We start from the raw sequence: 118,874 nt of genomic DNA, 5'->3' as shown, positions 1-118,874 counted from the left end.
GCTACTGAGACAGGTAAGCCAGGGGAGCTTTTCTGTATTTATCCCACACCAGGGTACTCCTCCAGCCTTCCTACAATGACCACAGGAGAGAGGTCTCTGAAGCAATTGAAACAGAATCCATGTTCTGTGCAGTGCAAGAATCGCATAATGCTTTCCCTTTGATGCTTGTTGCTTTAACAGCTGTTGGTGTTAAATTTCATTCACCAGCTTTTTCCTCATTCACTAGAATCTCTCACAATCCTTCCCAAGCCTGACTCCATGATATTTGCAGATGTCAGCATTCCATGGCTCTCCTTCCTTCCCTGAGCATCCCTAAATTCTTTGAACAACCCAGGATGCAGTGGAGGAACTGCGAGGACCACCCACAAAAGTTGTCACATGATGCATCCTGATAATGCAATTCTCTGCTTGGCTTCCTGACTCCACACCTGACCTGACCCACGACATTTCCCCTTCACTTTGTCATTACTTGGTGCAAAATGCCATCCTTTCCTGCACAGGACCTGTTAAATCAAGAAAATTTTATCAGATTGTTCTCTTTTATTGACTGCTTTCACAGACACATTACAATTCTTTTACTCAAGGGAATCAACACTCCTTTTGCCATTTTCTGTTCTCAACTTGGGGCTGTCCAGGAGCCAGGCTTGATAGCACAGACTTCAGGCACAGACTTCAGTTAAAAAAACATGAGATGATGAAAATAAATACACTAATTTTCAGAAATCAGGGTGTCTGAAACATGTTCATTAACATATACAGAGAAGCTCAGGAAAAACTGATCCAGAGCCAAGGACCAATGCTGAAATATGTTATATCCACATGGGCCTGATGCTCAGATGAAAACTGCAAAACCATGCACGTAATCCCAGTCGGTCTAGACCAGAAAGCATTTATTAAGTGTTGGAGCCTTTTTACTTCCTATTGTTGTTGAAATTTGTCAAATTGAAAACATTCTGCAGTTTTCAAGTAGAAAATGGCCTGGTTTTCAGAGTTTGTTTGCCAGACACCTCAGCTGCCCATCTGCTGGACAATTGCAGGCACTGATTCCAAAGCAACCCTGGAAGCAGAGGCCTCAGCTCCAATCTCTACATACAATTTCCTCCTTTATTTTCCTTTTTTTTTTTTTTTTTCATTTAAAAGCTGGAACTGAAATAGCATTGCAAAATACTGAAATCCTGCAGGAAACCAACTGACCTTTCTCCGCACTAGTTATAAAAACGTGGGCAGAAGAGCAGGCAGCAAAAAGACTCTGCAGGGCTAAATGTCCAGCCTTGAGGTCTTTTCTCACCAGAAGAAATACACTGTCCAAACATCCCACAATAATATCTGATGGCAGATGTGCTGCAATTAAGTGCTTTAATGCATTTGGTGACTCAGGGCTGTTTGCAATAAAAAGGCATGACAAGAGCACAGCATTCCTTTCCGTTCCTTGTTTTGAGCTGTCTGTGTTATCTTGGCACTGTGTCCTGAGAACACTGCGTGGAAATAAAGCTTTTGTTTAACCTGCTTGTGTGGGCTCCCTGAGGAGGTGACTGCCTGCCCAGCCAAATCTGTAACTCTTAGTGCCCCAAACACCATCAGCAAATAGAAAACACTGGAGGGAATAACTCGGGTTGTTATCCAAATAAGGTGCCAATGTTTATTCATGGATTCAAAGTGTATTTAAAGTTTATTCAAAGTTTATTCATTTATTCATGTCATCAAGATTTCTCTGCCTGACTGCACCTGTCAGGACTGCAACACAGTCAGGACAAAAGGCAAATACAACCTGATACTCATGGTGGGTCCAAGACTTCGGTCCAATCTGCAGAGTCACAGGGAGCTCCTTTTCTCAAGCCATGGAGAGATTGACCTGAAAACCTTGTCCTCTCTATCCCTTTACTTTTGTCCTTGTGTTTCATACTGGGATGGGTACAGGCTGTGCAACACTGGTGTGTGTTGAGAGGAGCCAGCCTGCAGAAGGTGGGCAGATGGAAAGGAACTGGGTGAAGAATCTCCCCAGGTGGGAAGTCTTACAGCTCTGGTGAGACAATAGTTTTCATGTCCTCTGAGATCTCTGCCAAATCATTCCCCATATCTGGAATAATGGGAAGCCTAAGCATTGAGAAGAACCAGTTTTACATTTTCTATCTAGATTTCGGGAAAGCATTTGGTGCTGTTTCCCAGAGCATTCCCCTGGAGAAACTGTCTGCTCATGGTTTGGACAGGTGTACTCTGTGTGGAAAACTGGCTGGATGACTGAGCCCAGAGTGTGGTGATGAATGGAGTTAAATCCAGTTGGTCACAGGCGGTGTTTCCCAAGGCTTCATGTTGCAGCCAGGCCTGCTTAATATCTATATCAATGTTCTGGACAAGGGGATGGAGGGCACCCTCAGTAAATTCAGATGACACCAAGATGGGTGGGAGTGTTGATCTGCTGGAGGGAAGGAGGCTCTGGACAGGTGGATCAATGAGCGGAGGCCAATTGAGGTTCAGCTAGGCCAAGTGCTGGGTCCTGAATTTTGATTGCAACTCCAGGCAGTGCTAAAAGGCAGAGTGGCTGTAAAACTGCCCAGCAGAAAAGGATTTGGAGGGCTGTGGCCACATCCCTGGGTAGCCCGTGACTATAGACATCATACCCATGTTATCTAATGCTACAGGGACCCAGGGACACAGTGTTCCCATCCCTGCACATAGCTTCAAAACAAATTCCATGACAAATATGTAATCAGGATAATAATCTATAGATGGGCTTGCAGATCTCAATGGCTCCAAGGGCTGAAGGCTGTTCTCCCTTGCCCTGAGGGTAAATTTGTAGTTTCACTTGGAAGCACTGAGTGATGAATGAAGGTGTTGATGGGAAGTTTTTCTGTTTCGCTTCCCTCTGGACATAGAAAAGCCCATAAATGTGAATATCACCTTTGCTGCCCTTCCCACTCAATATCCAAAGAGACAATGCTGGAACACTGTGTTCAGCCAATACCTTATATTTGTGTGAGTCCTGAAAGCTGCACTGCTGAATGCATTTATCCTCACTATCTCGTGCCGAGGTGCTGGAGTTTTCTAGGAGTTGGGAAGGGCTACATGGCAAATCCTTCTGCCATTTGCAGCTACAAGGGAAAATGAGTGGAAATATGATGCTGAATCCTTGCTAAACCCAAAAAAACCCCATCACCAAGGGTGAAGGAGTACTGAGATTAGCTCAGCTGGTTAGTACATAGTGTTAAAAATGCCAAGGCTGTGGATTTGATCCCTGCGTCATACTCAATGACTTTATGGATCCCTTTCAATCTCTGAATATTTCGTGATTCTGTGAGTATACGTCTTCCAAGTTTTCACCAGCCTCTCTGTGACCTCCTGCTATCCCAGACTGTCATTGTGTAGGGAAAGGAACATCCATGCTGCAGCAGTTGTCTTTTTTGTTGTCCTTTCTTTGCTACAAGAACTGATCCTGGAAAAACCTTTTGCTCTTGATTTTGTACAGCTCACCCGGTTTCTGTGGAGTTTATTTTTAAAGAGGAAAAGACCTTGCTGGTCTCTCAAGCTGGAGCAAATATTTCACTATAACCCCTATTATTGTAATAATGAAATATTTTAACTTAACTAAATTTTAATACAATCACAGGGAAATCTTCAGCATTAAAAAGACCAACCACAGCCAATCAGGACAGCTACCTGTTGCTCACATCTGTAACATTCAAATTTAAGGTTCAATTCAGATGTAAGCATTTTGTGCTGTATATGCCAATGCATTTGTGCCTACATGTGTATATACATATATATGTGTGCATATAAATGTATTTGCATGCATTCAACTAAGCAGCATCCATTCACCACCAGAGGGCAGGCAGAGAATATGAAAATTAATTGTCCTGAGCTTCCCTGCACATGTCAATGAACAAATTGCTCAATGGGCAGAACGATGTCACCAATGTTTTCTTTCACCATCTCCAATGGCTTTCATAGAATACTTTAGGCTGGAAAGGATTGTTCAACCTCATCTAGTCCACTCCCTCTGCAAAGAGCAGGGACACATTCAACTGCATCTGGTGGCTCAGAGCTCTGTCCAGCCTGGCCTTGAATGTTTCCAGGGGTGGGGCATCCACCACATCTCTGGGCAACCTGTGATTGTTTCACCACCCTCACTGTGTAAAACCTCTTCCTACTATCTAAACCTTTTAGTTTAAAACCATTACCCCTTGTTCTATCACAACAGGCCCTGCTAAAATGTTTTTGTCCTGTATCCTAACCCTTTCAACTACCCGGTATTTCACAGTGTGATGATTAATTTTCGTTTTGTTTGTTTGTCTGAGATCTAAACCTAGCAACGCTGATATGAACCAGTGTGTCCACTCTCACAGTCCTGAGTACTAGGAGCTTTTGGAAAGGTGCAATGAGCAGAGAAGAGCTTCTCTTTTCACTCATACTATGGAGAGGATAAAAATACAGAAGTCTTGATGCCAGAAAGCAAATCCTTAAAAGCATGTACCTCCGACCAGGAGATGCTTATGATATGGCTCAGACAGACCTCCTACATATAATGGGTCATGAGATACATAAGGATCATTATCTAAAACCCAGTGCCTTTGTCCTGAGGAGGAAAAGGGGTGGACAATCTTATCCAGAAGCTTCGTCCCAATTTCATAGCAAAGATCTTTACAATTGTGTACAAGGAGATGAAAATTTATGGGGTTACAGAGGCCCCTCAGGGCAGGAATCCTGTTCAGGGCCTTGCTCAATGGGATGGTGGATGTCAGACCCTCAAAAAAACAACAGAATGGCAGAATTACTTGTAATGTTTGTAGCACATCCTGTTATACCATCCCCAAGTGGCTTCACTTGAGGAAACCTGGAAAGTATTTTAAGGGATTGCTATGACCCGCCTGGGCTGGAAAGGGGATTTACACCATCAGGATGTATATTCACAGCCATCAGAATAAACCAATTTTCTGTTTCCTGATGACAAAGGGATTCATTTCCCTTAATTCTGAATCTATGTCTGCAGTAGTCATGCATCAGTCCCTTCTTCTTCACTAGAGAAAGTCAGAGCTTGTGGAGGTGACTCATCTGCTGGACAATTAGATGAATCATGAGCAAGACAGGATTTCATTTCCCTCCCTGAGCTGCGGAGGATCTCAAGATCAGTGGCTCATTTGATAGTACCAATCTGGCAGCTGTCTACATTTGAATATAGCTCATCTTTTTCACCTATGACATCATTCTGGAGTTACAAATTTTTGTGAGAAGAAGCAGACCAGTTCACTCAGCTCTTCAATGCTTCCACCCGGTCTTGTCAGGGGATACATGTTTGAGCATAAATGGGCTTCTGTGTTCCCCATATTTTACCACTCACTGCACTAAACTTTCTGGAAATGTAGCCCATGCACTGGATTCAAAGTTTTATCTGAGCTACACCCCTGTTCTGAAATTTGGAAGGAGATGCTCAGAAGCAAATTATGCTTTCAGTGCTTTGAAAAATCAAACTGATAGATGAGCAGGATATTATCCTTCAGATTGTTGCATTATGTCTGCATTGTGTCTCCACTGAAATAACTTCAATATCCCCCCAATGTATTTGGTTCAGAGGGGCTGTTAGATGGTACAGGTACCTTTCTCCTCCACCAGTGCGTTCCACCTAAAGCACTTCACACAGGAACTCTCAGGATGTATGGTTGTAGCTCAGCAAGAATCCTGAAGGTATTAAGTACGGGTTTCAATATTTTTTCTCTATATTAAAAAAAAAAAAAAGTCCACACTACATCATAGGGGATGGGAGCTGGATTATTCAAGAAAAGCCAACGCACTGAGCAATAAGCAGAGACATTTTGGAAATAACCCAGAATCCCAGTGTGGGCTATAAACCCCCCCCCGATTTCAGTAAGTGATGACGTAGTGATGGATCAGGGGGCTGTGGGAAGGATCAAAGGGTGTAAGGAACATGACAAAAATAGAGCATTTCTAACTCATTTCTTCTCTCTCTATGACTCGAACCTTCTTTTTTTTCAGCATTTGCCTAAAAAACCTTCTAGAAGGAGCAAAACACAGCTTAGATCATACTCTCCACTAACTGTTGTGAAGTACATTTCTGCAAGAGTTGAAAACTACCTGTATCATGATCAGCCCCAAGGCTTTATAGATATAATGCTAGTAATCCATTCATTATTGCTTCCCTGCAGTAAAACACCACCTATCCAAAAACAAGATCATAAAGAGGAGGAAATAAGGGAAAAGGAGGGAAATTCCTTTTTTGAATGGTGGTTGATAAATAAGAGTCATTTGTGTAAGGTCTGATTCCATAGAAGCGACTGAAAATGCTGAAGAGAGAGACCAACTTTTTCATTCCACCAACCAAAAGAAAACAAGAAGGAGGAAGAATGGATACTACTACACACTTTAAATTAAGCAGTAGATTAAGAAGGAAACATGATCTTTAGCCCCATTAGCACAGAACACAGAGCAAACTGTTCTTCAGCTTGTGCCACACCACCTGATTCATTGATCTTTCTGGTATTGCAGTGCTAGAGCAGAGATACAGGAAATAATTGCAAGAGGAAACCACATCAATCTCATTTGGTTTGCATTTCAAGATAAATCAGATTTGTCACATGGAGCAGTTTCTTGAACCCCTTGATAAAGCCTTGGGATGTTTTAAGTACTGGTTAGAAGATGTCCCTGGAGAAGTTAGTAGAGGGCAGGAAAAACCCAGAGACACTTCAAAAATCAGGGTAGGATGCAGGCTCCCTTCAACCATTGGAGCAGGGCAAGTGCAGGGCAGAAATCTCTACCCTTACTTCTGTCTTCCTGAGATGTTCATCTGTTGACTTTGTTTGCAAGCCATAGCTCAAAGTCTCACTGAAGGATGAGGATGTGAGGATGTCTGAGGACCACAGAAAATAAAGTTTTGAAAATAAAGCCAGAGTAGCCTAGAGATTTTTTTTCTCCCCCCATAATACAAACACAAATTCCATTTGCACCATTTCAAATCCACCCCCTCCCCGCCAAAACAAAACAAAACAAAACAAAACAAAAACAAAAACAAAAACAACAAAAAAAACCAAAAAAAAGAGAAAAAAAATAAAGAAAAAAAAAAAGAAAAAAAGAGATTCTCTGCAGGTCCTGTCATATCAGTTTACTTGTCTGGGAGTTTTTCCCAACTGGTTTTCCTGTCTTTTTTCTCTTACTGCCTCACTGCCATGAGCCCCAGCAGCCCCAGCAGCCCCCAGAGGCATTGTTTTCTCCCAAAGTTATTTGCGTTATCTTCTCTGCAGAAGACCCTTATCACCAAAGTCACCCTTTCTATATCCTGTGGTGCTACCTGCTTATGCTGGGAGTCAGCACCATATCTGCCACTCCAAGTGATATTACAACATCTCTCGAGGGTTCCATGAATGTCTTTTTGCACCATTATGTGAATTTTGCTTTCTTGCTCAATTTTCTGTCACTGTCTGCCTAGACTTCAAGAAGTGTTTGAGGACCCTGGCACCCAAGAGTAATCAGATGAGCCAGGACTTGGTCCACCCTTCAAATCACTGCATCGTAACATGGTTGCAGCTAACTCCTACATAGTTGGTCACATCTGGTTTGGTTAGTGTGGAGTGTCCCATGGGAATTGGAAATGCTTTCTTACTTTGCCATGTGCACCTGAGGAAGGTTATGGTTGGTACCAAAGACACAAATCTAATCTGGGGAAATGCCAAGAGCAACATCTTATTTGAGTTCAGCTAAAATTACAGTTCCTGAGATCTGCAGATCCACAGATCCTGAGATGTGGTGAGGGCTGAAATGGGATGAGAATCACAGCTGACCTGGTGACCAGCACAGCTTCACTATTCAGCTCACCACTTGTGTCAGCACCAGTGTCTGAAGCATCATCGCAGCAGCAAACTCCCCTCAACAGCAGCAGCAGAAACAGAAAAAGAGTGGCTAGACCAAATCTCTTGGAACCCTTGTTCCTCATGCATTTTTTTAAATGAAGAGGATATAATCAGACCCAGAGGAAATGGAGCATAAACATCAAACTTTGTTTAGGCTGGGAAAGTATAAAGATGGGTATTTTGTTGTCAAGATATGACTTATTTTAACATTGAGGTGAGCACATGGTCAACTTCTAATCTTTTCAAGCTATTAAAATCAGCCAGTTATCTTCCTGGCAGTTTTGTTGGGGGCAGGGGTTTGGGGCTTTTTAAAGTGCAATTTCTAAAAAAGCAACTGGGCTAACGTCAACTCAAGATAATGATGCTTATATTGGCAGTGATGTCTTGGAGCATCTCAGTAGCCGGGAATTTTTCTTTCTGTTCATATACAACCACTTGTTTCCATGCTAGCCCCACCAACCAAGCCTGCTCCCCTCTCCCGTGGCAGAGTGGGAATCCTGTGACAGCTAGAAAGGAAGGAGAGGGCCCAGGGTTGACTTTGTGTGACCAGAACTGACCTGTGGCTTTTTTTTTTCAGGTGGTATTTGCTGGTTGCCACATCCTGCTGCCTCAGTATGGAGGTTTGCAGGATTTGTGCACAGCAGATACCAGCAGAGATTACTGCAGGATTGCTGCTTGTAAGCAGTTTTGGTGACAAGATCCTACAAGTTTTCAGGGTGTGGTGTCCCTCCTCGCATCCTCAGTTTCTTTCATGGGGTATGCTTGGGTGCATCAATGCTCTCAGATAAGCCTGCTCCCCAGAGTCAATCCCACTGAGGGTTAGCTCTCCCAAGGGCACTCTTTCCCACAAAACCAGCTTGGTCCCTCCAAGCTGGGTGTAGTTCTGTGGCTTCCTTCAGGCTCTGCATCAGGTTTGGTTGCTTCTGCTCCACACAGTCCTCCCACACTATTCCACAGCAGATTTGGATGCTGTCCTCACAATATTCAAGGTATTCTCAAAGAAAACTAGCAGTGAAACAACAAATTCAGGGCTGTAGGGGCACCAGCCAGAGTCAGATACCTGAATTCTACACACTGGGAAATAGTCAACTTTCTCTACAGAAGGGACAGGTCTGTATGGATCAGACAGGGATCATTCCCTGGGAGAGATGCCTTTACTGGGAGAGATGTAACTGGAGAAGCATCAGCACTCAGGTGTCAGCCTTTGGTTGACCCAAGTTTCTGCAGCCCACACACCAGAAATAGACATCTAACAGCAGCAGGATCTGTGTGAATAATTTCTGAAACTCATCATCAGGAGACTTCCTATCCTTCCTGTGACAGGCCATTTTCCTTTAGCTAGCCATGCACCACCTGGATAATACAACTGGCCCCACATCTCTGAGCAGCACAACTGCAGCCATCCTCCAGGCTTGGCTGCTGTGACATGGAGTTGGCCAGCAGGTTGTCGTGGTCTGATTACAGGAGGGGAGACAATATTTCCTTGCTGACCTCCCTCTGTCAGTCCCAGCCAATTAAGAGCATGGACCATGAGGGGAGGTGCAGCTTGGGTGGGAGATGGACACCAACACATCAGTGTCGAGCTGATGCCAAACCAAATAGCATGGCCACAGTGGGCTCCTACAGCACAAGGTCATGGGGGCTTCCAGACCACATGATCCCTCGTTGATTCTGTGCTATATTTTCTGGACCACCTATGTCCCGTATAAGTGCTATTCTGAGGTCCTCAATAAGGATTTGGAGCTGCTGTACGCAAACAAACTTCTCCAGATGTGCTTCTGTTGCCAAGAGAAGTCAATGAGAAACAGTTCACCTACTAATTTTTAAATCATTTGACCTTTAAAAAATATGCATATACAGCTATACACGTTCATTATAATACATGATATAATTAAGAACATGTATCACTATTGTTTTCTTCTTTGGCATAATGTACACATTACTTTTAAATTGATTATCCTTGTTACATTCCTGTTGCAGTAACACAGGCAAAATGTACTCATTGCAACATTTAACAAACCACATCTTTCATATCTGTAGATATTTTTATCTTGAATCTCACAGTGTGATGAAGATCTGAAGTTACCTTGTCAGGAGCTGGTGTGCTAAAGAGAAGGAATAGTAACCTGTGGCAGACGAGCCAGCATATTATTTTAGCAGAATCCACCAAGCTGTTTGACACATGCTGTTAAAGGACATGGGTTTTATCTGATTTTAATAAATAGATCCAGGAAGGTAGGACAGAATTGATGTTGCCCAGTGGAAGGGAGGAAGGGAGTCAGTAGCTCCCTTTTTTTTTTTTTTTTTTTTTTTGGGTCGATCCAAAATCCTTGTCCAGACGTAAGTGCAAAGAGAGGAAAACACACAATGCTGAAGGCAAAACTCTCCTCCAGGCAGGAGGTCACTAAATTGGGATACTCTTCATGCATCCAAAGAAGAAGATTTGTAGTGATCCCTGGGAGGCTTGCTTTGGTCTCTGATGCTCCCTGGTGGGGTGTTCCAGCCCAGGCAATGTGCAGGTACCCCACAGTTTACACAATTTCATTGCTTCTGAAATAAAAGAGAGCTTCACATCCAAGGAAAAGAAAGAAAAATCCATCTCACTGCCCTTTCTGGAAGGCATTTACATTATTTTCCATTCAAGCATTAAATTGAATTTATCCTTTCCCTCAAGGATGTGTTTGGTCACCCCACTGCTGTGCCAGAGACACAACTGAGCTGTTGGGAAGCCAAACATAAGTGTTGCCCCTACTGCAAAGCTTCCCTCCCATATACCCTTTTCCTGTGCATCACACTCTACATGAACTTGGAGTTTTGGGCTTACAACTAGCTCAGATTCCCTGGGAATCTGCAAGCTGACAGCTGTGGGACAGGCACGGATGACTTCAGAGACAAGCACGTGTCTGCAAAGCCTGCAGAGGGGATCTTTTTGTGGAATTTACAGACTGTTTCATGTGTCAATATGAGAGGAGTGTAATTACCAGCTGAGAAACTGCAGGAAATAAGCCAAGACTGAATGAGCGAAATGGAAAATAAAGAGAAGTGCAGAGGACACACACATTTTAAAACAATTACGGAGGTATGTATTCACATGCTTGTGGGAGCCTGGGAATACATGAGAGATCGTGACTGCAAAGGAATGAATTCACGGACCGGTCTATGGGGAGTATTTTTTTCCCTGTGACTTCAAACTTCTGTCGGAGCTCACAGAGTTTTAGTCAGCTGGCATGCAATAGAGGTACGACTTCCCTAAGGAAACTCTTCCTTGACTCGCCCTGGAAAAGCTGCTGGGAGAGTCTGTGAGACAGAAGGCTGCAAGCGGAGGTGAATCCTGCTCCTCCTTGTCCTCCAGCCACAGAGCAGGTATGTGGAGATGCATGCAGACCTGGGAGCATGCTGGAAAGTTGAGCTTTTGACTGCAGGAGAGATGGGGGCTCTGGCGACTTAGAGCTGCAGCCTTTAAAAGTAACAGGGAGGAGGAAGATACTGTACAAATAAAATATACCGTGTTTATGGATAGGCTGAGGAGCTGGCTAAACACACTGTGTAGATGGCTCTATCCACACAGCTGTATATTTAACCCATCAGGGGCTTGCACTGCAGCGAGTCAGATCCCTCATGTTAAGGAGGCACCGATTAGTTCACAACAATGCAGTTGTCATATGCCAGGTTTGTTATTCTTCTCTGGGTTTACAGTGGTGGAAGATGGGGACGTGTCTGGGTATTTTTTCTTTCTTTGCAGGACTTTAGTCTGTTTGTGGAATTGCTGCATTATTGCACTCTGAACCAGGAGTGCTGCAGAGATCAGCCTTGTACACTGATTAAATGCCACTATCCCAGCTCCCCGACACTGAATCTTGACACAGCCTTGGGCAAATCACACAGCCCCCGGGTAAAATGGGCAAAAAAGGCTTTTGGCTCCTCTGCTCCCCTTACAATCAACACTGACATTGAGCTCTCCCTGCTGGAGCACGAGGTGTGAGATGGCAGCATTACTGTGCTACTCTTAAGATCCTGACAGCTTGAATGTCACCTTGGGTGAACAATGACTTACTGAGAGGGTTTTGCTGCATCTGGATCGCTACCACAGGAGTTAACGCTTTGACAGTATTTGGAACTGATAAAGTTTTAGAAAATGACTATTTATATAAAAGTCACAGGTAAATTTATAAAGCCAAAAACAGTTGTATTTTGATAAAAGTGGTTTTTTTGGTGGAAGTGCAAATATGTTTCCTTAAATAGAATCAAAAGTTAGGCTTTCCAGACCAGTAGAAAATTTTTGTATTTTTTTTTTTAACTAAGATTTCAACATTAAAATCAACTTATTACTCTAAAAGCTGAAATCCTTTAATTTTCAGTGATAGAAATTCACAGCAAGTAATCTCTTTTAAAAGCAGATATTTCCATTCAAGCAACTGTATCACTATTTTTCCTTTCACTAATAAAATGATGGATGGATTCAAGAAGGGGTATCGGTATCATGCAATCATAAATAACTATCCTTACCTCATTTTTTCTCCTGTTGGATCACATAAATTGAATAGATGTTTTCCCAGATACTGATTTCACTGTCAGTTTTGTTTGTTCAAAAACAAAATTCTGAATTAAATGCCATTTTTTTCTCTTCTTGCTGCACTAAAATAATATGAGAAATTATTATGTTTTAGTTCCTGAATTTGAGTTTTCCCAGGAGTTGTATTTTCCAGGGAGATAGTTTGTTTTCATGGTCAGATAGTTTAATCTGCAAATCACTTTCTGCTGATATAAGTGTCTTCATTTTCCCATCTCCTACTGTCCCTTCACCCAGCTCCTCTCTCAGCAAGTCTGCAGCCTGGTGAATTTCATGCAATTGTCATTTTATTTTCTTTTTATTTCCTATAAAGAGGAGTAGGGGAAAAAAGGTGAATAAAATAGGGAATCTGGCTAAACCCCGTGTATCCAATCCATCAAAAATGTTTATTTCTGGTGGGGAAATTCTAAACACCTGATATACAGGTGTAAGTAGAGAGAGGACAGAGGGAGAAATGAGAAAGGCAATGGCTTCAAAAAAGCCATGTTGGAGTTAGAGGAGATGTAGGAGTCCTTATTTTGGTATGCAGACTTGACTTGGCTGTGATTTTAATAAAGCAAAGTCCTGAGCAGCAGAATCAGTGCATGCCCTTCCCTCCTGGTTTGGCATTTGTTTCTGCCCAGGCTCTTCTTCACAGTTCACCTGGCACAACTGTTTGGTCACTTGGTAAAACAGCCTGAGGAACTGAGCTGGATTTTTAAAAAGCACAACCAACAAAATCTCTGCTATTTTTATCCCTGCAAACCCAAACTTCCCAAAGTGCTCTGAACATACATGTGTAGAAAATGCGAAGCTGCAGTCATCCTGGTCACTTGTTGCTCTCCATTACAGGCATGATATTAGTAGCACATCTCTAAATCAAATAAAAATATCCTATTTTTAAAAATATATCTTTTTTCTCGTGGAGGCCTCAAATGTTTGAGGTTTATCTTGCAAAAGTGTCTGTGCATTGCAAGTGCTGTTGCACACTGCCGACAAGGCAAACTCTAAACACAGAGCATCTGAAAGGAACTTAAACCTCTGGACACCACCATTTTCAACATAAGTTCCCTGCTTACCCCAAGGGGGCTGCAGATAAAGAGTTTGAGTCCAGGAGGCATGCCAAAATCAGCACTGCAGCCAGTTCCAGACAAGGGAAGCTCAAGGCACGATGTGCTTTTGGGAAGAGGTCAAAACCAGACAGACAAGAGCCCAGTCAAAGGGAACCTGTCTGGGGTTGTGATAATTTCATCGATGGACTTTTCTCCTGAGAGATTAACATGGATTTTAATGGATTTTTCTATCCATTGCACCTAATCATGCCCTCCTCTGCTGTCTTTTCATAGCATTTTCACAGTTTGACCAGCAACCAGCTCTGCAGGAAGGTGTCCCTAACCACAGCAGAGGGGTTGGAGCCAGAGGATCTTTAAGGTGCCTTCCAGCCCAAACCATTCTGCGATTCTTTCATTTATCCCTCTGGTTCCAGAGTTCATTGCAAAGCAATGAGGTGTTAAGAGCCCAGCTCTTTGGCATATTATTTCAACCATGGGAAAATTGCATTGCAACAGTTCAGGCTTGGGTCTCTGGGAGAAAGCAATGGGGAAAACTGTGTAAAGGTGGGTTTTCCAGCAGCAGTACTCAGTCAGCAGAAGGAAGAGAGGAAACCAGCAATTAGACAGCTGCTTCAGCCCTAGAGGGCAGCAGAAAGTAATAAATGCAAACCTGAATTCACAAGCCATCTGAAATCATCTTCTGCATGACAGAAGAATGTCTATCAGGGTGGTGTCCTGCTGTGGCTAATAGCCTCAGCGTAACTTGTTGGATCTAAACAGAAATAATTTCTGTCTGAGAGCTCTTTCCACAGTGCTGACACACTATCCAGCATGAGTAACTGGACTTCATTGGGTGGCCTGGATATCATCCAGGCAGCATCTGGAACCACACAAACTCATTAAATACCTTGCATCTTCCTTTTCATACCAGGTTCAAAGAAATACAAAGCTACACAGGTAGGTCAGAAGCATAGCAGGCTCAGGGATGGGTTAATTTATGGCACTGTTTGTGTCCATCTCCATATTAGATGATGATCTGGGCCAGCTTTCACATGTGTTAGCCTCTGTGTTCTGTTTGAAATCTAACCATAATTGCTTTTACCTTCAGAACCATGAAACTGAACATCATCTTCTTGCTGGCAGTGGTGAACACAGGGACCTCTAACCATCATCCCATAGAGAGGACATCCTGTGAAATGGTAAGGAGGGATTCCTACCCAGGCCCCTTGGGATCTGCAATGAGGCTGGGACACCCTTGGTGGAGGCATTGTGCAAACAGCCATAGTCTCTGAAAAGGGAAATCTCCCAGGACCAGACTTTCTGTGGAGGTAGAGGTGGGATTTGCAGGATTAGGGGATGGGTAGTGGGCACTTCTCAGGCTCCATCCTTTTTGCAGTGACAGCACATGAGAAGGGTGGAGGAGAGGTGAGGTGGGAAGAAGGACCATTATCTCAGGGATTATTTTTCTGAAAGGGAGCTGGTTAAAATAAATTTGACCTGATTTCCCTGAGACCATAGAGGGGCTCTGGGTCTGAGACAGAGAAAAGACTTAGACCTAAAATCAACTCCTTTCTATCAGGTCTAAGTTCTCTGTGCTTTAAATAAAGAATTTTCTGTGAAATATATCTATACTAGCCCTTTTGTAATAGCAGGGAGACTGACCTCCTCTGTCCTGACACAGCATTGCTGCCAGGGAAGTTGCACCTGACTTCTGCTAGAGAAAAAAGAAATAACAAAGCCTCTTGCTCTAGTACAAAATTTTGTCCTTGGATTTTTGCAAGCACCTGGTACAATATTATAAATGTTATTCAGACCTGAACTTTCTCCTTTCCCTATCAAAGTGTTTATGTCTGTAACAGGCTTTTAAAAATACCTTTTTTTTTCCCTGAATATTGAAGCTGCTTAGCACAGATCTTCAAGAATTTCCAAAATAGGAAAAAGCCCCTATTTACTAGCTGTACACAACTCCCTTATGAGACTCATTGCATTCCTGCCCACTTGCTGTGTTGCTGCACTTCCTGAATTCTGAAGAAATTAAAACCTAGTTTATATAGAATGATCTTGGGAAGGCGACTGAGTAGCTCAATTCATTGGCTGGAGAGGGAAGATTGATGAAACTTGGGTCCCATGTATCAAGTGAAGTCAAGTGAAGGCTGGGCAAGACACACAATAACCCAAGCAGATTTGTCCCATCCCAGTTTTCGGATGGGTCACAGACCTGACCGACTGCTGAGAAGCAAACACGTGCTGGTTTCCACCACTCCACTGTAAACTAGTTTCAACAACACAAGGTTCTAAGTAATTAACTGAGTTAAATTTAGCTCTGACAGAAAGCTGCAGTCAATGCTGGGATGCTCATCTCAAATAAATGAACAGCTCAGCATTGCAGATGTCGATGCTGATCATCTTCCTTCACTGGATGTCGGCTCCAATGAAAAGTGCGGGTGAATCCAAACATCATTTAAAGAAAGAAGGAGCTAATGAATTAGCTGCTGTGCTCATTGAAGTCCTGCATTACTATTTTTCATCACAGCCTCACTGTTTCACACGGTACTTTCCCTGTGGTGACACCTTTAGAACACAGAGCTCAGAAATTTATACTTTCCTCCCAAATCTCCTGGAAGAGGCATGCATGAGTCAGAAACTTGTGCCCATCTCTGACTCACCACTAGTGCTCCTGTCATTGAACAAGAAGTTGAGAAGAGGTTTTAGGAAGTAAGCAATCCCTACCAGGCCCTTGATACAGGAGTGAGCTGCACTGATTATACAAATTGTGGCATATCTACTTGTTTGCAAGACAACAAGGCACAGTTTAAATGTCAGTAGGGTCTTCCTAACTCATGTTGCCTTCCAAGAACCAGTTATCACAGGTCAGCTCATGTGTGGTACCAGGGCAAACTGCTGAGATTTCATTCTGTAGCTAAGACTCCCTCTGGGCAGCTCTTCTAGGAATGGCCATGGACACCACACAGTGCAGGTCTGTGCCAAGGGATGCAGCCCAAATGCTTTGGTCCAAATGTTCATGACTTGACAAAGAAAAACACAAGTGGAGGCTCGGATCCTGCTGCTTTTTTTGTAGGGCTCTTACAATGAATGACAACTTCCTGCCAGTGCTGAGCAGTAAAGGACTGAAAGAAGGACCAAAAGATGCTCAGTTTTTGAGCTATTGGATCATTTTTTTTGCCAGCACATGAATGGGACCAGATACTGAAGGGGCCAAATGCTCCTCGCCCTGCAGTACTTCTTGACAATGGACTTGAAAGAAACTGATGGCAGCACTGGCAAAAAATATGAAGTCAGAACATGAGACTGGCAAAACCATCTTTTCCAGTCTTGGGCTGCCAGCCCATTGGGCTGAGCGGTGGGAGGAGGGCAGATATACAAAAGAGATGCTCCATCCTACTGAGATGTGCTTTATTTTTTCTTCCTATTCCTGATGAGGATGAAATTCATGCAGTTTGAGCCTCAGGGGTGTAAAGAGGTGCAGAAGATAAGAAATATGGTGAGGATCAAAACAGTCAGTGAAAAGGAATGATGGTTTAAAAAGAAATATGCAAATGGCAGACAATGGGAAGTATAGATTTTATCAGCCCGTTTTATCCCCAGGACAGTTCCATGGATGCAGATCAAAGGCCAAATCCTGTGAGATACATGGTGATCTGGGGCTGACCCCTCACCCATTGATTTCAGGGAAAACTGGCTGGCTGGCATTGAGTGGAGTTGGATCAGAACTTTGCTAAGATATTTTCTCCCAGAAGGACTCAAGGTGGCTCTACACTTGTTGAGATTTGGCTCAAGTGTCTGAAGAAACTTCGCATCTGCCTTAGGCTGCAAAGTACCTGCTACTTTTTCACTCTGAATTTTTTTTATCCTTCTAGCTTCTGCCTCTTACACAAACCAAATAAAAAAGGCTTCCTTCTCATGCCTTGGAGCTAAGCCCAACTCTAGGCATATTTTAGCTCAAAATGAGCAATTCTATGATGGCTTTGCAGGGAAGAAATAATGTCAGGGAGAGGCCTGAAAATTTTCTTCTTTCTCCATAATATTTTTACCTGGGGAAGATTTAAGTGAATTGGAATGTGGAAAAAGGGTTTCAGGTTTTTGTAGTCGATTTACTTGGGATCTTTGGGAAAGATGTATTATAGGAAGGACTGTGGGGCACTCTGACTATATCTAGAGCTTGGATGAGCACTTATACTTCTCTGACACATTTTTGTGTGGTCTCCAAAATTTAGATTATGCAAAAGAAATTCACAAAAGGCTGACTCGTGCCACAATTCTCCAAAGCAGACGTGACACTTCATTCACCTCAAAGTTCACATGAAATAAATGGGTTTTAATATTCTTTACTTTTAATGTTTCTTTAATATCTGAAAAACTATGTGTCATGGAATTGGGATCCTGCTTCTACACAAAGATTAAGATTCAACAGATTTTTTCCTTATTTCTTTCCTTTCTGATCTTTCTACAAATACTGTATGGCCCAGAAACACAAATATATTCACAACAAGAGTTTTCCTCCAGTAAATTGAATGCTGCCTAAGCCTTTCACATTCTACATCCTCACACTGTATGTTCTCCTTATTAACAAAATATACAGTAATTTCACGACCACAAGGCGCACCGGACTATAAGGCGCACCCCCCGGGAGTTGGTAAATTTTGCAACTTTGCAGATCAGATAAGGCGCACCGGACTATAAGGTGCACTTTTTTTTTTTTTTTTTTTTTTTTTAGCGAGGCTTCGCCCCCAGCTCCCCCTGCGCGGTTGCTGGCCAAGGCCCCGCCCCAACCCGGCAGCCATTGGCCCCCGGGCCTGCCTGTATCCGCCATTCCGTGCGGCATCCCCGGGGCCAGGGAACGCCTGCTGCCGCTCCGTGCGGCGTCCCCGGGGCCGGGGAACGCCTGCTGCTGCTCCATGCAGCGTCCCCAGGGCCCCGCTGCTCCGGAGTTCCCTGGTGCTCCGGGTGCCCCCATGTCGGCGAGCTTGCCCCGCGCCGCCACTGCCCTGCCGCCCATCCCTCGCTCGGCTCGCCGGCGCCAACTGCCCTGCCTCCCATCCCTCGCTCGGCTCGGCGCACTGCGGCCCCGTCGGCCCCTATCGGGCTGTGGCCCCGCTGCCTCCAGTACCGCAGCCCCGCTGGCTGCGCCTGCCCCTATCAGCTGTGGCGCCGCTGCCCCCAGCACTGTGGTCCCGTCGGCTCAGGCCGCTGCGCACAACAAAGTTACAAAGCAGTAACACCTCCCTGCCCGCGCTGCTCCCGGTACCTGGGGCACCCAGGGCCGCCCCCTGCCTTCCTGCCCTTGCTGCTCCCCGTGCCAGGGGCTGCCCGGGGCCGCGCCCCGCCTTCCAGCCCGCGCTGCTCCCTGTGCCTGGGGCCGCCGGGGGCCGCCTCCTGCCTTCCAGCCCGCACTGCTCCCTGTGCCTAGGGCCGCCGGGGGCCACGCCCCGCCTTCCAGCCCGCACTGCTCCCTGTGCCTAGGGCAGCCCGGGGCCGCCTCCCGCCTTCCAGCCCGCGCTGCTCCCTGTGCCTGGGACTGCCCGCGGCTGCCCCACCATGGCTACTCGGCGCTCCCGCGGCGCCGCCCCCCCTCGCGGCTCTCACTTCCGGGGTAGAAAATTTTGCAACTTTGTAGATCAGATAAGGCGCACCGGACTATAAGGCGCACTTCCGGGTTTAGGGAAAAATTTTAGTCATAAGGGTGCGCCTTATAGTCGTGAAATTACTGTAGCTTGATATTTACTCAAGGATGTTCATGTTAATATTCCCAATATTCCTTATGAACACACACTCCAAATTTGGGCTGGACACAAACTTGATCCTATCTGCAATTAAACAGACTTGCTTCTAGAAGATAGATTTGGTTCTGACATTTGTTTTATTTCTCTGTCTGCTGCTGAGAATTGGTCCTCACTGCACCTCACAGCTTTTTTCTCTCTCGAGTGCTGGCTTTACAGAATTTGTCTTTTCCATGTTGTGTCGTGTGTATTTTGTCAGAGCAGTTTCACAAGGAGCTCTCCCTATGCAAGAAGAAGGGAACTGTTACCTTGTCAAAAGGATAAACATGGATAGTAAAAGCAGGAAGAGTTTGGAGATTTACATCTTTACATCAGAAATATTTTAGCTGTTCAATGACCCATTTTGGATAAAGGTGCATTGCTAAACTAAGCCATGGTTAAAGGAAAACATGATTGAATATCTGAGGGTGTGACTATGAAGGACAGACACTTTTTGTGATGTAGGATCCTCGTACGTTTTTCCACCTCCTTGGTTTGAGACCCACACTGCTAAGAGAGTGAAGTTTTTTCAAGTACTGCTTACTCTTGCAAGTTGAGTTCAAAAAATTTAATACAGAGATGAAAGTGAGAAAATTAAACATCAGAAGGAAAATTAAGAAACGGTGCTTGATTGCAATGGAAAAGAGGTAAAGCTCCTTCACTTGGGACTATTAAAAAGAGTCCAGAGAAAGGTACAAAAAGGAGAGCATTCAATAGGTATCACACACAGATAAAATTCAACTGTTGTAAGACGGAGATGCCTTTAAAATGAAAAGAGTGCTGTTAGCTGCAGAGAGGTGTTAAGATAGTGGCTCTTGCTGTCTGACTGCTCAGATAAAGTGATGCGATCAGTGTTTCAGGAGGAGGTTCTGCCTGGATCCTGAATGTTATTTTCCTGATATATGTAATGCAAAAACATTTTTAATTTGTCATGTGACAACCCCTTTTCTCTCTTTTTCTGGCAGGCAAACTCACAGGCATTTTGCAACAACAAAGACCTCCACCAAATCCCTCACGAGCTCCATCTGAATGTAAACAAAATAGATCTATCTGGAAATCTGATTCAGAGCATCCCTGAAATGCCATTATCATTTTACACTTCCCTCCAGTATCTGGATTTAAGCTTCAACCAGATAAGCTTCATCACGTCTGGAGTGTTTGCACACATGATGAGTTTGCTGGAAATAAATTTAGCCAATAATCATTTACATGAGCTGGCTCAGAATGGGACAGAGGGGATTGGACTTTTGCCCAAAGTGGAAATAATGGACTTGTCCCACAACAATCTCTACAATGGGATGGCTGAGCATTTCATTAATCAAGCTCCAACACTGCGATATCTTTCCTTGGCAGACAACAGTATTGTAGTGATATCACACAAGATGTTTCAGGGATGTCCCAGTCTTGTGGAGATAGATCTTCAGAGAAATATCATCATGGAAATAGAAGAAGGTGCTTTTGAGACTCTAGCAAACCTTTCCAAACTCAGTCTCTCCACAAATTCAATTACTTGCATCTCTGATTTCAACCTCAGGCAGTTGGAGATACTTGACCTTAGCAGGAATAGCATTGAGACCTTCAGCACCACAAAGTCAAATGATGAATATAGCTTAAGATCTCTGGATCTTAGTGGAAACAAATTGTTTCACTTCCCAGTCTTCCCTCGGGTAAATAAGCTGGTAACTCTGAATTTATCAAATAATTTAATCCAGCTCACTGCCGAATCTCCTTATAATAAAGTGGACTACATGGATAATGAATGGCTAGATGCTTCTTTTCATCTTCTTGATCAGAAGCAAAGTAAAAATACAAGCTCTCTTTATTTATCCCACCTTGTATATTTAGACTTAAGTTATAATGAAATCAAATCCATTCCAGATGGTTTCTTTGAGTCAATGTTGTCCCTTCACACCCTTAATCTCAGCAAAAACTGTCTCCAGGCATTTGCAGTAAGTTATGACAGTGCATTGATCTCCCTGACTGTGCTTGACTTGAGCTACAATGCTTTGGAGAACCTTCTCCTCAATGCTGGTGCTTTGCCAAATTTGAGGGAGTTTCATATTCAAAACAACAACCTTCAGACCCTGCGATTTGACATCTTTTCCAGTCTTCCTAGCCTCAGATTTCTTAACCTACAGAGCAATAACATCAGCCTTTGCCACATGTACTCAGGATTAGCCAAGCAAAGACTTGCTGGAGAGGAAAGTGGTTGTGTGTCATTTGTCAATTCTCCTGCTCTCCAGTACTTGTACCTAGCAGACAACATGCTGAGCATCCTACCAGCACACACCTTCTACAAGACTCCACTCCTTGTCTTGGACCTCTCCATGAACCCTGGACTGAAAATAGAACTTAAAGCACTAGCAGGACTGGAAAAGTCTTTGGAATACTTGCATTTACATGGCAATAGCCTGATAGATTTAAATATTGACTTGCCTTGTTTCAGTCACCTTAAGCATTTAAACCTCTCTGAAAATCAGCTGGACTGGCTGCCTAAGTGGGGTAGTGAGTCTCCACTGGAAGTTCTAGACCTACGGAACAATAGGTTCAGTACATTACAGGACAGCAATATTTTAGCATTAGAAAATTCACTTAAAAACTTGTATCTCTCTGGGAACCCACTCAACTGCTGTGGGAACATCTGGCTTTCATCGATCATCCAGAACAAAAATGTCCATATCCCCAACGTGGAGCACTTAACGTGCCAGTACATTCAGAGCTTTGGATATTGGGAAGAAATGCACATTGGAAACATTAGACCAGAAGACTGTGAAAAAGAGGATCTGAAGAAAATCAACATCCTCATCATATTAACATTTGTACTGGTTTTATCTGTGATCATCATTGGTGTGGGTTTGTTTTTTTGCTTCCGAAGGCAAAACTTTAGTCATCAGTTTAAAGCATAGGAGCACAAAATGCCTTGAAAACTGAAGAAATCAGGTGCTACCCTAGCACTGTGTAGAAATGAAGGACAAAATTCTCATCTTTGAGTTTTAACTGTGGATTTTAAGATGGATTTGAAGTGCCCCCGAACTGCACCACTGTGGTCTGGGTTGCAGGGAGCGGAAGGGGAATTTGCTCTGTTTTATAGTTGCTTCATTCACATGCAGATCTGCTCAAAAGATTACACAGTGTTAGAAGAAGTGTTAGAAGGGCACTGAAAAGTTCTGCAGTTTTTTTGAGGGGTGTGTAATTTAAATCAGCTCTAAAGAAGAAGGCCTCTAAAGTCTTGAGACCTGAGACTTTTCACTAAGCTTAGATGATGTTTTCAGCCAGTTAGGAAATCCTTATGTGCCTCCACAAGATATTTTGATTTGGTCAGAGCTTTGCTTTTACCTAGCTGGTTAGCTCCTAACCCTTCTTCTAGCACAAAGATATGCCAGAGTGGGTCAAACACAATCTTTACTCAGTGAAATTGGTTGCAAATTCCCCTTGAGTTCCAAAACAATGAGAATTTAACTAAAAACAAAGCAAAACAAACCCAAATGGAAATTATACGTAGTGACCATTGTGCTCCTGCCTACCATTTAGACAGCTGACCATGGAAACCATGTGGTAGGAGCCTCTTTGGATATCTCATTTCATTTGTTAGGATGTTGCTCCAGTCACTGGGGCAAGACATAAGAGGTAGAGAAGGTCAATTAGTTCTGGCACTAAGTACCCACGAGGGATGTAAAAGAAATCTCAGGCATGAAACAGCTGCTCATATGTTACCCAGATCTACTCAGAAGGTCACAGGTCCACAGTTTAACTAAAAGAGGAGAAATTTGCCTCTCACGTGCAATACATATTTAACTGGGTATAATGTGAATAAATTAATCTCTGGGGTGAATACTTTGCAAAACAAAAATCTTGGAGAATGAATTTCAACCAGCTAGAATTGGACTGAAATGTTTACACTTCTAAGAAAATTGTGGGAAATTCACAGCATACAATTGCATTTCAATACAGAAGAATAACATATCTATTTTTAAAGGTCATGGAAGGTTAGACTGCAAAAATACACCATTGTGAAATGATATACAGCTAACCTAATCCTGTGCCACTATTCAGATCAGATGTTCACTGTGCCACCCAAAAAAGATACTACAGTCTAGAGGATGGGCTGTAAGAAAAGTTATGTAGGTCCTCATTCTGTGATGTGTTTAACACAGCTAACATGCTACATTGCTAAAAGTTGACACTGACATGTTTTGTTCTGTACCCCGACAGAAAATTTACACTTTTGAAGTGAAGAAAAGCTCACTAATAGTGGGAGGTTGACTTGATAACGAGGTGCAATGGCTTCAAAAGTAACTAATTCAGGTCTTCTGCTAATGTAATGAACTGTTCATTAAGGCACACAACAGAAATAGAGGTCAAATCAGAAACTGTCCAGGTAAATAACTCAGTCAAATTGCTGCTTCATTTCTGTTTCTTCAAGCTAGTGAATGTAAAAATTAACACACTGCAAAAAGGTGTATAATTCTATTTTTAAAGCAGCTATGTAAGAAACTGACTGGTGGAATTCACTGTGGGATTTTGTACAATAAAAACATATTTGAATTTTGTAAAACATGCAGGGTTGTAAATATATTAAATCACCAGTTTGAAATGCTCCACAGATTAAAAGAAAAGCTTTCCTATTATTCCTATGATGTTCAGACTCCACCTTAGACCTTTACCTTCTGGTCCTGAAGAAGAGACAGCTGTTCCATATCTTAGAGTGCAACCAATGGAGAGCAAGAAGATCTACTGAAAATGTAGGCAAAAGTTTGGAATAGGATTTTCAGAGAACTTGTGGATGACCCATCCCTGGAAGTGCCCATGGCCAAGTTGGATAGTGCTTTGAGCAACCTGGTCTAGCAGAAGGTGTCCCTCCCCATGGCAATGGGTTTGGAACAAGACAATCTTGCAAGTCCTTTCCAACCCAAACCATTCTGTGACTCTGTGATTCTACAGATTTGCACAAACCCTCGCCGCAATGGGACCTGATCCAACATATACAAAAGCCCGTGCTTGAGCCAATCCTCATCTCAAACCCTTATTCAAGTAGAGAAATAAAGTCTAGTCTTTAGTCTCTAGTCTAGAGATTGCACCAGCAGCAATCCCAGGAACTAGTTGGAAGTCCGATGTTGAAGTTGCTGAGCTTTTCCCTTGGTGTGAAGGCAAGCTGAGCTGTGTGCCCAGACACAGGTTAATCTGCCACACACAGAGTTAATGGCTTTTGTGTCAAGCATGACAATCTGCTCCTCAGACCAGTATTAACTTGACTAGCATGGCTGGAATTAGTTAATAACCTGATGACAGAGTCAAACCAAATTAATTAATAGTTTTCACACCACTTTTGTTTGGCTCTCCCTAAAGGAAGTGCTTGTTATTACTAAACATCTGGTACTAATTAGATTTCCATTGACTTCCCCAAGAGCAAAAACAGTTTTCTCAAGAATAAGCCTCAGGAGTAAAATGTAGCATGGCTTGTTTGAATTTTTCTGTTAGCAGTACAACCAACCAAGAAGTGATACAACCCTGCTCCAGCCAGTTCTATTATTCTGGATGAGGTGAGGAGCAAGAGAGAGGGAAAAAGAAAACCAACATGAATAGAATGTCAGAGAGGAAAAATGTGCAAAGGAGAAATGTGAGCTCTGCATGGTATTAGGCATCAAAACAGGGAGTCTGTAGCTGACAGCCCCAGCTCTTGCCTCTCTTTGTCTGTCGCTGTGTCTTCAAGAAACTCAAATGCCAAACAATGATCCTTCATCAAACGTAGATGTTACTCACACAATTACACATCTCCCCACCAGTCAGGTCCATTTTCCTAATAGGTTGGTGGTAGGTTTGATAAAGAAGAAAATTAACCCTGTCCCAGCTGATATCAGGAGAGTAGGCATGATACAGGCTGGAATTTTGCAAGCAAGAATTTACACATTCATTTACTGCTTTTTCATGAAGTCCTTGCAACAGACTTGCAACCTGGTCTTGAACACTTACAGGAATGGGGCAATCTGTTCCAGTGTTTCACCACCCTCTGAGTAAAGGATTTCTACAAAATATCTAATCCAAATGTACCTGGCATCAGGTAGATGTAAGTACTGGAAACATTAGGAGTGCAAGAAAAACTAGAAACAGAAAGAGACCCTAAATGCTCAGCAAGTCATGACTCATGTTAGCCATCCATGGAAAACAAGTCTCAGTTTCCAGAGGCATTGGTTTTTTGTTTTTTTTCCAAAGTACCCTTTTTCTTCTGCAAAGTACTCTGTACCCTAACGGAGTACCAGTGCCTCTACAAACGTCCCTGCAGGGGCTCTACTCAGCCCTAAACTAGCTACAGTAGGTTAGAATACAACACAGTAAGTGCCTCCTAATATTTTGGGAGCCCAAAGCATTTGCTTTCCTATTCTATCTAATCCCCATGTCATTCAGTACCCTCTTAATTTCCTGGGGAGAAAAAAACCGACACAATTTGGATCCCCTGTACCTCCATGAGAAAGAAGCAAGGTATGCTTAGCCATATTATTTTCCATAAACAATTACCTATTATGGTTGTGCACTCATATGCAAAGGCACACACATAAAAGGCTAAACAAAGAAATAGATAATTTCAGGATTAGCCTTGTTTAACCTAAATTAGAACAGCCTGTGCTAAACGACCATCTGTAGTAACAAACAACTTGGTGCTGCTGCTTGTGGATCCCTATTTCATGCCTGTCCATGTGAAATATTTTGATCAGTATTTTCAAAAGTGATCACTGATTCATTTCAGATACCTAAATTTGCTGCCTGTGTCTTGCCAATCCTGAAACAAGTCACATTTTCTGGAAAACTGGGTCCATTTCCTCTTAAAACCAGGACTCTGTGGTATGTCTTATACAAGCGTCAGGAGAAAAACGAGATTGTCCAGATGTATATGAAATTATTTCACTTAGAGCTTTCTAATGGTAGGTTTCTGCTCTGCCAGAGTTGTTTGGAGCATCTGAAGAGCTGAAAAACAGCAATGCCAACACCTCCTCTGCCCTGTAGTCTGCCCTCAGAAGGACCATATTAACCCAGGTTAACTATCCCTGCACTCTCACTCCCATCCTCAGCTATTGTGGGTAATTTGAGTGAAAAAAGGAAAAATAGACATAATAAAAGAGAAAAAAATCGAATGTAGTGTCTTCATCTTCCAGTCAATGCTGCAACATGCAGCCGGAGCAGATTTTGGTCCCACGGTGAGCATTGGTGAGGGTCCAAATATATTTGGCCAAGAAAAATGAGGATTACAGGAGTTTAGAGCCATCAAAGTGCACAGAGTGAGTGATCGGAAAAGAAGAAAACAAAGTTCAGGTGTAATTCCCTCTGAGAAGTGAAGAAATGAAAGTACATTAGAGGAACAGGCAGTGGTAGGTTCTTACCCACCTCTCCCCAAGAGTTTAAAGATCTGTGAAGCTTCACCCAATCTCTTGTAGAAGAAAGGTGAGAAGAGAGCCTAGGAGACATAATGGAATAGAAATAAAGGATGGTAGAAGTGAAATATGGGAGGAAAATGCAGTAGAGAAGAGAGTTTTAGTACAATTCGTGTCTTCATGAAGGGGAACAGAGAAGTGTAACAGGAAACTGAAGAGCATCAGATAGAGAGGGATAAGAAAAGCTTTGCAAAGAGGTAGTCAGAGATGAGCTGTGCAGAGCAGGAGACACAGGTACCTTGGTTAGACAACATGCTGGCTACTTAGAAGTGTGTGATGCATGAAAACAGGGGAGGACATCAGTTCATGCAGGGTGGCCTGAAGTGTAAAGTAACCAGGGAAATAGGATGAAGCTGAAATAGGAGGGAAAACAGACAGAAGAATTTTCTGAGGAGGGTCTGTCAGACTGTACAACACTCTTCCAAAAGGAAAGACATTTGGAGGCTGATGCAACATGATACTAATGAAAATTTTGGCAAAAATGAGGGAACAGTCTTGCAACACTGGGAGAGTCGCTTTTCTCCCAAGCTATTGTTTGTGGCAGTTCTGCTGCATTGCAGAGCCAAGCCAATTTCACAGATTTCCTCCTCCTGTCCACGTCTAGCAGTCATTGCATCAAAGACACGTCTGGGAGACACAGGGGACACTTCATTGCAACCTTTCAGTACTTAGAAACATAAAAAAAGAGAACATCTTTTAAAATGGGCTTTTAAAACAGGACATGGAGGAACAGTTTCAAACTAAAAGAAGGGAGATTTGGATGAGACATGAGGAATAAATTCTTTACTGTGAGGAGGGTGAGGTACTGGCACAAGCTGTTGATGTCCCATCCATGAGAGCCAGATTGGACAGGACTTTGAGCAATCTGATCCTAGTGGGTGGCATCCCTGCCTGTGTCAGGGGAATAGGAGCTAGATGATCTTTAAAATCTATTCCAGCCCAAAGCATTCTGTAATCTATGATTTTCCAGTTCATAAGCAGTATACTTTGTGAAGAAACATTCTGGGAAGTGACTACAGAGGAGATTCCTCTCTGTTGTTCCTAACTTTCCCAGAAAATGGAGGTGAGAGGGGAGTCCAGGGTGCCAGAGACAAGACCAGAGAAGGATTCCATTTTCAGGAAGGAGACCCAACAAAGAGAAGAAAGTCTGGAACAGATGAGGCTAGCAGTAGAGACATAAGAATAACTAAACCTGAATTTTGGAATGCAAATCACAAAATCACAGAATGGTTCAGGCTGTGACCTCTGCAGATCGTCTAGTCCAACCTCCCTGCTAGGACAGGTTCACCTAGAATATTTCCAGAGAGGGAGACTGGATAGGCAGTGACAAGGAGGACAGTATCATCTCCTCCCAGGAGGGCTCAGCTGAAGGACAAGATGCAACTGCTGCAAGTTGCAGCTGCAGAAGGTCCCATTAAACATAAGGAAAAAATCCTTAATAATGAGAGAGGCTGAGCTCTGGAAAATCCTTGTAGGCTTTTAAAACTCCTCAGGGCAAAGCCCTGAACAACAAATTCTGACAATGAAGTTGGCCCTGCTTTTATCAGGCAGATGGACTGAGCTTTCCAGAGGCTACTTCCAATTTGAATTATTCTCCAAACTCTTGCAAAACAGATAAGGGTCATGCACTTAGACACAGATAGCAGAGAAACTTTGGAGCAACAGGGCCTGCAAGCAGTTCTTGCACTTCAGTTCCCTGTACTGATGCAGTGAAAGGGATTTGACAGTAGAAGTGTCCAGAGGTGGCAAAAGTGGTTGATGAGAGCTGGTGAGATTACTGAAACGCATCATGAGTTCACAGGGGTTTTTTGTTGGTTTTGTTATTGTTGATGTTGTTTGTTGGTGGTTTTATTTGTTTTTTTGTTTTGGTTTGGTTTTTTTAAGATTTCCTTTTATTTGTAGCTAAAACTTAAAATTAATATTTTCAAAATTTTCCATGAAAGTTCTGAAAAATATGAGGTTGGGAAATGTGTCCTTTGTAAAATCAGAGCTTAATTTTGAATTCAAATATTCCTACTGCAGCAAGCACATTCCTATATAATAAAATAAAGTAACAATTGCAACATTGTTTGCTTTTATTATCTTTGTTCAAGAGTAGATGAGGAAATGTTTCTATCAGCTAATCCTAAATTACATCCCTCCCAGCTATCACTAAAAGAAAACAAAGCAAAATAAACCAAAACAAAGTAAAAATATATATTAGGCTGTTGAAACTGTGTAATTTTTTCCACATTTTTACACTCCAATGAGTGCTGGGACACGGGAAGAGCATAAAATAAAATAATGGTAATAAAATTATGAAATTCCAGAAGAAACCTATCGGGTAAGATTTTAGTTGAAAAATGTATTTTATCATAAGACTTCCTTCCACAATGAGTACTTATATTGTAATTTGTGCTTCTTATAATACTTACAAGCTTTATGACTCCACTGCCTTTCACTTTAAAATGTTACAAAAAATTCTGGCAAGAGTAGTAGATTGAGGAATTTCAAACCTCCAGTCTCATTCATTGTTGTTTACTCTTGGAAAAATCTCCTTATAACAGACTTTAGCATATGTTTCTTGCCTTACATATGTGATTCAACACCATATGTTTCCTCTAATCTGCCCCTTGTGTTTTACCACAGACATCAGGCAAGTTATTGCACTGTTGAGCTGGACCAAACACACCTTAGTCGAGCTGTTTGGAGGGAATGATGCTCAGTTAGGTGAGCTTCCAGGTGCTTTAATTGCCTCTCTAGATATTTTAAGTCCAAAATATAAATCTTTACTGTCCTTTTACAGTTGCTGATTCTTCCATCTGCATAAAGTCTGCAGAGGACTGTGTTTAATGTAGAAATTACCTATGAATTTCACAGTGTGTTCATTGGCACACTCAGAAATGCCACAAAGAGCACAAACCCATTTATATCTGTGCAAGCCCCAACAGGGCTTCATGTTGAGAATCCCTGTACCACATCTCCTAAGTGGGTAAACATTGCCAAAGTGTCACTGCTGGAAAAAGCTCTGTACAAAGTGCAGCTGGAAATAGACCTGCCATGATAACTCCACGCCTAGATGACCAAAACAGTTCTCTTGCCTACCCTGATGGGTATTTTCTATTCCCCAAGTGGTGCCTTCCTTGGCAGTCCTTGGGGAACCCTATCTGGAGCCTATCAATTTATCCTGATTTGTGGCTCCATTTACAGAAAGTTATGCTCCTTACAGGGCATTGAAATAACCACTGGAAAACTGAACACAACAAATTGGCCACTGGGACTGCAGAAGCAGTGGGGAAGAGCCTGAACAAGACTGTTGGGAAGTACCATCCTCCCCATTTCCCGATGTATTCCTTAAAGCAGTTTCCTTCCGCAGGAAACGCTGAGCCATGGTGTGCCATACTCTACAAGGTGCCCTGAACACAAGGCTGTGTGAGAGAAGGGAAAGAAAAGTCACCACAACTTTCAGTCACCGTGTTTCGTGTAGAAGTTCTGTCTCCCTCTATAGCCCAGATTTTGAGGCACTTAAGACACTGAGGAAGGATAAAGTGAAGGTGCCACCATGAAGGAATATGACATCAGCGTACCCCAGGGTATCTGAAAAGCAACAGAATATGGTTTTGTGCGTATCCAATCAAGTTCACTGTTGGATAAGAAGTCAGAATTAGTTCGATAAACAGAGGCTCCAAGTGTTTTGCCTTACCTGGTTAATATGCTAAACCTGATCTCTGAAGCAGCTTGCTCTCTTAAAAAGGAACAAAAACTAGAAATTAGAATAAACTTTCATCAAAGAAGATTTTGCACAGCTCTCTGCCCGTGAACACCCAATGTCATGTTGTCCTCTTTGCTTACTTTTCCCTCCTCCTGCTTTCTTAGACTGCTCATAAGGAGGCATTCCAGTTGATCCGATAAAAGTGCAATGACATCACATGTTTGTGCACCAGACAATGTGTCCCTTCATTTGGTTTGCCTCATGTACTTCCAGTTACTTTTCAGTAGCCCTCTGGATTCACCCAGACAAAGCATTTTCAGATGTTTCCTAGCAGAGTACCCAATTGATGCACATTTAAAGAAATTGCTTTCTAGAGCAATGCTTTCAGCATCTCATCGACCAAAGGGTTTTTTTTCTTACTGCTTCTCCTTTCACAACTTGCTTGCTGCAATTTTAGTCTTGTGCAAGAGTTGTTATGGGAATAAAGTCTTATCTCAAAGAAAGATCTTGCTTTGTTTGGATTAAATAAAATGAGCAGATCTTATGTTTCTTCTTCCAATAAAAATAAAAAAGGCTTTATTCAATTAATGAAGCCTAAACCACGTGCCTAGAACATAGCTAAGTTTTCTATACAAACATCCAAACCTGTCTTGCTTTTCCACTGCACTGTTTCAGACATCCCTCAAGTTAGAAATAAATCTGCAATATGCTATCCACATTGGGAAATAATGAAATTTATTTTTCTGTTTAAACTAGTGCAGCTTTTAAAGATATCTCAATTGTAAATGAATGAATCCATTCACCAGCCAAGACCTCACAGCTCTCCACACCTCTCCTTGCTTGTGAAGCAGTTTAAAACATTTTCATGTTTTACTTGACAAATGTGATAGGCTAATATTATCTCCAGTATCATTAACATCCTGACTAGGGATAATTTATTAGGACACAACTCTGTGGCAGCTGCTCCTATCTGCCTTGTGCTATCTTTCTTTGCAAAGCTCCCATGTTTGCTCCTCAAGAACCACAGTCTCATGAATAAGGTTACAAAACCTGGCAAAGTTTTCCAGCCAGGCACTGTGAGAGAGTTCAGAGAGGATCCAGGAGCAACCGGGAAAGGTGTGGAAAACAGGACCTTTACAAAAAGCTGTGGGAGCTGGTTCACAGAGGAAGGAAGAATTAAAGAATATAAACAGAAAGGGAAAATCTGAGCCAGAGGGGAAACAGGAAGAAACCCACAGAAAATGTAAGTCAAATGTTGGGTATATTTTTACAGTCTCACTGGTGGCACAGATGTAAATGTGTGTTGGGACCAATCCTGAACCTGGGGAGCACAGCAAAGTCTGCCTCCTGGAAGGGGCTATTTGCATGGGTAAGGAGTGGATGCTTTCTCATCAGTTTGGACTTAGAGATGTTGAAATGTAAATTATTCAGGACTTCTAAGACAATTCTAATTATCTTGGATGGCTTTCATACCAGCCTGAGTACCTAAATCCTTCTTGTTCTGTGAATGAAAATTGTCCCAGAACAATTAAAACAACATATCCAGGTTTCTGATTGGGGGGAACCCTTTGGTTTCACTTGGGATAGCTTCAGTCACAGCAGTGAAGGCCCTGCTGCCATTGGTGCCCACCTTTTGTTTTACCAACAGCATGTATGGGACAGCTGATGACAGCAGCAGGTGATGCTCATCAGGTTCCATGTATCCACCAACTTCTTGTGCTCAGACAACAACCAAGGTGAAAGCTGGTGACACCAAGGGGAAAACCTCATCAAAAGTGAAGCTTTGTACAAAATACTCACTCTTTTAATGCATGTCTTGCTTTTTCTTCCCCAGCTGTTCTGTTTACTCCATCCTGAACACTGACCTCCTCTCCCTCTTCACTGGATTTCTCCCATCTGTTTCAGGCCATCTGTCTCAAACAGAACATAAACTCCACAAAATTTAAATCCAAGCTGAACTTTTGAACTGTATCATATTTGAGTGTACCAGAAATTAGGTCAGGGGAATTCATGCACCCATATTTCATCAAGAAGTGAGGCCTCTCTTCCTTGTTTGTTATTTCTAGAACATTAACATTTTTAGAAATAATATTATTGACTAGAAGCAAAACTACTCTAACTGGAATAGTCTTTTCATTGTGTCAAAATATTATAGTACCAATCAGGTCTGTGCTGTAAAGGGTGCAGACAAACATGAATTGTGGGCTGGCACTGAGTCAAAAATGCAGCTGTTCTCATAAACTTCTTACCAAGGGAAAATGGTGTCTAGCCTTGGCTGCTCATAGTGTAGGCATAAAAACACCACCACAGTCCTATTAAAAAGGCAGAAAGTCAAATCTTCATGGGATTTTTTTTCTGTTTTGTAATATGTTCTCAACCTGTTGATTTCTACAATGTAAGGGTTCAGATCACCAAGCATAGCTGAAAGCATTTTTTCACCCAACATGTCATGGAGTGTGTTATTTGCAGCAAATGTAAAGGACTTCAAAGCAGCAATGATAACTTACAAACCTGCGAAGTTTACTTTAAGGAAGATTTTTCCTCAGAGCCTACATAAAATTAACTTACAAATGAGAGTGTTCTTTGAATCTAGGTAGAGAAAAAGAAGCTTTTTTTTTTACATGCTTCAAGTGAGAACCTGCCCACATTACAGTCCCACTGACTGCAGGAATCAGGACTGTCCTGTGTATCAAAACATCTCTGAAAATCTTCCAGTCAAACTCAACCAAAAATGGTTGGAGAGGAGCACGACATGGTTCCTCTCACAGATGGGGAGGACCTGAATGAGTGAGAGTTTCCAAGGACACAGAGAAACTGCACAAGGTGACTCTGTTTGGAGCATCCACGTACAGTAAATATTAGCTTGCACACTGTTCTCACCCTGCAGTGTGCATCAGTAGCTCACACAGTATATTTGCAACAAAATGTATTTTGCATTGGCCAAGGGTGAAATTGTGCACAAGGCAGGGGTGCTGCACTAATCTCAGTGCATCTTTACTGAGTTTCCTCTAACAGCCATTCCCCATCTCTCTGGATCTCCGGGAGTAGAAGCTAAATTTGGGGCTTCCAGTTTAGCATCCAAACCAACAATCTGCTTCTCGTCCAGAGCTCAGTGGGATGAGGCTTCCCCCTATTGTTCTGCTGTCCAGATGGTTGCCTTCTTAGGAAAGCACACGTGGCTGCCAGAAGAAGGCTGGACCCTAGGATGCCGAAAGAGAAATCACCTTTCCATCCTTTAGCAATCCCTTTTGGATATAGCCGTAGGGAATAAATCCCCCGCCTCCGTGGTGCTACTGGTTTCCTTTCATGCAGTAACATGTGTCAGAAATCATGTCTTTATAACTCAACATTGTATCAGGCTATAAGTACATTCCTCCATTCTGGAAGCAGGTGCTTCAGGAGGGTTACTCCAGACAGATCTCGTGCCAGGGAAAATGCTTCTGGGGAAAAAGCATTGGACAACCTCTGCCCGCAGCTCCCTTTGCCCCTCCGAGGGCACCCTGCAGGGATGGGTACAGACAGCTGTGTATTTGCTCTGCCCTGGTGCTGAGCTGGTCAGCCAGCTCTGTTTGGGATCTGGATGGCTTCGTCTGCCTGAGCTCACAGCTTCCACCAAGCAGCTTTCATCGGCACAGCCCCAGGCAGGGTCAGCTCATGCTCTACCACGTCTCTACATCAAGAAGCCCAAAGTGAAGTCAAAGGCTGAAGAGCCAGGAGGTGATGAAGCTGTCCTACAACACTCCATTAAATCAGGAATTAGCTATACAGCTCCTCTTGGGCTGGCAGCAGTGACTCAGACCAGACAGACTGCTCCCATGTCCAGTGCTGCTTTTATCCAGCATAAGGAAGCTGCCCCAGAGAGGGCAGCACTGTGTGCTAGCGTGCCTCACAATATGCAGTTTGCAAAATGGTCCAAAGATTGCTGCTAACATCACAAACCCAGGGCAGCTGGACTGATGGGCAGCTGCATGTGAGGGATGAGGACTTGCTATGTATCACCCCTGATTAGTCAACACAAACAGCCCATTTCCCTCTGGGGTTCTGGAGAAAGCTGTGGTAGTTGCAGGTTAGCAATGCTCCAGAGAAAACTAGTATTAGTGCCTGGGATGAAGAAGCAAGTAAGGATGGGACTAGTTTTGCAGCCTAAGGACTGTGTTAACTGCAGTCCATTCCTTCCCACTGAGGAAGAGTGACCCAGGCCTCCACAGGATTTTGTTTTCTCTGCAATGTGGTTACACTCCAGCAAAGCACAGAGATTGATGTGATAAGCTTAAGCAGTCCCTGAGCACAAACCACAGCCCTTTGCTTTCTGTGTATTGGAAGGGGAAGACAGGCTGGGAGGGGTGAAAGGGGCCACAGAGCAGCACAGATTAGGTTTTTTTGGCTGATTCAGCAATGTAACTCAAGTAGAATCTTTGGCTGCCTGCTCCTGACTGGGATGATTAACACATAAGTAGTTCCCTGATTATCAGCTGTAGAAGTGACAGTCAATTTAACAAGCCAAATATTACATTTTTCTCATAGTGGGATGATTGTCCCTACTGGGGTGGCCTGGAAAATGCCCAAATGGGCACGAGAAATTGGCTGGAGTTTAGGCAAAGATCCTGTAAAGTTGGAGACTCTCTTTTCCTGGGGTAGTTTCCTGTCTTCAGCCTCTACTTGAAAAGTTCCAGGTAGTGCAGATTGGTGTGCATATGGACATAGGGAATGGGACATTTTGTTTATTCTTTTTCCTGTTGTCATCATTTTTTTCTCTAGCCATTTATTGGCAGTGATTGCAAGGCAAACTAAGCATCCTTCCTTCTGACATAGCTTCCCTTCTCTTGTGTCCTCACTCCCTGCTCAGGTGGCTCTCACTGCAGAGATAGAAGGATCTCTGGTCTTAACTTTTCCCATCAATTCTGGCTTGAATCACAACTCACATGAATTTTATTGCTTGGGAGGGCAAAGGTCCAGAGGAGACCAAGTAGCTGTCATTGATAGGTAAGAGTAGAAAGCAACAACTAATCCAGATTTTTTCATTTATTGACAGTATTTAATTATTAGTGTCTGAATATCTAAGCCCCTTTCTTTTAAGGCTGCCCAAACCATCACACTCCGATGTCACCACTGGGCTCTTGTAGGGTATTGAAGCTGAGCCTTGGAGGAGTCAATTGAGTGTAGCATTGTAGGTGGAAACTAAATGTAGAAGCTGTGAGTCACAGTCAGTTTCTCATTTCCCTGTATTGTTTGTATTGCTTGTACTGTTTTTAGACCTTCAGTTTCTAAAATCTGGCAGCTTTATCCAGCCCAGTAGAAATAAACAGTAATCTATAATTAACATCAGAGAAAGAAATACCCTAAAGACTAAGAAATACATATAACTAGCAGTTACCTGACATCCTGAGTTTGAAAGGTTCTGCTTGTTGGAGAGGTTGTTTTCATGACAAGGTTAGCTGATGGCGTAACCAAAAAAGGGCCAGGCGGGGTTTTGCTTGGCAGAGGGTGGCAGGAGTCCAGCCAGGGCACCAATGCCAAGTCAGAGAGGAAGTTTGAGAACCCATTGAGGAAGCTAAAGGAGCACAGATGGAACTCCAACTTCAAACCAGACAATAGAACACCATTCATGCAGAAGGGGGAAGAACAGTGTTTGTACATACACTGTACTTGCTTAAGATCTCTGAAGGCATTCGTGTTGATAAGGCACAAAAATGCAACATGGAATGTTTTGGGTTGAAAGAGACCTTACAGACACTCTAGCTTCAACACTTTCCACTAGACCAGGTTGTTCAAAGCCTCATCCAACCTGTCCTTAAACACTTTCAGGGATGAACTAGACAGTTTCTCTGAGAGACATGTGCCAGTGCCTCACTACCTCCACAGGAAAGAATTTCTTCCTAATTTCTAATCTAAACTTTCTCTCTTTCAATATGAAGTCATTTGCCCCTTGTCCTGTCACTCCATGCCTTTTCAAAAGTCTCTCTCCAGCTCTCTTGCAGATCCTTTAGGCACTGGAAGGAGCTCTAAGGTCTCCCCAGAGTCTTCCATTCTTGAGGCTGAAAACCTCCAGCTTTCTGAGCCTATTTTTCTAGCAGAGATGCCCCAGTCCTCTGAACATCTTCCTGTCCTCCTCTGGATTTATTTCAGCATGCCCACACCCTTGTGTTGGGAACCCCAGAGCTAGATGCAGGTCTCCAGATGGACTCTCCTGAGGGCAGAGCAGAGGGACAGAATCTCCTCCCTTGCCTTGCTGATGCCTGCTTTGGATACAGATCAGGATATTCTTGGCTTCCTGGGCTGTGAATGCATATTGCTGGCTCATGTCATGCTTGTTGTGCCACCAAATCCTTGTGCTTAGGGCTGCTCTCAATCCATTCTCCACCTAGCCTCTGTTGACCCCCTGTGATTCCAGGACCTTGCACTTGGCCTTGTTGAGCTTCACAAGGCTCACAAAAGTCCACCTCATCAGTCTGGCCAGGTTCCTTGGGATGACATCCCTTTCCTCTAGTGTGTTGACAAGCTGTTATGAAAACCAGGGGAAAGAGATAGATATTTTTAGCCCATTTCACCTGAGGTGGAAAATTACAGTTTCAAAAGATTTCAAAAGCTCATCAGCCTGAACTCCAACTGTGGAGTGTAGTTTACAGTGGAACAGCCACAGTTATTGGATAGGAGGTTTTTTAACAAAACACTCTATACCACTGAATTGCATATGCTCTTTGTTAGCATTTCCATATGGGTAAAATATCAGTTTGTGAGAGGTTGCCATGGAGATGAGGAGAAATCACAGCCTCAGTCCTCAGTCTTACTGACTTAACCCAATGTGCCAGCAGGATCCCAGAACCACTTATGTGGCTTCACATATGTGTGAAGCAAAATTCAATTCAGCAAAATAAGGAATAGTCATTGTACATTTATCCCACTTGGTTGGGAGAAGAGGAAGCAGATTGGAGCTTTGGTCACATAACTTGTGGACTTGAGAAGCCTCGCTGCATAGACACATGGCTCTAACTAGCCTGAAGAGAGCTTATTTATTTGTTTCTAAAAATATGCATCAGGTTGCCTTGAAACCATGGCTTCACCTGGGCTGTATGTCCTGCCAAATTTCAACAAGAAAATTTGCATGAATAACCATAGGGAAGAAGCATAAAGCTGCTGATATCACTGATGACTGATGATGACTCTTGTGACAGCTTTCCAGGTGCTACTGGTGGAGGTGGTGCAATGGCACCTCCTGGTCCAGGGATCCAGATCTCATGCCAAAGAAGGGCACAGGAAAGCAGACACAGCATCTTGATGCCCATCTCTCATCTCCAATCGTGAATCCAGACTGCTGTGCACACCAGGAGGAGAAGAAGGATGATTCTGAAGAAGTGGTCTCTGAAGGAGGCTTATGAAGGAAAAACAGGTTTCTGTGTCCCAAATAATATTTAAGCCTTGGAGTTGTACTTGGGTTCCAGAGGCACTCAACCCATGAACCTTTTAACCGTGCCTTACTGACGGCGAAGAGATTGAGATGCGGCCTGTGTCCTCCATCCAATTCAGCATTCAGAGCATTGAGGGCACATCCAAAATTTGGAGTGGGGCTCCCTTCACTAGAAGTGACTTGGAGGCATTTGAACCATTGTTCTCTATTCCAGGGATATTTCTTTTCTGTGGGATTGATACTGAGATGTTCCTAATCTTCCATTTCATGAATAGCAAGTAATCTTCCCCTTGGTTTCCACTGATTTCTGATCTAAATAGATCAGATTGTACAGTTCAACCCAACTGCTTTATTTGACCACTTCAACAGAAAATGGCTTAAAAAATTCATTTCAAGTTGATATAAATTATCTTCTTAGTTTCTACTTTGGTAACTGGACCATCTATGTGTGATAGGATTAATCTTTATCAACCACAGCTCCACCAGCTCTATTCTAGACAGAAGCAGTCACCCTTTAGAGTAGCACAGCCTTAGCCAGACCCAGGAATTATTGATTTGCTGCTTTCATTTTCAGGGGAAAAAATTTATAGCAGAAAACAATTTTGCAGTAGTCCCAATGAGATACAAAGCAGATGCCTTCAAGAAACATAAGCAGAGCAGAGCTGACTGATGCCTCTGTGGTGCAAACAACTTTGATCCATATTTCAAAGACTGAACTGAGAGCGGATTTGTGCTTCCAAACTTGGTTTGTGCTTCCTTCATAAAGGAGATATCCTAAACATTGTATTTGGGTTTGTTTTCTCATAAATAATATAAAACCCATACTCATTGCTCCTTACAAGCTCTTTCTTTTCTCTTACTGTCTGTGCTTGGGAGTGGTCTGTTCTCAATTTTGACTCCTAGCAGATATTTTCCTGAAAGAATTCAGGTTTATTGCATTCTAGTTTTGGTATTCCAGTCTCAAAATGTGCCATTTTACACTTTACATTTACTTCTAAAGCATTGCTTGAGATTTGAAGACCTGAGACTCACCTAAGCTCAAGTACAACTGGTTGAGCACATGCAAGCACCAAGAGCCAGTCTTAAAAGGATCCAGGATAAATCATTGCACCACTGATATTGGAGAATGTGTTCAGTGTCAGCATTTCCAGAACATGAAGACAGTGTTGTGGCACCAAGAGAGATTACAAACTTGTTTCTGAGCTTCAACAGAAAATGGGAAATTATCAGGAAAAAGTTATTGGGAAAATTAGTTTTGTTCTCAAAATAATACTATCCATTACAGCAATGTGCTGTGTTGTACTGGGAAAAACATTCAAAAGGAAAAAAATTTCACAGATCATTAACAGCAAAAATAATCATGCACTGATTCTGGTAATTAGAAAAATAACCAACCATAATATACTGGACTATCATCAAAGGACTCTTATATTAGAAAAATATGCAGATTACAAAGGGAGGCTGTTAATGATATGTAGAAACTGCATAATAATACTGCACAATTGGTCATCTGAAATCCTGTTTTAGGCACATAAGCAATTCCCCTATTTACACAATGGTTGTCCTCTTGTTCTTTTCCACAGTATTTACTTTCTTATTCACTTTGTGTAGTTAGTGCCATAACCAGAACTCAGAAGAGCAATTCAAACACAGAATTCAGCTTACCCAAGTAGCGCCTTTAAGTGCCCATTAAAGCTGCGTTATGACAGCAGCAGTATTTACAATTCTGAGAGCCAAGATAATATCCTGTTGTACACTGCAAATGACAGAAGCTAACTCTTCCTGTTGCCATCAGAGTGGAGTGCTGAATTTTTAAGATGCACTTTATCCATCAGGCTCTGATGGAAAAATAATAATAGCAGGTGGGAGAGAAAACTGATGATCTTCTGGTCATTTAGCTCTTCCCATTTTCTCTCTACCTTGCAAGAATTTTTATGCCACTTTTGAATCAAATTAACCATTTAAGGAGACCTGATCTTAGCTTGTCACTGGCACGTATTTTCCCCTACATATAGGTAATCTCTTCTACCTAAACTACATGGGCTCACATTGTTCAGAAACATGTTCTAAGTCTTTATTTTGGTAGAGAACACTTTATTTTTTACTTTTTTTTATCAGTTTTTAACTAATTAAGTCTGGAATCTGATCACCTTCAGAGTCATCTTATGATAATCTTTTTTCAGATATGGAGTCTGAGTTTTGGTCTGATAATGAGTCAGATAATGGATCTGATAATGGGTCAGACTGATCCCATCTCACCCCATCCTACTTAAAGCTGGGTAGATAATTTGAGGTGTTGGTCTATAACCAATGGAGAGACAGAGGTACTCCAGTGGAGTCACATCACTAAGAAATGGTTTTACATATTTTGGGGCACAAAGGATGTTCTTCAGAGATTCTTTTCTCTCTCCATGGCCAATAGCAGAACAACTTAAAGAAGGTACAGTAATTTCACGACTATAAGGCGCACCCTTTTGACTAAAATTTTCCCTCGAACCCAGAAGTGTGCCTTACACTCCGGTGCGCCTTATCTGATGTACAAAGTTGCGAAATTTGCCTACCCGGAAGAGTGAGCTGTGAGCCGTGGGGGGAGCTGGAAGTGCCACGGCAGCCGGCTGGGGGCGGGCCCGGAGGCCCGCGGCACCGCCCCTGCCAGGTGGAGGCGGACCAGAGGGCCTGTGGCACCACCCCTCTCAGGCCCAGGCAGTCCCGGGGCTCATGGCTGCCGGGTGAATGCAGGCTAGGGGGCCTGCAGCACCCGCCTTCCCGGGTCCAGGCAGTCCCAGGAGCCCATGGCTGCCGGGTTGAGGCGGGACCTTGGCCAGCAACCACGCCAAGGAAGCTGAGGGCGGAGCCTCGCTGCAAAAAAAAAGTGCGCCTCACAGTCCGGTGCGCCTTATCTGATCTACAAAGTTGCGAATTTTGCCGACTCCAGGGGGGTGCGCCTTATAGTCCGGTGCGCCTTATGGGCGTGAAATTACTGTACATAACTTTTCAGAAGCTGAAGAGTCAGATACAGAGAATCATCAGTTACTGAGGGACTAACCACCTGTGCATGTCTTTTCTACTGAAGTCAACACAGTACCTGGTCTTTCCCTTATATTAGTAACAGTTCAGATTAACTTTTTCAAAGGAAGGTCCAGGAGTGCCGGTTCACCCTAGGAGACTGAATAGGGATTCAGGTAACCTCTTCCAGACCCTCCCAGTCTGTATCTCTATAACATTGTATGGAATAAAGGCAATTTCCAGGTCAGAGTCCTATACACTCAGTCTCTGAAAGTGCCTCTTTCTCTCCAACGGCAAAAAAGTGAGCTCAGACACAAACATCACCATCAAATATGTTTATATTTAATCTGGCAAATCCCACCATTGCAGTTCAAATAGAAAGCACATCTTGTGCAATTTAGTCTCAAATATTTACAGTTTTGATCTTGCAGCTGGGTGTCTCCTACTTTATAGCAAAGGACAAAGATTTCCAAAGACATTGCAATGCGTACAATATTTATTCAAGGTAAAGTCTCTCTGAAATCTGTTATTGAGTGATAATGTGAGAGGTTGAAGAGCAACCTCACAGTTTATATTTCAGTGTAATTTCTGGTTGTCTAGAGACCAGATGTTTAAGCAAGAAGATGATTAGCACTGAGTAGGTGGAAGGTTTGAGGACAGGATGATAACGTAGAACTGAAGATTACGCACTCTCCAGAATCTTATGTGACTATAAATCAGTTGGTTTCTTCAAGCTGCACCAGGAGAGAAATTCCATGTATTTCCTCTGTCAAAACAAAAATTCCTAACAGTGAGAATAGCTATGGCCTGGCTTTGACAGTGTTTAATAAACTAGTGGAATGAATGCAATTTTATTTGAATTTTAAAGTACAAGAAATTTTAAAATCAACTGAAGATCACATTCTACCATATTGTTACAATGAAGTTGAATGGATAAATGAGGGCAACACAGAAAAGCCAAAGCAATACACAGAGATAGTCTTTGGAGAACGCAAAGGTTTTTTTTCCCCTGTGTGTATGGAAAAGGAATTATAACCCTGATCCATTCACCAAAATACCAAAGCAGGGATTAGCAAACTACTCCTCTCTCTGTCCTTCACAACATTATGCTAAATGGCCATCTCAAAAAGAAGCAGGGACAAAATAGATCAGGCTCATCAGAAAATGGGTGACCACAGTTTAGGGTGCATGGTACCTCTTGGGTTACAAATCCCTGCCATTTCTAGAAAGAGCACTTCAGCACAGTTCAAGAACAAACATAACCCTCATTCCACCTCATTTCTACATCTGATGACGTATTATCTTTACACTACACACTGGCAACCTAACATACAGTAAATTCACGAATACAAGCCGCACTGAGTATAAGCCACATCGCCGGGTGTTGGCAAACATTTCGTTTTTTGTCCATAAATAAGCCGCACCCGAGTATAAGCCGCTCTGTGTTCGCAGCGAGGACCCGCATGCAACAAAGTTGCCAATTAGTAACAGAATCGCGGCAGGGCGGGGTTTACTGGCTCGGCTTGGGCCATGAGGGCTCAGGGCTGCCGACAGGGCTGGGTGGCCCAGCTCAGCGCTGCCGCTCGGCGGGGATGCTCGGGACCAGCCGCCGCCACCGCTGGGCTCGGTCACCCTGGCCCGGCGCTGCCCCATGGCGGCAGGGGGGGCACAGAGCCCACCGGCACCTGCGGTGGCCATGGGAGCCGGGGCAGGAGCCGCCCAGCTCCTGCGGCGGCGGCACGCGGGGACGGGAGCCCCCCGAGCCGCGGGGCCAAGCGGAGAGAGTTGCCCGCCTTCCCCCAAGCCGCAGGGCCAAGTGGAGAGAGCTGTCCCTGCCTCCCTCGAGCCGTGGGGCCAGCAGAAAAGAGCTGCTCCTGCCTCCCCCGAGCCGTGGGGCCAGCAGGAGGGAGCTGCCCCGCCTTCCCCACCCCCTGTGCTGCCTGCACGGAGCAGCTCCACCTGCCGCGCAACAGAGTATCAATTTGTAACAACCGCATAAATGCAGGGTTTTACTGGCAGGAGCTCGACTTTGCAGTTTGCACTGACTTGGTTTGCACTCCCAGGGTTGAAAATGTCAGAAAATTATTCACATATTGGCCGCACCTGAATATTAGCCGCTTTCACGGTATGAGAGCAAAATTTTGGTCAAAACAGTGCGGCTTGTATTCATGAAATTACTGTATTTTTCTAACAAGGTCAAAACCAAAAACAGTGGTAAAATTCTGGCATTGATAAGTTCTAATTTGAATGTCACTCAAGTTTTTCCCAATGTCTGAACTTTGGATATTTTTTCCTCACTCTAGACATTTTTGACCCAGTTTTAAATGTAGAATGAATTCCACTTAGGACTGACTGGCTCAAGCCCTCAGACTGTGTCCTCTTGCCACAGCAGCAGCAATATTATTGCACAATAGCAAAATGATATGACGAATTTTTCACAGAGACCGATTTATGAGACAATAGTTTATTTTCCTTCAGAGACAAGAAAGATATAAACAGGAACTAAACTTTCTTCCTACAAACATTTACTTATGTTGTACACTTCATTTATCAGAGTGGGCTAATTGACATCAGACACTCATGCACACAAAGTTAAATAAGTGTATGAACACTATCACTGGCACAGGGGGTCAAAAACTAAATGAAAGCCCTTAGGCAGAGAGTTATATATATTCAAGTGGGTGGTTAGGAAGTTACAACTTGTCAGCTGAGCCCTGGTACTTGGCTTGTGCATGTTCTTAATGTGCAAGAGCACAACTCCACTTTGACACGAGCGGTGGAGGAGAGATTTAAGCACGAGGATATCCCAGGGCAGTTGACGTACACCAAGAGCAGGAACATGCACAGTGATGACAGCTGAACAGCAAGCAGCATCTCAGTAAAGGTCAGCAGAGATGTGCTGCCAAACTTCTGAACCATCCTCCTTCAAACACACTTTTCAAAGGTCACCACTGCAAGTGATGGGAGGACTTGTGCAGGGGATGAGGAGTGTGTTTCTGTTTTATCTCAAGGAGCTGCACAAATCTTGCTGCAAATTTAGGGAAAGGACCTGTAGACCCCTTTATTTATAAAATCTTTATTTTATTTCAGCATCACCTCATTCAAGAAAGTGCAGCACTCAAAAGATTTGCACAGCTGAAGTGATTACTGAAATTCCTCTGAAGCATTTTCTCAGAGTGAACCCTTGACTAGCAGGACACATTTCAAAAGACTATGTAAAAATTTTTTTCTTTAGAAATGACTTTTTGTTGATTCTCTGCTGACCCAAATTTGAGAAATGCCATGCAAACTAACATATTTTAGTGTTGAATGTGTTACAGAAATGTGTCGGCTTGTCTGGGTCTTCTTCATCTATGGAGGCAAAAACAATTCTTCAGAAACAAAAGCAAGACATGAGTTTTATTTAACAAGCCATCACTTTGTTGATATGAGAAGTGTATATGCTGAAAGACAGGCTCTTTGTGCCTTCCAACAAAAGGCCTGAAAGGACATAAAACAATAAACAAGCCTGACAGCACTCAGGTCTGAGAGTGTGCTGAATAAACCTGAGTTCTGTGAATTACAATAGCTCATTTGTTAGAAACACAGAGGTGCACTCAGAGAGGAAACAAAAAAATAATTCTTGGCACTGTCAGGGAGTACACACCAGTCTGTGATAGGATCAATCTCATATCTTTAAAAAAAAGTCTTTGTAAAGGACAGGAGATTGCAAAAAGAGGTTGCTCCAAAACAGTGATTATAGATCCTGGGAAGGACTTACCTTGGTCTGAACTGCACAAGAGGATGTGACACTTTAAGAATCACATAAAACTGTAGTGTTCAGTTCTGGTGCCCCTGTCATGAGAAGGACATGGACCTGCTGGGGTGAGCTCAGAGGAAGACATGAAGATGATCAGATGGCTGGAGCACCTCTGCTATAGAGATAGGCTGAGAGAGCTAGGATTGTTCAGCCTGGAAAAGGCTCCAGGGAGGCCCTAGAGCCCCTTTGAGCAGCTAAAGAGGCTCCAAAGCAGCTGGAATGTGGCTTTTAACAAGGACATGGAGTGACAGGACACGGGGCATCAGCTTCAGACTGACAGAGGGGAGGTGTTAGGAAGGAATTCGTTCCTATGAGAATGGTGAAGAACTGGCATGTGTCTCTCAGAAAATCTGTGTCTGTCTCATCCCTGGGAGTGTTTAAGGCCAGGTTGGATGGGGCATTGAGCGACCTGGTCTAGTGGGTGTCATACCAAAGGCAAGGAGTTTGGAACTAGATCATCTTTCATGCCCCTCTTAAATCATTTTGTGATTCTGATTTCTATGACTATGCACTGCTGGAACTGAAATGGGGAAATTATTATTATCAATCATTTTAAGCACCAGGCAAAATTTTGTTCACCTCTGAACTTATCCCAAATTTTGGCAGAATGTTCCAAAAAGCTTCAGTGGGAAGGTTTCGGGCAGATGAGGAATGTAATGTAATCTAAACCTACCCTCCTTCAGCTTAAGACCATTTCTCCTTGTCTCGTCACTATTTGCCCTAGTGAAAAGTCTCTCTTCAGCCTTCTTGAAAGTGTCTTTTAGGTACTGGAAGATCCTCTAAGGTCTTGTACAGCTACCAGTGCATTCCTAGCAAGCATGGTAGCTGCTGGAGTGGGAATGGAACCCCTGGCTCTGGCAGGCGCTCTTGGTGTCACTGGTGCCGCTGCTGCTGTAGAGCTCAGGAGCAGCAGCACAGCCCCAGGAGAAAGCACAGGAAGCTATTTCAGCTTTACCTTGCCCTCGGCTCCGCTCGGTGTAACCACTAGATGGGGCGAGGCACTCATCCAGCAAACTCCGGGCACTGCGATGTTCCCTTACAGACCCCAAGGGCAGCTCCAGAACCTAGCACATCTTGCTCCCGAGAAAATACCTAGGCAGAGTGCAGTGCTGAGCCTACAAACTGCTCCACCAGCTCTGGGGCTATGTGCTCCCCTTCCCACCCCAGTGTACATAACATTAATTACTTGTGTCAGATTCCAGCTCCAAAACTGAAAATGTCCAGTGACTACTCCCACAGAAAAGCTGCCAGGCCACAAAGCTGTTGCATGGGTTTTGTTTTTTTTCCTCAGGTCGGCTGTAAACCACACCAGAAACAGTGGGGTCATGCACTTTCCTGCTCACTTAAATGTGCAATCCTGTTTTTTTTTTAATAGCCAGCAACTAAGCTTTGTGATACATGTTATAAAGTAATTTATGTTTTGTGAAAGATAAATCATGTTTGTAGCGATAAAGAATTTAATAAAGGAACTTTAGGTACGCTGAGCCCCAGAGAGGAGAAAGGTTGCTTCACTGGATTCCAGCGCTGCTGCAATTAGCAAGTTAATAGAACCAGCCCCAGTGGAGGTAACTCATTATGGGACAGGCCAGGAAACTCCCTGGCCATGAGGACTTGACAATCTCCACTGATCAAGATAACCAGGGTCCTCAGGAAAACCTACATTTCAATACCCAGTTCCAGTAAACCAAAATCTGCACACATCAAAATTCATCCACTGCGGCTGCTCCAAAATTGTTTTTGTCCAGTCCACGGTGGAGAAAGGAAACTACATGAATATGGAAATCCACGGCAGAAACAAAGGGGCTTTTGCCTCAGGCCAAAAAACGGAATGCCCAGGATGGCATTTGTGAACATAGGGGGATCGAATGCAATAGAGGTCAGATCAACATGTGTGTTCGCCCACTACCGATCCCGGGCTTGGTGCTGTCTTTTTGGTTGTGGCTTCTCAGGAGCGTATTTTTGGTTGCAAAAATAAAAATTGTTCTTTTAATATTTTTAATTCTGCTCGATTTGTTTATTATCTATAACAGTTTGAAAAAGGTAAACATTTATGGATTGCTCCCACACAAAAGTGTCAGGACAGAAAATTCTTGCTGGCTTTTATTTTCCTTTTGCAGGCTGTAAACTGCTGCAATTGTTGGTAAGCTGCACTACCAGCACAGGCTAAGATCCCGGGTGAACTCACTCAGTACCAAGAGTCATTTGAAACTGAAAAAAATGTGATTGTGCACTTAAATTAGGAAGGCAAGTGCATGGCTCCAGTGTCGGTGCTGCAGTTTTTAGGACGCACATGGGAAAGAGCAGGATACAGCAGGAAGGCAATGGCCAGCAATAACTTTCTGATCTGTCACCCGTTGTTTTGGAGTCATCACCAGGTGTTTTGAATATCTGACCTTATTTGGTGTGGTGGTGCATTTAGCTGGCTAGGTGACTTCATATTCCCATCTGGATGCAGTGGTGAAAGGCTGCATGGGGAAGGATATGGCCAGCTGTTCTGACACCTTTTGTGTTGGAGCAGTCATCGGAAATTTTCAGCTTTGGAGCTCTATCTCTGTTGAAGTCAGAAAGTGTGATTGTACACTCAGCTGGCTAGACAAGCATGTAGCCTTGAGTGTTGGTGCTGCTGCTGAAAAGCTACAGGGGAAAAAGCAAAATCCAGTAAGATCTTTCTGCCACTGGATTTTTCAATTCTGGATCTGTATTTGGGGAGAGTTGTAGAGTGTCATGGTGCTTTTAGGTTCTTCATCTTGACTTGGTAGCCTTTCAAGAGGCTCAGGTGATACCGATGATTAGGTGTTAAAGGCAGAGCTCTGGTTTGGGTGGGACTAGAAAAGGGGCTGTCAATAGCAATAGCTCTCAGGGCTTATTTTGTATAAGCCTTAGCTGGCCTTTTTCTTTCTGGCTGTGGTCACCTCCATGGTTGGGTGTTAAGCAGAGACAGAACTCTGGTTTTGTGGCTTTGGATGGGAATGCCAAGGAAAACTGAGGCCTAACATCAGGTTTTGGCCTTGACAGTTCTTTATGCATTTAGTTTCTCTTTGCTTGTCTGCATTTTCACCACACCCATGGGCACCACTCCCGATTCCTGACAGCCCCAGGATGGCTGGGGACATTTCAAGAGCTGTGCATAATTGCTTATTAATTACTAGGTAGTCATCCAGAAATTATAATCCTGAGTTGATAATATTCCTGCACACCTTGTTAGTGTGGTTCACTAGGCCTGGAGAAGACTTACAGCAGAATCATCTCCAAACCAGCTCTGCTATGGTCTGTGGTTGGAGGACCTCACTCCCACCTGTTCAAGAGAGTCCTGAGCTATGTAGCTGGAGTTGTTCTTGTATTCACTCAGGAACAGCTATTTCTATCAGCTCTTATAAAGCTTAAACTAGGGTCAGATGGCTGCAACACAACAGTGTGATCCAGGATTTAAATAAGTATACATCTGGCATTAACAGGAGCTTGTAGAAATACCCTTCTTGCACTGCAGCACCAGCACCCAGGAAAACAGATTGTAGGCTGGAAGGTGACATAGGCCACTTCTTGGTATAGTCAATTTCTCCTTAAGCATCAGTGGCTCAAAGCATTTGCTTTTAGCATTGATTGAGCTGTATTCACTGCTTTGAGAGAAAGATCATTTGCTTCTTTCAGATTCAGGCACACAGAAAATTAGAGCAATTAATAATAAAAGTGAAGGGACTGGGTCTTGGTTATACAGTTAAAAGCACTTCTACTAAAAGTAAAGATGCATTTAAAAATGCAGGTTTGGGCCTCACCTAGACTTATTCTCTTATTCCACTTGTTGCTGCAAACAACAAGTTTGATATGTTTCTTGGCTACAAAAATGTAAAGCCCCTACTTAGTTATGAGCTGCCTCCAGAGACATGGTCTTCAGTGTAAGGGCTCTCCATGCTCAGTCATGCAGTTACATGTGAGGATCTCTAGGAACACTGAATGCAAATTATATATCAAAGCATTTCTTTGTTGATTTATGCAACTTTTTTTTCCCCCTGTGGCCTTATTTTTAGGCACTCAGCATCTAGGAGTGCTTAAAGATTTCTAAGAGAGACTGGGGTACTGGTGCTTCTGTCATTTTCTCCTCCTCCTAGGAGAAGATTAGAATAATGAGTTCACAAAGAAGTCTGCAAATAAAGTAACATGTTTTCAAGATCTGGTCATGCCTTCAACATCCTTTCTACTGAAATGTCTTCCCCCCTAATCAGATCCCAAATGGCATCAACAGTGTCAGGGCTTTGTACCCCCAAAAGTGATTCTTCCAGAAAATGCAAGGTCCTTAAGGGAATGACCTACAGTGTGATCTTACTGGTTGGAAAAAGTGAGATGGACAGAGTGATTTGATCTGCAGAGTCTCTGGTCCCTGGTCACTGGAAGAGTGACTGGCTCTTCAGAAAAATGAGGAGGAATACAGAAGACTTATTTGTGCTGCCTGAAGAATCACTCGTAAAGCCTTCTCCAGCATTCTTTTGCCTGCAGGTTAGTTAGATCAAATGCTGCTCCTTGCAGAATTACAGCAGACAACACAGCAGGTGCATGTGACTTGTAACTGCATGTGGCAGCTGTTTCACATGACCAGAAGAAAGTCTAAGCCTTTGTTAGATTAAATAACATCCCTGAAAAATGCTTTGTACTAAATGGAAATCTTAGAGTTGAGAGGCCTGTCTTGGAGCTATTATGCATTGTTTAAAAGACTGGAAAAATGAGGTCTTAACATACAAAGAAAGATCACCTCACTTTATACAAATACTCATTTGTCTTTGAATTACCAATCCTCCTGAACAACTGGCAGCACATAAGACCATGTTAACTAGTTCTCAGGTTATCCATTATATAATCTGGTCTTTGTAGTGTTTACAGTTTGAAGTTTCATGATCAAGATGCCTGGTTGCCTGCATGGCATAATCCCCTTGTCTTTTTGTTTCTTTGGACCTTGCAGCTGGAGAGCAGTTGCCCACAGGTTCTTGTTCCAACTCAAGTCTAGCTGATGCTCTAGAGTGAGCAGATCTTGCCTGGCTCGTGGACCAACTTGCAGCCTCAGCCTGAGCAGATCTTGTGAAATACTTATTGGCAAGGATCATAGGATCATTAAGGCTGGAAAACACTTCTGAGATCAACCTCTGACTGTCCACTACCCTGTCAAATATTGAGCATGGCATAAAGTGCCACATCAAGTTGTTTCCAGAACGCCTCCAGGGATGGTGACTCCACCACTTTCCTGAGCGGTTCATTCCAATGTTTAACAACCCATTCCACAAAGAAATTCCTCCTGATGTCCTGCCTGAATCTCCCTTGGCACAACTTGGGGCCATTTCCCCTTGTCCCATTGCTGGTTGCCTGGGAGAAGAGATCAAGCCCCACCTGGCCACGACCTTCTGTCAGGCAGCTGCAGAGAGTGAGGAGGGCTCCTGTGAGCCTCGTTTGCTCCAGGCTAAACAAGCACAGCTCTCTCAGCCCCTCCCCATAGAACTGACCCTGTAGACCCTTCACCTTCACTGCCCTTCTCTGGGCATGGTCCAGCACCTCAATGTCCTTCCCGACCTGAGGGGCCCACAACTGGGTTGACTCAAAGAAGTAAAAGCAGCAATGTTTTTTGGGGTGTCAATTTCAGTTCCCTGCAATTGCAAACTCTTGCTTTGACTGGTAGAGTTTGGATGCTTCTGAAAAGGTAAAACCAGAGGATTACATGAAATGGGAGGGGTTTGAAAGGACTAGTGTAGGGGCTCGTGTATTGATCTCTTTTAAAAACAAAAATACTGTTTTTTAAAAACGCAGATGAGATCTTTTAACTACAAGGAGTGGGAGATTATTCAGAACCTCAGTCTGGAGCGAACTGGTTCATTTTCTTTGTATCAGAACACACAATTTGAGATGATAACATTTCAAAAAGGAAGCTCTCAAATAGGTTTCTTTATTTTAACTCCACTACTGTCTGGGTGCTTTAAAGCCTGGTGAGTCAGTCTGCCCATGTTGACCTTAAGTGCAGAACAATACGAATAAGGAAGCAAGGAAAAGAGTGAAAGACAGAAAAGTTTTTCTACTGAAATAAAAATTACTTTTACTATTTAAAAGGCTCACTGTCACACATTTTTATCCTTTGTGATCAAGTGAAATTCATGGTCATGATTTCTTACGACAAAGGTCTGTAACAATCAAATCTTACAGTTGAATATGTCACTTTTCCCCAAGATTTTGAGCTAATTTAGAATGTCAGCAACATAATTACTACATGAAAATTGCCTTCTTCATAGATTGTTGGGTATTTTGTTTTAAGATACATGAATTTTTTATGTCAAGATGTTCATTTAAATACAGTAATATTAATTAACAATTAGATTAACTAAACCAATAAGTAACAATATTGATTGTTTGCACTGTTCCTGCACTCTGCTTGACCTCTTCATCTCATTACATGGCCCTGTGGATTTTCTGGCAGGCTTCCTATTTCTGTTGTTTCTGAAGAAAGACTGATGACAGTTTTTGATTGTCTTTGCTAGTCTTTTTTAAACCTTCTTTTTCTTAGCCTGCCCTGCTATGTTTACACTCTCCTATTTTCATCATTTAGACACAGCAATCATTTTTCAAGGATATCTGTATACATTGCATTACTTTATAGATAAAGAAAATTGCTTGATATTTCAAGTGTTTTGTGACATATGGGGCTGTAATACTTAATTTTTCAGAAGCAGAGCTAAAACATATTCAATAAATATGGTGTTGAAAGCTTAGCAGTTAATTTACTAACAGTCTATCTTTAAAAAAGACCTTTCAGATACTGAATAGTTTATGTTTTGCTCTTCTCAATAGAACAGTGCTACAATGTTTAACATTATCTGATCTTTATTACTGCAGAAAATGAGCAATATCAGAAAAATGTTCCATCCATTTAACATTAAATGATACAGAATACAGTAAATTCACGAATACAAGCTGCACGGAGTATAAGCCGCATATCTGGTGTGTTGGCAACACTGATGTCTTTGTCAATAAATAAGCCGCACCCGGAATATTAGCCGCACTTTAGTTCGCCGCGAACTTTCACAAAGTCGTCATTTAGTAACACAATCGCGGGATCGCAGGGACTTACTGGCTTACTGCCGACCTCGGAAACATTGTTTCCAAGTGAAAAAAGACACACCCTTTATTTACAAGCCGAAAAAGACAAGAACAATAGTGTGGTCATTTTGCGAGCATTCCCAATGGATCCGCGTTGCCTTTAAACAGCCGCTCAGCCGCGCGGGCAGGCAGCTGAGCTCCGAGCGGAGCCACATCTCCGTGCTGGCACAGGAGTGGCCGCCATAGCCCTCGCAGCCCCGCGGGCCGAGCGGCCGCTCTAGCCCTCTCCCTGCAGGCTGAGCGGCTCCCCCAGCCCTCTCCCTGTGAGCCCAGCCAGCCCCGCAGCTGCACAAGACTGAAAACGGTTTAAAAAGTACAGAGAAATATCACACACTTTTATCGAACTGCCGAGGTAACTCACCCCGATAACAACCCCCGCCCCTCAGTAACGCCGCCATCCACAGGCAGGCAATAAGCTGTTCTCTGATTGGTTCATCGTCGAAACAACGGGAAACCATGGATGTCAAACTGTTTCGGCTTGGGACTGGACTGGTATGATACTAGGTAAGGGCAGATATCACATTTTTGTTAATAAATTAGCCGCACCCAAATATTAGCCGCACTTCTGGGTTTCCACCAAAATTTTTGTCTAATTGCTGCGGCTTGTATTCGTGAAATTACTGTACTCTGCACTGTGGCCTCTTGCCAGCGAACATTCTGAGAAATACTTTCGCTTGCAAATCTAAAAGCTTGCAGAAAATGATATGCCTTGGAAAAAATAGAAGTCTGTGTGGCAAATTTATCCAAAGTGTGCAAACTTTAAGACATGCACAACCCTTTTCACAGATATGTTGGCTTTTTAAAACAAGGTGTTTCATCACAGTGCATTTAATGAATGGGTTGTGGGAAAGCATATATCAGATTATAATATCCTGAGAAAATCGCAGGTTAGTAAATAGCCTGGGACTGTTTTGAGAGTGTTTGCCTAAGTCAAGTGAGAGCTGGGGCTCTGATCTTAAATGCACCTCTTTCAGGAAAAGAAATCAGGTAATACAACAGGTATTGTAATATGTGGGGTGTGGTGGATTGTCTGTACGTCATCTCAGGTGAAGTTATGACTTAGAAAGTACTTACAGTCCTTGCTATGCAGTGTTAAGCAAATATAAAGTGAAGCCATAGTGCAGAAACAAGTAATTATATATTACTCACTCTTCTGGAAAATCCAAGGCTTCACTGCGAAAAGCTGCTCATGTTTCTCACTAACTTCCTGCTGATTCCTTAACAAAAAAGGGAAACAGTCATGACTTAGATCCATATTGACCAAGAATTTTAATGTCTCAGCTTCACATTCAGACTATGGAGCATTCTTCATGCCAGATGGATATTGTTCAACTGCTTTATTTTCTAGTTTGCGACTGTATCTAGTGCCTAGATTCTGCACATACAGATATGCTGGGCATTTTGGGACAGTGTAGGGATATTTGACGTGGCCTACTCAAGCTAATTGGGGTATTGTATGTGACTAGTCACAGGCTCACAGAATGCTCTGTAACAGCAGTGTACATACTGAACACTGAGATACTCACAGAAAACTAGTGGATTCAGCTTTGGTTGAAAAACTTCACATTGCCCTGGCCTAGATGTGTGCCCAGCTCGAAAGAGAAAAGAAGGCAAGTGCATTTAGTCTGATAAATTCAATTGGTAAATTCAACTTTATTTGAAAGAAAATTAACTTGTGAAAAACATCTTTTCAATGCAACTCCAATCACCACTTTGACTCATCTAGAGAAAAAAATGGAGAGGGGGGGAAGTATGTGTATATAAAATTTCTTAATAACAGAGAGCTAATGCAGTAACTTTCTAAAGTCTGGACAGAGTGAGTTGAAGATGCTGATTCTCTGCTGTCCAAAGGCATGTGACACAATTCCACTTTGAAAATCAAACATACATTTGTATTTACATTGCTTTGTTCTTGAAATTGACACTGTTCCTCATTTCATCAAATTTCTAGACAAACTATGATATCCAGTTACATCTTTCCTTATGCCAATACAAAGCGTGTCCACAGACTGGTTTAAGATTTCCAGTATCAAGGACCTTTCTGTGTGTCTTTCTTGTAACTGCTGCTTAGTGTGGGGTTCATTATCTCTCCATGTTAAATCCTGATCTCTGTGCTTCTAGATTTATCCTCTCTGGCTCCTAGTTTCTTAACTTAAAATAATAGTAAAATAATAATAAACTTCATAAAACTTAAAATTTCTTCCTTTTCCCTTCCTAATAAAGGCACCTGGAATAGTTTCCTCCTTGCACTGGGTTCTTAAGAATTATGCCTGCCTTGGTACTGATGTGTTCTTATCACAACATTGCTACAATACAAAGAGGTCCTCTGGAATCAGTAATTTGACTGAAGTAATGAATTCAACAGCTTGTTTCCAGAGAAACATGTGCTTTTCAATTGTTCTGAGCATAGTTTCTTCCAGGGTTTCAGTTTTTCTAACAGTTTATCTTTTTCTTTTCCATGTCTGGTAGTTAACAAGAAAGCCCCCTTACCACCCTGCTAAAGGCACACTGCACTTAAATAAAGGGTGAACTTCTGGAGCAATTCACACCGGGATCCTAGGGCTGTTTGCTATTTCCTTCTCCCTCCTTAATTCTTCTTGCCTGTTACTTAGTACCTGTTTAAAGTAAGAGAAGGGGTCTGGGGCACTTCAAAGCTGCAAATATCTATGACACTGTTAACTGTCTTCTGACCTCATTTCAACTAATGCAAGCAGCTTCCTTCAGAGTCACTGCCCTCTTTGCACACCACACACCTGTCACTCAGCACTGTCACTGTCAGGCCACATCATTCTGGGAAGCTTTGTGTCATGTTTCTCGCTAGTAGCACAGTGGGAATTGTAGCTCACAGCGCTCCAGCAGCAACCAGGGTAGCTTCCTTTGTGTCCCAACTTGGTCATCGGAAAGGTTTTAGGAAAGATGAGTAGGTAACCTGATGAGGCATTGGTAGTTTTAAACATCATCTATGCTGATGGAAAGAATAATTTTTGATTACATATTTAATAAGAATAATTTATGATTACATATATTATTTAATAAGTGTGGCTGTATCATCTGCTAGATGGTTGAAAGAACATATTTTATCATTAAAACTGAAATAGGTAGAATCTGGTTTTAACAGGCACGCATCAATTTCTACACCACATTACTATAGTAGTCCTCATTTCCTCCTCATACCCACAACCACTGAAATAATGCCCTCTCTGCATTGCCCAACACCTTTTTCAGTGCCCCAGCTGTTTTTTATGTTCCTAATTACTCCTGAAGTATACTTAGCTTCCTCTTCCCATTCATCATCTGTTTGGTTGAGAAAACAAAGTAGAAAGGAAATTGCCTGTTACTTCCCTTGGGCTGCAGTTACAGATTGCTGTTGTCTGGCCTACCTTATTTTATTTCAGATTGGCTCTTTTTTCCATTTCCTATGTAAGGGTGTGAATCCAATCCCCAATTGCTATGGATTATTTTGTTTCCCCTCTGTTCTGTGGCTGGGAGACCACAATGAAGTTCTGCATCCAGCACATGAAAGGCATTGGCAGACTGAAGGGAGTCCAGTGGAAGGTCACTGGGATGATCAGGAACTGGGACAAACCTACAGAAGGAAACACTCTGATTTAATTAAACCTGGAGAAACAAAGGCTAAATGGGGACATAATTTCAGTCTTCCACAATGTAAAGTGGGATTGCAGAGAAGAAAGGGGCAAATTCTTCCTGGAGGTGGACAGTGAAAGGGCAAGAAAAAGTGGACACAGGCTATAATTTGGGAAATTCTGATTTAAGGAGAAGTGTTTACAATATGGATGATTAAGCATGGGAGCATATGTCCAGAGATGATGTAGACTCTCCATTCATCCAGATACTCAGAACATGACTTCTTTGAAACTAGCCCTGCTTAAAATGACAGATTCAGGCACATAATGTCAGAAAGTTCCTTTCTATCTAAATTATTTTGTAATTCTACATATCAATTATTCTGAAGCTTCTTCTCAACTTTCCTAAAATTCACCAGCAAACTTATAAGTCATTTAATGGGGGAGCAGGGATGAGGAGGAGAAAGAAGACTGACAGATGAGTGAACAAATGAAGTAATGCTATCAGATTTATTTCCCTAGAAATATACTTGTTCTGACCATTGGCAAAAATTTTAGACCACTAGCCAACATCATTCCTTGGCGAATGTTAGTGTCTGCAGTAAGAAATCCAGATTGCCATCAGGAGTTTCCTTTAGTGCCATTCTGAATGCAGCTGTAGCCTCATTGATGTGTTTTTACCCATCCTGGCTCCCATGCAGACACAAAAAAGTGGTATGATGTGTCTATAAGACACCTTTGCAGAATAAGGAAATACTTAAGCAGTGGCAAACACTAACAAGTTGAAACAAGTTGAAACAAGCTAAGGAATCTACAGCCAATGGCAGGATTATCAAAGCGGTAAGCTTCAATGAAACAATCATATAGGCAGGAACCGGTTTGGCTTGCAATACCTCACAGAGCTGTGTGAAATACGAGAACTTTCCAAAGCTGTTGCTTGAGAGTTCAAGGAGTGTGAGAACAGACAGTAGTGAGGAAATTGAATGTATGCAAATTTTATGCAAATATATTTTATTAAACTATAATTGAAGCCATGGAGGAGGAGCACCATTGCAGGCCAATTTAAAAACCCGGGACAGGCTGTCAGCTTGAGATCAGTCTCAGTATTTCTTCACGCACAGACATGTGGTCAAGGATTCTTCTCTGTGTTCTGTCCTTGATCTGGTTTCCCACAGTGTCTTCTGAAACGTAAGTGGTCATACATTGTGTCTTATGATAATATGTTTTATTATATTTGTCACCAGCTTATTTCCTCTGGGACACTGCTATATACTAAACAGGAGATTTGAGACATAGATCCTTGAATGTGTTAACTTGGAAGTAGATGGCATTGAAGCATGGTTTGGAATGGTGCTCTCCATCGTAAAACTGCTGTGAAATCTGGTGTGAATGACAGAAACCTTTAACCTGAGTGGCTGAAGTGTGATGTGCATGGGTAGAGTGGCAAGGAGACTCAGGACTGGATTTAACAAGTAATACTAATAATTAGGATTGATATGCATCAACAGCACAGAGAGAGCACAGTGTATAGGAAGGTGCTAGCGGCCAGACAGTGCCTGGGACTAAGACCATGCTGAATGGCAAACCCAGTACAATTATTACATATATTAGCACTGTCAGTGTCCATGGGTTTATACAAACAGAAGATTTCAGCCAGTGTTCAAAAATACACCAACGTTAGTGCTTAAACCCTCTTCTCAAAAAATTCTAAAGGAAAAGACTATGAAAGACATCTTAGCTTCCTTCAATACACTATTAGTTTTAATGCTTTTAATTTTGGTCTTTGAATTTCATGCAGCTTGAACTGGGCAAGTGAAAATATAAAATAAAGGCAATATGAGCTGGCAAAGCTGTGGGAGGAAAAAAGGGAAAGGATCAGATTAGAAGGAAAAAATTATGTGATTCATGTTGTGCTACAAAACCAAGTCATGAATTCTGTCACACATTGTTTGGAAAGAGTTGTTTGAGTAGCAAACCGGTGGACAGCAAGAGAGTTTTAGACAAACATAGCAAATACAAAGGAATGTTTTTCAGAGGAGTACCCTGAAGAAGGAAGGCTGCCCTAATTACAGAGAGAAAAAGAATGAATAAAAACTTCAGTGGAAGAAAGAAGCAAAGAAAACAATACAAGAAGAAGCATGGAAACAGAGGCATGGAAACAGAATTGAGTATACAGATTAGATTGAGCATTCCCAGGAATTTTCTGTAAAATAGAAAAGCAAGATCACTTCTTGTGCATTAAGTGGACTGACTTACATCAGCTCTTATCCAAGAGATAGCCAGAGAATAAGAAATTTTGAGATTGAGGGTTGCAACCCTTAACTAGTATTTTTCTCATTGATCCCAAGAAGAAGCTAAATATCCCCCTCCTTACAGAAGTATGCAGAAGTTTAAGTACACACTTAAGTCATGGGAGGACAAATGCAACTGTACTTTAACCACTTCAGTAATTGGAGCTGTGTAAATACCTGGAATAGAGACGTGCAGCATCATGCTGGGTAAGACAGTGCACAGAATGATGCCAGTCCCCCAGCTCAGAAAGAATTGTGAGGGATTGAAAAGTTGACATTTGTACTTTCTTAGCATATTAGTTATAATCCATTGAAAGCAATTGAAATCCTTCCATTGCTTTGAGCAAGCTTTGTATCATATCTTCCTTCATGCCAATGGCACTTGTGTGGCATTTTCCTCTCCTGTGTGCTCTGGCTCTCCTGCACGGCTGAACTTTCTGCTCTGCTCTTGCAGCCAGTACGTGCTGCTGGTCCCGTCGGTTGTGCGGAGCGATGCCCCACAGACAGCTTGTGTGCAGCTACACAACCTCAGCGAGCCTCTGTCCCTGAGCGTGGTCCTGGAGTATGGCACAGCACAAAACACTCTCTTTGAGGAACCCATGACAGAGAATGACTTCTTCAAGTGCAGCGAGTTCAAGGTATTTTCCCTTTTGAAACTATGGAAGAGGGTGGAAATAATTCTGATTGCAACTCTCCTTGTCAGTGAGGGAAAGAAGACAAAGTGTTTAAAATAAGATAAACTGTTGGAAAGGCTGACAAAATAGGAAAAAATTACCTATGGATTGTAGAAGGGAGCTAGAGAAAGACTTTCCATCTTCATTCACAGAGTGAATAGAAAAAAGCTTTAGATTGTCATCATGGTTGCATGCTCCTTATGGAACTGTTTAAGTATCAAGCAAGAGAACCCAGATGGGTGACAGTTGTTCCCTTTCCCATGACTGTACACATGCAAGGTGTGTACACACAAGAAAAGGAGTTTCAGGGTGAGGTCTTCCAGATCTTCCAGAATGGAGCAGGAGAAAACACTTCAGAGTTAAAGGTATATGACTGTGGCAACCTGCATCTAAGCAGGGAAATGCATGTAAGCAGAGCACAGCTTCAAATCTTACTGCCTGATGACAGATTATGGGCCTTCCACAGTGGAAATTCCCAGAAATGATCTCACTGACAGAGGTGGGGCTTCTCATGACTTTCCATAACCTATTTATGATTCAACTGACAGTATGTTACTCTAAAACTCTGGCCATCAGGGAGCCTCAGCATGTCTCGTTTACCACTTTTCCTCTGGGGTTTTGTTCCTCTCCAGGTTCCTCCTGCTACTTCTGATCCCGTGGCATTCATTTCCTTCTCGGCCAAAGGTGCCACAGTTGACTTAGCTGAGAGAAGATCAGTGGCGATCCAGAATGTGGATGGTGCTGTCTTTGTCCAGACAGACAAACCCCTCTACAAGCCAGGACAAACAGGTTTGAGTCAGATAGAAAAGTGAAGAATTGAGTGCAAGGGTGGGTCAAGGGTGACAGAAACTAACTCTTGTGGAATAAAAATCTCATCTGAATTTGGGATCATCAGCGTTAGTGAAAAACAGAAGCAACTCACAACAGTGCAACGAAGTAGTAGAATTCATGTGTTTATACTTAGCTAATTAAATTTACAGGGTCTCAGGTTCTGTCAGGTTTACTTGAGGAGAGTCACATAAAAAGTACCCTTAAATATGCAGAAAATAGGTTATATTTGGAACTAATGAAGTTAATATAAAAACAAAGCAAGCGCCTCATTTGCTGTCAACTACCTTTCTCCTTAACTGCTGATCTATTTCAAAGTGCTGATTCCATCACAATATTTAAATGACAGTACTAGCTGCAGTGCAGTTAGTTATCTCTTTAGCATAATTATATTTTAATGCTATACAGAGTCTGCACTTAGAAGAAAGACAAAGTCTTCCTTCTCTATGATTTTTTTCATTGAACTGGTTTGTATAAACAGGGGTTTTTTAGGAAATACTCCAAAGAATGGAGTCCTTAAAGACTGAAGGCAGTAAATTGCATTTCCTGCAGAGGTTGCTTTAGTTCAAGTGGGTAATAATTGAAGATATTTCAGCTGACGTTTATTTTGGTTTTCTTTTTTCACTGCCTAAGATAATCCTTTCATGTTCTCTGGGCCCTCGTTAGTTTTCAAAAAAAGTCAAAGCAAAGCTCTGTATTAAAAATGATTAATCACTGCTAATAAAATAAATGATAGAGGCATCTGCATGTGACACGTGGAGATCTGACACTTGGTTGATGGTTGGGTTAGACAGTCCTGCAGGCTTCTTCCAACCTTGATGGTTCTGTAATCTTTTTTTGTTCTCTGTCTTTTTCAGTGATGTTTCGTGTGGTCACTTTGGACACCCAGTCTAGACCTGTTCAGGAGACGGTAAGTGTGACTGATAGTCAAAACCCTCTTGAGGTACCTCTTCACTGACACTCTCTCACTTAGATATTGAATAAGAAGGGCCTGGAATAGGCTTCCTAATATTTTATCATTTTGTATTTTCTGTATTTGCTGTAAGTCCTTACCTTTGCACTCCATCATTTCCCTGCCTTTGTAGAGGGCAAGACTCTGAAAAGCACTTGTGGAGATCTCTCACAGCACACCGAATTTGTAGTCCCAGATATGTAGAAAAATACTGGATATTTTTTCAGAAAATATAAATTCACAAACAGGTTATCCTTTTAAAATAAGCTCTTTTTTACAGACATGAGTTGTAAATTGTTTCCTTGACCCAGTCTTCTCTATCCAGAAAAAGCTGTTCACAGTTTTCCTTATGTTCTAGTGTTTGTCAACCTCTACTGTTAGATTGTTGTTTTGATAATTTTTTTTCTCTCCCTTTATTTCCTCCTCCAGTATCCCAGAATCATCATTCAGGTAAGAGATACAACATGAAATTAAAGCACAAATTCCTTTGTAAAGACTATGCTTCATCATTCCCCATACAGTCAATAGCTGAGGGAGGCCATCCAGAACACACCATTTAAAGCCAATGGATTTGAGGCTGAACAGTGGGAATATCCTCCATCAAGCACCAGAGGAGAAGAAATGAGCAGAACTGGAGCTGTTAGAGACAGCGTGGGGCTGCGCTCTGCCTTTCATTAGAGTTCAAACAGGAGTGCTCTGTTCAGGCTTACCCTGGGAGGGCTACAGCAAATAGCTGGGGAAATAACCTCCTTCTCATACACAGGCGTAAGAATAGTGACTTTCTGAAATGCTGTGTTCTCATGGGGATGGGCTAACAATGAATCATTTTCTACCACGTCTCACACCACTACACATCATCTCCAAGCACTTTCTGGGAGAGGCCAGCAAAATATTCCTGCTTTACAAGTCAGAGAGACTTATGCTACGAGTGTTATAGATAGTCAGCCTGTGTCCCATACACAACCTATGTCCCAATCAGGAACTGTTTCTGAATGATCTGAGGCCATCTGTCAGCGTAGCTAATTCCCAGTTAAACATAAACTAGGTTTGTTAAATCCACAAGCAGAGATGGAAAGTCAGAGAACCCTCATCAGTCCCAAAGCACTCTTAGCCTGTGAGGCATTTAGCCAATAGTGACAGGCCTTGAAAGAAGGGCAAGAAATGGTGATAAAAGTTTTGCTACATCTCTTTCTTCCAGGATCCAGAGCAAAACAAGATCTTCCAGTGGCTGGAGGTGACATCAAATCATGGAATCGTACAGCTCTCCTTTCCCCTAATCTCAGAGCCTATTCTGGGGTCCTACCAGATTATTGTGGAAACAAAGTCAGGTGCAAAAGAGCACCAGTTCTTCAGAGTGGAGGAATATGGTAAGCAAAGGCTCATAAACTACCCTGTGCTACAGTGAGGCTCTGCCTAAGTCAGATAAAAGCTGCTAGGGCAAAGTTTAAGTCCTCTGAATTCTCCACATCATGCCTGGAAAAGAAAGACATGGAGAGAGCTGGGTGGACTGATGCATGAGAAACAGGCCTTTCCCAGCTATGTTGTCATTATTGCTGGTGACCTGGGATAAAAGATAAGTTGAAGAGAGGTGGTGTCATCAATCTATTTGATTTTATTATTTCACTTAATCTCTTGCCTTTCTCCTTCAGTGCAACTGGGTTGCGTAATAACTTTTGTTCTCCAGGGCTTAACTAGTTCAAGACATCAGCATTACTCATTTTTCTTTAAGAAAAGAGATTAAAGTGATTTATCATGGGTTTTGCTGCCACTGTTATAGTTATTAGTATGATTATTATTTAATTTTAAAGAAGTTACTCATCTTGCCACTAAAGGTCCTTTTTTTTATTGTAATATACTACAGCCAGTGCCTAGTTACGTTCTTCTTTGATCCATTTCCTCTCCCTTGTTGGTGAAAATGTCTTTGCCAACTGTTTTTTTACTGTCTTACACAAACACATGCCTGTGTATGGCACGCAATTGCTGATCAGTCATATTCACATTACATTCTCAGTGCTGCCAAAATTTGAAGTGACAACCACTGGGCCAAAGACGATTTCTTTCTTTGATGAAGAAGTCAGGGTGAACGTTTGTGCTTCGTAAGTATCAGAAGACAACACAACTGTGCACAACAAATGGAATAGGTGTTGGATGGTGTGCTGTGCTGGGAAGCAGAGATCCTGCTGTGGGTTCAGAGTGTGGCTTAGAGCAATTCCTTTTAGCTATGACTTTTATGATATAGAATAGGATAACTCTTCTCCTGCTACATAGCAGGATTCAAACTGAGACAGTTTGTGTGTGTCCAAATCAAGCACTTCCTACTTGCTAGCTGCTGTGTTTTATTATTACAGAAAATGAGAGTCCATCATTAAAATTGCTGTTGCCAAAGTGCAGGGTGCCTGGAGCTAAAAGGGTAAACAGGGTCCTTCTGCAATATGTTCTGCCTTGTGGGAGGTACTAATGAGAAAATGCTGCAGGGAATGATATCCTGAGTCCAGCACCACTTTCCAGCTTCAGACCTTAAAGAATGCAGCACCACCACAATGGTGAAACAGGACTTTTTTAACAAAACAGCAGAAACAGCCTAAAATTGTAGAAGGGAATTCTACTAGGGTTGACTGATTATAATTCCCAACTGCTCTTCTGGCTCTGCTCTGGGTACTGCAGAGGGATTTAGAGTCTGCATTGCTCTGCATCTTTTGCAGGTCTCATGTGAAATCCACATGATTGAATTTTCATGTTTCTTCTTCTCCTAGGTACACTTATGGCCAGCCAGTGGCAGGGAATGCCCAAATTAGTGTGTGTCAGCAGCGCTTTTATAGTCCACTGTGTGAACAAAACTGGAAAAAAACCTGTGAATCTGTCACTGGACTGGTATGATACATAACAAGTCCTTTCTTCCCTGTCAGCTTCACTACCCAACATGTAGCACAGTATTCAGTGGCCTCATTTATTTCCAAGGGAACGCCAGAGAGACAATCTCAGTGGTGTGGTTTTTCTCACTATCTCACAGGCAATTCTGAAAGACCTCACTAAAAGAATGATTTTTTCCTCAGAAAGAATCAGTAGGAAGGAGGGAAACTTTATGAAACTGTAAATTTGTAATAATTTCTGAAACTCTGGGGCTGTGTCCTTACTAAATCTAATCAGTGGGTCTCTGCTGCGAGTCTCTGAGGACACTTAATGAATTATTAATTTATCTACTACCTCTGATTCCATGTACTGTGGCCAAAGAGCATAAGCATTGTGCAAGATGGGTTTAAGAAGGAACATGAGCATAGGGAAGACTGGAGGGGATAAGGAGAGCAGTTTCCAGGTTCTAGAGTAAATGATACCAAAACAGTCATCTGGGAAGGGACCTGGGGAGCAAGAAATGTAAGGTAGGCAGGAAGCTCTTCAGATACACACTAATACATAATGAGGAGCAATTTTGCAAACCTTGAGAAAAATGGGTTTTCCCCTTTGTCCTGCTCTTTCAGCTGGGAAAGGATGGCTGCCTCAACACTGTCATCTCCATCAAAAAATTCCAGCTTTACCGCAGCTATGCCATGATGTATGCCAGCCTCAACATAGAGAGCATTGTCACTGAAAATGGGACAGGTAACACCAGGTGGATGTTGGGAGTAACTGACTAAAGCTAATGCATGGATCTTCCTGAGAGGAATCCCCTGCATCACCATCTGTGTGGAAAACAGGCAGCAATTATGGTTTTCTTTGTGTAGCTCTCCCTCCAGAGCATCACCACTCTGTACAGCTTATGAAAAGGAATAGCTCTCTGCCCGTGTCTGATTTCTGTGTCCTCTCCTTTGTACTGACTGTGTGTCACAGGTATCCAGATGAAGGCCTATGACTATGTTTCAGTCAACCAAGAAAATGACCGAGTGTACTTCAGTAACATGGATTCCTATTACAAAAGGGGAATTCCTTACCATGGTGAGGTAGGTACATGAGAGGATACATTTAGTCCCAAACTCCCTGAAGTCCAGCATGATGATCTGTGTATTGCCCCATTCATGGCTGTCACCTGAATGTGCTGTCAACTTCCCATGATAATGCTGCACAACAGTCACTGCATAGCTCTCTTGGTACTCCTAGAGAAAAAAAGAAAATTGTATCACACCTGGCATGTCAGGGTCTCTTTTCTGCTATAGTCGGAGGATACCTAAAAAGTGAATAAGAGAAAGGTCATATGAGTGGGGAAGAGGAGTCTCCAAGAAAACTCTTCAGGAATAGTTATGCCTAAACTAAAGGTACAATTCACCCTGTATTGCATCACGCAATCCCAGGGAGGTTTGCTTATAGCAGTATAGATGTTGAAGCACATTCCTACTTCTTAGCAACCTACACATGCAGGATAAACCAGGCACAAAAAGGACGATGACCAGCATCATCCTGACAGGCAATGGACACAGTGGGTGTGCACAGATGTGTAGGAGTTGAAAGGTGCTACTGAGCGCAGGTTGCCTGTGGCCATAAAGTCATCTGGTTGTATTAGTCAATGTTCTTCAATTAACATTCCTCCTTCCTTAGTTACACATAGTTTATTCTGCACTGATGGGAATTTCCCACTGATGGGAATTTTCCTGTTACAGAACTGCCACTCCCTCAAAATATTGAGGAGCATTTGCCTCTTCAACACAGTTCACTCTTGATTTTTACTCCCTGCAACAGTCCTCAGAGTTTAAGTGAGCATCCTCTAGTAAACAGAGCTTTTATTTTGTTATTCTTTATCTTTTTCTGAATTTCTTGGGTGTTCATTGTGTTCAGGTCACTGTGACAAGTATGAATGGTGAGCCTATTGCCAACAGCACTGTCCTGCTGGAGCTCAATGGAGATCATCTGGCCAGCTATACCACTGACAAAAACGGCATTGCTGCTTTTTCCATTGACACCTCCAACTTCTTTGATCCCAGTTTGAAGCTGACAGTAAGTTAACACAGCCTACAGTCTAATGCATTAACAAATACTTCATTGGAGAGAGGGTTGAGAAGGAATACCTGCAAACTCTGTGAAACTCATATGAGACAACACCAGTGCCTGAGAAGAGGAACATTGCACCCCAGCTGTGATTTTGGGTTCTAGTGATCTTCAGTCCCTCCCTGCTTTTCCCTCCCCTCAGAAGCTCTTTCTGCATTCATCTTCCTGCTCTTTAGTCTGTATATTAGAGGATCTTCCTCAGAGACTGCACTGCCTTCCCCATCTAGCCTTGGTGCGTGCCAGCATCTTTCACTGCTGCTGACTGCTTCCCTGCATTTCTGCTGGCACAAACTCATGCCTGTTATCATCACATGCTCTTTTTATATTGCCATGCCTTTGTGATGGAAAGAGCTGAGAAAAAGTGTGTCATTTAGAGCAATGCCATTCTAATTCAGTGTAAGTACCAGCAGTTTATGCAACTGGGCCCAAGCCTGAAAAAAAATAACTCTCCTATTGCAAGGTGCCATAGGCATCTGGATGCCTAAAGGTGTCCAGAGAGCCATTCGCTGTACTTTGGTGAAACAAAAATTTTTCACACCAGTTCTTGCTTGTGACTTAAACAGCCTCACAAAATCAGTTTCCCAGCAGAATATTTTACAGAAAAGATGCCTTTTCCTCTCACCTGCCTTGCATTTTCTTTTTTTCCACACTGTTGATTCCACATGCATGGTTTTGTATTTTGTAGGTCAAACAGGCACCACATGAATGTGCAGATTTTATTTGGGGGATTGATAATGAGCCCAAAGCCTCGTTCCTTGTCCGGCGTTTCTACTCACGGACCAACAGCTTTCTGAAAATTGAGCCAGTGAGAGAGCAGCTCAGCTGTGGTCAGCAGCAAACAATCAATGTTCACTATGTCCTGAACAGAGAAGGTTACAGCAATGCCACACACACAAACTTCTACTATGTAGTAAGTCCCAATGTTGCTCCTAAAACACCTTTTTTTTTCACCTTCTCTTGAACACCCTATAAGGCAGAAATCTTGCCATCAGCCAGTGGTTATGGATCACGGCTCAACCTAATGGCCTTCAAGGTTTCTCAGAACAATACTCAAAAATCAATGATTTCATGGTGGAAGGGAGGAGGTGCTTTTGATCCCCTTTCATGAGATTTTTCTATGCCCAGGTGATGACAAAAGGAAAAATTACTCTCAGTGGCCAGAAGCAAGTCAGCCTTTCTGGTGGTAAGTTCCAGATCATATTACTACTCGTACTTCAGAGCACAGTAAGTTTGCAAGTGATGAAAGCAGAGAACTGTGGCTGAATCAAGCACTAGTTCCTAAATCCCATGACCCATTACTGCTCACAGAATCATTTTCTTTTTCAGCAACATCTAGCCAACCCCCTATATCATAATAAATTTTATCTTGTTAATAGAAAGATATTTTGTAATCAAACATATGGTATGCAACCTTCATCTGTTTTATTGTATTATTTTATAATGTCAAGGAGTATTTATGGTCTCACAGTTATTGTGTGACATCCTAGTCTTCATCAACTAGAATAATAGTCCATGCACTTGTAGTTTTCATCCATGTAGAGAAAAATTTCATGTTTCTTAGTGTTAAGAGAACTCTCCTTTTACTTGGGATATTGCTGTATTTTCTCTTCTCATAGCAACTGTGGACAGATTCCCATGTTTAACTTCTTTCCAGCATAGACCTCTCTCTGCAAAGCACCCTGGTCTCAGCACCCTCCAGTTTGTATCTGTTATCTTGCTGGTTGGAGCTGTCCCTCAGCCACTGAGAGATGCATCTTCCAATATCCAATTCCCGGGTTTTAAAGGTGCTTATAGGTTATGAATAACTGTGTGGTCCTTCCACCAAAGCTGAGGTTGTCTAAGCTCTTATGCTGGCTTGTCCTTCCCTGATCCATGTTCCTTCCTCAGCTTCCAGAGGCACATTCTCCATCACACTGACTGTCACTGAGAAGCTTGGCCCCAGCGCCAGATTGCTGCTCTACACAGTGCATCCTCATGGAGAGATAGTGGCTGACAGCTCCAGGATACACAGTGATATATGCTTCAAAAACAAGGTGGAAACCTTTGCTTTCTTATTGAGGGATATTTCAGGGTGTGCTGGAAAATGGTCAGGAAATTATCTCACCAAGAGCCCTGCACTGGGGATGGCATTTAGGAGTGGAAAAGGTGCAGGTGTGTCTGGGCTCATGAGAAGCTGTCCCTGGGACTGGCACATTTGGTCGGGCTCGGACAAAACTCCGCACAGAGCGGAGAGAGAAGGGTGGCTGTGGGGTTACGTGAGTTTTCACCAAGGGATCCAGAAGGGCCATCTAGCGGCGGGAGCCTTGTCCCAGTCAGAACAGCGAGTGCGGATGAAAGGTGAGGCACAGATCTCTGTGCCGATCCGATCCCCCTAACTTCCGTGCCGTTCTCTTGGGATTGTCACTCTCAGGTCCAGCTCAGGTTCTCTGAGAAGCAGGGTCTCCCGGGCTCTAAAGTTGGCCTCCACCTGGAAGCTGCTGCCAACTCCTTCTGTGCCCTGCGGGCAATCCAGAGCGTCCTCCTTCGGTCTGGGCAGGATCTGTCTGCCGAGAGTGTAAGTCACATCTCCAGCCCTGTGCTCTTTTGAGCTAGGAATCACCCAGCTCCCACCTGTGACATCTCTGCTCTGACTGTAATTTTTTTTCCTTTGGAAGCACACATTTGTGATTAAAGGAAGGTCTGAGGCAATTGTACACTTCAAAGACAGAAATCGATTTCACAACATCGCTTTTGGGAAGATTGGCAGTGTAACATATACCCAATAATATGCCTTACGTAAATCCTTGGTAGCATTTTTCCTCACTGTAGAGTGATTATGCCAAAATTGCATTTTTATGGCTCAGATAGGCTGAGAACAAAAGCTGTAGATGACAGCTAGTGCCTTGTAAAACTCTTCTCTTTGCTTAACTCAAGGGCGTATCTCCATGCTTTCTGCTCAAGTTCACTCCACAAAACCATTGCAGCTCAAAAGGGGGAGGGTACAGCTCCGTCCAAATTGCTTATTCATCCCTAGGTAGACACCACTAGTCAAGCCCACCAAAGTCTGTAGGATTGTTCAGGGACCACCATAAGCTTTGAATATCTGTGATTTTGCACCTGCCTGAGATCTTCCTTGTGCTTACACTAGTCATTCTCACCCCCAGGTGTACTACCAGCTTGGTGGGGGTGATTTATATGGCTATCATTACAATGGGCTCAACCTGGAAGATGGCAGGCCACAGGAGTGTACCCCATCCAAAACCATCTTTTCTGATGGATTGTACTTTGAACCTGTGAATGTCAGTCGTGATGGAGATGTCTACAGGATTTTCAGGGTATGTGGTCTGTGTGGGAGTCTCCTTAAGTGGGAGGGATTCCAGAAGAATTCATCTGCATTAGCATTCAACTTTCCCAGGTGGTGGTTCTTACTGCTGAGAGAAGGGAGCTCATGCCTGAAACTGCCTAAAACCTCTGAACTCCCCATTTCTGCCTTTTTTTCCTCATTATTTACTCAGGAGGACTAAAAATCACTGCTGGAAAATCACTGTGTTGCTGCCTGTAGTTCAGTAGACATTTCCTAAGCAGGGCCCTGGCCTTGGCTCGTGACTCCAGGCATTTCTTGTACAGATCTGTGTCTGTGATGCAGACCACTTGGTACCTGATATCCTGGACTCCCCTGCCCACTGGCCCTGTGCCCTAAGACACAAGGCCAATATCAGACTCATCATCACTGCTCTTTGCAGAACACAAGGTGTCACTGCTCCATAAGAAATACACAGAGGTTGGCAAGGTACAGCTGAAACACTCAAGGCTGAAAGAATGGCACGAAATGGGATGAGGTGGGGAGAAATGAGGAATGGTAATCAGTGGTATGCACTAGCAGTTAGTGAATGCCCTGAGTGATTTGATAGATTCTTTCACATTTAGGATATGGGTCTGAAAGTGGTCACCAACTCTGTGCTACGGAAACCAGTTCTGTGCAATGAAGAGAGATCAGAAACAGAAAATCACCCTTCTCACTATTATGATGCCAATCTCAAGGCCTCAGGTAAAAGAAGGTTCATTCTTCTGCACCTCCAGTCTCAGTCTACCTGGTCTTTAAAACTGTTGCCTGTATAAAATAACAGCCAGTATATTGGGGGGTTTTGGGAAATAGGCCTGTGTGTCCCAGTTTGCATCCTGTAATCTCCTTCTGGCAGTCCTTGCAGTAGAATAAATTTTGGTGCAGGTGCAGGTGCATAGAGAAAAGACAGGGAATACTGTGGTGCTGCTTCTTTAATAAACTGCTATTAGCTTTTCAGGGGTTTTCAGGTCAGAACCTTTCATCAAATCATAATTAAATTAAATATTTAAAAGTCAAGACTTTACACAGCGTGGTGCACACTTAGCACGTACTCTCCAAAGCCTTTATGGATCATCAAAAGATACAATTATCTCTCCATCAAGTCAGATTGCTCAGCAAGAAAGCAAAAGTAGCGGTCATAAGTTGCCACAAAGGAAAGTGTTATTCAACATCAGGAAAAAGTTCTTCCTCATGAGAATTGTAGTACACTAGAAGGGGATCTCCAGGAGATTTTGGAATCTCCATCGCTGCTGGTTTTCCAAACTCAGCTGCACAAGAAGCAACCTGATCTGACTTTGAAGTTAGTCCTACTTCAAGAAGTTGGACTAGAGAATGACAGATGTTGCTCCCAACCTAGATATTTTTTGATGATTCTGTGATTTTAACACATTTAAAGCATTTATAAGCTTTGATTACAATCCTGGCTGCTGGTGCCCATTTGCAAATCAAAGAGAACTTGTTGTACAGGATGGAGAACACACTTTTCTAACTGAATGACAAGACCTTTCAGTATGAAATGAAGTTAAATGTCTTGTAAAATAGTTAATATTTCCAGTATTTTCCCATGGGAAAAGAGAATAGATAAGAAAATGTTTCTTCACATATCCCCATCTCTCTTGGAATCTTCCCTATTATATGTGGGAGGAGGGGGAAATAAAAAAATGCTCAAACAGGATACTTAGTTCTCATTTGTGGTGGTGAAGCATGTCTGACAGAAGTTCAGATTCTTCTCACGTGATGCCTCTGATACTATCCTTTAATCATATCCCCACTTCTAGGTGAGTCAATGACTGTTGGTGGGGCTGGTGGTGGTTTCAGCAGTGTTCGGAAATACTTCCCTGAGACCTGGATTTGGGAACTGGTTAACACTGAGTAAGTGTATCTTTACTTCTTTCTTCCTTTTTGAGTTGATTCATTTAGCTAAAATGGACTCTAGGAAAGAGCCATGGAACATACCTTTGCTTTGTAGATGTGGGTCTGCTTTTCCCATCTTGATCAATGACAATTGCAAACAAATATTCTGTGCCCTGTTCCCTGTCTTTCTGGTGGGGAGAAATAAATAGGGCCTACGAGTGAAATAAAAATTGGTTTTTAAGGAGATGGAAGGAACTTGTCATTTTTCATCCAAATTTTAATTCAGCAGCAAAAAACTCAGTTTATTTTATTTTCTTTCGGCTATCATAGCATCTGCAATGAGAATATTTCCATTTTAACTATGCCTTCAGATGTTGTTCTAGAACATTAATCTAAATTTATTGATTCTAATCTGTGTGGTTTGGCATTCTGGTTTTTCAATAATTGGTATTTATAAATTTAAAAAGTTGAGTATTTGAGTGTTTTAACATGTAGTTAACCAGCTCATTTATCTTTACTTCAAGCATTATAACATTTTTTTTTAATATACGGAAAGGTATCTTGTAGAAAGTGAGTTGAAAACAGAAGTTCTAACCCAAGCAGAAAGTCTATTCTATAATTTGTCGTGAAAAATTCCAAAGATCATTTCTCATTCTGTGTTTCTTTTTCTCTTCAGTTCCAGAGGAGAGGTTGATGTGTCTTACACCATCCCTGACAGCATCACAGAATGGAAAGCCAGCGCTTTCTGTGTGCATGATGATGTTGGCTTTGGCATCTCCTCACCTGCTTCTGTGACAGCATTCCAACCATTCTTTGTGGACCTCACCCTGCCATACTCTGTCACTCGAGGGGAAAAATTTAATTTAATAGCCAATGTCTTCAACTACCTCAACAAGTGTGTCCAGGTATATCAAGTTTTGTTTTATTTCCTATGTGGCTCACTTGTTTCCCAGAGATCTTTTTGCTCTTGAAGGAGGAACCTCAGCAGAGGGTATGTGTCCTGTGCTGTGCAAAACACAATAAATACTGAGTAATGCAGCAGCCTCCTTTGCTCTGCAGCCTGATTTTAAGGTCATTCTCTTTCATTTGTAATCTTGTTCTTTCTTTCTTTGTCTCAGATCAGTGTCATACTGGCACAGTCAAGTGACTATGATGCAGAGATCCTTTCATCAGGGGGCAACACAGCAACGGTGTGTGCCAATGAAAGAAAAACATATATTTGGGCTGTCAGCCCCCAAAAACTCGGTAAGTTTATCTTTTTTCCACCTTGATATATCCCTGTCTGATCTTTCTACTCCCACCCTTTAGGGCAGCATCAATATGCACAAGCAGGCATTTCTGGGCAGCTCCATTAATTGCTAATAAATTTGCTAATAATTTTGGACTAGATTCTCAATGGGCAATAAGGACACTGCTCCTTCCCAGTTTTATAGCTGTGTTAATCCACACTGCCTTCAAGCCCACATTGTCTTTTTTTTTAAAAGCAGTTGTAATTACTTACATGTGTAAGTGCTCCAAAAGTTGAAATACGAGTAAAGGCAGAAGAGCTATTATTAAACTATTGCAACACTGCCCTAGGCCAGAGAAAACCGTACAAGGCTAAGAAGAGGTGGAAATTGGTAGTGAATGTCAGTTTTTGGCCAGGATGACCCCTCTTTCATTCCTCATACCAGGGCCCCAGGCAAGCACTCCTTTCCTCTAACAAACAGATACGGAATCTTGATGAAATTTGGTTTTACTGCGCTGTCTTTAGGGAAAATACATTTCTCAGCAGTTCATCAGCCTAGAAGAGGCAGTGAAAACCAGGGGTAGTTGTAGACATTGAAGATAACTTTGTTTTCTTGGGCTGGTGGATGGCTTTCCAGGTGAGGTGAAATTTGAGATTACTGCTGAGGCCAAACTGAACACCGAAGGCACTGGAAACAGCTTATCTCCAGAAGAGACCATTTACAGGGACACCTTGTTTCAAACCCTGCTTGTTGAGGTATGGTAGGAAATCTGCAGGTGCTTTCTTCCTCGTGGAAGCTGGAGTTCCTGTGGGTGAGGGTTAGAAGCATTTGGAGGGAGGGAAGGTGGGGAGTGTAGTACCGTGAGGAGGGAGCACAGTACCTATGTACAGTAGGCTTTTCCGTATCCAAGTAAGAGTGAAAATCATGGTGGTGACAGTATGCACTATCCTCCTTCCACTGTCTCCTTCTTGGGACCACGAGCACGTGTCCTGACAGCCCATGCTGCCAGAAGGGAGGAGATTCCATACCTTACTTTTAAGCACCTTTAGCATGTGACTCAAATACTAGGGAGGAAGGTGGAGGGAAGATATAAAAGGAAAAAGGTTTATCTTGAACATCATAAAGCAACAGCTACATAGGATTAATTGAACAGAGTCCCTCTCAGAGGCTAGAAATGCCTAATTTTTAACTGGTTTTTGAGTGGGAAGGTGCTCTGGAAAGAATGTTGTGTAAGAGAGGGAGCCATGGACTAATAGATATTCTAGTGGAGCTAGGGTAAGACTGGGTACAAGAAGTGCATGGTCTGGATAGCCATATTCACATGGTTTCATGGTGATGTTCTGCACTTTTCTTTCTCTTCCTGACCACTTCACTGCAATCAAACAGCCTGAAGGTATTAAAAAGGAGTTGACTCAGAGCTCCCTCATCTGTGCAAAAGGTAAGGCAAATTCATTCACTCATTCATTCATTCATTCATTCATTCATTCATTCATTCCAGGGAGTTAAGTGGAACTGCTTCACTGTCTTGTAGATGTTGTCCTATAAAACCAGACACCCTTCCAGGGGAGGAAAGAGATTCAAGGTGTCCTAGCATGACTAGGACACAGGACCAGAATGCTAGGCTAAAATTCAGGATTTTCAGATACCTTTGGCTCACTGGGCAAGTCTCTGTGACATTTTCCTTACCCAGACTGAAGCCTATAACACTCAAGACTTCTGAAAAAAACCCTCAATATTTTAACTATTCTTCTTTTCACGTTTTCTCATCAGGCAAAAAGATTTCTGAACAAGTGTCTCTCAGCCTGCCAGGAAATCTAGTGCAGGGATCAGCCAGAGCTTACTTTTCTGTTATTGGTAAGTTTAGTACTTAGACTAAATGCAAAATGATGTTCCTCTTTGCTGCACCAAGTGCCATCACGTATACACACACAAACCTTATGTAAACTTGAAGAAGTAATTATTCCTGATTTTAAAAGGTACGTTTTTCTACTTTGCAAAATGGTAGTGAGAGGCAACATTTGCTCACAATTCTCTCATATCAAGAGAGGATAAAATGGTCCATCAATTTCCATTTATATTGCATTTCAGATTACACTGAATTAGCATATCCAGTTCAGTATAGTGAAACAGCTGACTCAGACGAAAAGTAGCATAAGGCAGACTTCTTCGAAAAAAAATATCTTAATTTCTTGGAAAGAAATCTTCAGAACTTTGCTGACTGCATAATTTCAAATTTATCATTTTGCATAATGAAAAACATTTGTAAGTCAATAAGTTCCCATAGAATAAAAGTTTCAGGTCCCAGTTGACTCTACTAATCTGAAAGTCATTATTAAGACTTGAGGGTTCTCTTCAGTGAAAATTTTCTGAGGTTCTGAACTCAGATTATTTTCTAAACACAGTTGGTTTGGGTGCCTGTCTGTGTGAAGCTATGCAATCAGCCTCTGCAGCCTGTCAGCATTATACCCCACACAATATTTTCACATGTACATGCAAAAACAGGAAGCAGGTTGTAAAGGGCAGGGAAATCTAACACTTCCAAGGATCCACAGCTGCTTCTCAGGAGCCATGTCAGCCAGTATTTGTGCTCAGTTTTTTCTCCCAAATTCTCAGTTTCTCCCAGGTGTCCATCATCCAGATAAGAAAGGAAAAATTGAGGCAGTTCAGCACTTTTCTTCTATGATGTGCCTTTGGTTACTATGATTATTCTATATTAGTCATTGCCCTTGGGTTCATAATAAGAAAGCATAGAGCAATGTATAATGCTATGTAATAGAAGCATGTCTGAACTGAGCTGGCTTCTTACCCTTTTCACTCTTCAGGAGACATTTTGGGTACAGCCCTGCGGAACTTAGACAACCTCCTCCATATGCCGTATGGCTGTGGAGAACAGAACATGGCATTGTTCACTCCCAACATCTATGCCCTGGATTATCTGAACAAGACTGGGCAGCTGACTGAAGAGATTAGAATCAGGGGTACTGGTTATTTATCCACAGGTAAGAGGTTTTCAGATTCTTCCATCATCTTCCCCAGGGAAATGGTCACAGGACCAAGCCTGACAGAGTTTAAGAAGCATTTGGACAATGCTATCAGGCAGATGGTGTGATTTTTGGGCTTCTTTGCATGGTTAAGAGGGGGCCTTGAAGACCATCTTTTATCGCTTCCAACTCAGAATAGATTGTGATTCTGTGGTCCAGTATTGTGATTGTTTGCCTTGAGCTCTTCAATTCTACATGGTGAGCACTGGTCTCGGAATTCCAGTACCACAATAATTGCATAGAACAGGCAATGAGAGCACCCCAAAAGCAGCATGTCGTTCTTCCAGGAGCAAAGGCAGCTGGAATTCATAGTGGTTGGCATTATTCATCAAACATACATTACCTGATACTAAAAATCCAAACCTCTTGCTGCTTCAGATGAACAAACAGCAGAACTAATCCTTTTCTGTGATTAGAAAATAAGTCTTCTTTATTCTGTTTTCAGGCTACCAGAAACAGCTATCATACAAACACCGGGATGGATCCTACAGCTCTTTTGGGTTACGAGATGGAGAAGGGAGTGTATGGTAAGTGATGACACTCTCTGTTTCCCTAGCATAGGATCTTTAGGCTTTGAAAAATGATACAAGTATTCAGTGATTCTTATTTATAATAGACTAAATTAATATAGTTCAATAATTTGAATCCCCTAGTAAAGGAGAAATTAATAACTGGAAAGAGGGCAGCAGAAGATGGTATGATGGTTGGGAGCTGGAAATACATAATGTTCAACAGAAAACTGAAGGGTCTGGATTTTTTAGCCTGTAGAAGAAGCTAATGGGAGACCTGCATAAACTTTTCAGCTGCCTAGACGGGGACTGTGGAAATACAGTCAGACTCTTGTTGGTGCTGCACAGAGTTACAGCAAGAGTTTGTCCTCACTCAAGCTGCTACAGTGACAGCTCCAAGTAGGTAGAAGGAATAAAAATCTTCCCCAGGAGAAGGCTGTAGCACTGAGACAAATGCCCAGAGAGGATGTGGATATCTCTATCCCTAGAGAATTTCACATGACTGGACAAAAGACTGAGAAGCCTGACACAGCTCTGAGGTTGGCCTTAGTTTAAGCAGGTGCTTGAACAGGAGACTTCCAAAAGTCCCTTCCAACCTGGTCTGCTTCATACTTCAATTAACTAAGACTAGAAATTGCTAACATCAATCAACAAGCTGTGTCTATACTTTGCCACTGCTCTAAAAGAATGGTTTCAGCACAGTAATGGAGACATATCAGGCCAATTTTTAGTATCAGGATTTTATGTATATTATTTATTTAAAACTTAGAAAACACTTTCTTCTTTTACCTCAAATATTATGACGTTCTTTTATGTCATTTTCTATGCACATCCTATGCACTGGTAGATGTCCTTGATCTTGTTCACACCATACCTGTTTTCTGTTTCTGGATCACCTGCAGGCTCACTGCCTTTGTGTACAAGTCACTGGAGCAAGCTAAACGCTACATCTACATTGATGACAACGTCCAGTCTCAGACTTTGATCTGGCTGGCAAGCAAGCAGAAGTCAGATGGCTGCTTTGAAACTGCTGGATCACATTTCAACAATGCTTTGAAGGTAAATGAGATAAGTATAGCCACAAACTTCCAGTCCTGAAGTCTGGATTTATTTGGATAAGACACAAGCTTAGTCTTCACCACACCCTTACTCTTCCTAGTACTGTTATCCCATGTCTCTCCTATACAAGCAGCCATGATTCTTTTGTGTGCTCTTGATGATGAGGTAAAAAGAAGCAGAACTTTCTGAATTATAAGTCTCAGGTTTCATTTTCCACCACTGCATTGTGTGCTCAGCCACAAGCCATTGTCTGCTTTATTATACACGTATGAAAGTCAAGAAAATACAGTCAATTGCTTTGGCTTTATCCTGTGTGAGCTTGATCTTTCTTGTTCCTATGCACACAGGGAGACAGAAATTACTGCTGATCTCAAATATAACTGATATATGAACTATGAATTAATTCATAGGTTGTTTCTAGGACATTCATCCTAACCAGTTCTTTGCTTGTTTTTTGTCAGGGTGGAGAAGAAGCTGAGTACTCCCTCACAGCCTATGTTGTGGCATCTTTGCTGGAGGCTGGACACTCTGCTTCAGTAGGTATTTGGTGCTGTTAGCCCAGTCAGCCATTTGTCAAACTGCACAAGCCACAATCCTCACATCAGCATTCTTTTACAATGAGGAACTCAAATACTGATTGTAGGACAGTAGTGGATTGCAAACGTTTTCAGAACCCTGCAGTCCCCTGCAAGTATTTAATGTGTGTTACAAATCAGTTACATATCCAGTGCCTATGGATTCACTTGAAACACCCCTGAGGAATCCAGCTATTTTAGACAATGGTTGTCTAAGTAGGTGCAAAATCCAGACTGAATTTGCCCACTCCATCTAGAGTCCACTTTGGAATTTTCTCTGAATTTGCCCAGTCTGAAGTTCAAGCTATCCAAATCTTCCGTCTACAAACTCACTTTACTCATTTAGTGCCAAGTCGTGTTTCCATATCCCTATGGAAATCTTAATAATGGAAGAAAATTTTGAGTTGCTGGTTGTAGTACTAGGCATGGGGAAATGAGAGCCAACTTCTTTTCTCTGTGTTATATTTCCTGCATATCCTTGTGACCTTGTTTTTATGCTGACTTTGTTTTTTATATAATAGGAAGGAGTTTTTTCAAATCTGACAAACATGTTCTAGATGTGATGATTTTTTTAACATCTCTCAGATATGGGGTATGGGCCACCATCAAGGTACATGAGACCAACAGAATGAAAACATTGTGAGAATAGCAACATGAATTCATGTTCTGTAGAAACATGAATTTAGTTTCCAGTATCTTCATAAGAAACTCTAAAACCTTGTGCCACATGTTTAAGTGAAGCTACAGAGAGACAGCATGGTTAGTAGTGTGCTGGTGATGTCTGAGATGAAGAAGTGTTCACAGAGACAAGGCTAAAAGGTCTGAAGAGTTACCTTGGTAGTTATAGCTAGCAAATGGCAAATATCCATTAGAGAGAGCCTCCTTAATCATGAGGTTTCAATACACTTTACATAGTTCTGTAAAAATGGTCCACATTTTATTGCTAAAGCGACCAAGGGAGAAAGGTTTCACTTGAATAGAGTCATCTCATGAGTCAGGAAAAGAAACAGTGCTCTCTTATTCTGGTCATGCTGCTTCTAAATAAATGCTGAAAGGAGGCAGCATGACTGGAAGGGCATTTTTTTACAAGATAAACTCTGTAGGCTCTTAAACATGCCATGAAGAGTCAGAGATTGCAGCTTAATCAATGATAGAAGTATTTTTAAAGTATTGTGTGAAGATACAAATCCAAGTACCTGACACCCTACTGTGTTTTGCATTACCAGCATCCTGTCATTCGGAGTGGCATGAACTGTTTGGAGACTGCATTTAACAGAGGTGTCCACAACCTGTATAACCAGGCTCTCCTTGCCTATGTTTATGGCTTAGCTGGCAGTGAGCAAAGACGTCAGTTCTTCCTGGAGCAGCTGGATGGGGCAGCTGTCAGGGCTGGTAAGTGCAGCATGGCCATGCAGAGGCAGTGCAGCTGATGGAACTGATGCTGATGGCTTGTTGCATCATGTAAGCTGCTCTGATGCACAGTTTTGTCATGAAACCTCTCTCATTTCATCCCTGCTCTGCTACTGAATTTATCTCTAGGAGTTCTTCTGTCTGTCTCTTTTGGCTTCACAGAAGTTTGAGCTATGGCCTGATCTATGAACTTGAGGTAATTTAGGGGGAGAGAGAGTCCCCTGAATGTCTCAGTCCAAGATACTGACAGATTGTACTGATTAGATTATACCTAATTTTCCAATTAGCTTCCTCTTGTAATGCTGAACAAACCCACTTCCCTTGCCTATGTCATGTGCTCCTGTTTGCAACTGCCTTAGCATCCTTCTACTAACTGCCTTCACTTCAATCTCTCTGTCTTATACAGTCTGCTTTTATTAATTCCCTTTCCATCCCATCCTGTTTTCTTTTCCAGCTCGGAAGTAAAACTTACCCAGTTCAGGACACCAAGATCTGAAAAAACTCTTTTTCCCCATGCTTTATACACCCTACTTCTGTGTTTCCAGGTGGATCTCTTCACTGGCAGAGAGAAAACAAGCCACCAGCAGAACATTTCTCTGACTTCCATTCCCGTGCCCCTTCTGCTGAGATTGAAATGACCAGCTATGTGCTCCTGGCTCTGCTCAACAGAACCAAACTCACTCCAGAAGACTTATCTTACATTTCCCGCATTGTGTACTGGCTTATCAAACAACAGAACCCATATGGTGGCTTTTCCTCCAGCCAGGTAACAATTGGGTATGGTAAAAAGAAAGCCTTTTGGAGCAGTCCAGTCTGCAAGATGAATCTTGACAAATGACAAATCTTTCTGACTGCATGTGAACTTGAGTAACACTGGATAACTGGTGCTTGCCTTGTCAAAGGCACACCACGATCTTCATAGCTTTACACATAATTTGGTTTTAAGCAATGAGAATTTACCTGAATTCCAAGTTAGCTACGGACAGCAATCACTGCTGACACACTATCCCAGGTCTTCTGCAATAATTAAAATCTGTTGCTCCAGAATCACAGAATCCAGAATGGGTCAGGATGGAAGGGACCAGAGAGGGTCATTTGGTCCAACATCCCTGCTCAGTCAAGGTCATCCCAGAGCACATGGCACAGTATTGTGTCCAGACAGTTCTTGAGTATCTCCAGTGAGAGAGACTGCACAGCCTCTCTGGGCAGCCTGTTCTAGTGCACAGTCACCTGCACAGAGAAGTTCTTCCTCATGTTCAGGTGGAACTTCCTGTGCATCCATTTCTGCCCATTGCCTCTTCTTCTACTGCTTAGCACCACCAAGAAGAGTCTGGATCCATCCTCTGGACACCCTCCCTTCATATATTTGTGAGATCCCCTCTCAGTTGTCTCTGCTCAAGGCTGAACAGACCCATTCTGTCAGCCCTTCCTTGCAAGAGATTATCCAGCCCATTAATCATTCTCGTCATGATGCTCTCTAGACCTGCTCCAGGAGCTCCATGTCTCTGCTGTACTGAGGAGCCCAGACTGGACACAGCACTCCAGATACATTTCCCTAGGGCTGAGTAGAGGGGCAGGATCAACTCCCTCCACGTGGTGTCAAAGCCCTCCCTAGCACCACAGATGGACTTACTGGTCACCAGAGCACACTGGAGGCTCAGGAACAGCTTTTTGTCCACCAGGATGAGTTCTACAGGAACTTGTGTTTTGTCTCCTTGGCTCTTTGCAAAGCCCCCCTGCATTTATGAGTACTGATCAAGCATCAGGGAAATAGGGGCTGCACTAATCTCATGCACCATCTTGCACCTGGGTATCTAACTGGGATCATGTCATTCTTTTCAGGATACTGTGGTTGCTCTCCAAGCTTTAGCCCAGTATGGATATCTCACCTTCTCCAAAAATAGTTTTAATACGGTCGAAGTCCACTTCATGGAGACCCCCAGTGAGACTTTCCAGGTGAATGACAAGAATCGTTTCCTACTGCAGCAGGCTTCCTTACCCACTATTCCAGGGACATACAGCGTGGAGGTGAATGGCACTGGCTGTGTCTATGTGCAGGTAAGCAAGCTGGGAACTCAGCACCACCTCTGGGAACTAAGCAGGGGGCTCTCCATGCTTTATTCCTCTCCACATGTCATGCTCTCCTTCAAGTCTGTGACCATCTCACACTTTCTGTCTCTTTCAGACCACCCTGAGATACAACATCCATTTGCCAAAAAAAGCTGCAGGATTCTCTCTGTCTGTAAGGACAGCAAATGAGTCTTGCACAGGCAACTTTCCACCAAAGTTTAACCTTGTCCTCTCTGCCAGGTAACTTCCTTTTGCTGAACTGCCCCCTTGCATTCACAGTTTGGTAAAGTATCTGAGAAAGGATCCAAGTTCAGGGAGTTAACTGCTGCTCTGCAGCTGTAGGAAGAAAAACAGGATTACTGGGAGCTAAAAATGTCATTCGCTGCTCTCCTTTCCATTTGCTGACCAGACTAACAGAACTTTTCTCATTTTAGTTATACAGGAAACCGCAACATCTCCAACATGGCTATTATTGATGTGAAAATGCTCTCAGGATTTGTTCCTGAAGAATCTTCCCTGAAAAAGGTAAAAAATAGGACCAATGTGAATGAAAAAGCCTAAAAAAATAGGAAGTTGATAAACATAGTCTCTGATTAGCAAATTTGAGCCCATGGGAATATTGTAAAGTCCCTGAGCATAGCCTTCTCTGACATACTCAGTGTTTCAAATTTGTAGCTGCTTATGTGTTGAAGACAAATCTGTTAGGAGTTGCCAAATCCCAGTAGCCCAAGAGAGCTAAGATTTCATATCCCCATGTCCTACCAACAGCAAAGTTCAGTGTGTATTCTCAATAAGCAGACATGCACACTAAACATATATATCCATATATACATAATACATGTGCCACACAGACCAGTAGACAGGAAAGACAGCACTTCCACAAACACAGATAGCACAAATGGCCCTATCCTGTTCCCTTTTCTGCCTGATCAGATTAAAATCTCATTTGAGGAAAAGAGAGAAAAATAAATAAATGCATAAATATACACAAGCACATATATACATGCAAATGCACAATGTGGCTCCATATGGTAGCTGCACTCAGTCTGCCCAGCAGCTGCCCCTGGACTCTGTTGAGTTGCTGGCACGTGGGTATGTGCCTCCTTCAAGGCCTGACCCCACTTCAGTGCCTGGAACTGAGGCCCTGTCACCCATGTGTATGCATAGTGAGCGCCTTTATAAACATTCTTTAACTTGCAGCACACGAGCTGGGGTCCCTGGTTTCACAGTGATGTCAAACAGACACATACACACAGAGACATGCAGATAAGTCTCCACTAGCTGCTGCAGAGAATGTCCACCTCCAAGACTGGTTTCTCCAGAAACAGGCTCAGGCACCCTGGTCCCTTTGGTAGCTGCCTTGGATGCTCTGGTGTGTCCAAGATTTGGGTCAGGTTTATGGCTGACTCCAGTTTATATAGCTGGCTGCTATTCCAGTTTATCACTAGTGACCACATGCTGACGTACATACCCCTGCCACTACAAGCCTGAAGTCTGGTGTCTCAGGATGCTGGCACTCCAGGCACACTGCCCCTGTGATCTCTGATCCTTTCTTCAGTGACTTGCAGTCCCTATACACAGTCACATGGAATACAGAGCCTTTCACCCTGGAAAATTGCCAGGACCAGAGATTAATAAGAAGGCAGGAGAGGCTGTGGTGCAGGGCAGACAAGTGTGTTGACAACCAACCTGTTCATGTGCAACTGGCCTCTTTTATCTCATTTGCCACCCTTTTTCCTTCCAACTGGATTTTCTCCCTCTCTTTGTTACTTCTGGTTCTTCCCCTAAATGCCCTGTAATAACTCTTTCTTGAGTCCCAGCATCCCATACTCAGCCCCAGGGTCTGTAGGCAGCATTCCCCTTCAGTCTGCAAGGTGATCTGGGGATATTCTGCTGCTGACTCATCTGGTGGGTCTCACACTGACAATGGGCTGGTCACTGCCCTGTGGGAGGCCCAAGGGGAAGGGGGTCAGACTGCTCCAGTGGCTCTGCTCAGGTTACTGGGGTTTCCCTGCATTCCTTACTACCTGTGTGTATGAGTCTGCAGTCACACAGTCTAACAGAATCCATTTGAGAAATACTTCTGCCATAGTTAAATTGCTTTAATTGGCATTTTGCATTATTATCCCTTTGACAAGGGTTATTTCTTCCTTTACAGTACAGTTTAACAAACAACCAAAAAAAAGGAGGTTACTGATCCTCTTCCTTTGTTATCCAGAAATTTGGTTATGATGCTGACAGTTCTGGGGATAACACTGATAAGCACCTCATTTAAGTTCCTAATACAATTTATGAGTTACCTTCAAATCATGAACGTAGTTTTCAAGTAGATAAAAAGAAGAACGAAATTCTTTGTAGAGTCTGCTCATACCTTTGTGTATTTATAATCATTCAGCATTCAAGCCTGAAACTAATATATTTCCTTTGAAGATTTTTTCTGCTAAGATGCTATTCTGTTTGGCATCCTACTCTTCTTCATATACACTTGGGGAAAACCAGCTGTTTTTAAAGTTTGGAATATTTTAGGTTTGTATGTTTTGATATTAAAATAATTTTGTTCACATTTTTTCTAAATGTTTTTAAACTTTTATTTAAAACATACAATGGACTAGCAAGTGAGTCAGCTTGAACTGCAGAAGTTAATTGTAAATTCTTTTTGAAATGAGAGAATTCTTAGGCTGATGACGAAAGTCACAAGAATCAAAGCTGACTGGTGGAACTGTTCACTGTGACTGGTCTGCACACATGAGGTTATAAAAACACTCAACTTGCATTTCTTTTTTTGGCGACTAGATGGCAGGGTGACATAAAAGGAGTAGGGCAGCCACTTTAAATGCATTTTGCTGTGGAATCTACAGTCTCCTTGGCAAGTCCCCCGTGCTAACATTGCTGAATTTTGCTTCATTTAAAGCTTCAGTACGAGAATTCTGTTGTGGATCGTGTAGACATCAAGAACAACCACATACTCTTCTACCTTCAGAAGGTAAGTTTGGGAGGTTTCCTTTCAGTTTTACGAAACTGGAAGTTTAAAACAGGCTCCCAGATAAATGATAAATCTTATTAATAGCATATTTACAATACCCATGCCTTAAAGGTGTAAAGGTACTTCACCCAATCCAACATCACGAGGGATAATGGAGATATTGAGATCAAAGTAATGAAAGGGAGAAAAGTAGGGAGAAGATTCTTAGGGATATTGAAGGTGATTTTAGCTGGGAAAAGGCAAGGAAAGAAACTAACACCAATTTTCAATTACAGGATGAATGCTGATGTGCTGAAAACCACACTAACAGGGAATTAGGTTGGGGTAATTGGCAATGGAAATAGGAAGAGGAAGAAAGAAAAGAGCATGCAATTTTAGCAACAAAACATTTAGCAACAGCTTTTAAGCAATTATCTCATTTAACATCAAGTTTACAAACTGGAGGGAACTGCACAATGGCACATTGTCACAGAGTGTGATTCAGAAATGAATCTGTTCAACCTTAGCCTTAGGGATAGCTTTGAAAAGTTCTGATGCATCTTCTTGTCTTGCCATTTCCAGGTCTCCCAGAAGGAAATCAGCTTCTCCTTTGGTGTGGAGCAAAGCCTGCCTGTCTCAGACATCAAACCAGTGCCTGTACATATATATGATTACTATGAAACAGGTAGGTGACCCAGCAGGCCTTGGTAAAACCTGTGAGAGACAAAGGAGAGACAAGGAGAGACCCACTTAGCAATTCTGCTGGTTTTGGTTGCTAGACTGCAATCACTTGCTAGACTGCAAAGGTTTTGCAGAGCATAAACAGTTCCTACCCTCTTGTGTTTACATTTCTTGCTTCATTTCAACATAAAGCAGTTAAGAAAGTGATACATGAGAGACTCTTTCTTACAAAACACATACAAAAAGACATGTGTTTCCATTTTCTTTCCACAGCTTGGACATGATGGTTAAAATCAATAACTCAAAGGCAGCAGTGTTCCTGACTTCCCTGAACTGCATTCACTGATCTTTTTACTCAATATTGTCGTAGCAGGCTGCAACAAAAAGATCTTCCTTAATAGAATTTAAATATTTTGTAGAAAAGACAGTCCCACTTAACAAAAGAAGAGTTTAAGTTACTAGAACTAGAAAAATAAGTGCCTGACCACCTTTCTTGAACTGAATCCTAGCAGATTAGCAGAAGCAGCAGCAGAGTCAGAGAACTGACCCTGGAGTGCATTTTCTGCCACCTGATCCACATCTTGCATGGTGACAGCAACCATGTGTCCTGACAAACATGGAGTGCACTGGTCTCTGACTATGCACCCTTGCAACTGGGTGCCTTGACAAAATTTATCAAATGTCTTCTCTTGTAGCAAGTTAATGACAGGTGCAGATAGACTGGGATCAGAATGTTTTCTCACTCTCATCCAAATGTCTTCTTCCTTTCTTCTTTCCAGATGAATATGCCCTTTCGGAGTACAACACACCCTGCTCCCCATCTTCCAACTGAAATCAGATGTGTCCCAGAAGAGGTAATGATTCAGAAAGTATCAGGCAAGCAGTTGTAGAACAAGAAGAGGATAACAGACTTGGGTTTTTTTTCTGGGAGCACAATGAAAACCATATGAATAATGAGGAATAAGCGAATCCCATATTGCTGTAGATCAGAATGACCCATTCTGGCCCACACTTCAAAAAGAACTGGGGTCAATGTGGATTAGAAACTGCAGATAAAGTCCTTTTCCTGACAAGGGAGATATTGTGCAATTGTTGACTCTGACCATCCATCTTGTTTTGAAACTTATGACATATTCCAGTGGGAGATTTGTGTAAAGGTACACACTTGAAATGTGTGTTCTGGGCCATAGATTCCTCTTAAGAAATCCTAACCTCAGAGAATAATGTGCTGCTGCTGCTGCTTCTGTAGATTTTACTTGTTTTGGTCTTTCTACTATTCAGCAGGAAAGAAATCAGAAGAAATCTGAAGAAATTATTTTGATCCTCACCTTATTCAGCCATTGAACTGAATCACCTACAGATGACAGAATTCTAATCACAGGAAGACAACATTTGTGCAAGTTTTGCCTCTGTCTAGAAAGAAATGTTTTCTTCAGATTAGCATCTCATATTTTACTGTCCTTTGTAATAAAACATTCTGATTGGCAATGGTATTTGTCCCAGTCTCCACTCCTTGGTCTGTCTAGAACTGGGTGAACACAGCAGGCCAGGATGTGATAGGAGAAGAGCAGTCCAGTGCACACCCTGAGAGCACTGTTCAGCAGGATGTCAGGCTTCCCAGAGATAGCTCAAGTGAAACTAATCCTGCCTCACAGTGCAGGAACCTCTGTGATGGGGGAAGTCATGACAGAGACCCTCAGGCTCAGTGTAATCCCAGAAGGATGCAAAAGAAGTCTGGAAGCTGTGGGAAAACATAAATGTTGGTTTGGAAGGACCTGGGGAGGACACCAACAGCAGCCTCCTTTTCCAAGAACCAGCCAAGAGAAACTAACCTGCAGAAGGGTGTTTAGCTTGAGAGTGGCACTGGGGTCCAGCAAAGAAAGCAGAATTCAGCAATCCAGCCAACACCAGGACTAGGAAACCTTGGGAAGCAGCTAGAGAGATGCTCTAAACAGATGAGGAATTTGACATAGGAACCTGGGCTCTTTGTGAATTTAGATTCTGGCTGACGAGAGCTAAGTGCCTTAACACCCTTGAGAACCTGGCCCTGTGCCCTGATTCTCTCAGCTCTCTAACTGCACCACCTGGTATGTGAAAGCATCAGATCAGCTTTTCATGTGGCAGCACAGTGCATGCAGGAGAGCCTGAAGGGGCACTTTGATACATAAAACAACATTTATGAGCACATGTGCCACCTATGTTCCTGGTTATTCTTCTTAGGATGGACAGAAACATTGGCATGGAGTTCTCCGTTTCTGGGTTGTTTCCTCTTCCTTTTTTTGGTTTTTTCCTCTTCCTTTTTTTTCTTCTTCTTCTTCTTCTTTTTTCTTTTTTCGTTTTTTTTGGGTTTTGTTTGTTTGTTTGTTTGGGTTTTTGTTGATTCTTTTTGTTTGTTTGTTTGTTTGTTCTGTTCTGTTGTTTTGTTGTGTTTTTTAAGTTGCATATAAGCTTGGTTTACCAAGAAACAATAATAGTTTATTCCCTGACAATTCTGGTGGAATTTCTACCTTGCAAAAAAAAAAAATTACATTTTTGAGAAAAAAGATATTGTGAAGTGAATGGCTTTCAAGTCTTTCAATTCTGCTCAAAACATTGAGTTTCTATCCCCAGCATTTCTCTTCCCATCAGAATCAACCCCTGGGCACAACCCTTGACCCAAAAAGTCACACTGAAAGCGATGTTTTCATGTTTGCATGAGACCTGTGGTGACTTTAGCTACAGACAGACACATGCTGAGAAGTAAGTTATGACTCTGAAGATGTTAAGGGGCCAACTGACCCCCAATTCCCCCTTGCTCTCCCATCCCTGTCAGCAAAAAAGATTGTGTGAGCTTCAAGAGGGGTCAGTCAGGCTACTTCAATCCACCTTCCTCAGCTGTGTAAACTCAGCCTGCTGCTAAACAAAAGCCTTTGTTTAATGCCATTCCAGTGAATGGCCAACTGCAGGCCTGGTCAGATGGAAACTGATATGAAATGCAGATGCTTTCAAAAGCACAGCATTTAAATTTTACTACAAATTTCCAAAACATTAGGCTGAGAGGGAGTGGATTGAACAATGGCATCAGTACCTAGCAAAATCTGCATTTTACAGCCCTCTTTTACCTCTTTAACTCTTTTAACTGCAGTGCAACTAGTGACCCATTTTTTTTCTCATGGAGCTTGCATCATGTGAAGCTGCTGCTTCATGAATTCAGTTTGTTTAACCTCAATGCAAGTCAGATGAAAAGATGTAACAATTGAAAGGAGCTTCAGATACTGAGTTTGTAGGACCATGTGAATCAATCAGAAAATGGTAAGGGCTGAATTCCATCTCCAAAAATGGCAAATATATTTACACACAGTTTTCTTTGATGGCTGGAGTTAGAAAAATGCTCTAGAACTCTAAAATTACCATGAAACAGTCTTCACTTTCAGTGTGCAAAAAGGTGCAGTTCCTACAGGACCCATCTGCTGCAGTCCATGGGAATGTGCCAGGACAGGCTCTGGAAGTTTTTCCCAGAGGTATAAACTGCCAGGACTCTGACACAGTTTTGTGTAATAGCAAAGTACTTGTGTTATGAGCAACTATGAGTGACACTAGACATGGATGTGATGCTCCAGACACCCCCTCATTTCCACACAATGCTCTCCAGCAGATAGTTGTGCCTAGTGCTGGTCATTCGTGGGTCAATAACAATAAAAACCCCTAGTTCTTCAAAAGAGGACAATCAGGACTTTCCCTTATTCCCTGTTTGCCTGAGGCCAGCTTGTTTGCCCTGAGAGAGCTTGGAAACCACAACTGTTTAGGAAGATAATAAAAGATGATAAAAACTGACAAGTCTTCATCAAGGACACATCCTCCAGGTTGCTCTGTACAGTGCTCAGCAGTTCAATATATAGCTGCAGAATATGTTTTCACTAGAGACAAAGCAGAAATAGCCTTTATGTGAAGGGAATGAATCAAAATCTTTTTAGGTATAAGGTCAGGGGTTGAAGGCACAAACAGGCTCTCCCTGGGGGGCGTACTTAAAGTAGTGCAATTAATATATCAGGTAACACAAGAGTATTGTTTTGCTGCCAAGTAGATAATAATAACAGATAAAGGGAGAGAAAGCTGTAGGCTCTGAATGGCATTTGCACGCCTTCCGTAATGTGTCTGGAACAAGCTCAATTTCTGGGATGTCATAGTGGAAAGAAAAATTCTTTTTAACAAGAAAAAATGGATTTAGAAGGAAGATGTTGGTCAATGGCAAAAAGATCAAAGTACTCAAAAAAAGACTGAGCCTCCAACATTCAGTGTTATCAGCCAGTTGTGAGAGACTCTTAACCCCAAGCTCTCTTTCCCATTCAAGTCTTAGCAGTATCATGCCTACAGTGAGGACAGACTTCAAAGAAATGAGAAGAGGTAGTCCCTGCTCTAAAAGATGTAGGTCTTATGTCTTGCTTTCATCTCCCATGAGCTCTTGGTTCTGATAACATCATTTTACAGCCTTGAAGTGAGATCCACCCTTCCTTTCTCAGAGCACTTGGATTAGACATACGTAATTTCCCCCCAAAAAAAGTCCAATAAATTTCCTTTGGCCCATAAAGCTGCAGCCAAGACACATGTGAAAACATTGCTCCTCTGTAGTTCTCTTCTCACAGACCAACCTGCAGTTCAGACAGATGATTCAAGTCTCTTATGTCAAAAGTCTCTGAAACTGCAGGAAAAGACTTTATGGGTATGATTACCTCAGTAAAACCCTTATAGGATCTGTAGGCTAATGGCTGAGTTCCTAAGGGAAAGCAGAACTGTAAGACCCTTCTCAAGTCCATTCAGAGAAGAAGGACAACCAGCCAGGGAAGGCTGTTCCACTCTAAACTGATGGAGGGAAGGAGAAGGAAATAAGAGGGACTAATGGAGCCTCAAACACTTACAGACCTGTCATTAAAATGCATTTATGAGTAATTTCCTCAGAATGAAATTAAAGATCAGGCTTTCCAAAAAGCAGAGAAAAGCCATTGCAATATGAATGCCTCAGAGAGCTACTTCTTTCTACATGTGCCTGTCAAGAGTTGTCACCTGAAATGAAAGCAAATGCTTCTACCTTCAAAGTGCAGAAGTTGCAGCTATGAAGAGAGGATGGTTGTGCACAGCTGTGAAATAGAAACAAAGGGTTAGGGGTTTGATCAGAGGTTAAAAGGTAAGAGAATGGTTTGGGCATCCCTCAGCATGCTAGAGATGGCTGGTCTCAGGCACCTTTCTGGTAGCCAGAAAAGACAATACATGACACAGCATGTGCAGCTTGCATCAGATCTTGGTACACAGATGATTCCTCAGTACCAGTCATGAGCTGACTGCTGGCATGGGAAGTTTAGGGGGGACATGCAGCCAGACTAGTTTTCCCACCTTAACTAGTTACATTTTATGGATTACATGTCAAATATTTCTCACTTGATACTCATTGTTAAGTATTTTCTTTTCCCCCTTTAATAAAAACCTGATTTATTATTTGCAAGTGTGAAGAGTGAACTTACCAAGTACCAGAGATTTTTTGATGGGCTTATTCAGATATTTTCTTGGTGAACTCTTCACATTTGAACGGAACCCTTGATGCTGCCTACAAAGACCACAAAGAAAGGAGGGCTGAAAAATTATTGTTCCTGTCCATGCAAGGGCAATAAAACTGCAAAGCACACCCAAAAGAAATGCTGACTCTCTTATTAGCCTAACTATATATAGCACTGTATTTGTAGTTTAGCCTGAAAGCCACCAGGTAATCTGTGTATACCTAGGAAAGATAACTTCATTTGTATATCCACTAGTTTGCACTCTGAGGCTTGTGCAGGTGCAGTGACAGTGGCCAGATTCCAGCTTCTTTCACTGGCATTTGTCGCCAAAACTGACATCAAAGACAGGCTTAATACTTCAGCTCACAGTTTTTCCTGCTCAGATCTCAGCCTCTACACATGTGTGAAGAGAGGTCTCAGTTTTGAAAACACATAATGGATGACCCATCCACACTCAACAGAGTTACTGAAGCCTTGCAACTGGCTGACCTTCAAATGCCTTCATCTTTTATATGGCTGCCTTTTCCAGGCGTCATAGACCACTGAAATAAACTGCAGCCGTCCCCACCACCACATTTTGTTGAAAAAAAATCCATCACTCATCAAAATCACTGCAACCTGTGACTATTCCACTAGGAATATACTTATTTTCTTTTATGACTTCACCATCCTTTAGGTGCTAGAGGACTTTGCCAAGGCTCACATATCTTAGAACAATGAAAGAAATCTTGCATGCTTGACTAGAGACCCTATTGACCAAGCAGAACTTTATCTGTAGTTACCATGTTTCACAATTGTTCCCCACACACCTGGGCCAAACCGAGCATTTCGACCTTTACTATGTCTAAACAAATCATTACAATCTAATCTTCTTAAAGACGGTTTTATAGGAAGCCATCATAGCCAAAATTGCTGATTGATACAGTGCTTTTCAACTAATTTGTGTAGCTGTAATGACCAAGTTTCTTTGCAATGATCTTCTGAATAAGCAATTAACCTGCTCACAAGAAAGCTGACAGTGCCTACACCACAAATATATGGTTACAGATCATGCAGACACATCCAAGCTGACTTTAGACTGCATGAATGAGAAGTACTAGAATTATATGAAATGCTAGAAGTCACAAATGGTTCAAAAACAGGGAAAAAACCACAGGGCTCCAGAGACTGTTGTAATTTTCCTAAAGCCATTTGATGATTTCTACAGGAAATAAATATAGCTCTTTTCAGTAATAATGAATGAAATTTGAGGTCAAGAAATCACACAGAAAAACACAGAAATTACTGTGACTGAGCAGCCCAATATAAAAAATTAATTACCATTGAATAGTGTTACCATAGCTTTTCACAACAAGACAGATATCATTAGTAAAGATAATGTGGTACTGGTAGAACATAGCTAGTGCCACAGATAAACCTAGCCACAACCATAAAGGCAGAATTTTTAGTGTCTAACTATGGCTGCAGCAGGACTGTTTCAGTGGTAGAAAGATATCTATACTTAGCTGGTGGGACATTTTTTAACAAAGATAACTAAATCGAATTTAACTGAATTAAACAGCTCATTCTACTGTTGCCAAAGCTCCCTCTCATTGCTCTCTATAAATACACAGATCTCTCTGTGTGCTACAGCTAACCACAAGTGTCTGAGGTCTGAAGTTATGGCTCACTAAAGTTAGGTTGGCAAAAATCTCCTTTTGAGTCAAGAATGCAAGATAATCTGTCTGTATACAGGCATTTCTCCAACATTGCCCAAAACCAAGAACCTCTTCCAGTACCTGAAGCTACAAGAAATATGGAGAGAGACTATTTAAAAGCCAATATAGTGACAGGACAAAGGGGAATGGATTCAAACTGAAAGAGAACACATTTAAATTAGATATTAGGCAGAAATTCCTTACTGTGAACTTGGTGAGGCACTGGCACAGATTGCCCAGAGAAGCTGTGGATGCCCCATTCCTGGATGTGCTCAAGGCCACGTTGGATGGGCTGAGCTACCTGGGATAGTGGAAGGTGTTCCTGCCCATGGCAAAGGGGTTGGAAAGCGATGATCCTTAAGGTCCCTTTCAACACAAACCATTCCATGATTCTATGAAATACAGACCTGTTGATGAAGTATATCTCCCTACCTTCCCCATAGAGCAATATTCACAAGCTTCTTGAACATATGCAGCTGAGTTTAAAAGAATGGGTAGGATTTGAAAAGCAAAGACATGCAGTCAGCAAACAATGATAAGCAATAATAAAAAACAAATGTCAATGGTTTTGTAAATATTTGCCCTGAAAGCAACCTTTTTGTTGCATCCAGTGGAATGTTGTTTGATTCTCCTGTGAAAGACAAGTTATTATATGTCACAGTCAAGAAGATGGAATGACCTCTGTTTTCCTTTGTTGTGATAAGGTTACGGTGGCTTTTTTTCACCCAGGGAACTTGTTTGGTTGAAAACCTATTAATCCAATAGCTTCTGTATTAGAGATTACTGCAATTTTTGTTTGTTTATTTCCTTACCAGATGCACCTTCTTCTAGTGGCGGTTTTAAACTAGTGTAGTGGATTATCTGGATATAGGATACATGGGTAGTCTTTGTCCTTCAGTTGGTTACTGTTCAGAAGGCACATGTGCACAGCAGACATTGTGACTGGTGCCAGTTCTTGGAGATGCAATAGTGCACTTTGCGACCAAAGCCCCAATCCAGCCTGTATTTGGGGCAAAGCACCTGCTTGTCATAACAGTAAGTTACACACAGCTAACCTTCTCTACCTCCACAACCTTTGAATGCCACCTAACCCACTTAACCCTCTCATTAAACATCCATCAGCAGACTCAGAAGGCTTCTGGACTGTGATGATTGTCGAATTGACTTGTTTGGAACGAATACTTTATGTTGCAATAAATTCATACCTACCTGAGAAAACCAAGAAGAGCAAGAACCTGCAACACTGGACATCTGCTTTTTCCACAGTGTCAGCTCAAGTTCAAGCCCTTGTCAGTGAATTTCTGTTCTTGGCAGCTCCTGGTATGCGTATCCCATTGCAGAGAAAATCGAGCCTGATTCTCAGGGAAACTCCTTAACTGTAGAATCTGTAGAGATCCTCTGTAATAGAAATGACAGTGAGTGGGCTTTCTGGACAGAACCTGTTGTCTGTGTTCTAAGCACCCACACCATGCTACACAGAGACCTCTGGGGAACCACCTGCTACTTCCACCATGTTCCCTTTCCACATAGTTTGATACTTCTGGAAAAATTTGAAGGCACAAGGGAAAACATTTCATAGCCACTCTATGTGCCCTATGTTTCTATTGAAGAAAGTTTCACAGACTAGCAAAAAACTGGAAGAGACAGTTATCCTGATAAAACATATCAGCATATTAGAGAAAATCATTCTCCCATACAGATACTCTGCCCTTGGATCCGTATCTCTCTGGTAGCCAAGCAGCCACCCAATCTTTTACTCATTCCCATTTTCCAGGAAGGATGTCAAAGAGACTAGTGAGTTAAAATAACAATAATTTAAAAAGGAAAACAGAAGGTGCACATGAAAGAGAAGTTAAAGAGGGACTTACTCACTGCTTCGCATTGGCAGGCAGGTGTCCAGCCACTCCCTGAAGAAGTAAAGCCCCAGTAAAGCTAGTGATTGCTTCAGAAGACAAATGCTGTTACCACAAATGTTGTCCCCACCTCCTCCTTTCCCCCCCATGCTAAGCATGGTGTCATATGGTAAGTACAGGATAGCTGTACAAAGTTTGGATACAGGACCCAGGCTTTGGCCTGTTTGGGTCATCTGTCCTGGCTGCGGCCCCTCACAGTCCCTCGCCCACCCCAGCCTCCTGGCTTTTGACTGGGAGATGGGGGAGGTAGAAAGCCCTGAGACTCTGCAAGCACTCTTCAGCAAGAGCCAAAACTCTGGTGAGTTTTGAACACTGTTCTAGCCTCAAATGCAAAGCACACAGGCTACTGTGGAGAAAGCTGACTTCATAACCTTCGTGCCTGACAGAGCCAGTATCAACACTAATGGAAAAATTATTTACAGTTACCAAATAACTGCTTTCCAGCATTGTTTTTCTTGTAGGGAGCAGCCCACTTCAGTGCTTTGTTTTCTCTTCAAAGTACAAAAGAACAAAGGAATTTCCTTCTCCCTAATAAAAAACTCCATTAGCTTCCACACAGGTGTGAATACTGGAAATCTGGGGAACTAACAAATTCCCATAGACCCAGTGACTGGCTAATTCTGAGCTGAAATGAATCATACTCCAACAACACTGTCAAGTGTTCAATGGCTAAGGTAGAAGTAATGAAGACTTTTTAGATCTGTTTATAGCTTCTCTATTTCCCCATTTCATCACTTTTCAAAATACTTATGAAGCAATGCAAAAGAAAGATCAATATATTATTTTAGCCAGAATCTGGTGACAAAGTATAGAAAATTGGTCTACATCACCCAGACTGTCAGTCCAGACTGTCAGTCCAATGGGGAAAACCCTCAAATGTTAATCTGGTTTGACAGACTTACTCAGGTTTAGGTCACTTTGTGCTTTTCAGTACTGTGACAAGTCTGAGTATAAAACCCAAAGTCCCTTTCCTTGAGAATGAGACCACTAAAGGGATTGTGTGCAGACATTCAGGGAAGGGCAGTGAAATGTCACAGTGGGTTCATTCTGGTTGCAGTAGTGTTAGGGGAGGTTCTTGCATGGAGTAGGATAGACTGGGATCTCCACCCCTTGCTGCAGTTTATAAAGGCACTAACACCAAAGGAAGGAGCCAGGGAGGAGAGCAAACTCCTTTCCTCTGGAGCACTGGGTGAGAATGCTGCAGAGCTGTTAAACTAGTAGGCAAGGAACTGTTTCATGGGAAGAGAACTTATCTCTTTCTTCTGTCTCCTAGTTACAAAAATGTGGCTGAAGTTTCTTTTGACTATTCTTCTCTGGGATGTGACAGCTGCAAAGGACCCTGAGCCGTAAGAACTACCCTATTACTACTAATAGTATTTGTGAAAATGCTTTAAAGACAGTGCTAATCAGTGTTATCAATTTTTCTCTAGAAATGAAATACCATCAGGGCTCATCTTTTATATCTGGGGAGCTAAAGTGGAATGGGGATGTCAAGTGAATCATTCTCATTTAATATGATCAGACCTTCCACCTATTGCAGAACTTCCATGGAAGTTGACGTGTGTCCAGAAAAGGCAACAGCAGTAGTGACAGCAGGGTGCTTTGCTAAAACCAAGAGGGCCCAGGGCTCAGCTAAAGGGCAAAAGGGCAAGAGCTGACAGCAATACCAAAGCTATGGGCAATACCAGGACTGGGCTAGTTCAGAGCTGCAGGACAGAGGGAGGAGCACTGGCAGTGTGTCCTATTTAATCTGAATAGGTGGGTTCTGAATAATGACAGTGTTATGTGTTTACTTTATCTTGTTGAGGCTGTTTCTCCTTTAGCTGTGAAAGTGATCACTTTGATGTTCGGATTCCACAGGCAGTATGTCCTGATGGTGCCTGCTGTCCTCCAAAATGACTCTCCAGGTCAGGTTTGCCTGCAGCTCCTGAACCTCAATGAGACAGTATCTGTCAGAGTAATCCTAGAACACAGCTCTGTTAATGATACTATTTTTAAGAAAACCGTGACAGCAAGCAGTGGTCTGCAATGCTTCAAGTTCAAGGTAAGTTAATCTTAATTTATGTCCCCATGGAAAAGAAATGTAAACAGGAATAAGAAATTTAAAGCAGAGAGCGCAGGAAAGGAACAAACAGGAAAAAAAATAAGATTTGTTAGAAGAAAAACTAAGCATAGGAGAGTAACATGGTAACAGACAAAGAGGCATTTTTTGTAGACATAAGTAATAAGAAAAAGCCCAAGAAAGGTGATGAAATTGGTAGAAGTGAGATTGTGTCTCATTGTAGGAGCCCAGGCCACAGGTATTGCTGTTCAACAGGCTCTGGAGAAGACTACTTTAAGACTAAGAACCTCCCCATGTTTTCCCCTTTCTTACAGATTCCTCCTGTCCACTCTGCACCACTGGCTTTCCTTTCCTTCTCTGCCAAGGGCACCACGGTCAGCCTAGAGGAGCGGCAGTCAGTGCTGATCTGGAACGCAGACAGCATCGTCTTCGTGCAGACAGACAAACCCATCTACAAACCAGGACAGACTGGTGAATGTCTGCTCTGTCTACAACATGGGCCTTAGGAGGCAATTTCTTAAGACAGAATTTCTGTGGTGTTTTTCAGGCTGAACTACATTCCAGGCAGTTTCTTCAGAGCTTCTGTTAAAATTATTGCAGTTATTTGCTGTGGAGCTTAAGGAATCATCTTAGAAGGCTGTCATCCCATGATCTCTATTATTTTCTTCATCCCTTCCTCCCAGGTGGCAGAAGCTATCCCTGCTGCTGTTTCATTACTGATGACAGGCCAGGATAGTGGGAAGAGGTGATTAGATCAGAACCTGGCACAGAACAATGCTTCCCTCTGTGGTGCTGGTCAGCATCAAAATAGTCTAAACAACAAGAGACAAATATGTTACTTTAAAATTAATTATAAGTTGTTAAAGACAAAATCATGCTATTTACCTTCTGGCCTCTGATGTGTTTGGACTTCAGATTTTCATGTTGTATTCCTGAACTTATGCTATCCTCTTATCCATGTTTCTCACATGGCCATCAAGCAGAGCTTGATGCAAGAGTGCAAGAACATGATGCTAGGGGGAAAGAACCACCTTCACCTTCCACCTTCAGAGGCATTTTATTATGGGCATCCAGTGTAAGCAGGACTGTTGGAAGATCCTGTGAAACTGGGAGTGCTAAAGAATGCAAAACATCACGTTCATCCAAGCAAACTATGGTCAATGCTAACACCCTGTTCCTTGCCTTTCCAGTGAGGTTTCGTGTTGTTGCCCTGGATTTCAATTTTAAACCTGTGCAGGAGAAGGTGAGTGACCAGTAATATTCCCCTGTATTTAAAATTGCTGGGACACAGCTTCTTCTCAAATTTAACATAAAGGATTGCTGTGGATAAAATGAACCGTTGCAGAGACTAAATGCCAAAGAATTAACCTGATTTCCTAAGCACATGCTGTAATCTATCCTTTCATTAGAGTCACAGGGAAGAAGGCAAGTGTGCAGCAGTTTGAATTCCTGGCACAACTCCTTCTGTTATCGCTGGGAAAGAGTCTTTGTTGCCACAGACATTATCTTAGCTCTGACCAGAAAGTCCATGGTTCAGTTTCCTGCTTTTACAGTTCAGCAAATGTTGCTTGCAGGCATCAGTAAATCATCCACCTGGCACTTTGCCTATTTTAGAAATGCAGGAAATGAAAGATAAAGTTGCTGCCACAATTATTTATCTCCTCAGAGGTATTCTTTCTACTGCCAGCAGTCTCTCTTCATGGTCACAGTGGAAATGAAGAGAAGGGTCTTCACTGGCCTCCTCCCCAGTGCTTGCAATGCAGGAGACAGCACAGTGGTAGCAAAAGAGATGGTGCTAATAAGAAGCCTAAATCATGATTTGTGTGTACCTCTATAACTCTGCTCACTGGTATGCTCTCAGATTGTACTAAAACCAGTAGATGTCCCACCATTGTCACTTAATCTCTCTCCTTTACGCGAGCTTCTTATTGAAGTAAAATTGCTGTTAAACTGATTAGAACAAGAGATGAGGACCCCTGATTAATGGTAGTATACTGAAGATTGGTTATATACTTCTCCCATATTTTCTGAGGAAAAATAATTTGTGTTCAATCAGGCACTTAATATCTTCTTCCATTCTGTTTTTTCCTCTTTCAGTACCCCTTGATTGCAATTCAGGTAAGAAATTTTTGTCTTTGTACTGCATTACTCCGGGCACGTGTCCTTACATGGGTTTGAATGTGTCCATATACAGACAAATCTTGCTGTTGAGCACACCAGCAGAAATTAACAGAAACTCCACAAAAAACAGGGTGCTCATTGAGCTTGTCATGGAAAGCACACCCATCATCATTTCAGCAGTCAAAATTTATACTGTTCTTATGTCTGCCCTCCCCTTCCCCCAGTTTGCTCAGCTTATCTTTTTGTAACTCTAGTGCTGCTAAAAACGATGAACAAATTCAGGTTGTGAATACAACTACTGACTATGTCAGTACTTTCATGGCATTTTCTGGTGATTTTTAAAACAATTGCAGTTCATGTCTAGACAGCATACTTACAAGTTTCCATGTTATGCTGTGAAGTCAGGCGACTTTATTTTCTTTGCAGTAAGAACATACATCTTTTGAGCCCTCCACGTGTTTTTCTTCCAGTCATTACTGTAAAGAGTCAAGGAAATGGTGTGAATGAGTTTTCTTTAGTCTAGCTAGCATAACATATGCTGAGAGGAAAATGCCACCCCACTGAATGCAGAAGAAAGGTTTCTTTCCTTCTTCTGGCAGCTGAAAAAAAAAGCTGGGGTTACTAAAGGCCAAGATTTGTGTGGGATAAACTTGGCTGAAGGGAAAGCACAAAGAAGATTTTCTTTCTCTCCCCTCTTGACACAAATCTAGAGCAACATATACTAAAGAGCAGGAAAGAGCAGTATTGTGAAACTTTCCCTGATGATTGAGACTAATAAGTAGGCTGGCAGAGGATGCCTAAATCGCGAAAAATAGATGAGAAACCAACAACATTAATAATAACTTGAATAATCAGAGTAAAAAGGCACAATTTAACTCAATACACGTGCATTAAGCAGCTTCTCCAGCAAGTTAAAGCAACCTGTTCTGTTTGCTTCTTTGTTGCTGGTTTTGTGTGCTAGCAGCAAAAATTTCCAAGATAAAAAAATGTAAGTCTGTATTCTTTTTTGCTCCAGGATCCAAGGGGCAACAGGATTTTCCAGTGGCAAAATGTGAAGTCTGAGATGAACATTATTCAGCTAGAATTCCCACTCACTGAAGAGCCTATCCTGGGGAACTACAATATTATTGTAACAAAGAAGTCAGGAGATAAAACAAATCATTCATTCCTTGTGGAGGAATACGGTAAATGCCACCTTTTTTTTAATTCTGTGTAGGAAACACTATTAGAGATTAGCCTATCAAGCAACCTTTTTTGCTGCTAAAATTTCAAACACCTTCCTGGCAAATACAGTTTCAATTAGTTGTCATTAAGGAGGGAAATTAAAAAAAAAAAAAGAGAACAGAAAAAAAAAATTACAATTTTTCACACACTCAGCCAGGAAAATAATCTGCATAAGAAATCAGCAAGTTGATTGCAAATTAATTTCAGTGAGACAAACTAAATTTTTCCCAGCTATGTCCAGATTTCCTCACCAAAGCTCTGCAAGACATTTAGACATCACAGGATTCACTTGAGAAGTCCTGTCTTCTCTTAAAAGTGTTGCAGAAGTACTTTAGTAAGCCTTTGCAGATCACGCCAGTTCTTAATCATACTGCCACCCCAGTTCTGAGAAACCCCAGTTCTGAGATCCCATTCCTTCTATGACCAACAATAGGATATATCCTCATTTTTGCTTTCATCTTAGGAGGGTCTGCAAATTTACAGTATGCCAGTGTTGGCTTTTTTTCTTTTCATTCTTTGTCCTAGTATTGCCAAAAGTTGATGTCACAGTCACTGCACCAGAAAACCTTACAGTCCTGGATTCAGAGTTCACAGTGAAAATCTGTGGGTTGTAAGTACCACGTGCAGAGTTCTTAGGAAATATGCTGAAGTGGAAGAATTTCCCAAAGACTGGGGAAGAGCCAGGGCTTAGAGAAGAAGCCAAAATATGCAGGGCCCCAGAAGAGGTTGATGAGGATTAACTTAGTAATTGGAGCTTTCATTTATTTGTGTGCTCATCTCATTTGATTTTGTAAGAATTCGGTTCCACGTGGTGTTCTACAAGGTGGATAAATCTTTTGAGAGGTTCCCTGGAAAAGTAGGATGTGCCCACTCCTAACAGCCCACTTCAGAGGGAGACCTCCATAAAGCAGAGCAGCATTGAATTCTAGTGGGGATGTTATGGTTCCAGCTGTCTAACTTTCCCTGCAAACTTGGTCCTTTAGAAGGACCTTGCTTACCCCAACACCAAGATCTTGTAATTTGGAATCCAGAGTTGAAATCCCGATCCCCTAGCAGATATGAGGAGTTTTGCTTTGATTTCAGTGAGCCTGGAACACCAGTTTAAGCTGAAGATTGGAGACAACAGTCTTAGTTTGGTCAGTAGCCATGTCTGTTCATTATTATGTTTAAAAAGGTATATTTTTGCATTCAAGATGTAGCTTTGTTTTATAGGTTTAGGTGTGAAAAAGAACTGATTTTGATTTCTGAGTTGTATTTTCTATTTTGTTGAAGCAGGAGAGTTAGGAAAGAACTGTGAAACTATTCCATGCTATGGCTTCCCAGCTCACTGCTATTCTTGCACACATTAGCTGCAGGTGATTTTTCAAGGATTAGCTCATAGACCTCATCAGATCATATTTCCTCTTCCCCTAGGTACACCTATGGCCAACCTATTGAAGGGAAAGTCAAGCTCAGTGTGTGCAGGGATTTTGATTCATATGGAAGGTGCAAGAAAAGCCCAGTTTGTCAGTCGTTTACCAAAAATGTATGATACATAATTATTATTCCTCTTCATGCTTGTCCTCTCTTCTGTGTTCTTGTTTCTCTCCCTTTGCCCATCACACTTTGCTTTCTCTCTTTGATGCTTCTCTTCACCCTACTCATCTCTTTGTTTGTGTGACTAGCTAGGAGCTCAGGGCACCTCATTTCTCTTCTTGGCTTCCTGCAGGCCTGAAGGATTGATGTGTTTCTTCTTCATGACTCAGTTTCCCATAAACATGGGAAACATGTTAAAAGCACTGGGAAAATACTTCACTGACTAAAGAAGTGTCCTATGTATTGTCAACATCTCTTGCAAGCTATGATCCTTGACAACAGGATTTGTTTTCTTCCCTATCCAGCTGAAGATGGATGGCTGCATCTCCCAGGTCCTCAGCTCCAACATCTTTGAGTTGCATCGCACTGGTTACATGAGGAACCTGGACGTGAAAGCCACTGTGACAGAGAAAGGAACAGGTAATCCCTTCTGGACAGACGGAAACAGCAAAAGTGGTGTGGTCAAGGAGAGTAGGAGATAGCCTGTGCTTGCTGAGAACAGGAATGTCTCCCAGAGGAAGATCTTTTTACAAGCACAGTGACCATCTCCAGGCAAACTCTGAGGATGCTCTGTGCAGGACAAAGTGTCTCTCTTCTCATGACTCTGGGCTTGTCTTCCAGGCCTGCAATTTACAGCTGCTCAGGTTATTTCCGTAACTCGGGTGATGAGCACCATACAGTTTGAGAACATGGATCGCCACTACAGAAGAGGAATTCCTTATTTTGGACAGGTAAGCAAGAGCCTGGAGGGCTTGTATTGAAGATGATTGACAAGCAATCACAAAAAAAACAATGATGGCAACATCTAAGAGACTGTTTGGGGTAGGGGTGCTCTCCCCAATCTTCTTTTGTTACATGCAATGCCCTACTGGTAATTCTGAATACTGAAGACTATTAGTTTATTCTGAGTTTGATCCTGCCAGAAATACTTCAAGTCAGAAAAATCCATTAATTAGCATTTCTCTAACTTGCATTTTAGGCTTGCTATAAATCACTGCCTCTTCCTCCAGAACTGACTATCACATCACATGCCAGCCAGACATGAATAAAAACACTGGTGGATGAGGGGAAAAAAGAGGGAAAGGAATTTAGGACACACGCAAAAATCAAGGAAATAACAACAGTTTCTGTCTCAGAAAGGTTTTTCATTATTTTGTTTCACAACAATGCCCACATAACTCTGTCAGTGATTCAAAGGGTAGGGATAAATTTCTCTCCTTCAGTTCAGTTTTTGTCTAATGAGGAAAGGATAAGGGGGACCAGCAGCACTGAAAGGAGACAACATTGTCTTTCAAGGGTGGGGTGGTTTTCCACTCTCTAAAGTCTATATAACATTATTTGGTTTCCATTCCCAGTCTGTTCTTTTTCTTTAAAAAAAATCAAAATGAATGCTCACTTCTAGCAACATAGAATATACTTAATGGGATCTGTTATTCTGCTGTTTGTTTGTTTATTTAAGACATAAAGAGCAGAGACAGTGTAGACAGAATCAGAAAACTCTTTGTTCAAAACAAAGATGTGAAGAAGAAGTTTTCAAACACTGAAAATAGTAGCAGCAGACTCTCAAAACTAAGGAAGGAAAAAAGGAAGGAAGAAAAGAAAATACATTTTTTAACTGGAAATGTATAGTCAGAAGGGGCTGATGACGAAAGAGATGAGACATGAAAGTTCTTGCTCCACAAAAGGACATTATCCGTGGCAGATGCTGAGGAAAGTCCCACTCCAGATCGCTGTCAACAAGTTGCCAAGTATTGCTTTGAAGGAAGATGAAAAAGTAATTCTGCTGTTTGGAGAGCAAAGGAATGCAAAATATCAGTATCTGCATACAGAAAGACAACAATACACTCAACATGTTTCACATTCCCTTTTGCAGATCAAGCTGGTAGACAAAGACAACTCTCCAATTTCCAATGAGGTTATTCAGCTATTTGTCAATAACAGGAACACTGACAACTTCACCACGGATCACAATGGTGTTGCTGAGTTTAGCATTGACACATCTGAAATGTTTGATCCCGAGATCAGTCTGAAAGTGAGTACAAAACAAGGATGAATAGAGACACGCAGAGAGATGGCTGCTCTCAAAAAGAACCAAAAAAAAGAGACAGGATGAGGTTTTAATTCTGGTAATAAAAATGTGTTTTCTTCATCATTCTTCATGGTCTAGAGCTCTCAAAAACTACCATAAAAGGTGCGAGGAAAACATCTATGTTGTTGAAAGGCAAATGCTGCTCTTTCCTCACCACTTTGGCTTGAGATGCAGTTCTTATCTATATGTGTTACATAGACTAATCATTCTGATGTCAGAATGTGATGATGACTTCCCTAGTGATATATGTCTGTTTTCCTTTTCTTCCCCACTCCCTCTTCTGTTCAGGCAGTTTATAAAACCAGTGACCACTGCCACTATGAAGGCTGGATAGAGCCTTACTACCCCGAAGCGTCTCACTCCGTGCAGCGCTTCTACTCTTGGACTAGCAGTTTTGTGAGGATTGAACCCTTGTGGAAAGATCTGAAATGTGGGCAGAAGAGGATGATCACTGTGCACTATGTCTTAAACACAGAAGGATACAAGAGAATCAACACTGTGAACTTCTACTATGTGGTGAGTGTGAGGCTGTGGGTTGGTTTGCTGAAAGGGCTTTATGGAGCAGCCATCTGCCAATCCATCCACAGGAATTACAGCAGTGAGTGCTCTTCATGGTATTCTCTGTCTCACTTTTCCCTTCCTTTTGCTTTTGCTTTGTGACCAGCAACAAGGTCCCCAGCATCAGCAGTGGGAACATTCAGCATGCCCTAAGGTTTATATTTAAGCATTTGAGATCATCTCATTGTGGATTGCCCTGTTTTGATGCACAATGAACCTGCTTTCTCCCTCCAGCTTCTGCCAAGTCATACATGTCTTGATCTTCTCTTCACAGGGCATGGCAAAAGGCAAGATTGTCCTTACAGGGGAAATTAAGGTTAATATCCAAGCTGGTAAGTTAAGTTGCCAATTCTTATTTTTGCATTAAAACAAACAACCAACCAAACACCCAGATGGTTGAATATAGCAGCTATAGGGAGGGCTGTATCTCTCTCTACCCATGCATGTCTGCATGACAGTAGCACTACCACTAAGATCACTATAAAGTCAGGTTTAGTCCAGCAATTACATAATTTGATATTAGTGAAATAGTGTTCTCTAAAGAGCATCCCAAAGGATGACATAGGGCATGCAGAGTGTCTGTTGTAGGGTCCTATCTGAATATGGCCATCTGAATATGTTCAAATCTGCAATAAATCTGAGACCACCTGTGTTAAACCCAGGCCCGACCACACCTGGAAAACTGTTCAGCTTATCAGCTAAGTCCAGATCTCTCCACTGGCTGTTACAATTACATACCTGTTGAGTTTGGCTACTGCTACAGTACATCTTTGATATTCCTTCCTTATTGGTGCCTCTATTTGTTCTACAGGACGAAATGGCACTTTCACCATTCCACTTGTGGTCAGTGAGGAAATGGCTCCAGCCCTTCGGCTGCTGGTGTACACCTTACACCCTGACAAGGAGCTGGTGGCAGACAGTGTTCAATTGCCAGTTGAGAAGTGTTTCAAAAACAAGGTGAGAGGCACTAAGATATAGCAAGCCTTACCTGCTGTCAGATAAATATAAATTATTTGTGTATTCATCCACAAGCTATTTCCAGTTTTGTTTCTTGCTTCCTTCCACTTCTCTCTACATAACTTCATTCATTTTTCTTTTTTCTCTTTGGCCTTATATCTTTCCTCTACCACTGCCTCCTGGCCTTATTGTCAAAATATATATCTTCTTTTAACATTAAAAACTTTTCAGGACACCCAAATAAATCCCAAATTATTCTTGTTTCTCTTAAACTCTACCAGTGTTCCATTCAGTTTTTAGACTTTCTATTCTTCAACCTAGTGAACACACTTTAGACTTATCCCACTTCATCATTCAATCTAATTTTTTAGACTTATTTTGTTGAAAAATGCAGTTTAGGTTTACCAGAACTAAATACACGTAGAAAAGAAAGCCAAAGTAACAGTCTGGCGTTTAAGTCTTTCTTCCTCTTTTCTTTTTTTTTTTCTTTTTCTTTTTTTTTTTTATGATACATTTTCATTCATCATTATAAGCTCAGATTTCAACAGAAAGATTTTTCTAGTTTTTAGCTCCTAAAAGCTAAAATGCATAAAACTATAGAACAAGACAAACCAAGTGACATTAAACAAAATGTTTCTAGTTAACCATTTCTAGTTACCCCTATTTTTTCCTCTTGTCTAAAACAAATATGACATAGATTTTTTTCCAAATAGATTCAAAATCTGTTTTATATATTTGCTAACATGGGCCTTGGACCTAGGAAAAATATGATTTGCTCACTGTAGGGATTATTGCAAGTAGTCAAGTCATGATAAGGTTTGATTTGATTCAACAATCACAGCAAAGGAATCACACTTTGTTTTAAATCACTTGAGGTAGGCTTCATTTAAGCTATCACAGGAATCTAAGTGTGCTTATTGCCTAAGCCCCTGTAATAACAGAGGCCTGGCCAACAGCTGCAGTGGAAATCAGACATCCTCTCCCAGGCAGATCTTCTGTGCTTCATCAGAAAATCCTTCCACTCTCCTTCTCGCCCTCCACTCACACACACAGTCAGAGCAGCCCCAGCAGCATGGCTCAACATCTGTGTGATGAATTTCAGGTACACTTGGAATTCTCTGAAAAGCAGATGCACCCAGCTTCCAACGTCAGTTTGGTCATTGAAGCTGCTGCCAACTCCTTCTGTGCTGTGAGGGCAGTGGATCAGAGTGTGCTGCTCCTGAAACCAGAGACAGAGCTGTCCGTGGAAATGGTAAGCTTCCAAATGCCTTGTCTCCCTCCACTGCTTCTTCCTCCTCCACTACAGCATCTCTCCACTTGAGATCATCAGACTGAGTTAGGGTTCTACAGCCTCTGGCATGTGCTGGTCATAAGCCATCATTAGTAGGCAATAAACAGATTTTGTTTCCTGTGGATTGTAATTCCTCTTTCATGTGGGATTTAGTTTAACCTGTGACTGGTCTCTGGCAGCACAAGTCTCCAGCATATCTGACACTACTCCCCATTTTGTGCCATCAGCAAACTTGCTGAGGATAGACCCTTACTGCAACATCCAGATCATCAAGGAGGATATTGAGCAAGATTAGACCCAGTACTGGAGTGCCCTATGGCACAGCACTGGTTACTGGCCTCCAGCTAGACTTTGTGCCACTGATCACTGCCCTCTAATCCCAGCCATTCAGCCACTTCTCAGTCCAGGAAACAAAGCATGGTTTCAAACAGGCTGTCATCTCAGTTTTGGCAATTTGCAGTATTTGCAAGTAAGGTTGATGTTTACATACACACAGTTCCTGTTTCCTTACCCCTCACAGGTACACAACCTGCATCCCCTACAAGACTTTCAAGGCTACGTCTTCCATGGGTTCGATCTAGAAGAACACTCCCAAGAGCCCTGTGTCTCATCTGACCACATCTTTCACAAAGGCTTGTATTACACACCTGTAATGTCTGGATTAGGCCCAGATGTGTATCAATTCCTCAGGGTAAATGTCCTGTACATTACCTAAATATGCTGAAGTGAGTTTCTGCTTATGTAGTAGATTAGATTCTGCAAACAACCCTATTTGTAAAACTCATACATGACAAGCTCTCCTCTTACACTTCTATTCTTAATTGATTCTGGTGCCTACTATGGTTTTCCAGCGCATACAAAGCTCCCAAAAGTCTCTGCATACATATCTCTGGGCACCTCTGTGGTGGAAACACAGTAATGGGAATGAGGGAAGAATGGAACAGCTACACTGTGGTTACGGCTAACACTACAATGTGTTTTTTTACAGGATATGGGAATTAAATTTTTTACCAACTCAAAGGTTCGACAACCAGTTGTATGCACTGGTGAGACTGTAAGACGTCAACCATATGTAATGAATGCAGGACACATGGCTTCTGCACACCATATCAAATCATCAGGTAATACAGAAGACAGAAAAGAGATTTTACCTTTGTCCTTAAAGGAAGAGGTATTCTTGTTATACAGACATGGACAGTACTCATTAACCACTTTGGTTTTGATATGAAATATTAGCCTGGCACAGAATGAGACAGCTTATGCTAATGGCCAGTGCCCAAAAGAGTCTTTCAGGTCTACACTTCAGATTCATGTCCAGTTTCACACTGGGAATTGTGGGCAATTGGCAGTGTCACACAAAACTGCCACTGTTGACATTGATCCCCTTCTGACCAGAACTAGGTGGAAAAGACTGTACCACAGTGTGAACAGTAATCAGAGCTAAGAGCCAAGTGACCTGAGTTCTCGCCCTGGGTCCCATGTTCATAAAAGACCAAAACACTTAAAGCAATGTTTTCTTTTTCCTTTGACACCAAGTTATACCTGAGAGATATATTAAATAAACATTTAATAATATTTGCTTGCCATTATGTGTAGTCTCATTTAGAAGGAAATGGTAAAACACTTATTGTCCTTCATACTGGCCCATGTGCATTCAAACCAGTCCTCTCTGGGCATCTCCATTATATGAACCAGGTTTTACTAAATTCTCATCATCTCTCACCAGTTGAAGGTAGGGAGGAACAAGAGAGGACACACATCCTTGAGACTATTCGGGAATTCTTTCCTGAAGCTTGGATTTGGGATATAGTTCCAATTAAGTGAGTACTGCTTCTTTCATATCTTTGCTTTGCTTTAGGAGTTACTAAGTATGTTCTCTGATGTCCTGCAAGGCGGCAATCCCTTGCCAACTCTTCTCCCTTTTTGGCCCTTTTTCAATCATCAGCTGCCCATCCTTTCCATGATCAAATTAACCAAAGATGTCCCTACAGACACCTGTTCCCACAATGTGTGTACCACGAGTCATACCCCCTTCCTGAGAAGAACGATACCTCTATTGAAAATACAGACTTGCAGAACAGTCTTTCCAAACTCAAGGATGTGATGGGCAAAAGAACTTTCAAATGGACTTTTCTCAAATTTTAGTGATAAATTCCACAGATTTCTGCAGATAGAATAAGGGTAGTTTTCAAAACTTGTTGCCCCTATTGAGAAGTAAGTTATCTGAAATTTACCCTTTCTAAACGTCTCATCCTTTCTCTATTCCCATCAGCTCTACTGGAAATGCCAGCATCTCATACACCATCCCTGACACCATCACCAAATGGAAAGCCAGTGCTTTCTGTGTGGAAGAGCTGGCTGGATTTGGCATGTCTGTGCCTGCCACCCTTACAACCTTCCAGCCTTTCTTTGTTGACTTGACCTTGCCATACTCAATCATACGAGGAGAAGATTTCCTGCTTAGAGCCACTGTCTTCAACTACCTTGACCAGTGCATTAAGGTGTGTACTTCTGCCCACATTCTTAGACCTTACCCCATCTCCAAAGAAGCTGCAGCAAAATTATTGGTGCAGGTGGTTGGATCTGCTCTTGACTAAATACTGCTCATTCTAGCTGACAACAGATTATTCTGACTTGATTTGTCCTCTGAAACCAGTACAGAACAAAGGGAGATCTTGTGAATTGTGACTAGGGGAGGTCTGTGAAGCAACTCAAGATCCATAGAGAAAGGAAACAAGTGCTTTGCAGACTTTCAGTCACCATCCACAGTTATGCAAGCCATCAATGGTTTCACTGAGGTCTTTTCCTGAAGAATCAGCTGTGCATAGGATGCTTAACATCCAATGTTCACACTGAGACTGTTGAGAGGAGCAAGTGGGAAAACTCTTCAGGTTCCATCTGATGGATGATTAATCAAACACCATGACCCAAGGCCTTTAATCTGCTCTACACTTAACTCTAAATGTAAGCAGATAGTGTCTCACTCCCTCTAACAATAAAGCACCATTTGCAATATCGTACAAAACCTTCATACCATTACACTACTCTTTCTGTTCTCAGATTAATGTTTCACTGTCAAATTCCCTTGATTATCAAGCCAAACTCATCTCCCCAGAGGATGATGGATGTGTATGTGCCAAGCAAAGAAAGACCTATGTCTGGAATATTTTCCCCAAAGAAATTGGTAAGTGCTTTGAATCTACTTGCTTTTCACTTCCAAGAATGATACTAATTTATATCTCACCTGAAAAAATTTAATCCTTTTCCAACCTGAAGAGCTTGGTCTACCACTGTTCTTTCCAGTTTCTCCACAGCTTCAGTGTGTTTATCACTGCCATTATTAGACATCAGTTCTCTTCCCATATGTCTCACCTACAGTGACTGACCATTCATTATGCTGAATTACTTCATCTTATTCATCAGATGAAATTTCTTACTTTGTCAATTATCCTGCATGGTAAAGGTCCATTTATTTTCCTTTTTTGATGCTTTTTAAGGTAATGTAGAGTTCAGCATTACTGCAGAGACCAAGGATGATGAAGCTTGTGGAGACAAAGCTCCCAGAAACATCAGTATTGACTACAGGGACACCCAGATCAGAACACTGCTGGTTGAGGTACTGCTGGCAGCCCTTACTCTTTGTCCTGTACTCCATGTCATGAGGAAACTAAAACACAGAAGTACCAAAAGCAAGTAAAAGTTTTTCAGGTTCCCTAAAGAACTCCTGGAATGGCTCCACTTTCGTTTGGCCGGGACAGGGTCTGGCTGTCCAATCTAAGACCAAGTCCACTCCCATCTGATGTCCTCTACCATGAGGCTCAGTGGGTGTTGACACGTGCACGCCTCTCTCATGCAGAGGAGAAACTGGAAAAGAGGGACTCCACCTGATGCAATCTCCCTTTTAGGAGCAGCCACATCAGACATGAACTTGTAAACTGTTGCTTCAATCTACCTGTTTTATGATGTAGGAGGTCAGGGAAGAGGGTGGCTTTTTTGACACTGAATTTCTTCTGCGTGCTTTTGTCTCATCCACTGCATCCCTTCTTTCCATCTCCATGCAGCCTGAAGGAATCAGAAGGGAAAAGACTCAAAACTCCTTAATTTGTACAGAAGGTAAGTGTCTTATGTACTTCTGTCTTGAGAAGAACTAAAAGGAAGGTTGAATTTTGCACTCTCAAAGGGAGACAACCTTTCCATGCAAATTATGTCCTGCGTTTCATTCACTCATGCTGACTACTGTCCTCTATTCCATGGACACCTGTAGCTTACAGCTTTCCACCTCTGGTGGGAATGGGAGAGGGAATGTAATGTTCCTTTCCACATCATCTCAGTGCTGACAGCTCCTAAGGTTTACTGACTGGCCTAAAAGAGGCAAAAAATCTGTTCTGACCCTCAACAGCCTGCTCTACCAATTGTGTCACTGAAGGAATCCCCAATGGTCACAGATACTACAACCTGTGAGCACCAGCCTTACCCTATTTTACTGTTTTCCATTGAGCAATGACAGTGACTATACCACTTGTTCTATTTTTCACAATTTTGATTCTGCTCTGTTCCCTTCTGTCTTCATGTTCTTGGTGAATGCTGTGAGTTTCACTTCATTTCTGTCTCTTGTGTGCACTTTGTACCAGGAGCATTTCCCTGTTATAATTATTATTCCTGTACAAATGACAAATATTTTTCTCCACAGATGATGTAGTTATTCAAGATATAGATCTAGAGCTACCTACAAATGTTTTGGAAGGATCAGCCAGAGCCTCCTTTTCTGTTGTTGGTAAATATATAATTAATTAAACCTTTGAAAAAAAGAAAATATAGAAAATGTAACATGAAAACTCTTTCAGGATTTGAAATGTGTGTTTCTATTCCTAGTGTGGGAAACTTTTGAGAAAAGAGACTGATTCTCATCTTGTCCAGCAGTGTTCTGCATCAGTAAGATGACGTTTAAATATCAGTTGCATCACTCTTCACTATTCTGTTCAAATTTAGTGCATTTGAAAGTCTTTTCTGAAACAGCAGCACAGTTCTGACTTATGACCTCAGCCATATTCATGCCAGTATGGCATTTTTCTACATACCCACCTGCAAATCAGGGATGCCAGTAGATTCTATTCAGCCTTTTCAGGACGTGGATTTGGTCACATGACTCACTAGCCATCAAATCCTTGCTTTGCAATGTTGGTGACTTTTAGAAGCTCATTCCAGAAATCCCTTGCTGGTCTGTGCTACCTTTCCTAGAAATAACAATTAAGGGGTGGTCTGTGATACATCTGCATTATTAATGTCACTTTGCAGCATTAGCTGTTAATTCCGCAATAAATGCTTGCAATAAATAGCTCTGTCTATTCTCTTCCATCCTCTGGAAACAGAATTTTCCTGTAAGTTCCTTTCATTTCCAACAAGAAGTATCTCCTTGAAGTGGCACCAAAATAAGGAGTGTTTCTGGTAAAGGCAATTTAGACTATGTAAGGAGAGACAGAAAAGGGATTCTTTGTTGGCTGCAAAGCACAACAGAACTCAGCACTGAGAACTTCAAGTTTGTTCAGAAGGCTCCCAACTCCTGCTATGATTTTATGACTCTGCCTGTGGAATGGAAATCACCAGTAATTTCAGTGGCCATGAGTTGTGCTAATCGTCCCCTCTCATCTCCTCCTCCCCAGGTGACATCATGGGCACTGCCATGCAGAACCTGCACCAGCTCCTCCAGATGCCCTTTGGCTGTGGGGAGCAGAACATGGTCCTGTTTGCACCCAACATCTACATCCTGGACTATCTGAACAGGACAGGGCAGCTGAGCGAAGAGGTCAAATCCAAGGCCATTGGATACTTAGTGAGCGGTGAGAACTTTGTGGCTCCTTTACAATGTGTAAATGCTGGAATTCCTCTTGGGGGCTGGTGAGCAGGAGCAGCAGCATGGCTACCCTGGCAGATGGCATCACAGCTGTAGCACAGCCCAGCCACCCAAGGATTTTCCCTGAACAAGATATTTTTTACTTTCCTTTATCTTCTTACCTTGTGCCTTTTTGCTGACATTCAATTGCCATGTTTCCTTTGAGGTTTTGTTTTTCAGTCCCCTTCTCTTTTCCCACTCAGGCACAGCATGTGTCCTGATCCTGCATGTTTAGTTGGAGCATAGAGCTGATAGAGCTCTGCCTATTCTCTCAGTGTTTCTGCAAGATAAGATGTTCCATATTTCCATTTATAGGATCCCTCAGAGCTCCCCTCCTGCTTGGTAGATATACATTGCCTTTCCATTCGTTCCCACTGTGGTTTCAGACAAATATGCTAGCAAACAAAACAGGGTTTTGCTTTTACATCCAATAACACTTCCTTTTCCATGTTCTCGTAGGCTACCAGAAACAGCTGTCATACAAGCATCCTGATGGGTCCTACAGCATCTTTGGCACCAGAGATAAGGAAGGGAACACCTGGTGAGTGATTAGGAGCAGAACTGGCTCAGAGATGAATTTGCATTCAATTATTATGATGCAAGTAAGAGGCAGCTTTACTGGCTGAATCAGATGTACACAGCTGTCTAGGAGTGGGTCTTGGGAAGCACTAAAGGAACTGTCGCTCCATCCTCTGGCAGACCAGGTGCATGAAAAGAAGTTGACTCCCGAAGACCCAGCTGACTTTCTGATTGATGCTCCTGCTGACTCCTATGACGCCCATTGCACTGTGGTGCTCTGTAGGCAGGATCAGCCAGAATGTGCTGGACACCCTTTGTGTGCCCCACCTAGCTACTACTCCTTTAACTGTTCTCCCTCTGAGGAGCGCACAAAGCGAAAGCAAGCCACGAACACGCTGGCTGAGACTCTTCATGCTCTTCAACAGCATGAATGGGAGGGCTGATTTCTTCTGCTTCTTCCAGTGCTCATCTCACAGCTTCATCTTTCCCTTGCAGGCTCACTGCCTTTGTGTACAGATCATTTGCACAAGCTGGTCGCTTAATCTATATTGATGACCGTGTGCAGTCTCAAACCCTGATGTGGCTCTCAAGCAAACAGAAGCCAGATGGCTGTTTCAGGAGCGTTGGCACACTCTTCAACAATGCCTTGAAGGTAGCAGAGAATTACTACTTGGTCAAGTTTATACTTTTTCATTAAGAATATGTTCTCCTATTACTGCCAAAAATTGTGTTTCACTCCAAATGCCTGTTGTCTTACAAGGGCTAATTCTCCACATCTTATAATGACTATTTTCAGCTCAGTCAGCATTTGTATACCTACTTTACATGTTATGTGTACCTGAGATAGGGTTACAGGATTGTAAGATTGAAGGACTGATATTTTTTAGATTTAATAGCAAAGGGCTTCTCTGGATTTATGAACTATTCAAGAGCTATGTGAATACTCTCTTTCCCTTTGGGCTGCCTCCTGAACTGTCCACACTCTCTCAGATGGGATGTGGCAATTCATATTTAAAGGTTCTCATCTGTGGCATTTACAGATTATTCCTTTATCCATGTGGTTTTCAGGGAGGAGTAGATGACGAGCTGTCACTTTCTGCATACATCACCATTGCCATGCTGGAAGCTGGGCACCCCAGTTTGGTAAGGAGATTTACCTGATATTCAGATGGAACTGGTCCCCAGTTGTTGCCTTGGGTCCAGCATCTGCTGAATTGTCTAGGCAGTAAAGAAACAGAAAGAGAGGGAGAGAGCTCCCATGGTAGGTGACCATGCTCTGTGTCTGCACTGGTTGCTGTGGTAGAGAAAGTCCCCATCCCTAATCCTCTTAAACCACCAGTCTTCAAGCAGAAACTCTACAAACCTCAGTGGGATTAGATCTTCTATTTACAAGACACAAAACATTTAGTGACACCATTTAGTTTCAAAAAAAACCAAAACTTGACAGGTAGAAACCCACACACAACAGGTACTAACCCACACCACTATGGCTTAGTCTTAAAGACAGCCCAGTAAAGAAAGTTGTTGCAGGTATAATTATAAAATCTACAAATGGAACTAAAAGATATGTTGCAAAAACAAATGTCCATCAGAGCAAAAGCTGATCTGTCCTTTTAAAAAAGTTGGCAATACAAAGACAGCTACAGAGATGTTGGACTTCAATATACAAGTTAGCCTCCACTTTTTTGTATCCCTTCTGGGGACACAGAGTCAACCCGTACATTTTTTAGTTTGTGTAAACCTACTACAACATCACAGAATTAAAGTTACACCAAAGTTCAGTGAGGATAGAAAGCACTAAGTTAGATTTGTTCAAGACAACAAACTCTTGACTACTGAAATGCAGAGCAAATAATTATCATGGAGGTAAGCAGAAAGAACTATCTGTGAAATATAAAGACCAATGTCATCAAGAACACCTTGAAAGCTATTTGATTTGTTTGATGTTTCCTGCAAAATCCCTCCTTGAAGAATTCTGTATTCTTTCTCCTGAAGTCATTATACAAGCTGAAGTTCCACTCACATTGCTGTGGTAGTGACAGGATGAGGAACAAATTAAAAGAAAATAAGTTTTTCAGCGGGTGAAGACTACTATCCTGAATTAGACCCATATGCTTTTTTGTTTTTAAGTACCCTGTAATCCGAAATGCCTTTTTTTGTCTGGAGTCTGCATCTGAGAAGAGTACCAGTGAAGTTTACACTCAGGCACTCATGGCTTATGCTTTCTGCTTAGCTGGCAAGACAGAAAAATGTGAATTTTTCCTTGAAGAGTTACAGAAATCAGCAAAGGAAGTTGGTGAGTTTCAATCACTTGGGGATTTTGCAAAGTGGGACTATGGAAGAGATCTTACTGATGGTCTAACCTTGACAATATTGAGAGTGTGGGTGCATGAACCAAACCTCACGAATAAGCCATGGAATGAATCTGCAGTGCATTTGAGGAAGAGGCCTGGGCACAATGAGACTCCAAGGCAGTACAGAGCAATGACACCTGCACTCAGTATTGGTTCCTCTCTTTGTTTATTCAGATGGCTCACAGCACTGGGAGCAGGAGGAGAGGTCTCCATCAGACAAATCTCCCTCCCTCCTTGACCATGCCCCTTCAGCTGAAGTTGAGATCACCAGTTATGTGTTGTTGGCATTGCTCTACAAACCCAACCGGAATAAAGAGGATCTCACAAAGGCCTCAGGGATTGTGCAGTGGATCATCAGGCAGCAGAATCCCTATGGAGGTTTCTCTTCTACCCAGGTGCCAAAACTACCTTGCACTCCACAGCTAGTGCTAGGAATTGGGGCACTGTTTCAGGGTTCCAGCAGGGCTCTGACTACCTAGTCCCGTTTCTCTTTTCTACTTGCTGTCTCTGAGAGAAAACAAACATTAGGAGACCAAAATACTTTTCCCCCTCTTCTTAACTATAGAAAGGTTAAAACCATACAAGAGTAATTTGACTAGCAATAAATACAGATATTTGTGTCGGGGATGAGCCTAGAAAACACCAAGTCCAATTTGTTAGGTGACCCATGAGCTCTGGGTGGATCTTCAGAAAACACAGGCTTCATCACTGTGAAAAACAATAGAGGTGCACTCTACTGCGCAGATTTTTTGTTCTGAGACCCTTATATTGGGAGATTCTTCTACCCTAAACGATAGATGAGAGCATGAAATGGCTCCTTTTGTATGGGAACCCTGGAATTACACACAAATTCAGGAACAAGCAACTGCAATTGGTATTGCAACAGTGACTTTGGTCTCCTCTGCACTGGTCATGCTGTGTAGCCAATTGTCTTCACTATTTTCTTTTCCTTCAGGACACAGTCATTGCCCTTCAAGCACTCGCTGCTTATGGTAAGGCCACCTACAACTCTGCTTCACAAAACGGAGTCAAGATCACTTCCAAAAAGCCTTTTGAGAAGGTATTTATTGTCAACAATGAGAACAGGCTCCTGCTGCAACAGACTCCCCTTCCAGAGGTCCCTGGGAAATACAGCCTGACAATGAATGGCAGTGGATGCGTATTTATGCAAGTAAATGTCTGCTTTCTTCTTCATTGTGTCTCACATTTTGCATACAAGATAGCCATTGTTTTGATGATTTTCTGGCAGACTTCTCTTTATTTTTCCTAATTGTTTGATTTCCCTAAACCATTTAAACACTTTTTTTCCCATCCCACATTCTGAGTCCTGGGGAGTTCTGGCATGGAAAAAGAGTTTCTGATCAACATCTGGTTTCTTTCTGGGAGGTGACTCTGAGAGCAAGCACCTTCATTGTTAAGGAGTAGAAGTCTAATGTGTTCATCATTGATGCAAGCAAAGATCTTCCACATAAAACCAAGTGCAGCCTTGCCAGAAAAGTTCGCTATGTCTGACACTTGCCTTTTTGGACTGCAAAGAAAATATTTGGCATTCGTGAACAAAAGTGATTTTTCCTCTTGCAGACAGCACTGAGATACAACATTTACCTTCCAGAGGGGTCCTTTGGATTTCTGCTTTCAGTACAGACATCAAATGCTTCCTGCCCACAGGACAGACCAGCAAAATTTGATATTGTCCTCATAACCAGGTAATGTGCCATCAGCAAACCAACTGCACTGATGACAAGACACACAGAGAACATTGGTGTGTATTTTCACTTCAGCTTATGAAGTCAAGATCCACAAACTGATCAATGTGCTGATGATATCAGCCTGTAAGACAGTTTCCCAAAAGATTGCTGACAGGGCTCTCTGTTGTTTCAGTTACACAGGGAAACGCAGCAGCTCCAACATGCTCATTATTGATGTGAAGATGCTCTCTGGCTTTGCTCCTGTTAAGTCTTCCCTGGATAAGGTAAACTTAGAGGAGCAAGGGTAAGTTACTCCCAACAGGGACAGAGGAGAAAACCAGAGGCATGGTTAAGAACCATTCAGCCAAAGACCATGTGAGGCGTTTGTGTGGCTGCACTGGAATTTCATTACTGGGTGGAGGGAATGCCCTCCGGGGAGTTTCAAACGCGCAGACCCTCCTGTATTTAAAACTAGGAGGGGTTTCAGCTCAAGCCTGAGCAGCTCGCAGCTGCAACTGAGAGCTGGCATTGCCCAGGGTGGGAAAGGGTGGGAAACCTCTCTCTCAGACTCTCTCTGAAACACAGATCACACCAGAGTCAGGCAGAATTCCCCAAGTGAATTGCAGTGACTTGTGCATTTGGAAAGAGCTCATGCCCACAACTAAGTCAAGGGATAGGTTTTTGTCCATCCTTTCAACCTATTCAGCAACATTTGGACTCTAAAAGCCAGCTACCAGCCCTTGAAACTTGACTAGGAGAAGAATGAATACTACAGATATGCAACAGTAGGGTCTGAGGCAGCACTTATTTTGTAATGTTTTAAAAGTATATATATCTCCATTTTCTTGTTTCAAAGCTCATTGACAGTCATACAGTGATGCAAGTAGAAAACAAGAAAAATCATGTCCTCCTGTATCTACAAAATGTAAGTTCTGGTCCCTGTCTATTTGATTTTCATGAAGGATGGAAACAGCATGTAATATGTATTACCACAATATGGATGTACCCTATATAGTTCATTTATCATGTTCTCTTCCTCAACAGTTTTCTACTGTAATCACTAGGCTGCTTACTTCTCAAACTACATATAGCTTCCCAACCTTCCAGACAGCTTCAAACTGACACCTGTCCTACCAGCAACTAAAAACCAAAAAGGTTAATTAGGAAAAAAAAAAAAAAGTACATTGAAATTAATCAAAATTCTTTCTCCTTTTAGTAAAAAGCAGATAAACACCAGAAAAGAGATTCCTTTGTGTGTATGTCTCTTTGGTAGACTTCTTATAAACCTTGCTCTTTCCAACAGAGCGGGAAACATTGCTTTCTCCTCTGGAAAGATTTTATTTGTTTCTCTTAGACTCGATCATTGCAAAATTTTGCTTGTAATCTAATCTCTGAATCAGAATTTACTTAGTAAATTATTTGCTCTCGGCACTGTAGAACTAACAGAAACCAGTGAGGCACACTGTCAATTGATTCCCAGTTTCTTGGTGGCACATAATGTCCTTGCCTAAAATGGGAGGGATTGGAATACCAGACTTTATTGTCCTGGCCATTGGGAGATCCTGGAAAATCAAACTTTGTCCCTTTGGACAACTTTCCAATTTCTGGCAATTGGATATGTAATGATTACAGAATCAGGTGATACAAGGAGAACAGAAAATCTTTTAATTTTTCAGTTGAGTTTCACTTTGGACTCTCCAAACATGTTTCGATAACGGCTGTTCCATATCTGTAGGTGTGGCATCAGTGGGATTTAGAATATGCAAGGGTGGTCAGTTACCACCCTTGTCTGCTCTAGATGGTGTTGTACAAATAAAAAGACTGATGTGATCTCCGACCTTCCATTCCAGATCTCACAGAAGAAAAGGAAAGAAATCACTTTCTCGGTTGAGCAGGACTTTGTAGTGACTCAGCCTAAGCCAGCAGCTGTGCAGATCTATGACTACTATGAAACAGGTATGTCTTTGATTTTAGCCAGTGTGAAGTGTGGCAGAGGGACAGGGACAGCAGAAACACTGTGTGCCTTAAGGGGGACGCAGAACCTGCCCTGCTGCAACCAGCACTCCTCTGAACTCCATCAGGACCTGAATCTAGGGCCAAGGATGAGACTTTCACTTTAATGACCTTGGTCTCATGCCCAAGGTGATCAATAGGCGTGACTAGAAAGTTGTGAATAAAGGATTTTCAAAGATCTCCAGTTTAAAAATGCATAGGTTATATCCACTTCCTGGGAAAGGCACAAGAAGTGTTCTCCAGGATAACAAGAATATTTCTATCCTTTTTCTCCAGAAGAGTATGCTGTTGCTCAGTACTCATCACCTTGCAAATAGGTTGTTGCAGAAATGGACTAAGGATCCAAAAAGGTAAGTGAAAGTCAGAAAATAACCAAACAGGCAGATAAGAAAGTGAAGTATAAAGCAGCAAAAGCAGAGTGAGTAGAACAGTAACCGTTCTCAAAGAAATGACGTCTCCATGAGGCTTCTCAGAGAGCAGGCAGAGACAGTGGCCAGATCCTGTCCCTTGACACCAGTGGAATCTGAGGACCACATCACTCGTCAATGGAAGACCTTACAGTAATTTCACGACTATGAGGCGCACCCTTTTGACTACAATTCTGGCCCAAACCTGGAAGTGCGCCTTACAGTCCGGTGCACCTTATATAATGTCCAAAGTTCGGAAATTTGCCAACACGGAAGTGTGAGCCGTGAGCCGGGGGGGAGCCGGCATGGCCATGGCAGCCAGGTGAAGGCGGGCCCGCGGGGTTGCGGTGCCGCGGCAACCGGGTGGAGGCAGGGCCTCAGCCAGCAACCGCGCAGGGGGAGCTGGGGGCGGAGCCTCGCTGCAAAAAATAGTGCGCCTTATAGTCCGGTGAGCCTTATATAATGTACAAAGTTGCGAAATTTGCCGGCTCCTGGAGGTGCGCCTTATAGTCCGGTGTGCCTTATGGTTGTGAAATTACTGTACTTTCTAGAATGAAAGGTAAATCACATAATAATGGGAAGACTGGGAAATACTTTCAAACTTTCCTCAAATCAAAGATACATAGCAAAGAACCACTTACCCATGGCCATCCTTGAAAGTCTTCCCTCTGTAGCCTCTGCTTCCCAGGTCCAAGCAAGGTTTTCCACATGGACTAACAGAAACTTTTTCTGGGACAGTAAATACATTGTCTGAGGAGTACAAAGGGTGGCATGAATCATGGAGGCAATGTTCTAACTAGTCAGAGGTGTGATGCTGCATGGCTGTCAGGAGGTCAGATCTGCATCCTGCTCAGCACAGCAGTTCTACTGGCTGTTTTCCCATGAGCAATTTCTGAGAGTCCAGGCACAGCTTGCTGCAAGACCTTGGTCCAGCTTTTTTTCTGTTTCTCACAGAAAGAACTGACTACCCTGTATCTTGGGAAAAAAATACCTGTGTTTTGTAACCTGCAGCTATTGGTTTGTGTTCTCACTGAAGTTATTTTCTTTTGGATTTTCACCAACAGGAGCACCCTAAATGTTGAACAAATGGTCAAGCAGCCTGTTTTCTTCTGTCATGAAGTCCTGGAAAGAGCCATTGCACCTTAGGAATCAGAGTGGGTCTTCGTGACATTGATTGAGATAGTGTCTGATTCTGTGTTTCCTTTCACAGCGCATCTCTCCAGTTCTGTAGCATAATCATGTATACCTTTCCACCAATAAACCTCTCTTTTACATTGGGCATTGACTTT

At 42.4% G+C, this 118,874-nt stretch overlaps 3 protein-coding genes and 1 long non-coding RNA gene across 4 annotated transcripts; 3 read left to right on the top strand and 1 right to left on the bottom strand.

Moving 5' to 3' along the window:
- Positions 1-10,677: 10,677 nt before the first annotated feature.
- On the top strand, positions 10,678-28,495 carry LRRC32 (leucine rich repeat containing 32). Its single transcript, XM_033053446.1, has 3 exons — positions 10,678-11,216; positions 14,563-14,653; positions 20,197-28,495. The coding sequence occupies exons 2-3, from the start codon at positions 14,567-14,569 to the stop codon at positions 22,135-22,137; spliced, it is 2,028 nt and encodes a 675-aa protein (XP_032909337.1). The 5' UTR covers positions 10,678-11,216; positions 14,563-14,566; the 3' UTR covers positions 22,138-28,495.
- A 27,892-nt stretch (positions 28,496-56,387) lies between these two features.
- Positions 56,388-84,554, top strand: LOC117011544 (ovostatin-like). Its single transcript, XM_033086971.1, has 35 exons — positions 56,388-56,456; positions 58,014-58,197; positions 58,866-59,022; positions 59,919-59,971; positions 60,443-60,463; positions 61,212-61,380; positions 62,025-62,109; positions 62,767-62,884; positions 63,490-63,610; positions 63,839-63,948; positions 64,778-64,936; positions 65,673-65,897; positions 66,113-66,170; positions 66,875-67,020; positions 67,398-67,541; positions 68,131-68,301; positions 68,894-69,014; positions 70,088-70,181; positions 70,840-71,068; positions 71,282-71,408; positions 72,029-72,147; positions 72,779-72,830; positions 73,163-73,246; positions 74,215-74,391; positions 74,879-74,960; positions 75,845-76,001; positions 76,463-76,537; positions 77,803-77,968; positions 78,532-78,752; positions 79,829-80,044; positions 80,172-80,296; positions 80,491-80,581; positions 82,968-83,039; positions 83,601-83,703; positions 84,479-84,554. Exons 1-35 carry the CDS (start codon positions 56,392-56,394, stop codon positions 84,529-84,531), a joined length of 4,350 nt encoding a protein of 1,449 aa, XP_032942862.1. The 5' UTR covers positions 56,388-56,391; the 3' UTR covers positions 84,532-84,554.
- Positions 83,611-94,069, bottom strand: LOC117011560. Its single transcript, XR_006163159.1, has 4 exons — positions 92,793-94,069; positions 92,134-92,322; positions 89,195-89,277; positions 83,611-83,732 (listed from the first exon to the last, which is right to left on the bottom strand). It is a non-coding gene; the product is annotated as an uncharacterized LOC117011560 (long non-coding RNA).
- Position 94,070: 1 nt separating this feature from the next.
- On the top strand, positions 94,071-117,516 carry LOC117011619 (ovostatin-like). The gene is given in 35 exon segments (XM_033087043.2): positions 94,071-94,183; positions 94,698-94,881; positions 95,214-95,370; positions 96,090-96,142; positions 96,997-97,017; positions 98,036-98,204; positions 98,770-98,854; positions 99,658-99,769; positions 100,125-100,239; positions 100,441-100,550; positions 101,693-101,851; positions 102,197-102,424; positions 102,741-102,798; positions 103,278-103,423; positions 104,526-104,675; positions 105,235-105,405; positions 105,703-105,835; positions 106,441-106,534; positions 106,987-107,215; positions 107,775-107,898; positions 108,212-108,330; positions 108,776-108,827; positions 109,405-109,488; positions 110,375-110,551; positions 111,064-111,145; positions 111,619-111,775; positions 112,192-112,266; positions 113,254-113,419; positions 113,652-113,872; positions 114,433-114,648; positions 115,059-115,183; positions 115,359-115,449; positions 116,022-116,090; positions 117,016-117,121; positions 117,455-117,516. Coding segments are annotated over 35 exon segments (4,410 nt in total). The 5' UTR covers positions 94,071-94,073.
- Positions 117,517-118,874: the final 1,358 nt, after the last annotated feature.

This window comes from Catharus ustulatus, chromosome 2, assembly GCF_009819885.2.
Source record: "Catharus ustulatus isolate bCatUst1 chromosome 2, bCatUst1.pri.v2, whole genome shotgun sequence".
Lineage (NCBI taxonomy): Eukaryota > Metazoa > Chordata > Aves > Passeriformes > Turdidae > Catharus > Catharus ustulatus.
This window is presented reverse-complemented; position numbering and strand designations above follow the sequence as displayed.

Coding starts and splice junctions, on each gene's coding strand:
- LRRC32 (XM_033053446.1), top strand. CDS start 14,567: ATGAAACTGAACATCATCTTCTTGCTGGCAGTGGTGAACACAGGGACC. Junction 14,654..20,196: donor AGAGGACATCCTGTGAAATG/GTAAGGAGGGAT, acceptor TTTTTCTGGCAG/GCAAACTCACAGGCATTTTG.
- LOC117011544 (XM_033086971.1), top strand. CDS start 56,392: ATGTGGTCAAGGATTCTTCTCTGTGTTCTGTCCTTGATCTGGTTTCCC. Junction 62,885..63,489: donor GTGAATCTGTCACTGGACTG/GTATGATACATA, acceptor CTGCTCTTTCAG/CTGGGAAAGGATGGCTGCCT. Junction 76,002..76,462: donor ATTTCAACAATGCTTTGAAG/GTAAATGAGATA, acceptor GTTTTTTGTCAG/GGTGGAGAAGAAGCTGAGTA.